The sequence below is a fragment of the Coturnix japonica genome, chromosome 31 (genome assembly GCF_054131305.1).
Source record: "Coturnix japonica strain WE chromosome 31, WE-NBRP24, whole genome shotgun sequence".
In the NCBI taxonomy this organism is placed as follows: domain Eukaryota; kingdom Metazoa; phylum Chordata; class Aves; order Galliformes; family Phasianidae; genus Coturnix; species Coturnix japonica.
This window is the reverse complement of record NC_140693.1, coordinates 3,035,011-3,178,672: the sequence shown is the minus strand read 5'-3', so window position 1 is coordinate 3,178,672 and position 143,662 is coordinate 3,035,011. Positions and strand designations below refer to the sequence as shown.

Here is a 143,662-nt window from a genome sequence, read left to right as displayed (position 1 = left end):
ACTGCAAGTCCTCCCCTATCATTTGAGTTCAGTAGCTAACTTCACCCGAATTTGAAAGGGGAGGGTATAGCCTCTAACATAACTGAGTTCTTACAAGTTTAGTGGATGCGTAGGCAGAGTAGAGAAGACAGAAATCAGCACAGCCAGCAACACTCCAGAAGAGAGACAAGCAGAGCAGAGCCGTCTCCCATTCTGCTTTACAGCAGCCAGGTGGCATTAACATACTGACAATGCAAGGCTACAGGTCAGCCATGGGGTTACTGCAGTAGTGCGGGCAGGAGGGACAAATCACGGGTTTTCCTATTGGCAACATTCTCCAACGCTGCCAATAAGCAAGATTTTTCAGCCATACTGTTTCCTCAGAAAAGTCTAATGCCTCAGTGGATTGAGGTGTTCTCAGCTAAGGGGCACCGTGCTTGATGGAAAGATTTATGTAGCCACACAACAAAGGGCAGCAGAATGAGAATGTTAGGGCAGCTGGTACACTTCGAGAAGGGGCTACAGATTACAGAGTTACTGCAGCATTCATCCCAGCAGACACACAAGGCAGCAAGAGGAGACCACTACTCCAAATACACTGCTAACGCTGAACAAAGAGTTGTATTACTCAAAAAAAAGTGCATTACTAATATCACAATCATATTAGATAAAAAATAAAATAACAGGATTTTCACTTCTCCCTGCTAGGAAAAAAAAAAAAAAAAAAAAAAAAAAAAAAAGAATAATATTCAGCATTAACTCTGACAATGACAAAATGCATTGGTAATAATTAACATAGTCCTCATTGTAACTTTAGTGACAGTGTGGGAAGTTGCAACTGAAAAATACTCCTCAGCCACCCAATATTCCACAGGACTCTGATGGCAGTTTGGGGCACATAGCAGCACTGCTCCAGAGTCTCAAGGAGCTCTTAGATGGCCCAGTTCCTTGAGAAAGAGCATCTGATACCGAGAAGTATTTTGTGGAGATCTTACACATGTAAAGAAATTTCAGTCGTGCTCAGAATCTAGATAGGTCACATCTACATCTGTCTTCTACAGTCAAAGCTACAAGCTCTTTCTGTGGGCGGAAAGAGCTATGAGCAGCCCTCACTATACACCAAAGAGTAAATGAGACCAAGGAGTACACAGAGAGAAACCCATCTCCCTTGCTTCAGCCCAGTGCCACTCAACAATTCTGAGCAAAGGTGTCTTCCAAGAGGACTGCAGGTAGGAAGCAAAGCAAATGAAGTTCTGTATACTCGGACACATTTCTCTCCTAATAACAAATATTTGAGGCCACAAATGCCCATCTCTTCCCCATCCCTTTATCCTCATGATGGGTTCCCACCTAGTGGGACCAGGCTGTGCTACTCTAAATTCTGCTTCAGCCCCCTCAGGCCCAAGAATTGTTCCTCTTGGATGAGAGGGACATTTCCCTCCTGAGCCTTCCCCAGCCTCCTCTCAGCAGCAGCTAAATCCTACTATTGGCCCAAGGTCAAGAAGGACCTGCTGGGGATCTGTTGTGCTAACAGGAGGCTGCTGGACCATTATCCTTGTGATGTGAGGGACTTCCTTGCCTTTAAAAGCCATGCAGAGCCCGGAGACTGCTCGCAGCCTCAAAAAGATGGGTAGTTGTGTGGGCTGTTTCACTGGAGTAACCAAGGAGAGGCACCGGAAACCTGATTCAGGAGAGTAAACCAAAAAGCATGGAGATCCTTCTGAAGGTAGACAGGTCAGCTAGGAAGGGCATACAGCAGAGGAGGTTGGAAAGCAGCAGCAGGGAGAAACTTAGAGGGCCAAAGCCAGGATAGGATGCAGAGCATTAAATGTTCAATGGAGTTTCAATTTGAAACCCCCACTTCCCATTGTGGTTTCTTCAGCCATGCCCAGAGGTTGTCCATCGGTTGCTTCTCAGGACAGGGTACATAAGCACTCTCCAGGCATACAAGAAAATGAGTTTCTCTCACAAAACACAGAGTCCATTACTCTCCAGCAAACGCATAAGACTCAGAAAACGCTACCTTGGCTCTGTTAGCAAGTTTATCAGTTTCAGCTCTCACAGAAGCCACACCATTCACATGAGCAGCAGTGCCATTCTCAGACATTTTGTTCTCATTTGAAAAGGGTGATGCTACAGGCAGCTCCAGCTGATGACAGTTGCCAAGCTCTGCGTGCATCACACCTGTGTTCTGAAAGAAGCAGCACTTTCCCCAAACAGGTGAAGAGAGGGAAGCTCACACATCTTCTCTGCTAGCCATCTAGCTGTTAGTGTAGCTGCAGCCCATTCCTCTAAAGTTCCAGTAAAGAAAGCATGTTGAGAGATGTCCTACAGATGAGGCAGCACCGAAGGGGGCCGCCTTGATTAAACCAGGTTGTTCTGCTGAGAGTCCTCAACGCACGCTCTTGGTTATGGCTGTTAGAGCTGCAGCAGGGTGACATGAATTGCCTTTTATCTAATTGGAAAACTCCCACAGAGTTTAGAAGTACTCATTTAGACAGGCAAATCAATAAAGGAAATGGTAAGTGTGAGAATATAGTGAGACTATAGAGTCTACGTGGGTCCTGTATGCTTCTGCTTTAAAAAGGTTAACTCTTGCCTTCAAGAGTTTACTGCAATGCCAGCACTTGGAAAACAGCAAAATGGGTAGGTTCTACCCAAAATTTCAGTGAGTAAGTTGGTGGCTGTATATAAGGGCAAGACAACAAGTTTTCTGTTAGAGACCAGAAATTCAAGAAGAGTCACAGAAATTCAGAAGACATTGCAGAGAAGGAGGGAGAGAGGGAAAACTAATCTTAAATGTTACAGCTCTGAGGCTGGCAATGAGATCAGAAGTTTTATTAAAAGGAAAAGGGAGCAAAACCTGATTTGCAAAATAGTAAGGGCTAGAGCTGCATTTCTACGGAGTTCTGCTGTCACAAGGAACATTGGGATAAGGGAAATGAGCAGAGAAATTACTCCTGCTTTCTCACCTAAGAGCTTTCCTTGTCCTTTCACATCCACCTTCATCAGGGGCTCTGCAAATCCCCACCCACAGAGCCGCTCCAAGACTTCAAAACCATTAAGAATAGTTATTTAGTTGCTTAAAAACTCTAGGTTTCAAGGAAAATCACAAGAAAAAGCCCACAGTTCTTACAGTTGCTTGGTTTAGAATTAGTTTTGTTTTTCTTATTTCTCTCTGGCATTCCTTCTCCTAAATCTCCAATCACTTTCACAACAGGCTTATGCTGAGTAGCTTCAGGCAGCTGAGGAAAAAAAAAAAACCAACCTGTTTAGCAATGTAAGTTATCTCTTCTCCCACCAATGCTAATAGGAGTTTTGTGCATAAATCAGGCACACACTGATGGGAGGAGAGATCGTGAAATCTATGTCTGTTTTTTTATCCACTGCAGTGAGGGTTTTATTCTCCTCTAATTTACACCAAAATATTGGTCTCAGGAGGAATACTTCTGACACACATGATATAAGACAGAGGAGAACTAGGCCCATGGGGTGATAGCAGATAATTCAACATCTTCATCCAGTGACAAAAGGCAAGTATATTAGAGTACCACAGACTGACTCATAGTGGCTTCTTAGAAGCCAACAGCATGGGATAGGCTGGGATTCATTGTCCAGCCTCATCCATCCTTGCCTTACCATCCCTCTTCTCCACTACAGGCTGGCAACCACACGTTCAGCCCTTCCACACATCACAGACATACAGATAGCCTGGTACTGCCTCACTGGAGGACAACTGGTTAGAAAAAAGGTCTGAGAGGGAGTAGACAGGACTGACAACCACTTCAGACTGAGTATGAAACCTCTGCTAATAACCACTGCATGAGGCACGATTCCACAGAGCTCACTGTGTATTTTTCAGTATAGGACTACTAAAACAGGACATCCCTTGCTTCCTTCCTGCTCCTACTTAGAAACATCAAGAAAGTCTTCATGCAGTGACCTCTCCAAGCCAGTTCTAGGGAAAGAGAGTGCACAAAACAAATGTAACACTGACCATTTTTATCTGGCAAAATTCTGATGCCTCTGGACTGCCAATAGCATCTTTTAACATTGGCTTTCATGATGCCCTCCAAAATATCTGGTAGGTCAGAAGGCAGTCACCTCTGCCAAACACATATCAGGGTTTGCAGCATAGGTCACTGAGGCCAGTATTTCTTTTTCCCTAATGTGGGTAACTGGAGGCAGAACAAATGTCTTAAGAGAGAAATATCATGACCAAGAGAGCCTAATGGAATACAACTATAGCTGGGATGATCAGGAGCTTCCTAATTGGCATATAAGTGCACAAAAGTAATCTTTTGGGGAGAAGGTCTACTTTCATAACAGTAGACCTACTAAAGATTGTGAGAAAACACTCTGTTTTTTAAATATATATGTATATTATCAGGATTTTATGTAAGGTTTTATATATGTATACGATATATGATAGCTTGAATTCCTTTGTTCATGTTTTCTTTAAAGCCAAAGTTTTATTGATCAGCATTAACAAGCAAAAATAAACAGCCTCTTTAAAAAAAATAAAAAGGTACTTTTTATTGTACTTATGTTCAGTTGGAGAAGGAAACACATAATAAAATTAATTGATTTTTCATGAGTTTCGTTTCTTACTGACAAAGTGCGTATTTTAATAAGGACTTTATCTCCCCTTCCTTGATCCTACACTGAAGTCATGATCCCGTACTTTGGACATCAGTCTGTTGCCATGGAAATGATCATAATATCGCTCAAAAAAATGAAGTATTATGATTTCACTGCAGGATCAAGGAGAGATAAAATGATAGGCTGCAAGGGATCACGTCTTCAAGCTGCAAAAGCCTTAGTTACTAACAAAAAGAACATTTACGAAAAACGTCCAATGTAAATTCCCTTACATCTTGCAATGTTCAAAAATTATTTTTCCCCCTATTTATTTTTTAAAGCACTAATTTCAGAGATCATAAGCACTCCGTTTCTCTTCTTTTGATCTGCGGTCCCACCCTCAATTTGAAATGCACCTTTTCTATGAATGGATCCTGGTCATCTTTCATTCCATTCCTATTCAGTGCCCACATAGAACCTTCCCACCCAATGTGTTGTACCACATTATTACTTAAAGGACTGACATTTTATTCAGAAAAATTAATGCAATTGAAAACAATCATTTAGTTCGGGTGATGTGTGTGATGGGAAAGGTTGGCACGTGCCAGATCTTACTTCGAAATGGAAACAGTACACGGCTAGCATAACACAGATATCATTAAGTTCCCTCTAAACCTCAAAGCACATACTTTTAGACACCAAGTATTCCCAGTACTGTAATTTACCTCTAAAGAGGTAAAATGAACCCTCCTGTTCATTTTCACCATCTGCCACAGCACTTCTTCGTACTTGTTAAGAACAATGTTAGATCTTTTCCGAGAAGTTCAGGGAGCCAACCCGAGAACACACTCTTCAGAGATGTCCAGGCCACTTTCAGATGTCACACAAATCCAAAGGTCCAGACTTTGAGGCCTTCTCTTGTATCAAACACTTACTGAAACCTGAAGCTTCATCCCCAAAGGCCTGCACAGATGAATTAAAAACTCAGAATAAGTTTTCAAAGTCTCAAATTTTAATGGCTCACAAGGGGACCTGCAGGAAGGTAGGTTCTACTGTACTTCACTGATGTCATTCCTGATAGGAGCAACAACATCACAAGGGCAACAAACACACTTTGAAAGACTCCAGAAGAGAGTTGTGACCTTAATAATTTGCTTTCAGGCCTTATCTGTTTTGACGAGCTCTGTTCTAGTGACCACTTTGAAGGGTTGCCAAGAGCCAGAGAAGGGAAGAGAACAGGTGCTGCTAACAGAATTCAACTTTAGACTTTGAGCTTTAACAAGCATGACTTTCTCCCAAAATCTGTCAGCTTTGGCAGCTCTCTTAAGAGCTCCTTTCCACATATCCCACATCAAACAGTTTCCCCTACAACCCTGTCACAGGAAGAAAATAGGATTTGTAGTGGTAACAGACAATACAAAAGGTGCTGGAAGAAAGATTAGGGAGAAAGGAGGAAAAGAAATGGTTGAGATAAGAGTGTTCTCCTTCATGGGTTCTCTCATTTTCTTTGGGATGGAAAAAAAAAGTCTTTATTTGGAACCCCAACATAAACACTTAAACATAAGCATAAACAAGCTTATGAGCTTGTGATTGCTTCTGAATTCACACGAATACAGCTTGAGTTTCTCAACATTACTAAATCTTCCAAGTGAGAAAGCCTAGAGCATCTGTATTACATACCAAAAGACTATTCACTCCCATTAAGAAATCACTGATTTTTTCTGCCTCCAGATGTGTTTTAAGCTGCTGGGAAGCCTCAGAATTGAGCAGATTAATGCATTCTAAATGTCATTTGACAAAGGGCACTGCTGCCAATGGTTCATTCACACTGTACGGATTTAATTATCTAAATGAAGTACACTCCAAGAAGTGCACGTTGGGCTTTTTTTGTTCTTTGCAGTTGTGTTTTATTGTTGTTTTTTCTGTTATCTTTAAAAACAAAAAAACACTCCACTTCAGTTTGTATTTTTCCATTCTAATTGAAATTAATTTCCCTGGCTGTTTTATTTTTGAAAACACCTGGAACAGGGCTATTATTTCAAAGAGGTAATTATGAAATTAGAAAGATAACTACGATACTTACTTCTTTAATTACGGATATAAATAGGGACTTTAATGCAGAAATTGCTTACAGACATCTTCCTGGATTGCGCTGGAAGAAAACTGCAGAATCTGCTGCTCATCTAATTCCAAGGAAATACGAACCAAGATGAAATGAAGAGGTTGCTGTATCTGCTGGAGTTCTGTCTGAAACTCTGACAAGGCCCTTGCCTCTCATAGTTCTGCTTTGGCAACCAGAGCAAAAATTGCTGGTTTTGGTTTTGCCACACAGGAGTGTGCTAAAGGAAGGTGACACTGGTGGTGTTTAAGAGCAGGTGAGATAAGTCGTCCACCCCAGGCACAAAATGGCCACAGTTGGTGTGGGGCTGCCCAAGGCCTTTGGGTCTTCTCCCAGGCCCACAGCACTGTGCATTTGGGTCTCCAGACCAGGAACACCCAGCATAGACCTGAGAGACAGCAGCAACACAGCCAACAATCAGAGCTAAGTGCAGTTATTCACCAGTCCTGTTCAAAGCCCTCTGTTATTTTAGCCGGCCGTAGCAACAGCTATAATTAGGCACTCTTAACACAGCACAGTGCTTTTCAGAAATCAAGGCCCTTTCCTCCTCCACAAGAGCCGTGTCAAGGGGCAGCTTCCACAAGTGCTGGCTGCTGACCCCTCTCTGACATGACTTGATCGTTTGCAGTTATTGATCTCAGCTCTTTTTTCTCCCAAGCCACCTGCCAGGTAATAAAAATCTGCATCAGAATGCAAGGCACACAGGGTGCTGAGAGCCAGCAGCAACATTTGTCTTACAGACCTGGAAACCTGGCAGTGTCGATAGGGGCCAGTTATCACAGCGCTGTGTGATCTTTCTGCTGAGGCTGTAAATAACTTCCATCAGCATCCGAATAGGGACAGAGAGAATCTGCCACATTAACTACAGAAGCGAAGTGCTGCTTTGTCAATGGCAGAAGACACTGTTAAGCAACATAAACAGCGTTGACAAGATCTCTAAAGACTCCCTGAGTTTAAAAGGGAAGGTTTAGGATGCTGAACTTTTGATGCACCATCATTAATCGAGCCTTGCCTTTCTTCTGAATGTGTTTGTATGCATGCCCAATGCAAGCATTTCAAAATGTTTTAATTGAGTCCTATAAGGGTACATGACATTTCACTCCTAGTCTCACTCAGATGGCAAAATTCTGGATCCTTTTGCTCTCCAAAGCACCTCCATATGCCAGTGGAAACAAACAGATCCACTGTTTGAGATAAAAGCATGTGGGCGCTACAGGGATCTGCCTCTTTTCCTACTTACTCTTTCCTCCAGTGTGCAACCCCAGCAAGTGCTTTACATGGCTTTGTACCTGCATTAAACCCCACCTTCCAAAAGCCCACACTGTGCCAATTTTACACTGAAAAGTCAGTGTAGTAAGCCAGCAAAATGATGTAATAAAAGTGATGAAGAACTAGTGTTAGTGCCAATGCTTTTGCCAAAGAAGTAAGGCTTACAGATCTGACTGACTGCTTTTCCTATTCCCATTCCAGATCTCTAGCCCTGAATGAGCTAAAGTAAGCTGCAAGAGAAGACAGATTCAGTAAAAATTAGGCAGAAAAATAAGGGGGGGGGAAGGAGAGAAATAAAGGCAAACTCACAACAGCTGTTCTTCAGCGTGGCACACAGATTTACACAGATCCAAAGTGTGGAAACCAAAGCAAAACAAAGCGAAGGTCCATCCTTACAGAAGAAACTAGTTAGTCTGGGTCTTTGAGGGACAAAGTAGACCATACATTTTACAAGGAAAACCCAAACTCCAAATGCATTTTGCTAATCCTCAGACCTTCAAAGATCTTTCCTGCAGTTCTGCCTGTCTCATCACCTGGAGTCTATTAAACATTGTTCACTGAAGAAACTATTCGTCATGAGGGTGAAATTTGCTGAATTTACTAGTGTTTATGAATCTACAAGAACCACAATCTAGAAGACACATCAGGACACCTTTGATCCCATTTTGCTACTTTACATAAATCAGCTGTAAGCTCAAAGGTGGAGTGGTTTTGTACAGTCTCTTCATTTTCAGCAAGATACATTGAAAGTAAGCCTGGAATATGAACGTATTTTTATGCCAAGTGTATTGGCTAGCTTTGGGAACTGATAACACACGTACCAGACTTCCATTTCATCTCAATTTCTTTTATAGATAGTGATTAAAGCCTGTTGTAGTTAAAGGGGTTTCTGAATGCACATATAGAATGATTCAGTGGTTTCGCTCAAGTTTTTGGATGACAGTGGTCCATTCTAATACCACTAAGCTCAAGAGGGATGGGGCAGGGGAAGAGGGAAGTAAACTTATATTTAATCTCCATGAGTAACTATCTCTCAGTAATTGTCATTGAAGTATCCCTGGTGGTGTAGACACAGAAGTTGACAAGACAGTGGGCTTTTTCCTTATTAATACATTCAGATCTAGAGGACCTTTTCTTGCTATCCCAATCTAGTCCCTTTAATAAACAGTAAATTATCTGTTTAGAAATAATCTTTGCTTCAGTCTAGTTGTTTAAAGCATTGCATCAGGAGACATTTTACTCATCTTCTTACTTCAGATAGATCCACGATGCACAGATAAATGGATGGTCATATATTTAAGGAAGATTTTAAATGCATTTTTTAGTAGATGTCAAAAAGGATAGCATTTTATAACCAAAAAATACTGCTGAAAACTGAGTCACTTCCAGATGAGACTTGAAGCCAAGATAGTGTTAGAAGACTCGCTCAGTCTTCTGTGCACACACACACAACCAGACACAAAGCTCTCCCAGTTTCAGCACTATTCTTTTTATAGGCATTTTATAAAAACATTGAGCTTTGTTTTTTTTAAGTGACATTTCTGACACCAGCAGCCAAGAAAAAAAAATAAAACTGAAGTTAAAGCTGTTGTTCTACATTTAATGTGCTGCATTGTGAGGCAACACGGGTCACATATCTGCATCTGTCACTTTGAAATGCGTCTGGCAGGTCTTGACAAAAAACAAAGATCAATAAGGTAAAAGGCATAGCTGGACATTACAAGCAGTGCTGGCCATCACCGCCTGGTCCCCAGGCTGACAACACTTGTGCACTCTGTGAAATGTCCTAAGTTGCAACAAAGCCTCCTATGCAAGCATGGTTTTTGTTTTAGTTTGGTTTTCTGTCTTTGTTCACTTTTCAAAGCTCATTCTAACATGGTTTCATAACCAAAAAAATAAAAAAGATAAAGTTTCTTGTTTTGTATAATTTGGCTTCCTCAGATTTGCTAATTCTGCTGAATTCTCCTAGTAACTGCCTCACTATGTAGCACGCAGCAGAGGTCTGATACCTTCCCTACTGAGACAAGTAGCATTGCCTTCTCCTTTGGGCTCTCCATACTCTTCCAAATTATTCTGATTGATATAGACCTCGATCCATGCTAATTATGCAGAGCTTCCCTTATAAAGTGCAGTTGCCATAGGAACAGTACCGGGTGAACAGGTGCGTGGAAAGCTGTGATATATTAAATGACAGCTACCCTCTGCCACTGCGATGCAGATTGCCATTCTCAGGGTTTATTTATAGCAGGTAGTAATTAATCTGTGTGAATCTCATTTCATTGCGAAGGAAAAAACAAAAACGCACAGAATCATTAGCAAGATTCCTAATTACATCCGTACCTTTGATTCTCAGAATTTTGTTGCCATCAGACAACCCTAACACAGAACTACTGGATTATTATTTGTGTGGAGCTGTCATTATGAGAAACTCTAAGCTGTCGCCTGTAACAAATACCTTCTTACAGCTACCACATTAAAACTTGCATTAGCGTTGCTGCAGTGGAGCAACAAAATAGTTTTTACCCTTTAAAAAAGTAAAGAAACAAAAAGGAGATATAAGCTTTAGTTGGCTTTTAAATGGAGGCTCCTAATTCTGGAATGGGAATCAAGTGTACAGAAACCTGAATTTAGCCCAGACACCAACTGTTTCTGTGCCTGAAGCAAGCCCCTTAACCTCCGTTTCTCAGTCACTGTCTCTCAGGTGTTAGGTGAACTAAGAGCAAACAGTCTGAAAGCACTTCAAAGATGAAAAAACGACTCGTTATGCTATGAAAGGGATAAGCACTGTAATTTAAATGACTGCATGAAGTAGACTTATCTACCAGGCATACCAGGCATGACTCAGCCTGGTGTCTTAGAGCTGCTTGCGTAAAGTAGATAAGCTTGAGAAGACAAAACTAAACTACATTTTCTGTGGCTGATGAGAACAATGATTCTCATAGCGAGGCAATACTAGCACCAGGTAGAGTACGTGGATCTTGCCTGTGTCTCAGTTTTCATCCTCTTGCTTTCTTATTATTATGTTTATGATCACAGTTAGCAGCAAACACTCCAAGAAAATAGAAGTGATAGAAAATGATCACATTCTCAAAACACTCTTCTAAAAGTTTTGTCAGTACACATCTCAGATGAAAACATACAGTGATTCCCAGTCGCTGTTAGGGATGCCGTTGGAAACATTCTTACAGGCAAGTGTTAGAATCACAGCAGTGTTATGGGATACCCTGCAGAACATTATTCTAGAAATCATGCAAAGGATCCACATCAAGATTTAATTTCAGCTACATTCCAAAACAGCATTTCGTTCGTGGTTCACCAGGTTCATATTAGAACCCTGTAGGCAACAGGTAAACTTGCAGTTCTAAGATAAAGCAAAAAATCACAATGATGTAGCAATTACTCATTTCTTGAATAGACCCAGTTAAATCACAGCATGAAAAATGAAGGCAACATTGGTATATGCCTAACCTGCTGGGAAATCCTCCCATGATAAAATCCTTCTTGAGAATATAAATATTTCACAGAAATGGGTTACACATGGTCTGAACCCTGATATTAATCACTGCCTACTCAGACCCTGACCTAGTTTTTAAGCTAAGCACATTCCACCTTTGCAACAGGCTCTACCAAGCTTAGTTCTGATGCTGGATAATACAGGGCAATAGAGAGAACATAACTCCTGCTATTGAGAAACTAAATCCCCTTTTACTGAGTCTTATACTAGACCTGCCTATATTTGATCAAATCCAAGAGATCTGATGAACATGAATTGAAATTCATTAGCAGTGTTTCCACATCATTATAGAAAATGAGGTCTCAGAACAATGGAAATGAGTTACTCTTGCAGACGAGACTGTTTCCACATCCAGGCTTGCGTGCGAAAGCTTTCTTCCAACTGGCCAGGAAGACCCACACCATTCTTAGTCTCAAGCAGATATTGCCCTGTTAGACCAGGCATAGCTGGAGAATGGGATGCTGTAACTTTAACTGCTGCTTGTATCCAGCATGAGTCAGGGACACTGAGCAGCCTGCAGACAGTTTATATGTGCTTTGTACCAGTTAAAATGTTGCTAAACTGGGCAAACCCAAACAGATTTCATCCTACTTCACGCAGCAAGAGAGGCCTGAGTATTAATGCAAAACTTTAGTTGGCAGGATATCAAACCTGAACCTCTCAAATCAGCTCATTGCTCAAAAATCCCCATTCAGGCCAATTTTTTTCCTAAGTGTTCCCTGCCTAATTAAAGATCCCAACCTAATTCACAGGTCAGAATTCCTCATGTTTTCCTACATCTGCCACAGGCCTCAAAAAATGAAAGAACACAGAGGCCAGCTTGGCAACTGGGAGCTCACATCTACTGGATGTTAACATGTAACCTCACAAGTTTCATCAGTTCCTTCAAAACCACTTCTTTTATCCCCAGTACCTGAATTGTCAGCTAGGAGAAGCTGCTGATAGCTTCTGAAGCTTACTGCATTACGTACTTGGTCTTCAAAACCAAAACCACATGGAGAACTGACCTTTGTAAACATGCTTTTTTCACTGTCTCTTCCTGATGCTGCTGCTTTGCTTACTGCACCTCACCATGGAGTCTAGTCCCAGTCAGACTGCAGCTTCCCCCAATAGGACCTCTCTCATTTTTAATCACACAACCACAGAACAGCAATAGTTCATAATGTAGTATATAACAGAGTTATGGTCAATCAAGGACATGGGCAAGAAAAGCACTGAATGGAAAGAGAAAATACTTCATTCTCCCCACCTCTCACTAAGAGATGTTGGGGGGGAAAAAAAAAAAAAAAAGACAAATTCTTTTACACCCAGGAGCTTGTCTTTTTTTTCCTTCCAACTCTACCCATTAGTTTAATAAAAGACAGTACTTGCTTTGCCTAATAATTATTAGGTCTAATGTCAAGAGAGTTAAGGTCTTAGTTAAACTCTATTTAAGCAGGATTTTAAATTTAAGCATGCAAACTTAGCACTCTTTACTGTGAGAGATCCCTTGTGTGCCTGTGTAAAAGAAGAAGGTGGACTGTATGGGTCACTGCTAGAACTCATTTAGAAATAGCAACCTGGATTATTTTTTTCTCCTCTCCCTTAGCAAAACCAGAAATATTAAAATGCAACACATGATTTCCACTAACACATTGGTTTTTACATGAAGCATATCAAGTACTCCATTTTGAACGCCTCTTCAGGGTCTCCCTTCTAAAGAAGCATCATGCAGTTCTAAGCTAAGGACCATACAACAGCCCTCTTCTGCAAATTCACATTCAGCTTGTGATTACTGTGTCACTCTTTCTAGGTGACACGACGTTTCTGCATCCAGAGGACAAGAGGAAAAGTTTTTCTGTTCTGCTAACGCAGGTTCCAAAGGTCTGATTCCTTATGAATCCATAAAAACAATCTCACAAGAGTTAACGCAGAATCAAAACTTATCACAGACTGATTACACCGCTGGGAAAATTGTCAGTAAAGGAAAAAGGGACCCACTATAATAACCCACATTCAAATTCCACTGCATGGCTGAAAAAGAGTCAGCTAGAATGACATCCAAACTAAACTTAGATTTGTGCAATCTGTGGAAAATACGTAATAGCCATCAAGGTTTGGGTCCAGCAAACTTCTGGACAGTTAAGGAAACCTTTTGTTGTTGTTTTGTTTTTAAATCAACAGGATTAACAACACACAGGAAATGGTCTTTATGAAGAAATCCAAGGCCTGCCTATCCAACTGTCTGTACAATTAATTGTCCGGTTTACTTCATGCTAACTTTGTCTTTCAGCCAAGCCAGCAAAGAGTTTCTCTATAATATTTACAAGAAAGCTTCATTTCATTTCAGTCCTTTCCCCCAATCCCAAAAGGAAACTTCTCTTTTCTTCATTGAACACACTCCCCTTTTACATTGCTTTGATAATTCCCACTTCATCGGCCTTTGTCAGAACTGTCGTCTTTTCACTTCTGGAAAACCTTACTGGGATGTATCTCGGGACATGGCATCAGTGACACTTTAGTGACCACAGAGTTTGCTGTTGAATGAGCCCAACCTGCTGACCCTCAGATTAGAAGTTAGGTACCACAGCAGGTCTCTGCTAGAGCTTCAGAGCAAGCAGCAAAACAGTAAAACATTTGGTAGGGAAAGGAGAGGCATCATCAAATAGCACAAACTTTCAATATATGCAGAGACAGGAGGAAAGCTATCCATTGCAAATATTGTATCATTTCGGTTTATTTTCCAATCAGCCTCATCTTTCTCTTGCTTACCAGATTACTGCAAGGCACGGCTGCAGTTGTCCCAGGGCTCCCAGGCTCTGAAGGCAGCTTTCACTGAAGAGAATGGATTTTCCTCATAAGGATCCTCACCCTGCCTGGAAACTCTCAGTCAAGCATGCTCTGTGTGCCATGCACCCTGAACCAACTAGTTTAGACCATGCTTGTTTAGACAAAGAAAAAGGAAAGATCAGATTTCACTGGGATGTTTGAAGCCACTGAGGACTGCCAGTCCCACAGATGGCAAGCCTAGAAGAAACAACCAGCAGAAAAAATTAAGGGCACAATTATCTCAGAAGATACAATTGTTACAAGGTACGAGTGCACTGTATCCTAAAAATTTATGAAGAAACTTAAATTTATATTTATATACATGTATGTATATATATATACGTACATACATAAAATAGATATTCAAAGAGAAGAGATGAGAATTCAGAGCCATCAGCTGCTATGGGACATCGATAGTCCATTGTGATGCAATTCCTGATCATTTTAGCTAATAAGCCAATAGATTGATCTACCCATGCAATCCCTGCAAACCCAGCTCTGTGCTCAGCAGGCATTTTGCAGAGGATATTGCATCTTTTTTACTGCAGCTTGAAGTAGATCAAAATTCAACCTCAGCAGAGGCACAACCAACAGCTGCTGCTCCCTAGCACAGAAAAAAGCCATTGGAGTGCTTTTCAAAGCTAACCTTCTCAAGCTTGTGCCTGTGACCTGCTCCCCTCTCCATTCTGACCTCACCCAGGAAGCTTGCCTTCCTTGTAGCACATTCATTTTGTCTCTTTTGCATGGGTTGTACAGGCTGCTGTGTTTTCTTTTCCATCCACATCTTCACCCTCATCCTTCCCCCTACCTTTTTTTTTACTTCTTTTTTTATACTGTGCAGGCAAGCTGCCAGCATTAACACTTTGGTTAAGGACTAAGCTCAATCACTGGCCTGTTTCAATACAAATCCCTGAGCTGCTCTCCTGGGGGAAACAGGTTCTTCACTCCCCACTCCTCATTCAGTTTTCCCTCAGGAAACACCCGGCAGGGAACAGGCAGGGACTGGCACTGTACCCCGGAAGGACAGAGGAATAACTGGCTCAGACACTGCCCTCAGACCCAATGCACCTTCGTTCAGTGAGAAATAAGGTAAGCAAATAAAAAAGCAGGGGAGAAGTTTCTCACCGCTTGCCCTACTCTGCTTTTGGGACATGCATCCAAATAGCTCAGAACTGTTCATACAAACACCTCATAGTGTGCACATCTCCATTAAATCAACACAGAAGCTTTTCCAGATAAATCTTCTCTGGAGAACAAACTTGGAAAACATGTGATTCTATTTCTTTCCTCACCTCATTAATTAATGTGGGAGCGTTGTCTGACTCCCACATCCAGATCTGCTGCTGAACTGGTCTCTCTGGGCTGCTCTGCACATTGAGGCTCTTCTCACACATTACCACATGCCTCCTGCTCATCGAGATTCAAGTGCAAAACTCACACATCTATTTTTTTGTCTGTTTACCGATCAAGACGAAGGTATCCTAAATTGACCTTTTCAGGAATTGCTGTCTTTAATACAGTTACTCCTCTAAGAAGCCCAGCCCTACACAACCCTATCAGAGTAGAGAAACTACTAGTAGAGAGAGTGGTGCCCAAGGTTCATGTTCTCCTCCACCTGCATACAAACCATTCTCACTGGATTCTGTCCTTGAAGCAGCTTTTACGCCAGCCTGCAGCCCACTGTCTCTTGGGCAGAGTGCTTGTACTTCCAAACACAAACACCTTCCAGCAGGAGAGCAACTCTCAGCAGTTCTCCTCTACTCTTGTTGTCTCAAGCTTAGCAACCTTGTTTAGTACGACTGAATATTAAGACAGTCTTAAAAACATGTTCTTATCTTCCTCCTTGCCCCACAATTGCTTCTAACTAATGTCTTCACTGATGTAGCAAAGTTATAAGCAATTAGTAAGTTCTAAATAAGGTGATTTGGCTTGCTGCAGGTTTTTGTTCTGAATTTAAAACTTAAGCATTTTTTCAGTGCCAGCCCGTTGCCTCCAACAGTCAAGACAAACAACCAAGGAGCGAGTTTTAGGACTGAGTCTCCCCTCACCTTAAGAATTCTAATCCACACCTTTTCACAGCACCCAGGTATACCTTGCCAGTGCCTGATTATTCCAGGTCACTCAAACCCTAGCTAGTGTGCGCACAACTCACCAAGGCAGACTGCTGGCTTCTTGCCCCCTCAAATCATCTTCCCAGCTCCAAGGCAGTCACAGGACACACTCAAGATGTGTTTCATGAATAAACTTGTTTGGAGTCACAATGCCCAAACAGGTCACAGAATTAGTCCAAGAAATAAACTGATGTGGGGCAGAGGGAGTGACGTCTTCTTTTTCACCCAGGTCATCTCAAGAGTCAGCTTTCCAGCACAGACCTGCAAACTGCAGCACAAGGCACCTGAACCACATGCCAGCTTTCTCCCTGAGGAAAATAGATAGCAGAGCCAATCTGACTCCTTCAGAGAAGAGCAGCTAGTCAGACAGAAGGAGAGAAGGGACTACTAAAAGCTGAGCCAATCCAGCAATAGGAAGCCAAGTCAAATCCATAAAGATATGTCCTTGGTTTTGGATTTTGGCTTGTTTTAAGGATTTTTCTCAGTGGTGTTCATGTTTGGTGAACTTTTTGTTGTTGTTGTTCTTGTGTTTTGTTTTTTAAAGATAGTGTTCTTGAAGAGTTAAACTCACTCAAGTTCATTTTACAATGAAATCGGAATGTTTTAGATGGAAACAACCTCTTATAAGTGTAATCCTATATTCCTAAAAAGCAGAATTAACAGTTCTAGGACCATTGTTCTCTCACACACTGTAATGGAGAGCATTATACCAGCAATGGACCATCTGGAACAACAGGCAGGGAGAGCCTTGGAGGATCAGAATGGATAACCATTTGCAGACTACATGGTTTTGGGGGAGTGAGACTTTAATAGCAGAGTGCAAGCATCTGTTTTCCCAGATACATGATCTGATTTGAACCATAACTCTTTGATACTGGTACCTACTGTTTTACTAGAGCCAAGTGGCTCTAAACAATGTCTATTCAGTTACTGCTAGAGAGAAATAAACAAATTAACAAGCTTATTTTCAATAAAGTTTAGAATTGGAAGAAGAATCTACTTATGTTGTGTAAATCTCCAGCTAGAAATTAAAATATCTGGACTTGGTTTAATTACATTTTGAATGTGGCCCCCAATAGGACTCTGTAACCTTTAGGGTTTAATAACTTCAGCTCATTTAATGGCCTTTCATTACATTACTGTAGCAATCCAAGAGTAAGGTTTGAAAACTAAAACTCTGTGCTTCCTCCTGGGCTTTCCCATATGTTCACCATCTTTAGCTTAGACTCCCAGGATACTCACGCCAAGTCTTACAAAATTGCCTTAGCAGAACAGAAAATATCTTCTTTCACTTTATTCTATATACTTATTCTTTGTAGAGGAAGGAAAGGGGAAAAAAAGTTTGCCAAGCAATGCTCTGCTGAGTACCTACAGAAGATCCTGCCTAACTTCATGGAGAAAATCCAGGCAGCTCTCCTCATCCAGCCCCAGGAGTAGGTCAGATAGCAAGGTACAGGCCCAAGACTGGCTGCTATGTTATGACCTGTTAAAAGACAGATTGCCCGACTTAAAACCTGCCACTAATAACCATGAATTTGAAAAACTCTGGATGAAGAGTCATAGAATTAACCAGACTGGAAGAGGCTTTTGGAGGTTGCATAATCCAACCATGCTCAAAACAGGGCTAACTTGCCCTAGTTGTAACAGCAAAGGTCCCATTTGACAAAGTCTCCTACAGCACCTCCACTTCTCTCCTATGCATTATGTCAAACGAAGTGTTTTAGAATGTGGTTCTTGTGCTGACAGGCAGAATTAAAACATCTGGAGACTACATTTTCACATCTATGAACTCTAATGTCAAGGCAAAAATCATACTGGTGTGCAGGAAAGCAGAACCACAGAAATGCAGAGCGGGAGGCCAGTAGATGGGAAGCACCTCACTGCAGGAACCACTCTGTGCTGACACCACAGGTGGGATGCACATCACTGAGCTTCAGAGCTGATGACTGTGATACAAACATCTACTCTCCCTCCATAATCAGTGGAAAGAAATAAACCTCTCAGGCACAATTAATCTGACCTATTTAAGTATTGCTTTAAGATAGCAGGAATTGCACTCGAGAATCTACTGACTGTCCTGATGTGATCTCCACTGACTCTAAAGAGACATACTTGTAAGGAGATGAATCCTACCCAGTGATTGCTTTTACTCACAGCAAACCTTAAAATAGAAATAATGTGCATATGTGAACAAAGCAGGGGTGGAATATACCTTTCAAAGCCAATACCACTCAATGGAGACTGTAAAAGGATAGCGTTTCTCTTACAGTGAATAGATACAAATCTGTACAAAAGACTATCTAAAAATACATAGACATACACTTATAAGTGTTTCTCAGAGTTCCTTTCAACTACAATTTCTGCATCTCCAGGCAGCTGTCCCCCTTCATTAACAAGTGCGAATACATATCGAGATGCCTCTGACTCCACAAACAAACTGAATTCATGCTTTTACTTTACAGGGTGCTTTAAGAAAAAATATATATGTGTATATATATATATTTTTTTTTTTTAATGACACTTCATTAATTTTTTTTCCTAAATCCTGTTCATAATAAACTAATTTCTCATGGCCCAATAACAGTGTGGATATGAGGATGTTCTCTCCATGGATTAACATCAGGACTGTAAGTCCCAGTGCCACAATTTGGCCATGCCCACACAGACAAGTACTCTTCCCTCATTTGCCACTAAGGAAAGATTAGGACATCGTTTAATTTCTAGACTGTTCTAAATCCAGAACTGCTAGAAACAGAAAAGACCAAGATTCTTTTGATTCAGAGCTACTAGATATTGGAAAACACTGTGAAATTAATGCAACAGCCCAGAAAGGGAATGCAGTACATGGAGTGCTAACGCACAGATATAGAGTCTGCTGGCATATTTTTTCTTGTCTAAAAGCAGCCATAAGGAAGAGGAGCTCTTCAAAGCTCAAAGCCCAAGAGGACATAGCAGTTGCAATGCTCCACTACGAAATGAGAAATGCATGCAGGACGTTTCAGCCCTATTGTGAACCTATTTCCTAAGAGAAGGTCAACTCAGAGAGGCACGGAGGGTATTCAAAAGGCAAAAGCTTTTGACCCACAGGAGCTGTTGCTATGCCTGATATGGCTCTGAACAAAGACAACTGTTAAATCCAGGTATTATACACATATAGAGCACTTATACTTGAGTGCATAAAATAGCCACTAGGGCAATTACCATTTAAAACCATAAAGGCAATGTTATAACAGAAGTCTAGTGTTGAACATCCTCTAAATATTATGGATATAAGTTAAGGTTTTAAGCCTGATACCTACTCCACTACAAAATGAACGTGAAAACTGCAGCACCAGACTATAATCCGACGTAGGTTTAATCAAGACTGAAATTTGTCACTACAGACCTACATTTAATTTAACAAATACATAGGTGAGACATCTGTGAATCTACCACGGCAAGTTTCAACTTGATGTTATGCGCCCCATGTTTAACACAGGCCAAAAAGACAAAGCTCTGATGATGGAAAGCCTCAAATCAGGAACAAACAGCTCCAGATTTGTATGGCTTTGTACTGCTGCCACAGCACCCATATATGTCATTTATGTATACAAATCCACTCATACACACTGCTGAGCTATTACCAAATCTTGAAAGGAATTTCCCAGCTGCACAAAAATGAACTACCACTTGGGCTAGCAAATGAATTTGTATGTGCAGCAATAACATCTGATTGATGTCACTGTCACATTCTCTTTAGTTTCAGAGAATTTGATAACCCCATCAGATACTGCTGCTGTGAGGAGAATCCCTATTTGTTAATCCAAATGGCATCTGTTACTGGAAAAAAGTAGAGACATCATTCCTCAAAGATGCAGTTCATATACTGTTGTTCATATATTCCCAGCTAGACATGATTTCAAGTACTCTGAAGATTAAAGAGGAGCTGTTTTGTGTTTCAATTAAGAAACAATTTGAATCAAACAATCAGCTTGCCTGCTCCTAAGGAATTATATTCTCGGTACATATATTTATGCCTACACAAATTACCTTTTGTGCATTCTCCTGAGTGTGTGTGGCATGTAGCTGTGTGTTGAGCTGCCCAGTGGGTGCTGGCAGACACCATACCTCTGTACTCATATTTGGGAGGAAGACGTACCAGCAACTGCCCCTAAGAAGTGTATTTATTGATGCTTGTACGCAAGTATGTCATGATGACCCATCGCTTCAGTTTTTCCTTCTGATCTCTTCCCCTCCCCTGCAAATCTCTGCTGAAGGCATAACAGTCCTTGAAGTATAGTTTTAAAGCAGATAAATGATTTCATTTAGGACTCGCCATAGATCCCTTTTTGTACCCAAGCTATCAAGACCAGACACTATCCTCTTCAATTCTGCTAAAAGAGCAGAATGATACAAGTACAAGAACAGAGGTAAAAGTTGAATATGACAAGATTCATGTTATAGTCAGACATCAATTATATTACAAAAGCATTTTCATTTGTGTCTCTAACAGCTCTAGAAATAAACAAAAGGAAGGCACATATGATTTAAAAGTTACATCCGATTTTTAAAAGCCTGCTTTAAAAGTTCTGATTCCTATAACATATGTAAGAGCATTGAAAGTGGAAGAAGCACATGACTCTAAATAAGTAAGATTTAATGCAATACAGGGTAGGCAGTGTAACTGCCATTAGTGAAGTTGCAAGAGCAATTGACCTTATAGGACAATGATATTTTAAGTGTCTATAAACTGGTAGTAAAGATGTTTCAACATTAAGTGCCCATATAAGACTTCAATAATGTTTGCGGGGGTTTTTTTGAGTACTTCATGTTTTACTACACTGCATTTCTGGTAATAACAGAGCAAGTAAAACACAGCTTAAGATTTATAGCTTAAGATGGTCAAGAAATAAAGTCAAAGTTTTCTTTAAATGTAAATTATTTCTGCTCTCAAAAAATAACCTTAAATATCCATTGTTCACTATGCTCTCAATAAAGCAGTCTTTAATGAGACACTAAAATTTGTTTGTGGAGACTTGTTTTGTAACAGCACTGAGGACAAATCTATTCTAGCGTCATGTACAACCGTAACAGTGTTCCCTTTAACTTATCATCTTACACTACATTTTTAAATTAGAAAGACCAGATTATCTTTAACTAGCTAGTCAGCTGCAGCTGATGCGCTGAGGACCCCACAACTTCAGGTTTCTCACTCATATTGTGAGAATGGCTCTTCCTTACAGTTTCAAGCACCCAGGACTGACGAATGAAAACCTAACATGATGCACTCTGCCACAGCTACTGAATGAAATCTTGAGTGTGCAAAGCATCTGACCCAAAGCCCAGATGTAGACATGAGAGGCATGCAAAGCGTTTCCATTCAGAAATGAGCATAACAAAGCAACTTTGATTTCCCATGAATCTGACGTCCAGGATGATCAGAAGGGTGAGCGAGCACAGTGATTTTCAACCTGAGATCCATCATCCAGAGACACTGAGCCTGTTGGCCCAAGCCCCATCATCAACTAATGCAATGTGGGACTCTTACAGATGCCATGAATTCTGCAGGTTTCATTAAATGCCAGCAACTGACCAAAACATTCATAGGACTGCTCGTAAGTGTGGAATTTTGAAAGGCACAAGTTTCCCAGCCAATCAGACTAGTTTTCATATCTCCTGAGCATTATGTACCAGCATTTCCTATTTCCCTCTGATATTTTTATAATAGAAATTTATTACAAGAATTTAAATTAGCATCAACAAGATTAGTTAAGAGGTTTGTGACTTTACTAGTTTCTAGAGCATCCCCCTCATGTGATTTGACACGTGGCTGAAATTGGTTAAATTAAGTCAATGAAAAAGGGCTTGCATTACATATTTTGTTCAATTGCATCTATGCAGATTCACAAATTCTTCTTGCTTATAAAATGAAAGAGTCTGAAGTTAAATTGGATTTTATGTCATTTCCTTTAGGTTCTGCCCATAGGTTAGTACAGTGAGGTTACAAGAGTGTTCATGAAGAGCAAAACTGCTTTTCAGTTATGATTCTATGAGACTGGGCTCTTCCTACCTCCTCTCTTCACAGCAACAATGTGAAATTTAATTTAATCTATTTCAGAACTGCAAAGACAAGTACTTTTTTAGCAAAGCATAAGAGGGTTATCACTTTGAAGAACCACATTAGGCACTATAGTTCAGTCTTACACAAGAGATTAATTGACATGTGCTGTAGATTAATCAGAATAAGGCTTTTCATTATGAGTGGCCAAACATAACCAAATCACTTTGGAAGCAAATTACTGACTTGCCTAGAAATATATATGCAACAATTGCAAGTTTATTATTGCTGCTTGATCAAATGAAACAGGCTTTCAAAAACATTTACCTTGATTCTACATGAACCTCCTCTCACCTGCAGAATGCCTACATTAAAACTAAAACTAATCAAAAGCTACTCCACACTCAACAGAGTACTAAGTTGTCAAGCACAACTGGCATTCTCCTCTCAACAGCAGTGCTTGAGTCAAATTTCTGGCTGAAAAGGCTGCATCCTTTCATATACATCCAGTTGATAAACTATGTTCTACAAAGAGAAGTTTAATGAACAGGAAGAAAAGAAATGGAAATAGGAAAAAGAAACCACAGTTCTCCTTTTGTAGTATAGCCTTGTAACAAATAGTGCAGCGAAGAATATAGAAATTCTGATCTTTTGTCACCTGTCAAGGAATCCAAAGGAGGCAATACATGTTGTTGACACTGTGAAACCCAAACTTTTTCGTCTGACTCTCACACCCACTTTGTCCATTTTCCATTTGTTTTTAAATAAGGTCTGGAAAAAGCCCATAGAGCTACCACAGACTAAGAGCACAATTTAGGGCTGTAACACAACAGAAAGCACAACTACAACAGCAGAGGAGCAAGATCACAGGCTGCAACAAGTGAGGATTTGCTCAAACACAGCAGACACAGAAATAAAGAAAAGTAGCTACTTACTTTGAGAAGGCCTCGGGTATACAGGAATCTCCAACAAGATATCCTCACCTTCACCACCAACCCTCAAATGAGGTGTTGGAAAGGGTAGATCTTGGCTCCAGCCCTTCCAATCACTCAGACACATTACATGCACTTAAGCTCCCCTGGGTAGGCCCTGCCTTCCCACCAGGAGCTCCGTCACTGGTGCAGGCTGTGACTCAGCAGTTCTGCTTCAAGAGTATCAATGGGGAATGAAATAGAGAGAAACTTACCAACCACTGCACCGTGAAATTCCACAACATGAAGAGTATTTTCCTGAGTGCCACACCACAAAAGAAAAACCTTCATACACGTGTCCCATTTTTTCATAGGCTATTACTTTTGTTTCATGCTTCACCCACCAGAAGGCAAGTTCTAGTTCAAATTCATTTTGATTCAAGTTTAATTAGCATCCTTTTCATGGAAAATTATCCTGTGTAACTGCTGACATGTCAGTGCATCACATACTTGTTGATCTTTGCTTGGAAGCGGAGAAAATACATTTTTATGGCATTTCAAAAGAAAAGTACATCCACGTGGAAAAAAAAAAAATCACACACTTGACTATAAAACACAAAAGAACTTCACGTGTACCAAAGCAGCAGCATCTGTACACTCAGCCCAGAAAATAATGTTTCTTTCCTGTGTTAAGTGCAAGTTTCTAGCACAAATTTACTTGGTGCAATTTTGTTCTGGAAAAAAAAAAAAAAAAAAAAAAAGTTAAAAACTGTTTGGATACACAGTGAAATCAGATGCAGTACATCTTTATTTTTAATGGAATAATAATTGTACCCAAATTTCATATTCAGCCTTTGAAACATTTACCAGGGAAAAAAAAACAAAAACAAAGGTGTGCTGTGAAGGTTTTTTCAGCATGACTCATATTGCTGTCATAAGAGTAAAAAAGTTTGAATTGATTTTGGTTGTATTGTTTCTTTATCTATAGCAATTGTCTGTCCTCTACTATCTATCTGGCCACCTATGAAGAGATCATCTAGCAAGTGACCCCTGACTTTGATTAGGACACTGATTGCACTATTACCTGATTGCATATTTGTATTCCTTGTAAAAGAGTCTGAACTACAAGAAGAAAGTATCTAAGCTCAATTTTGAATGAAATATTTTTGTTTTGTTTTGCAATAGATTCACCTCTCCTAGCACCTATATCACACCATCTTCTAGAAGTAAACAAGTGTAAGCCTTAAGTGAGATCTGATTTTGTCACTTATCATCTAGACACAAATGGACACAGAGCAGTCTTGTAAATAAACTTACAGGTAAACAGGTAAAGGGCAAAGACCAAAGATTTCAAAACAAGGTTTATATGAATAACGTGTCCTCTCTATGAACTCTGTTTGACAGCGGATTGTGCACATATGGGTTTTCCAGGGCATAGGACAGGATATGTCAGTCAGAATAAGGTCATGAGCCCAAATGCTGACAGCTACACTGCATGTGGAACACAGAGCTCAAATGCCAAGACTGGGACTCACCTTCTGGCATAAACCACCCACGAATCCCAGAGCCAGCAACTACCAGCAACTCATGAGAAATGAAGCTTGCCAGCACGGGTACAACCTGGAAAACAAATCAAGGACTGATTGGCCAGAAATTTATTCCCACGTAAGGAGTATGTTATTTGATTTTGCTGCCAAAATATCTGAGGAAACTCAGACTGAGCCCCCAACCCAAGATGCTGGTGTGCAGGTCTCTGGCTGTACTGAGTGCCAGAGCCTGGCCCTTGCAGGGCTGGGTGAGGGAGGCAGTGATTGTGTTCACTGCGACCAGGTGAACTACTTGCTCAGCCTCGTAGTTGACCTGAAGGAGGAAGTGGAGAGGCTGAGGACTATAAAAGAGTGTGAGAGGGAGATTGACTGGTGGTGTCAGTCCCTCTCGGCCTCAAGTTCTCAGCACACAGTCGAGGCTCCTAATGGAGCATGTCAGCCCCTGCCACCTCACAAACAGGTGGTAAAGGGTAACCAGCCAGCTGGCAACACTGCAGCCGGCCCCCTGTCCTCTCTTCCCCCCAGCAGTAACTTGAGAAGGGAGGAGGAGTGGAAACGGGTACCTGCTCGACGGAAGGGGCATCCTCCATCACGACCATCCCCGGCTCCCCAGGTGCCTCTGCGAAACCGGTTTGAGGCCCTGGAACTTGAGGGGGGGACTAGTGAGAGTATGGAAACAGGTGCACCCATGAGGTTGCCACAGGTGAAGCGGTCACTCCGAAGACTCAAGACTGCTTCTACACGTAAGGACAGAAGGGTGATTGTTGTAGGTGACTCCCTTCTGCAAGGAACAGAAGGCCCTATATGCCGGCCTGACCCTACCCGCAGAGAAGTGTGCTGCCTTCCTGGGGCACGGGTCAGGGACATTTCAAAGAAAATTTCTAGATTGATTCATCCTTCAGACTACTACCCACTTTTAATAATTCAGGCTGGCAGTGAGGAAGTTGGCAAGCAAAGCCTGAGGTCCATCAAGAAAGACTTCAGGGGAATGGGGCGAATACTTGAAGGAGCTGGGGTGCAGGTGATCTTTTCTTCTATGCCCGTGGTGTCAGGAAAAGATACAGGGTGGATCCAAAAAACCAATCTCTTAAACAGATGGCTTAAGAGCTGGTGCAAACACAAGAATTTCGGCTATTTTGACCATGGGGCAATCTACACTGCACCTGGAATGATGGCTGCTGATGCTAGCAGCCTGTCCCTGAGGGGTAAGAGGGTATTAGCTGAAGAATTAGCGGGACTCATTGATAGGTCTTTAAACTAGGAACGAAGGGGGAAGGGGGCAAAATAAGGGCTACTGGGGTTGAACGGTGCATTCGAGGGATTGTACCAAACTCTGTGGGCAAAGATTGCAGAGTGCAAAAGGAGGGAGTAGGGCAGGGGGATGCTGGGGATGCCACTGTTCTAGTGGATCCTGGATCGCTTATGAAGGTGGTGAGACGGACAGCCCGGCTGAAGTGCCTTTATACTAATGCACGGAGCCTGAGTAACAAGCAGGAGGAACTGGAAACTGTGATGCACTCTGAAAATTATGACATTGTTGCTATCACAGAAACATGGTGGGATGACTCCCACAATTGGGATACTACCATCGATGGCTATAGGCTCTTTAGGAGAGATAGGCGAGGTAGGAAGGGTGGGGGAGTCGCCCTTTATGTCAGAGATTGGATAAACTGTGAGGAGCTCCCCATGAGAAACAGTCAAGAACAGGTTGAGAGCCTGTGGGTTAGGATTAGAGATGGGACTAATAAAGGTCAGCTGGTATTAGGGGTATACTACAGGCCACCTGATCAAGGGGAGGCTGCTGATGAGGCTTTCTTGCTCCAGATGCGTGAGGCGTCTGGCTCACGGGCTCTTGTCCTGGTGGGGGACTTCAACCATCCTGACATCTGTTGGGAAAACCACACGGCGAGCTGCAAGAGCTCCAGAAGGCTCTTGGAATCCATTGATGATAGCTTTCTGGTTCAGGTATTGGACAGACCGACCAGAGGTCAAGCGTTGCTGGACCTGCTGCTCACCAACGCTGAGGAGATCATCAAAGGCGTCAAGGTTGGAGGCTGCCTGGGCTCCAGCGATCATGCCTTGGTTCAGTTTGTGATCTCAAGCGATGTGGGCCTGGCAAAGAGCAGGACCAGGATGCTCAACTTTAGAAGAGCAGACTTCAAGCTACTCAATGGAATGCTGGCCAAGATCCCCTGGCGCGCTGCCCTCAAAGGTAAGGACGTTGAGGAGAGCTGGCTACTGTTCAAGGATGCCCTCCTGGCAGCACAAGAGGTCTCCATTCCCCTGATTAAGAAAGTGGGCAGGAGAGGTAGAAAACCGGCATGGCTTAGCAAGGACCTGCTAAGAGAACTGAGGGTGAAGAAAGGGGTGTACAAGCTCTGGAAACAAGGCTGTGTCACCCGGGAAGAATACAGGGATGCCGTCCGAACTTGCAGATGTGGGATCAGGAAAGCCAAGGCGCAGGCAGAACTGAACTTGGCGAGGGATGTGAAAAACAACAAGAAAACCTTCTACAGGTACATTGGCCAGAAGAGACAGGCCAAAATGGGCGTGCCTACTCTGGTAAATTCAAAAGGAGAAATGGCTTCAACAGATGAAGAGAAAGCTGAGGTGCTGAATGAGTTCTTCACCTCGGTCTTCACTGGTGGCCAGGATTCTAGTCTTTTTCACGTCCCTAAGTCTTGCACCCCCATACCTCCACGTGGGGACCAAGGAGGTAAATCCCTCCCCACTGTAAGGGTAGAGCAAGTCCGAGAGTGCCTCCTTAGACTGAATGAGTATAAGTCTATGGGGCCAGATGGCGTGCATCCCAGGGTCCTGAAGGAGCTGGCTGAGGTGGTTGCTGAGCCGCTCTCCATCATATTTGAGAAGTCGTGGCTGTCAGGTGAGGTCCCGGATGATTGGAGGAAGGGTCACGTCACTCCCATTTACAAGAAGGGGAGCAGGGACGACCCGGGTAACTACAGGCCGGTGAGTCTCACCTCTGTGCCTGGGAAGATTATGGAACAGATCCTCCTGGACAACATGCTTGATCACATAAAGAACGAGCATGTGATCCGAGACAGCCAGCATGGCTTCACCAGGGGAAGGTCATGCTTAACTAATCTTGTGGCCTTCTATGATGGAGTGACGGCGTTGGTGGATGAAGGGAAGGCGACCGATGTCATTTACCCGGACCTGAGCAAGGCCTTTGACATGGTCCCCCATCACATCCTCATCTCCAAATTGGAGGGAGGTGGATTTGATGGGTGGACAACTAGATGGATAAGCAATTGGTTGAAAGGCCGCAGACAGAGGGTGGTGGTCAATGGCTCTATGTCCAGGTGGAGGCCGGTAACGAGCGGCGTCCCTCAAGGGTCTGTCTTGGGACCGGTGCTCTTTAACATCTTTATTAATGACATCGATGAGGGAATGGAGTGCACCCTCAGCAAGTTTGCTGACGACACCAAGCTGAGTGGTGCAGTCGATACGGTGGAGGGAACAGATGCCATTCAGAGGGACCTTGACAGGCTGGAAAGCTGGGCTCGGGTGAACCTAATGAGGTTCAACACGGCAAAGTGCAAGGTTTTGCACTTGGGCCGGAAGAACCCCAGGCACCTGTACAGGCTGGGAGGAGTTGTCCTTGAGAGCAGCTCGGCTGAAAAAGACCTAGGGGTCCTGATAGATGAGAAACTTAACATGAGCCAGCAGTGCGCTCTGGCAGCCCGGAAAGCAAATGGGATCCTGGGCTCCATCAGGAGAGGGGTGGTCAGCAGGGATAGGGAGGTGATCGTCCCTCTCTACTCTGCTCTTGTGAGGCCCCATCTGGAGTACTGTGTCCAGGTGTGGAGCCCTCAGTACAAAAAAGATATGGAGATTTTGGAAAGGGTCCAGAGGAGGGCCACAAAGATGATCAGGGGGCTGGAGCACCTCCCCTATGAGGACAGGCTGAGGGAGTTGGGTTTGTTCAGCCTGGAGAAGAGAAGGTTGCGAGGTGACCTCATTGCAGCCTTTCAATACCTGAAGGGAACTTACTCCCAGGAGGGGAGTAAACTCTTCGAAAGGGCTGATAATAGCAGGACTAGGGGAAATGGTTTTAAGTTGAAGGAGGGAAGATTTAGGTTGGATGTTAGGGGAAAGTTCTTTACTAGAAGGGTGGTTAGGTCCTGGAACAGGCTGCCCAGTGAGGTTGTGGATGCCCCGTCCTTGGAGGTGTTCAAGACCAGGTTGGACAGGGCCCTGGGCAACCTGATCTAGTAAATGTGTATGTTTGGTGGCCCTGCTAGGCAGGGGGGTTGGAACTACATGATCCTTGAGGTCCCTTCCAACCCGGGTAATTCTGTGATTCTGTGATTCTGTGATTTCCATGCCATTGTTCTTCTTTTCAGAGGAGAAGCTGACTTATTCAAGCTCAGTTTCTCTTTGTACTTATTCAGTTCATTAGTTAATGAAGGCTTCCTGATATTAGTTAAATTCAGCCACCATTCATCTACCTGTTCCAGAGTTCACAACATATGCCCTCTGGCACTTCACAAAGACCAGAATCTGCCTCAAAACAGGAATAATATATCTTATGAAAATGGAGATGCTATTGTTCATATGCTTTACCCCTGACCTATTTCCTCTGCACTCACAGGGCTGACCTGTTCTCTATAATTTTATACTGACTAAAGCAGTAAAAGGCTGAAGTTTATTGTAATATTCCATCAGTCTTTGTTTAGCCAGAAAGGAGGAAACTGCATTCAATCTGTTTGGGTTCTTACTGAATAGTGAAGAGCTCTGTACTCATCCAAAAGCTGCAGGTTCCTCTTCCTCACTAGCAAACACTGATAGTCAGTTCCCTTCCTCAGGTCTTTTAATCCCTATTCTGCTACTACACACACCAGCTTCATTTATACCCCTACAGGTCACCTTCAGCTCTTCTCTTTCAGTCTTAATTAAAGCAAGTGGGTGCTGCCTACCTGTAAATCTTTCCCAGACTCAAAGCTGCTTCTTCTCTTATTTTAGAGATGCTGATGCACACATTTTCATACTCCCAAACTGACTATCCTTGCTGGCAATCCTAACTCATTGTTTAACAGTTTGTACAGAGCAAACTCTGAATAACGCACTGATGTGTCAGTTATGTGGGGTGGCCACAAACTGCTTGCTGCCAACACACTGCCTGCCTCTTAGCTAACTTAAGTGCTGCTGATTGTTAAAAACTCCACACTGACACCATGAAATGTGGGAAAAGGTACAGAGCTGTGGACACCACTTCACTGTGGGAGCAAAGGGGAGCCCTGCTGGTGGAGTCTTACTGATATTCAATCCCCACAAAAAAACAGAGCTTATTCCTACTCAGAATGTAACTGATCCAAGGCTTTGCAAACTTCCTACTTAAAGATTAGAGACTGCCTGACTCTAACATGGGCCATCCCAACCGTCTCAGTGAATAATGGTGCTGATTATGGATCAAAGTCTGGTAACTCAGCTTTTCCATCAGCAAACCCACAGAGGGCTGCTTTCAGTCACCTTTCTGACCAGGGTGTAGGATTGCGCACCAGAAAGTTACCACGTCACTCACTTTCCGTGCTTGAATGTGAACTTCAGGATTCTGCCTTAAATATCCCCAGCTTAGGCATAACCCACTGCTCACTTGTTTTGAGAGCTTCTCTCCTGATTTGCTCAACACAGCAGACATAGTTATTTCCTAATTGCAGACAAGCTCCAGATGTAGGTCAGGGAGTATTTAGCTAGAGGAGGCTAATAAAACAAGTCCCCAAGTGATGGGCTTGTCTTTGTTTCCCTGACATTGCTTACTTTTGAACATCAGAGACTACGAGACTGTTTTGGTACAGGAAGTATGTTATGGCTGATGTAGCATAACAAATACTAGCTCTACATCCTTCTATTTAGGCTTCAATAATGTCAGAGGGCAGAAGTGACAATCAATGTATTTTGCATTCAGCAGAGATGACAGGCAGCTAAGAGCAATGGACAGACACAACATGGCAGAACAGAAGGTACTTGCCTGGAATAAATATCGTCTTTGCTCCAGGCCTTCAAGAAATAACATTTCCGGTTTAGATTAATTCGTAATGCACAATGTATGATTGCAGACCTTGATTTTGTACACAGACCTGGCCTTAAACATTGTTTGAACTGGTGTTGTCAGTCCTTTCTTGATCATTAAATTTATTTCCTAAAACTTAAGAAGCGTAAATGAAAGGCAGCTTCTGAAAAACAGTATTCAACATTTTTATGGAAAGTAGGTTTCTGGCTCTGCTCTTACTAATGCACCCTTCAATCATAAATAATAAAACTGGTGAGTTCTATCTCTTTTTCAGAAAAGTTAGATGGAACTATCACCCAGTGTATACAAAATAGGGCTTCAAAGACACCCGCACTGTAACATAATAGAAGAAATGGTGCTGAATGATGGATGGGAATCAGTTAAACTGATTTCTGGGACACGTTGTGCATTAATAAATCAGAGGCTGTGTGTTCACTGAAAGAAGCGTAGGAGGCACATTAAGAACTTTTATGGGAGTAAAGAAAAAAAAAGTTAACACTGTATTTCAAAGGAACCTACAGGAGGATTAGTACTAAAATCTTTTTATGAGCACTAATTCTGAGCACTTACATGAAGATCAAGAAAATAGTCAGCTCCACAGGAAATCCTGGAAGTTAATTTTTTTAGAAGACACTGCCGCATTTCACTGCATTTAATGACAACCACGCGCTATTTCTGAAGCGCTCTTGCCCAGCTCACAGCAAAGGTATTAGTTCCAACACTGATTGCTAATTCTAACACTACAAAAACACCTTCCTGCTTAGCAAGAACACAGCTTCAGAAACCAAGAGAAAAGCACTGAAACTAGAATCAAATATACACCTTCATCATGGATCCCAAGAAGTGCCTGCTGCAACACTATATTGTGAGCAGAGAGAGAAGCCTACAAGTCCTCGTGACTTGAGTCTGCAGACAACCTCAGTGCTATCTTATCTTCACCTTCCAAGTGGCTGGCTGAACTACATTTAAAAAGGAGGAAGAAAAAAAAAGAAATAAAACTCCTCCCAACCTGAACCAAAGATTGACTCCTTGCAGCTCCCAGGGACACAGAACTTGTGTAGGCAGAGAAATTTCACCGGAAAAAGGAAAAAAACAGATATTTTGTCTTATTCATTTACAGAACGACCCTGCTGCTAATAGCACATTGAGGGTGCTGTTAGAGGCTACAGAGCAAAATGATTAAGACAACCATAGAACAGCTATATGCTAGGGAAACAACATTTCAGTTAATAAGACAAGATGGTGCAGAAGTCTGTGAACACAGAACCACTCTTCTGTCAATAAACTCTTACCCTGTTTTCCTACTTTATTCAATTACAGACTCTTAGAATAGATGTACCACCATATAGTGGGCTTATATACCATTCAGTTAAGGTAACCTAACCATAAATACTTCCATGATTTCAGTAAATTGGAAAAAAAAACACGGTAAGTGAATACAAAATATGTCCTTCATTTACTGTCATTGTAATATAGTCGAGCTACAACACAATCTTCATTTACGCAGCTCTAGGTACTAGACCACTTTCAGCAATGGACATGTTATAGCACAAAGAAACACGGGTTTCTTGAAAGCACTCCTGCATCAAAAGCTTAGCATTGTTATGGTGTGTGCATTTTAATGGAGTGGATTGTGTTGTGTGTTCATCCTACAGCTCATAGGAGACACATTTTCTAGAAAGCTAGAGGTTAGACAGCATTCTTAAGATGAAGAGCAGGCTGTTATGAGAAAACATAAAAACATGATTTGAGACAACTAAACTAGAAATTTAGAAATATATTGCAAGGCTTATAAATAATTGAAAAGAGAATGTTCCAAAGTTTTGATGTGTCATAAAAGCTTAGTTTAGAAGGTGATGAAATTATTTCAATTAAACAGAACAAATGTCAGCCGTGAATGCCTAAGCATTTTAATGTATTCATCCTGTAAAAGTACGGTGCATGCTGAGGCACGGAGGTGGTAGGGGCTCGCACAAAGGCAAGTTATTTGTGAATATAATTTGGACTGTACAAGAAATACGTTCCCAGACTGAGGAAGAGTTTCTCAATACAAAATCTGTAAAAGCTCCAGTGTTGCAGTAGAAACACTGACTTCAGAATGACAATATACAAAGATGAGGATGCAAATGGTCCAAAGCTACCGAAACAGTTTGGTCATAGCAACAGAAAAAAAAACTTCTTTAACTTGATCCTAATGCATATAAAACAGTTTTGGAACAGACTGATTCCATCGTCTTAAATGGTAGCACTCCCCACCCTGTAAAGGATACAATATTTTGTCTAACATAGGAGAAATATCTAAGTACCTAGTCAGTCCAAAGACAACATTCCCCTCAAGCAAAAACATGAACAAGGCAAAGAAGCTACGCACAAACAAATACAGTGGGTAAACCTGGTACTCAGATTATTTCCCTTTAAGAAAAAGTGACCAGAGAAAGAAAATAATCAGAAGGCAACAAGCTTTAAAGTAAACAAAAACAACCTGCTGCTTGGGCACTTCAGAAACTATCAACTGTAGGACCCCAAAAGCACTTCAGAATACAGCTGGTTTTGATACCATTTCTTCTTCTTTGAGCCTGATTCCCTCAACCAACCATATCATTGAACTTGATACCAGATTTATCATATTTGCTAAATAGTGAGCATACATTACATACAGGTGAGTAAACAACCTGTGATGGTGCCCAATACTCCAACCTGTGGAATCCAGAGATCCCAAGCTACAGACTGTGTCATATGCATGTATTCAGTATGCTGATGTACAATGTGCATTGTTAGTTATGATACATTTTCAATTTGGCTGCATCTAACAGCAGCACCATGGACTCAGCTGATGTTATATTACCTGTAGATGAAGGTCTTAGGAAGGTGGCTTTGTCACATTGTAGAGTGAGAACCAAAATCAGTACTTCAGGAAAGGTCTCTTTCAGGCAACTTCGTATTCTTACACATCTTCCTGTAGGAGAGCAAATAAATGGATGATACTTGTAGCTGCTCACAGCAGTTCCTAAACACCTAAGAACAAATGGATTTGAGTTATGACAATCATATCAAACAGACAAACATACAGAAAAATATAATACAAGCTCGAAGCACTAAAGAAGAGTGTTTATTACTGGTATTTAGCTTCTCCCAGTATCTTCCAGTCATTCTAACCATCCAAAAACCAAAGCTTCCAGATCATACAAATAAAACCTGATTCCTTTGCTCCACAGTAATAATAATGTACTGGACTATATTTCATAGAACTTATTTGTGTCCTGCGAAACAGACTTTTCCATGACTGCCTGTTGTTAATAACCTCTCATGGGCTCACGGGAAACCTCAGTTTATGGCACAGCGGGAGAAATGTCTCCAAATAATAGTTTCATTTTAAACTTCTTTGGCAATCCAGCCAGGTGCACCAACCTCACTAAGGAACAGGGATAGAGTTCCATCTAAGAGACTGTCAGATGAGTGGTAACTCACAAAGCCAAGGAAAATGGGTATTTGGTAGGTAAAATCAGGCCTGTTGGAGACTTCACATGGGACAACTGGAAATATCAAAGGCTTGCTGAAGTGCAAGACTGAGCACAGCAAACTGAGAACAGACTACAGTAATAGCACTTAGGGAATGGTGGAAGCTGTGACACAATCATTACAAACAGAAAGAAGGCAAAACACTGCAGGTATTCAGCAATTTGTAAGAAACAGCAGCCTCTGACAGGGTGTGAGCTATGTAGACAAAGAATGATTATGGATCTTCAGGCTACAAATGAAATTCATTCCTAGGATTCAAGTGGAGAGCAAGCCAAACTTTTGTGAAGAAAACTAGGAGGAGGTCTCTTCATCACACAGAGAGAGGAACAAATGGTGATACTTAAAAAAAAAACAAAAAAGTCATGAGAAGCATAGAAAAGGGGGGAAAAAATCTTTCAATAATAATAGATGAGTCCAGAATAATCAAATGAAACACTTGGAAAATTTAGATATATGCAGCCATAAGCATAAAGCATAAGCATAAAACTACTTAAATCTGCTTTTAATTTCTATTGTAATTTTTATCTGCCCAAAATGGCTATTAGAGTTTGCTGAACAGCACAGTCATTGATATGTTGATACATGATTACACAAGGCACAATGTCACATTTGGCAATCCAAATCCTAATTAATGAACAGTCCTTGAAATAATACTAACTCGAATGATCAAAATTTAAAGTGATGAGCTTGCAGAAGGAAGCAGCATCCCATGATTTCTTTTCCACTGAACCATGAGATCTACAGGAACAAAATAGAAAATGAAAAATAAGCTTTTATGCAATCAAATTAAAGACAAAAGCAGAGAAGAAGAAAAACAATAACAGTTTCTTTATCATCCCGAGCACTGGTAGTAAGAGTAACTTATTCCTCATAGCCTGGAATGTCATGGCTGAAGCTGGAATCGAGAAATCAACAAGTCACAATCAGCATCTGGTTGATGGCCAGAAGGATGCTCAACATGTATTCCGGTATTAAAGACAATCTACAAGCAGATAATAACGTTGCAGCTTGCCTTGCCTAATGGTGTCCAGTGAATCCATATTTCACATCCCAGCCACACTTCTTGCACAGCCATCCTTTACATGAGGATTTCATACATTACAGAGGTAGTTAATCCGATACCAGCAGAAAGCACTTCCAGGCCTCCCATACATGCAGCAACCTATAGTAGCAGTAGCTGCATTCAACTTATAAAACTAAAACCAAGAGCCTCCTATTTCTAGGAATATATTATATGGCGAGGTACAGAGTAAATGAACAATACCTTGTATCTTTTCCTATGTATCATGGATTTAAGTTTTAACGAGAGCGGGAAAAAAAACAAACACTTTTATAGAGGATTTTACTAAGATGAGTGACACTGTTCTAATTACATTGAATAATCTTGAACCAAAGAATTTTTTCCACTTCATGCCTTTAATGGATTTAAAGAAAATAAAAAATAAAAAAGAAAGAAAAAAAGAAACCCACAAATTACCTTAAGAACTGAATAGTTCTGACGATTAACAATATTTAACCAGAAAAATACTTCAAAGACATAAAGCATCTTTCCAAAATCCCATTCACCCAGCCAACAGGAACAAGCAGGTTGGTTCTGCAGAACAACTAGCAAGGATATGGCCTGCCTCACTGATTTCCACAGCAAAGCTGACTTATCCCAAGGAAGACAGTGAAATGGCATCTGAACTCCTTACAGAAATGTGAAGGAGAACTCTACGGGTGATTTTAATGAACTCATCTGAGTTCAGACTCCTTCCACAGCATCCTGCTGAAGACCAAGGAGATTTTTTTGCCTAAGGCCCTGAAGCCAGCTGCTGTGACAGCCTGTGCAATGGGGCAAAGACATATCTGATTGCTCTGGATCTGGATCTTCAGGATGTTAGGTCTCACAAAAACTGCTCAGTTGCCTTTTTCAAGGGGCAGGAAAACCCATAGGAATGATACCAAAGCTTTGGTCAGTTACCTTGACATTTCCTATAATACAAGCCAGGTTAAAAAAAAAATAACAGGAAAAAAAAAATTAACAGAAATCTAACATTTGCCTTGTTTCTAATGTTGAAGGACAAATGAACAAAAATAGAAGTGTGGTTTTCTCTTTAATCTTCTCATTTGAGGACCAGACCTAAGAGGTTTCTCACTCTATTCTGCAGTTTTAGACGAGACAACCCTGTGATGAAGGCTCTGCTCTTTGAAGAATCCTTCAGACCTCACATTCTCAGAGGAGAATACAGACAGAGGGACACATTTGCTACAAAATCCTCCCCCTTCTGCATGGCACTCCAGCTACTTTCAGATCTTGGTCCTTTTCTCAACCTTTGGGAATACCCTATTTAGCTTCAATAAGGATGCAGTTTGGGTAGTATTTCCTCACTACCATCTTCTCCCCTCCTCTACTGAGTGCCCCAATTTCACTGAACATGCTTGAAGTATAGATGTCTCTGTGAGAAAGTTATTAAAAAAAAACCAAACCAAATCACATTATATCCACAGTCAGGTCACAGACTGAAGAGGTAAGATCTGGACTAGAAGCACTGCTGACTTCCTAAATCAGTTTCACAAACCACACCAAGCATTCCACTGCTCTGCGCCAGCCACCCAAAAGATAAACTGAGGAGGGAAAAGAGAAATAAAGATAAGGCGTGATCACCACGAAGAGGAGAACTGTACACTCAGACACAGAGCGCCTCTACAGTGACACAGGTTCATGCAGATAAATGCATTTCCTCAGCACTTCAATAGAGATCAATAGCAATCCCTTGAGATAAACACCGCAAACAATATGCCACCACGGGAATAAATCAGAAGATTAGAAGCAGAAAGGATTATTTATGTAAAAGAGCTGCATTGCGTTTATTCCTTGGTTTGTGCAGCAGGTTTCTGAACGTCTCTGAGGAATTCTAAACTGTTCACTTAAGGACTGCTCATTACTTATAGCACTGAAAGGCAGCCACCCCAGGCCCGCTCTCTAGCCTCCACTAGCAATAGAGCCAGCATTGTTATCGTACATTGTGCTTTCCTTGAAGAAGTGGCCATGGTTTTCAGATTATACAAAGAAAAGTCTCAGTCCTTTATTGCATAAGGAGAAACATGAATGCACCCTTATGCCAAAAAACTTGATAGCTACAGGACTGACAGCTGGTGTGAGAGCATGATGACACCACTCACTCACCACCTCCCCTCCAGTTGTTTCACCAAATACGACAGTCTTAGCAGACCCTGGCCTGTAGCCTTGGTAGAGGCAGATTTGTCCAGGACAGGTTTATGCAAGATCAGGTATTTCCACTGGATGTAAGACACTTTCAAGCTGGCATCTAAGAAACGCATCCTATGGAGAGAGTTTATCAGGGCTCCTAAAAGCAGTTTACAGTAATGGAAAACCAGTTCCTTAAAATAAAATAAAATAAAATAAAATAAAATAAAATAAAATAAAATAAAATAAAATAAAATAAAATAAAATAAAATAAAATAAAATAAAATAAAATAAAATAAAATAGAAATAGGAAGAAATCACACACAGCACAAGTGTTCCTCATGAAAGGTGCTAAGCCTTTGCAGTGCTGCAAGGAGTGCTGTTTTGTACAGTCCTGTTTTTAATTCAATTATCTCAAGCTCTGCTGGAGGTAAGGAAATGCTGTTTTGACACAAAGGCTTTGACTTCATATGGTATACAAGGCTAGAGATGGTAATGTTGGGCCTTCAGAAAGCTTCAACTAAAGTCACAAAATTCAATGAAAAATAGTACGGATTTTCCTTTTTGATAGGCGCAAGGATTATCTTCCATCACTAGAAAAAGCTATAAAGTTATATTCTGTGAGAATACCTTGAATTGATATTTCAAAGGGCTTCTTTTGAAAGAATGTTTTATAGATCACAAAGATCAATGGGTCTTTTATCAAAGAAAATGGATTCCTTTTCTGAACCACAAAGAAAAGAATAATGACATCCTAGACCATATTTTTGAAAGTTGTGTACAGCAAAGAAGACAATAGCTACAGCAGGTTACCACTTTACAGCAATGCGAACAACTCACTAATTACAGATGAAGTCCTTACGGTGCTTTGTGGAAGCCAGAAAGCAAAAGTTATAGTGCAGGAAAATTCACACTGAGAGTTATCTTACTCACTCAGCACATATTAAAAATTACATGGAGGTTTTCACTAATAAGTGCATATGACATAATAGAAAAATGGATACAAGTGTGCCAGTGTGCACACTTCATATCTTACCAGAACTCAAAACATGCATTTATGTTAAAGCATGCTCCCTGTATGAATTTTAAGTTACCTACTTCTTGACCACATCCCCTCCTCAGCTCAGCAATGAAATTCCTATCAAGTTTTTATTTGGATAGCCTGGATAGACAGGCTTTCCAAAATTATTTTCAGTGCTTAATGTGGTGGTACAGTTGATCTATTTCCATCATTTCATGCGCATCTGCTAAAGCATTACTCATCACAGCAGACATGAGATTCCCCCATTAGTTTCCTATAGAAAGTTCCTCCAACCCACCAAGCCCCAACCTTTTTCTGCAGCTCATGAGCTCACAGAACAGTCTAACCCATAACCCTTGGCACTCGACAACTGAGCTAAGTCAGGCTTAGCAAGCAAGAAGAAAAAGAGCATATTAAAATAACATAATGCAACCTGCAGCACGGTTTTTTTATTAGCTTAATCAAATAGACATGATAGTAAAGAAGATAAAATTAAGAGTAAATCCTTACACAAGTTTATCCCTTAGATTCCCAAGATATCCAAGGACAACATTATTTCTCCAATATTTTTATCAGTGCTTATTCCTCTAGTGCAGCATCACATTGTGCAAAGGGTACAGTCACAGGTAAGAAAAATCTTACTTCTTTGCTGCTTCCCTTTGTCTTTTTACTCTTCTTGTCGTCGAAAGCTTTGTTCTTTTGGGTTAATGTGGCATGTCTCCAACACAGCCTTGGAAAATGACTATAATGTGATTTGGGTTTGGTGTCATTAAACCTGATTACCAGGGAGTGCTCATGAAAATCCATAATTACCACACAAAACAAAAGAGACTTTTGTTTTTGTTTTGCTGGGGAACAACAAAGAGCTTCACTTCAATTTAACTATTTGGAGTACTCAAGAAAAGTTAGTCATATTTTTCTCCCTCTGCACTTCTCTGGGCTTTGTAAATATCATAAAATACCAAAATCTGCTGAAAACATCAATCTTCTCTCAAAACTGATTTCTTATATAATGCCAAATATACAGTCTTTATTTAAAAAAAATAAATAAAAATAAAAAGCCCTAGAGAACATAATGCGTCTTGATGGATGTGCTAGTGCTTTGGGTACAAGCTGGACTTTATGATTAGATCTATAATAGTGGAGGAAAAAAAGAAAAGTTGGCAATATCAGTGTAGTAAGCATTCAGCTAATCGAACTGCCTCACCCCCCAGAACAGCAGTGTTGCAGGAGACATTAACCAGTAGCATGGTTCTCCTCCCCAGTTTTGGGGCAGTTCTACTACCACGGCTGATGGACAAGTGATGTCCACAAACCAGGAAAAGCTGGTTTAAGAGGCTTATAGTCTCTCCAGTTGTGTTAGATTAGAAGTTTATGTGGCCACAACCCTGGTTTTAAGCTAGTGGGTGTTCTTGAGCTACAAATGCCACAGACTCCTCCCCAAGCAGCTGTTACATCTGCATCCAGGGTTGTTCACCACAGGGTAAATACTGCCCCATTTTGACACTGAGACACACCAGGAATACCTGTGCAAAGCTTGCTGAACTCCATTAAGACACTTGATTAACTGTCCTCTATCTACCTGAACAGCAGGGTCTGTAGGCTGGGAAGCTGCCCTTGAAGTGCTCTAACATGCAAATTCAGTGCTGTAGGTGGAAACACTTGCTGTAAAATAATATTTGAGGAACTATCCAGCCCTAGGCAGTGAAGCTAAAAGACACTGACAATCTCAGTTGTAAAGTGAGAAATGTAAGAGGTAGACCAAAGTCACCTTCATGGTGTATGAGAGAAGTAAGCAAACTCTCTGTTGATTATATTAGAAGCAGGTAAGATTCCACTCACACATTTGCCCTCCACATGCAGGATGATCACGCTATCTAAATATGTGAAAAATAGCAAGTTTACTGCAGAAGCTCTTGGCTTGCCTCTCATGCACAGATTTGTAGGTACATGCAAGTACAGCTGATAGATTAGCTAGCTAAAAATTCCACCACTCCCTTCTGATCCAGTTTCGATTAATTCATTAGAAACAAATACCTGCATATCCTCCCCCTGGCCAGTTCCTTTTCAGCCCCACTGTATCAGAGACTTAAACACTGGGAGCCAGGTGAGAGCTTCCTAAAGCTGGAAACTGTCAGCAGTTCAGACTGAAAAAAGCCAGACAAACGGCTCCTGCATTTTCTAACCACTGAGAAGCTTTGGCTGCATGAGAGGTATTTAAGGCACCAAAAAGCTGTATGGTCATGTACAAAAGCACCAAATAACCCAGAGCTTCCATTTGCTTTCCAGTGAAAAAGAAAGCAGAACCTAGCTTACAATATGAAGGTGCATACAACAGACCTGGAGAGCTTTATCACACAAATCGAGTTGGTGGAAACAACCTCTTACACTTGCCACTTCCCCGTCATCTAAGAGTATTAAAAACAAATGAAAACCCCACCTGTTGGATTAACATTGAACCCAGACAAGGGACGATCACTTAATTTAGTAGAAAGTTTAAAACAACCTTCAAGTATCGTCAGCAAAGGCAGTGTAGAAATTCTCCTTTTTGCATGACACAGTTCTGCCAATTAGCCGAAAACTGCAATTACCAGTTCTTTGCTTTATTATTTGTGAAGAACCTAAACTTTCTGAGGATGATAAATGGCCTCGTGGAAAATGCAATGCTCAGTTCTGCTAAATTTGCACTTTTCTGTTGGTTTTTTTTTTGTTCTTGTTTTTTCTTTTTCTTTTTTCCTTTAACTATTCTTCCATGTCATCTTTGAAGAGAAAGAGGCAGGGGCTGCTGGGGGAAACAGGGCAACAGGACACATATCAGGGCAGAAAATGGCAGGGAATGGTTTAGAGAAGAACACAGAGCTGTTCTCATTTAGCTCGCTGACCAGGGCCAAGGCATATTCCTACACCTTCATTAATTAAACAGAAAAGTTAACATTGTTAGCAACATTAAGAACAAAACCTCATTTAAATTGTTCTGAAACAAAATTAAAAATAAAAAAATAAAAAATAAAAAAGCCGATATATTCAGAGGATGACCTTTGAGAATTCTGGCTTCATTAACATTTCAAACAGCAAAGCACAAAATTAAGACAGGAAATAGAATTACAGAGCTATTTGACTGCAGAAGTATATATCATTAGCATGCCCATAATTAACAGGATACCAGTGTTTGTCCCATTGTCTCTGCTAATAATGGTGTAACATGCAAATGGGATTTCTTCTAAGAAAGTTAAAGGGGATATTTAAGTTCATTCCACGTTTCAAGCATACAAGCACAGCCAGACAAGCCCCTTTCTGCTCTGTGAAAGGGATGTCTCCATGCCTGCCTGCCTGCCCTCCCAGACTCCCACAAAACAATTGCAGAGGGAGGGCACCAGCTGCTGTGCTTGAGGCACAAAGGCCAGCTATCCAAGGTCAGACATCTTTTCCCACCTCACCACAGCAGTTAATTCTTTGGGGAGCTACCAGTGACCCACTCAAGTGTCATGAAAAGCAGTTCAGACATCACCCATCAACATGATGTCCTACAGGATAGCAGATATCATTCCTCTTACGGGGATCATATTCCTTAGACATGACAGCACAGCTCTGCCTGTCTCTTGTTCAAAATGCTGAGCTCCCATGACATCTGTCCATGACAGTTGTAAGCAGCCACACATCTCCACCGCCCTTACAGTGCTTGTAACTGAGCCCGCTCTTCTAAATGCTTCGGGACTTGGGATCCTGAAGCAAAAGGAGAAAAAGGCATAAAAAATAAAGCTTTACAGGCAAAATACAATTGACCACCCTATGTTAACAAAGGACTCCACTCTGGCCTAATTCACTAGAATAAGACATGAGTGCAACACACTGAAATCAAACTGAGCTGAAGTGCTACCAGGAGTCTTCCTCTGGCATAAATCAGTGAAAATGTCCACCTTTGGGCAGCACACTTGGATCCTTCATTAGACTGCAAACAACCAATTGATGTACAGTTTCCCCACCAGGCAGATAACAAGCTCCTCCTCCTTTACAGGGCAGTGTGCATGGGTTGGTTCATAGTTATCACCCCACTCTTAAGATCATTTCTGCTGTTTTCCCAGTCATACTCAGTAGTCCTCACTGCTGTGAAACATTGCTCTGATATTCTGCCCAGTCTCAATTTCATTCTCTTTCCCTGTGTTAGATCTTCTCAAACAGATGCTCTTCATGGTGTTTGTACTCCCAAGCTGTGGCACCTGGAGGCTGCCTGATTGTAAACTGACAGGATGTAGCATTTTTCCATCTCTCTTTCATCAGATCAGCCTGAAAATCTGGTAAGATCCATCTCTGCCTTGTGATAGAGAGGCGAGACTCAGCTCGGAGTTTCTGAAAGGATCCTGCTTCTTCTGAGGGCACAAGTAAAGGCTGGGTGTGAGGGAGACTTGAAGCATTGCTGCCAGCCCTATAATTCTACGATTAAACAAGTTACATAATTTCAGTCTATTCCCTCTTTACCTCTTTTCCATGCAAACAGCCTGAAGTAGCACGGAATGCAGCTTATTGACTTGTAAGGAATGGGATGGAGAGGGGTAGAGGATTATCCATCACCTCCCTTTCTTTACATTACATCAGGGCATCATTTAGATTATAAGTTTGCTTACAAACTCCTTGATAAAAAAAAATCAGACAGATACTTAGCTGGTCAGCTGCTTTGGTTGCATAATAAACATGGACAGAATTTCTCATCCTCAAGCCATTGTTACAGCACAAACAAACTAAGGGCTAAGGAAATAATTACTGTGGGGCTGAGAGACTCAATAAACAGCAGAAGCTGTGGGATGAACCAGATTTGTTGATCCCAGCAGATAACTACAATTAGGATGTAATATTTCCTTAAGTTTTTGTTTACCCCTTTATTGTTTATCAGTATTAAAAAGGCAATTTATACTTTGCAGTTCTCTAGATCGACCAGTGTATTTCACAGCAGGCAGGTGAGATTAAACTGTCCATCACCACAAGCTGTCCTTTCCCTGTTCTTATATTATCAAAGCCTATTGAGATTAGAGCCATAGGAACCTGGAGGAAATGCGTTCATTTGCTTCAAGTTCATAAGCTTATGAAGTTTGATTCCTACACACCTGTAGTCTTCTTTAATAAGAAAGCAAAATCCCAGAAGTTCCTTCAATGGCAATGAAAGAATTTAAGACTGAGAAACATTATATGCATTTTCTGAACTTTTCCGAGACATCACAGAATGTCTTCCCAAAGTGCCCTAACACAGCAGCCAATTGGAAAAGAAACCTCCCAGAGGCTGACCTGTTTAAATGGGGAAGCCATTTATCCCGCTTGGCAAGATCACAAGAAAAGCTTCAAGCTGCTTTACTTTTCACAGATCCCTTACCCAGCGTCTCCCTCACAAAGCAGTCAGAAGAGTGGTCTGCAGGTGAGGGACGCTTCAAAACGCTTCACTGGCTCCACATATGAGCACCCAAAAAAAGTCTTTCCATGACACATCAGAAAGCTGAACGGATTTCTGTCTGGAGAAACTCTCTGCACTTTCCTAGGGGTCTGAACCAAAACTTTGAAGCCAGGGAAAACCATATATAAAATAGATTAGGGCTATAGCTGAGTTTGAACCCATGGAACAGAAAGATAAATAAATAAGAATACACTGAAATAAATAGACTCATTATAGTTGCAACATATCTTGTTCTAGTCAGCTTAGGCTGTAGGATTAAACTGACCAATAGACCTTTTTAAGACTCTGGCAGTCTGGAGCCATGACCACTGAGCTGGGGAGCCTGTTCCAGTGCCCAGCCTCCCCATGGCTGAAGCCTTTTCCTGATATCCAACCTGAACCTCCCCTGTGTTATTATATAGTTAACATTCAGGTAAATTACTTAGCATGAGCTAATTCAAGTCATAAAATCCACAGGACATCTTGACACCATGACAAAGAGAACAGCATAAGGAAGCAAGGAAAGAATAAGAAATTGCCCACAGAAAACTGCCCATGGAGCTCTGTGTCAGAACGTAGGCATATTGCATAGCTTTATTTCTAGTGTAGGCAGAATCTGTCTTTTTCTTTCTAGACCTCTTGTCAAGACCAGAGAAGTGGCTCTTCCAACCAGAGAAACTTGGGGAAAGAAGGCACTCTGGGCTGCCACATCCTTTTCTGCTCTCTGTGCTGATCAAACTTGGCCAAACTTTACCTTTGGATGCTCACTGACAAGTCCCTATTAGCACAGAATTAAAAGAATTTATGTGAGCATTTTTCTTAGAAGCCTCTACTAGATACCCTTTATAATTCCTAGTCAAAACCTTCTTTCTTCCCACTAAAGCCCCCTGCCACTTAAAAAGGAGAATTGCCTCAGGACAGATGTATCCCTACTGAGAAACCACTGAACACTTCCTGTCCATCCCTTAACTCATGAGTCACATCCTCTGGGGTGTCAGTCAAACACACTGAAATTAAAAGCTTTCACAGCTTGGAGAACACAGTGAAAAGGCAGAAATGTGAAAGAGTGAAGGACTGAAAATAGTTGCTCCTCAATATGATTGATTTTTAAATCCCCCGCTTCACACATATTAAGCAGCAGTCCTGCATATCCAGATGTATGTTTCAGTCAAGATGAATGGGCTCAATAAATCCAGTAAACAGGAAACTGTTGAGGACAGGTGGGCATAATTCTTTTTTCCAGCTCCAGTCTGCTAATTGATAAAGTATACGACTGTTGGCAGTTCATTTTTCTCACCCATTTACAGGAACTACAGCTACATATTCTTATGAAACTCCTCAGCAGCTTTAGACTGCAGAAGCAGGGGATGGGGGAAGCAAAACCTTGCAGTTTGATAAACATACTGGAGCTAAGTGAAGATCTAATCTGGTACTATGATGGCTGACATTTTTGCAGGGTGAGACCTTTAGACAGAATCTACATCCAGATGCTTCTGTTTTCAGAAGTGGCCAAAATACACATCCTTGTGCTTTGCCCTCCCACCCTCAGATCTGGTAGCTCACAGTGCAGGATGTGTTTGAGGACATCTTTGGTGGGATCAAAACCAGACCTCACAATAATCACATTCAAGTTAATTGCTGCTATTGTGCTTGAGCACAACATCAACTGGAAGTGTCCAAATAAGTACTTTCATTTGGTGCTGTGCAAACTTAAAATTCATTGAGAGCGTCTCCTACCAATGACTCATCAGCAGCTATGGCGAAAACAAAAGGTGCCACATGGGTTTCATTGTCACATTTTCTAAAGGGAGAATTGCCCAAGTGCAAAGACGAGACCAGCTTTCAAAAATAGTACAGCAAGATGTATCAGTGAAAAACACTGTCAGCAAAGTATTTGTTTCCCAGAGCAGGCAAGGACTAACACTACAGAAGCCATCTTATAAAGAAGACTATGAAGAATAGCAGACATTCTTCCTGGCAGGATTCAGAAAATGATACGTTACTGCAATGCATGGCACAAACAGAAACGAAGAAGCACAGCCAAGATGAGATTCGGAGTCTATGTTTGCAAGGAGCTTTTACAGAGTAAGGGGACACGCTTGAGATTAACAGAGAAGCTTATTAACAGTAAGCCACCTTTCTATACTTACAGAAGTATCAAATCTAATGAGCAGAGGCAATGCCACAGCAGCAGTCCACAGAAGGACCTCAAGTCCCAGGAAAGAATCCAGACTTCAAGGGGCACATGTTGAGTGTGTTCCAAAACTTAGCACTAACCCTGTCTGCTCATCCAATATTGTTCAGCAGCAGCAGCCATCACAGTAGTCTGTCTACTTGTTAAAGTTCACAGACAGCAACGGGAGAACCAAAATCAGTTTCCAGGAAGATATATTACAAAAAGAAACAAGCCCAGCAGTAAGAAAAAAAAATCCCCATCCACTGGTACTGTTGAGTACCAGTCTCCCTGCATAGATGTTAATGGGCAATAACAAGGAATTTTCATTCCCACAGACTTCATGTGTTTGAACCTCATCAAGTATACTTACAGCAACATAAGTAATGTGAAAGAAAAGGCAAACCCTGCGTTGTGACAGACATCCATGTCACCTTTCTGGTCAGGCTAACAGCTGGGCAACCAGCAAAGAAACCAGCTGGGAGGCAGCCAGGCTTGTTATCCTGCAGTAAAGATGCCATAATTTAGCAGGCACAAAGAGAAATCAGAAAGATTTATTTGAGACACTTGAGAGACCCCAGATAGTTTGTGGTAAAGGAGGAAGAAAAAAATAACTGATTTTTCAGTTCTTAAATGGAAGGGGTAAGATTGGGCCAAACACCTGCAGACATGAGCAGCAGTCACCCCTCTTCAGAGGCACAAATTAATCCACACAGAGCCCACGTGCAGCAGCAGGAGATACAGCCAGAGCTCTCTAGCTCTAGAAGGAAACTGTAGATGACTAACTGAGGGCCAAATAGTATTATCATTATTCACGTTGCCTGGTATATTACGCTGTGAGCGGTCCCTTTGGTTTCAATTAGTTGTTATCCTGATGGGTGCTGACTTAATAGCAGATAAATGCCCTTCCTTGGCAAGTGCTGAAATACCACCTTACGTGTTCCTACTGGATGCCTTATTGCTTTGCAGCTCATCAGTGCACTTGAACTGATCTCAAATAGGTCTCAATGCTATACCTCTTGCTTCAGAAGCCAGCTTTTTCCAGAGATGCATACCTTGACCATCAGCAGGACCCAGAGGAGCAGCTGGCCCAGGAACAACCCCAGCACTGAAGCCATAAAGTTCATGGATTGCTATCCCTCATCTTCTGCGAGGTACATGTTGGTGAAGTGTGGCCAGGAGGAGGAGGCTGGAGAAAACATTTTTGATGTCTCAGTTTTAAGAGAGAGATAGAGAGGTGCTGCAGTGTTAGTTACAGCAGAGCCAGTGAGCTCAGAAGCCACCCCACGTGTTTCAAAATGGAGCTGTTCTGATTTTATATATGCCCTCTGCACAGGGCTGTGTGAGGGTCAAACAATCCTAAGCAAAAATACTGAAGATAAACATAAACCTCCAGGAAGAAACATTTGTAAGAATCAGCTGCTACTTTTTCATTTCATAGCTTTTTAGGAGACTTTTACTGAAGGTTTTTTCATGGCTTCAAAAAAGTATGTTAAACACAGACTGGATGCCTTGTATTTATTATGCAGCCACTCTAGCTTGCATGGGAACAAGACATTGTTTTGCATTACATTTTTCTCCTAACATCTCCATTTGTATACAACACTAATCTTGCTCCGTAGCAGGAACAGACTGACATAATGTCTTCTAAAACTGCATGTTTTTCAATTCCAGAGAGGAAAAAAATAAGAAAAAAGAAAGACCAACTTATTATTTTCTCCTCCTCCACCCCCATCTTCAACAGACAAAGCAGTTTTCCTATGACCCCAAGGAGCACAGGCCAACAGAGAGTCATCAGCAGAGCAAGCCTGGGGGCAGCAACATTATAGAAAAAGTTGAAGCCTTTGATGAGAAGTTCCCTTTTCATCTGTAACTTTAAGCTCTATCAATTGCTCAAACTGCTTTTTTCACCTCTGATGACTTTGCTGAGCAGAATGGACTTTTCAGCACCAGAGTGCCTAGGAAGACCCCAGAGGTAAAGCTCCAGGTAATATCTCCTACACAGGAGAAAGCAAAGCATGCTCCCAGCAACACCCGCAATGGTCAGCAGGGATTGGATGGTCATGCACAGCTTGTTTTCTTCTTTCCAGCTGCTCTGTTGGGCCTACCTGACAGGTGGGTAAGAGGATTTATCTCCCCTGTGGTAAGTAGGAAAGTTACATAGGAGTTCAAATTACAAAAGTTTTGACTGTATCATGTGCCTGTTCCAGCCTAAGTCTTAAGTAGCTGTCTGACAAACAACAGGTGCTTCTGCTAGCAAAACACATGAGGAAAGATGGGAAAAACAGTCCAAGGGAAATAAGAGGGGAAAGGCTTTACATCTTATGTGCCTTCCTCAGGACTTTATTGGTTGCAGGCTCACCATTAGATGCAGACTGGCTAGATACTGGGGAAAGCAGCCTAGCTCACTATGTCCACCTTGGAGCCAGTGACTTGTATTTTTACTCATGTATTTTTTAATGACTGACGCCAAAAAACTGCTGGTGTAGATCTAGGAGATGCCAGTGACACCAGCTGGGGACAGCTAATAGAAATGTGTCTAAGTTCGTCTGCAAGAGACCATCAGAAGCCGAGGGAATGAAGAAGAGGAAAAACACAAGTTATTCACAGCATGAACTAGGCACTTCCTACGCAGTCACTCATGGAAATAAATAGTCCCATTTTGACTCTCAGCCATTTATAATCACAGAAGAATTGAAGCCTTGTTACCTTAGAAGCTTGTAGACATTTAATCACTCTAAACCTCATCATTCTTTGAAAAAGCAGCTGACTGGCTCCTTTCCTCTTAACCAAAATGCTGAACCTTGGTCTATGCATGCATAGCTCAGTTCAGAGCAGGGAGACCCGCACAACCCCAGCAACATCCAAGCATCTTTTCTCACACAGGGCTTTGGATGACCCAGAAAAGCTTGTAAAACAAGCAGAGATTTTCCTAATTAAATGGAGAGCATCAAAAGTAATCTAAGTTCTTAGAGAAATGTTACAGTGTTTATAAAGGGAAGATTATGCTGTTCAAACTGCTCCTGTGAGGACCATAGGAGCAGCAAGTTTCCAGCATCTAGAGTATGTTTGTCTACTAGATACTTAGTAATATATCTATGTACACTTATTAAAAGTGAAAACATATACAAGCCTTGGCAGTCTAGACACCCGCTGTGGATTTAACACATACTGCTTCTATGCCCATTTATTTTCTCACATGCCTAGAGCGCACCCAACAAAGCCCAGAAGGCTTCAAGAAAAACCTTCTAGGGTGCAATACCACTGCCATAGGCAGAGGTAGAAAATAAATGACTTCAGGTGCTTTGGGAACATTAGTGGTGCTGCAGGCAGAGAGGCAGGCAGTGGAAAATAAATACAGCTAAGCAGCGGGAAGTAGATTACTTCTGCTCCTTCAGGTTTCCCACAGGGGAAGGGGATGGGAAATACAAGGCTAGAAAGGACTCCCAGAGTTACCAACACCCCTAGTTTCCAACTGAGGAAGTTATCCTCTTTCCTTTCAAACTCTTCAGCTCACCCTGCTAACATTGGGAAAAGCAAGCAGCGAGCTCTGGTGGAGTCCTGCACACCGGCTACCACCCACACCCCAGCTGGCAGCTCCAGGGCTGAGATATCTTGGCCAGAGAAAGGAAAAGAAAGACTCAGGTGGAGCTCCTCTTGGCTTGTAAAGCTGACACAACAGAGACTTGGCTAGCTTTAGCACATCAAGCAGGCAAGTTCCAGCCATGTGTCCTGCATAGCGCAAGTCTTGCATGGTGGAGCAGGAGAGAGGAGGCACCCAGACATCTTTTGCCAACCAAACTTGTGTTAAACTGAGCTAGGTACCCACCAAAACAGCATACATACACATACCTGCATGATCTGTAGCAGCTATCCTTTGGTGCAGACCTCAGAAGGGCTGAAACAGGGCCTAGGCAGGGGTGGGTAAAGGCCACAGGTGAGGCCTCACACAGCTGTTGGGGCAGAGGGGCCAGCGTGGCACTGGGAGGGGTCTTGCAGCCACCCTCACTCTCTGATGTCCCTCCTTTGCTCACACCAAGGAGTAGTTCACCACTTTTTCAAGTTAGTAGTCAGAAAAAATGCCGCCTCTAAGCATGTCCTTACCAGCTGTAGGCCCGCCCTTGGGGAGGCTGTTGGAGAGCCCGGATTGCCAGCACAGTGAATGTATGGCACCTACGAACTGTTAAATCACTCTTCATCAATGATAATCTCTGCAATTGCCTTAAACAAGAGCAGCTTTTGAACAGTCCTCACAGGATGAAAATGCACGAAGACAAATCTTTGTACACTAACAGCCTTCCTACCCACCTGCCTGCACATTCTGCATTGTGCAGGGCAATGACTGCTCCCGAGGATTCAGACTTCCCTCTCTTACGGCTTTTTAAGCCACATAATCCCACAGGAAATTTAGCTATCTTTTAAAAAGCAAAAGGAGAGAAAAGAACACAAACCTCCAGCCCTCCAGCCCTTAGAAAATAGTCCCACAGACACCTCAAAATTCCAAGATAGGGTGAGGAGAACTAATTTGTTTTTTCTTGTTTAAATCTCACACTATGTCATTTTTTGCAGCTGGCAGTGTGCTCAGCACTCTTCAGCAGAGCAGCCTTTCTGCATGCTGCAGTACTACCTCTGTGTCACAGGCAAGAGAAAGGCAGAAAGAAATGCATAAGCCTCTCCCCAGTTTCCTCCCATTCTCCTAAGACCTGTGGGTGAACCATTGAACCAGTTGTTTGGAAAATTTCTGCTCCAGCAGGCTTATTCAATCATCCCAAAAAGAGACAGAGGCGAATCTTCAGCTCTCTCATTTTGAATTCACTGGGGCATTCCCCTGTGGAATGTCTCAAAGTACCGAGGGACACAGCCTCTATTTTATCATTATAGCCCAACAGTAGTGAGCCCTTCCCCCTTTTCCTATTGGCTGAAGTACTTGGGGTTCACGTTCTTCTCGGTTTGCCTGTCAGCCATCACCCCCAGTAGGTACCCCCCCTTGTTTCCTTTGGTTGTACAGACTTTGCAATCTGGGTTCAGAGTTTGTTGTTTTGCCCAGATTCTTCATTAACATCATATGAAACTAAAAAAGTTTCAACTCACATTTGATTTTTAGCTTTCTTAGTGGAGATATTTTTTGAAATAACACTGTGAAAACATAGGAAATAATTTTTAAAGTAGCACTTGGCTTTTTAACGTGAATAAATTTAAAACTCCAGATTTACTTTTAACTTCTTTGCTTTTTCATTATTAACTTTCCCATATGCTGTACTCATCATAGCCCGATGTAGAAATATGAGGAAGTAATTTAATATGAAGATGGAAAAGGCTTGGATAGATAGAGCAAGTTCAGTCAGTCTGTAGAAAAAATGATCTTGCAATCCTTTTTGACAATGAAGAATGAAAGAACATCCTGGCATTTATTCTTGTCTGGATATCTGGAAGCTACTGAGGGTCTAGCGAGATCGAAGAGAGACTTGTCAGGCACGATGCTCTCAGAAGAGAGTGGAAAGTTGTACAGCCTGCACTCCCAGGAGCAGCGTGACCCATCTTTATGCAGGATAAAGCATATCACTCTGTGCAACAGGAATCTGAACAAAGGGATCTGCAAAGTAAATGTGTAAATGTGTTAGGTACAGCAAGCTCTGTATTTGGGGTTACTGTATTTTCATTGCATTGTGAGCACCCAGAGGTCACCTACACTTGCTCCAAATGAGCCCTGATTCCCACTGCACAGCACTAGCGGGAGGTGAAAAAGCCTCTGTGCAGGTGGAGAAGACCTTCTGTAACTCAGGAAAACAGGGCTTCATTGCACCCTGCTGCTAACACTCAGCAGCAGTGAGGCAGGTACAAGTCATATGTATTTGTAGACCAAAGGCTTTGAATTTTGTTATGAGAAAGGAAGGAAATACTCGATAAAATTCTACTTTTAAGACTACCTCTCATCCCAAAGTGGTTATCTAGCAAGCAAAAAGGTGTCTGTATTGAAATGCCAGAGCAGGCTGAATTCCTCTGCAGCTGTCAGAAAATGTTTGTTTTCTGCATAAGAAAAAGCTTAAAAGCCTCCATATGGAAGCAGGAAGACTTTTTGGCATTTAAAGAATTAGCACAGAGAAGAAATCTATGCTTCAAGATATTTCTAGGGCTGACTGCAGCAGAACTGCAGGAGGGAAAAAAAAGAAGGGAAAGCAAAGAAGAAAACAAAAGCATTAACAATATGCACATTGACAAGCTACCTGGACAGTGGAACAAAAGTATATTTGGGAGTGCCACTGCTGTGGCTAAAATAATTAAATGAATAAACTGATGTCTTAAACAGTGCTACACTAAAATGGAGCAAACACAAATTAGTGGCCGTTCAAGAATTGTACACAGAAGATGTTAATTGGAAAGGGTATTCAAGTAACGTAGCACAGCTTGTACTAAGTTGTTTAGGAAAGATATTAGTTCTTTCCTTTAGGTTTATAAAAACATACACAAGGTCTGCAGCCTAGAAGCCATAGCCCACCTATGGCTCAGTCCTTGGGGAAAAAAAAATGTGATACAAGCCTTCCAAAACTGGAGGGATTCTGAAGACCACTGTTACCAAGAATAAGATGTTACTGAGCTAGATTTGCAGCCTCAAGTGAGTCACAGAAGAGAAGCATCAGTATGCTCCAGTTGGAGCAAAAGTGTTGGCTGCTTTCACAAGAGGCTGACTCCAATCTGAAATACAACACTGCCATTCTGCAAAACGTGTTTCTCCCTTCAGTCTTGATGTGATTGCAGCGTGGTGATATTCAGATACTATGAAGCTTAAATTAAGAGTCCATTTGCAGATGGGATGTTATTTGATAATCTGCATCTGTAAGCAAGAAGTTAGAGAAAATACAATGCAGAGCCAAGTTCAGGCACTGCAAACATGCTGTAGCAGTAATATAAAGGAAAACGGGGCAGAGGAAGAGAATATCTCCCCTCAGGGGAAAAGCAGTCTTACTGATGAACGAGATAAGACGATTAATAGCTAGAAGAGAGCAGATCAAAGGCTGGAAACTAAAATCAGTGTTAATATAAGCTGTCCACGCAGGTGACAAAAGCTCAGATCATGGTACAAAGACCAGATCAGATAAGAAAGAAGGCAGAAAGCTAACTTGCTTTTGACCCCTCTTTAAGATGGAAGAAGAAAGAAGCCTAAATGTCAGGCTGCCACACAGAGGGCTGCAGGAAGGCTCACAAGCCATAAAATCCAATCTAAGCATGCATGCAGGTAGCATTAAGGATCTTGTCTCTGCCAGCTCATAGCCAACCCAAACAAGGGCCAGAGCTTCACTTAGGAAAAGGCTTTTCAGGATCTTTCCTGAGGACAGAAAGCATTTGAGCCTCAGGACACTGGTACGTGTGTGCTTCATCTTGTGCCCACGGGCACGCTTTAGGAAGCATGAAGACCTGCAGGGGAGGAGCAGAAAGTCTGACTCCAAAGCTGGAAAGAGATGCTACACAAAAGGTCTTGAAGCACAAATATCCTTTAAACAACAATGGTAACATGCACTGGTCTGCTCATAGCAAATATAAACCAGAGACAGGAATTTCTTCAAGGCTACTAAGGCAGAAAGCTCTGTAAATATTATCAGATGCAACAATGCGGGTTACAGTGAAATTTTCACCTCACCGAAGACAAAATACAGAGGTATCTTCAAGGGAGAAAAAAATCAACTGTAAGACATGGAGCCCTCATACCCTTCACTAAATACCCCATTGGTATTGAAGTTTAATAGTGCTGCTGGAGCCAGATGCAGCTGCTCATTGCTCTTGAGTTTTTTACTCAAGGGGTACAAAAGCTAAGGAATTGCCTTGCCAGGTAAGCATCCCTGCTAAGTAACCCTGATTAATCTATCAAATGATGACAGTGCTCTGAAAGGATGAGCAGCGCTGCGATCTTCATGGTTCAAGGCTTCACAGTTGAATGAAATCATCTCTTGTCAGCTTTCCGCAGGCTCTGTCAACTCCACAGATACTGCATCACACAGGTTGAAATCCTGTCTCAGTTAACAAATGCCCTTGCTATCTGGGTCTAGAAGCGTGCCTGGGAAATTTTATGAATGAGGTATTACGTGCTACTACATGAGGTACTACATGCATGGGGGTACACAGAGAATGCAAGAGAAGGGCACCAGTATCTGGAGAAACAGAATATTGAAAGCAGCCTGCAAAAAAGAGAAATCAAAGGTCTACTCAAGGGGAAAACAGGACGACATGGCACATGGGGTGGGCTTGCAAAGAAACCACTAACTCCCATCACTGCTGGATTTCCTCTCCACAGGTGGCACAGCCCTAAGCAGAACAGCTACCTGAGCAGATGTAGGAAAAGAAGAAAGCCAACGGGGAAAGATATGAACAGAGACTATCTGGCTGGACTGCATCAGATACAGAGCTCTAAATCTGCTGACAGCCAGAAAGTCTGTTCTCCCTTTTAGCCTACACAGATGTTTTCGTTAAGGTATTAGGTACAGCTCATTATAACAGCATCAAGATGTTTGATCGAGCATTACTGTTTATGGCAGAGAAAGAGCACTAGCTAACAGGGAAATTGGAGGCTCTTTTTCAAATATGCTGTGACTAGCAAATTTTAGCAACCTATGCTGCGAAAACCCTATTTTTTATTGAGGGAACAACATGACCCCATTGTGACAGTATAGGTGTTTACCCATTTTTCCTGGACTGCAGACACAAAAACAGCTTTCTGTACAACAGCACTTATTGTATTTCAGATTGTTCCAAGTCGCCTTTTAGCAGACATACTGCTAATGCTGGAGATGCTAGATACACTGAGGTACAGCAAGGAATCAGTTAGCTGTAGCTCTTAGATATCCCATAGCCAATAGAGAAACACTGCCAACAGGACCCTGCTCTAGGCTCTCTGATGCACTGATGGTAACGGCAGTTTATCGAGATGATATGCCGAGTCTCCAGAGCAGTTCCCAGGTCCCCAGTTTTCCTCCTGTCTTGTGAGTCAGTTTACAAAAGCTGATTGCATTTACAGTTTTGATGAGCTCTGTGCATTCGTGAGAGCACAAATTAAATATTGCTTCAGCATATATGGGGATGTACAAAAGCCCTTTGGTACACTGATGTTTTACCTCCACTCTTGCTGGAGGATTACATTTCCACCTCTCAGATACCTTCCTTCCCAGACCATACACATTGCACTAGGAACTCATTCCTGGATCTACAGCAACTTGTAATGTGTATGTAAGGAGAGACATCTGCTGTGGGGGCTCTCAGCCTAGCCCCTTCATGTGGTGAAGTGGTATCAGCCCTATACCAGCCCACACAGGAGCCCCCAGGTGCAGCCAAAATGATGCTCCCTGACGTCCCTTCCTATTCTGGTACTGAACCACCTTACAGCCTCTCTCCCCTGGGCCCCTTTCCTCAGCCCACACAGACACTGGCCAGCACAGAGAGCTCATGGACCTGTGGAAGCAATGTTTCTGCACCAGCTGATCCATGGGCAGCACTTGCTCATATGAAGAGCCTCCTCCTGCAGCCCTGTGCAGACAGCTGGGAGCTGTCACCCTTTGCCTTGCGAAGGCCTAAAACAGACGAAGTCTATTTGCTGCTGTAGCATCACTGAAGTAGCAGAATCCTCAGCAGGGTGATGGGAAAGCAAACAGTGAACTGATGGGCAGGACATCCACAGCCTCTCAGGGCTCTGTGTGAGATGCCTACTTTGTTGTCTCGAGGGAGGCGTGCTGCCTGAGGAGCCCATCTTATAAGAAAGCTGTATTTTTAAAAGCTATTTAAAAAAAAAAAAAAGTCTTTCTAAAAAGGATGAGGGATCAGTGAAGTACAAAAAAAGGAGCTGTAATGAAAAGTGCATGAAAAAAACGGGATAGTAAGGAACAGAGAAACTATGCAAGCTCATTGGAGGTTGCTTTTCTTACCACATGTGAGTCTCCCATGGTTTGTTAGTAGAACCTATACCTGCAAGCAGGCACGGAGAAAGCCCACTGTTGTTAACACTGGGTAACCTCTTCACCTGTACTTGAGTTAGATGAGACTTCACACCAAGAACAAAAGAGAAATACCTTTCTGGCACAGCACAGCCGTGCACTTGCATGTCTTGCCTGCAGCCAAAATGTCAAGCACGGCTGCAATAGGCAACCTCTAAGATCACCTTACCTTGAAATCTGGTTTCCTGAAAAACAGGGGGGCAAAATTTACCAGATGCTTTGTCAGATACTCGCTAAAATAACATCATCTCACAATTGTCAAATGCCCACGGATTGAAAGGGTGAGCAGCAAACTCAGCTGGCTCTATTAAGAACCTTATGGAATTTTTGCATGAGTTTGTCCTACTGAAAATAGGGCTTTAGTTATGCTTGGAAGGAGGTGAAGAGATTGTTGTTTCTGCGTTTCATGCGGAAGAGCCTGAAGCACACCCAGTGACACTGCATTTCACTTACCTTTAAGCTCTGAATCTACCTCTGGGGACCATAAAGTTCACGCTGAGAAACAAAAACAGCAGAAGAAAGGCACTTCTGAGACAACATCAGAATATTTGAGAAACTCGATGGGGAGGCAGAGAGCACAGGAGTTTGCCATGCAGTCCTCTTGTCAGGAGTCTTTCAGAGAGGGGTGGATCTAGCAAATTAATGTTACTGGGATGATAAAGTTTCTATCACACTGGGAATGAAAAGGAAATCGCCCAGTAACAAAAACAGAGATGGAAAAAGATGCTAAGAGAACTTCACTGCAGCACTTTGCTTTCCTGTAATGCTTTCCCCTTGTCTCTGTGCTGGTTTCTTTTGATCTGTGGGTCTTCCTTTGTGTCAGCTCACAGTGGGCTGCCAGGAGGCTCAGAGAGTGGAGCAAATCAATTGGTTTGTGTGCAGGCTGGGAGGAGGTGGCAAGGTGGTTTCCAGGGACTGGCACAGCGAGAGAAAGAGTTGCCTTGGCCTTTCTCCACTGGCATCCCAGTGCTGCCATAGCAGAAAAACTTTGAACCAGAAGGTGTGCCAGCAATGCCCATGCTGTAGATCTGGCCAGCTTGGAAAGCACCAAGTAGGCTGGCAAAGTGTTTGTGCCATCTCCTTGGCATCATTGCCAAAACAGTAACGCAGAACCTAAAACTGGTGATGCTTCAGAAAAGAGAGAACAGCAACAGCCCACCAAATCTGTCTTCAGAGCACGGGAAGCCATACCCAAAATTCTGCTCCAGCTGACATCGCAAAGGGAAGCTTCATGTCTCTCTTCAACTCCTAACGCCCCACACAGGGAGAAGGAAGGGAGGCTGCTGCCCATCCCTATGAGCCTTGGCCTTTTGCCTAGGTGTCACAGTGCTGCAGAGGGAAGAAGGACCTTTCCCAAAATGAACTTTCTTATTATCACTATGACTTTTTAGAAATAAGCCAGTGGTTTCTGCTGAGAAATATTGCACTTTTTGTTAGTCAATAAGAAAGGCAATTGAAATCCCATTGCAGCCTCCAGCATGTAACACTCTGAAGGTTAGCTTCAAATGTTTCCCAGTGCAGAATTAACCAGAACATACATCATCGCTTTTACAGGCAGCATAATTTCTGATATCTCCAAAGATAACAGTATGGATCAGGGGGATTATCGTGGCATTAGCTGCTCTGATTACCTTCCCTACAGTTTAATAACAAGAGCACTTAGACTGTAGGTGTATCAACAGAGTTTTAGATTTGCGAGCAAGGAAAGTTGGGGGTTATTAGCAGAACAAGAGGAAAGAAAAGGTCACGCACTGCAATGTGCCTCTCAGGATGCAGCTGACATATTCAGTGGGGCAGGGAAGTGATTTTTCACTACAGCGTCATGAGTATTTTGACGAGAAGCAGTAAGGACTTTGAAGATCCATCTTGTCACATCCGGGCTGCTTTGGCTGCAAACTTAACCCATTAGAAAATAAGGCAACCACATTTGGCAACATCACCGCCTTTTAAAAACCTTACCTACGCTCTGCACACAGTTCACTTTGCTCCTGTTTATCTGCCTCTGTCTACAGTGACAATCCTGGATTGCACTGGTTTTATTTTAATCAGGAAGCAGACATTACTTCCCTGGGAATAAAAAGCCAGAAGATGGGGTCTCTGAAAAATGGTGTCTACTAGCTCCACTATCACTCCTCCTGCCCGACACCTTCCCCACGGAGCTTCACTGCTCTCCCCAGAGGAACCACAGAATCACAGAATGACCCGGGTTGGAAGGGACCTCGAGGATCATGTAGTTCCAACCCCCCTGCCTAACAGGGCCACCAAACATACACATTTACTAGATCAGGTTGCCCAGGGCCCCGTCCAACCTGGTCTTGAACACCTCCAAGGATGGGGCAAGGAACCAACTGGTTGGTATTTTACTGTGGAAAACAGAGGGGTTGCTGAAGAACCTTACAGCTAAAATTACAAGCTACCAATGAGATTAAACATTTTTCCCAGGCGCACTTACCAGAGATAATATAGAATAAGTTTACATTTCTATTGTTCCTGCTCTCTCTGCTTGTTAAAGTGCAGAAGACAATCCGTGGTCGCTTATTTTGTATCTAAGCAACTGTCAGACTCTATATCTACTAATAAGAAAGGGTATAATTATATGCTGCTACTTTAATTAGCAGCAGATGCCTATGTTTATGAAGTAAAATGTAAGATTTTCTGAAGTGCAGTCTTGCTTATATGCAAATTGCAAGAGCACTTCCATGGGTTTTTAAAGCTTTTAGTGGGCCCGGGCAGCTCAAGTGGGGAAGGGCACGGGGTTCACACAACACACTGTTGGTGCTTCAGTGCTTTGCTGCCCCAAAGGCCTGTTTGGGAAAGCTGTGAGGTGAGGGCAGATCAGTGCCTGCAGTGCCCTTCCGACACCACCAGCACTGGAGCAAAGCAGGTGGCTGCCCTGAGCCAAAGGGCAAAAGCTGCCTGCTTTGGGCACCTGCTATAGTGCCCTGGAGACGCAGCTGCAAAGCAGCTGAGATGGGGAAGAATCCTTAACGTCAATTCTTGATCTCATTGAGGTGCTTCAGCAGCACATATTGATGCAATGCAGCATTTCTTTTCAGAAGAAATAACAGCAGGACTATTGCTGAGGGGCTCTGCATGTAAGAGCAGACGAGAGCACCAACAAAACAAAATGAAACCCCGTCTCCATGCAAACATGTGCAGGCACAGTATATAAATGAGAATAACCTTGTCCAGGATAGAAAATACTTGTTAGATGAGACTCTAATTTCTGTTATTCTGTATTTTTAGTCTTGTTTCCATAGAAACAGCACTTGTGATGATACTGTCCTGCAAGGTAGCAAATGGATATACATAAGTGTATGTTCGTATATGCATTCCCTCCTACCTCCTGAAGCTTTGAATGTATTTGCCAGCAAAGTTGGAAGTTCCACGGATAGCCAGATGCAACCAGTTCTGGGAGAGCATCTGGGTAAGGAAGAAGTGATTGTGCAGTTCCCCAGCCAAAGAAATCTCATCAGAGGGCAGAGAGCCTGCCAAGAGGGGAACAAGAGGTGGGCCATGCCATTACTGCCGCATCTCCTTGAGCCTCTGTAGCAAAGCTCATCCTCGCATGGACACCAGCCTTACTGTCAGCCGTGAGCCACATGTCCATGGGAAATCTGCTCCCATGTCTGGAAATCAAGACTCCCGTTCAGACGCTGGGAAAGTGCAAGAATCCCATGTGAAGGCTCAGCGCACCAACATAAAAACTGATGTCCGTCTTCCTTCTTTGCCCATCTTTTGGGGTCTCTTGCCTTGCTATGCGTGCAATTCACAGATAAAAGGTGGAGCAGCCAACCAAATTTGGCCCATTTCTTCAGCAAAATCCACTGTGCTACCTCTCATGGCCTTACATGCTAGATAAAGGACAGGTCAGGGTCAGATCACCTATCTAAATTAGAGAGAAATGCTGATTGTCTGCACTCATATTTCTCATTCTAGAAAGTTACTGAATCCTTTAGCATACCTTTATATTCCTAGATCTTACACCCCTCTGTAGTGGGTGTTATTCCAATCACAAGACTTAAGTTACACAAGACTGCACCCTAGCAGGCAGCAAGGGCTTGCAAGCACACAGCCCTTGCCTTTGTCTTCTCTTCCTGCACTTTCTAATCCCTAATCCACCCTCTGTGAGAGTTGGCAGCCACGGCTGTGCTTGCTGCAGTGCAGGCTGGCAGCAGAGACTCACGCCAGATGCTTTCCCACAGAGCCTGGGTTTGCTCTCGCTCTCACTCCTCAGTTGTCAGTTCTCACTGAAGGTCACCCCAACAGAAAATGTCTGTTTGTGCTTGGCCTTCACGCACGTGGTGTTGAGGCAGCGCTCCTTTAGCAGGTACTGCTACGCGGTGGAGAAAAGCAGCAGTGAAAGCGAAAAGAAAGATTAAAGAGAAAAGCAGCAGTGAATAGGAAAAGCAAGACTAAAAGGGAAAAGCAAGACTAAAAGGGAAAAGCAGAAGGGAAAGTGAAAAGCAAGACTAAAAGGGAAAAGCAAGACTAAAAGGGAAAAGCAAGACTAAAAGGGAAAAGAGAGACTAAAAGGGAAAAGCAGCAGAGAAAGGGAAAAGCAGCAGTGAAAGGGAAAAGCAGCAGTGAAAGGGAAAAGCAAGACGAAAGGGGAAAAGCAAGAATAAAAGGGAAAAGCAAAATCAAAAGAGAAAAGCGGCAGTGAAAGGGAAAAGCAGCAGTGAAAGGGAAAAGCATCAGTCAAAGAGAAAAGCAATACTAAAAGGGAAAAGTGGCAGTGAAAGGGAAAAGCAAGACTAAAAGGGAAAAGCGGCAGTGAAAGGGAAAACACCAGGGAAAGGGAAAAGCAGCAGAGAAAGGGAAAAGCAGCAGTGAAAGGGAAAAGTAGCAGTGAAAGGGAAAAGCAAGACTGAAAGGGAAAAGCAGCAGTGAAAAGGAGAAGCAGCAGTGAAAGGGAAAAGAAGCAGTGAAAGGGAAAAGCAGCAGTGAAAGGGGAAAGCAGCAGTGAAAGGGAAAAGCAAGACAAAAAGGGAAAAGCGGCAGTGAAAGGGAAAACACCAGGGAAAGGGAAAAGCAGCAGAGAAAGGGAAAAGCAGCAGTGAAAGGGAAAAGTAGCAGTGAAAGGGAAAAGCAAGACTGAAAGGGAAAAGCAGCAGTGAAAGGGAGAAGCAGCAGTGAAAGGGAGAAGCAGCAGTGAAAGGGAAAAGAAGCAGTGAAAGGGAAAAGAAGCAGTGAAAGGGAAAAGCAGCAGTGAAAGGGGAAAGCAGCAGTGAAAGGGAAAAGCAAGACAAAAAGGGAAAAGCAAGACTAAAAGAGAAAAGCAAGACTGAAAGGGAAAAGCAAGACTAAAAGGGAAAAGCAGCAGTGAAAGGGAAAAGCAAAACTAAAAGGGAAAAAGAGCAGTGAAAGGGAAAAGCAAGACTTAAAGGGAAAAGTGGCAGTGAAAGGGAAAAGCAAGACTAAAAGGGAAATCCAGCAGTTAAATTGAAAAGCAGCAGTGAAACTGAAAAGCAGCAGTGAAAGGGAAAAGCAAGACTAAAAGGGAAAAGCAAGACTAAAAGGGAAAAGCAAAACTAAAAGTGAAAAGCAAGACTAAAAGGGAAAAGCAAGACTAAAAGGGAAAAGCAAGACTAAAAGGGAAAAGTAGCAGTGAATGGGAAAAGCAAAACTAAAAGGGAACAGCAGCAGTGAAAGGGAAAAGCAGCAGTGAAAGGGAAAAGCAAGACTGAAAGGGAAAAACAGTAGTGAAAGGGAAAAGCAGCAGTGAAAGGGAAAAGCAGCAGTTAAAGGGAAAAGCAGCAGTGAAAGGGAAAAGCAGCAGTGAAAGGGAAAAGCAGCAATGAAAGGGAAAAGCAGCAGTGAAAGGGAAAAGCAGCAGTGAAAGGGAACAGCAGCAGTGAAAGGGAAAAGCAAGATTAAAATGGAAAAGCAAGACTGAAATGGAAAAGCAAGATTAAAATGGAAATGCAAGACTGAAAGGGAAAAGCAAGACTAAAAAGGAAAAGTAAGACTGAAAATGAAAAGGAGCAGTGAAAGGGAAAAGCAGCAGTGAAAGGGAGAAGCAGCAGTGAAAGGGAAAAGCAGCAGTGAAAGGGAAAAGCAGCAGTGAAAGGGAAAAGCAGATGTGAAAAAGAAAAGCAAAACTGAAACGGAAAAGAAAGACTGAAAGGCAAAAGCAAGACTAAAAGGGAAAAGCAAGACTAAAAGGGAATAGCAAGACTAAAAGGGAAAAGCAAGACTAAAAGGGAACAGCAGCAGTGAAAGGGAAAAGCAGCAGTGAAAGGGAAAAGCAAGACTAAAAGGGAAAAGCAAGACTTAAAGGGAAAAGCAAGACTAAAAGGGAAAAGTAGCAGTGAATAGGAAAAGCAAGACTAAAAGGGAACAGCAGAATTGAAAGGGAAAAGCAGCAGTGAAAGGGAAAAGTGGCAGTGAAAGGGAAAAGCAGAAATGAAAGGGATAAGCAAGACAAAAAAGAAAAGCAGCCGTGAAAGGGAAAAGCAGCAGTGAAAGGGAAATACAAGACTAAAAGGGAAAAGCAGCAGTGAAAGGGAAAAGCAGCAGTGAAAGGGAAAAGCAGCAGTGAAAGGGAAATGCAAGACTGAAAGGGAAAAGCAAGACTAAAAGGGAAAGTCAAGACTAAAAGGGAAAAGCAAGACTAAAAGGGAAAAGCGGCTGTGAAAGTGAAAAGCGGCAGTGAAAGGGAAATCAAGACTAAAAGACAACAGGGAATTGGCTCTTGTGCAGATGTCATGGTTTTGTAATTTTCATTAAAAACCAGTCAAGACTAATGTGGCCTCATAGCGCTCAATGGAGTCCCAAGGGAGATAGTGGGAATGAATAGGGGTTCACATCTGTATGCCCCGAGGCTGTTGCTCGCCTCTCTTACTGTGGCTTTAGGCTCCAGAGCTGATGTTGGCTTCCCTTACTGTGGCTTTATGGGCAGGGCCAGTGCCGGCCTCATGGGCTGGGGCTTCTACCAGCTGGATACAGCTGCTGGCTGAACTGGCCAGGATGGAGCCTTCCCTGCGCAGCCTCCCATGTGCATATCCACCCCAAGAATGGAAGTCCTCCTTCTATGCGTACCCCATTACACCACAATGAGGAAACCAAACCATTTAGGCACCTTAAATGCTTCTGCTCCTGCAGTCTGGCAGAAAGCAATGCCTTCTGTCTCATGCCATCTCTGCACAAACTGGAAGGGAATGGGGATACATATGTCAGATCCAATGGGACAGGACTTCACTGGCTGCAGTTTAAAAGCAAATCACCCCAGCTCTTGTTGCCCTCTATTGCTGGGTACCCCTTACCCCTGGCCACTGGATTTCCACGCATGCATCCTTCCTTGGAGCTAAGTGTGCCTTTCCCAGCAGCAAGCAGCAAGCTGGAGTCAGCACAAAACCCAAAACCTTATTGTGCCTTTCCCAGTCCTTCTTTCACACATCGTCTTTTAGTTTCAGAAAATAGGGCCAGACCCCAACGAAACAAGAGCTCTAAGACAAAGCAGCTGCTTTATTTTCCTCCTCCCCTTTCCTCATCTACACCCCACAGAAAGACCATTTGCCAAGTAAGGGATGCAGTGATCAGGTGTATGAGGGGCAAAGTGAATCAAGCTTAATTTCAAAGGCTTGTCTCTTCCACGTGACTTCCCTGAGGTCTGATACGTGACTTCCCTGAGGTCTGATACAATCGTACAGCCATAGACTCATAGAATAGCCTGGGTTGAAAAGGACCACAGTGTGCAGGGTCTCCAACCAGCAGACCAGGCTGCCCAGAGCCACATCCAGCCTGGCCTGGAATGCCTTCAGGGATGGAGCATCCACAACCTCCCTGGGCAACCTGTTCCAGTGCGTTACCACCCTCTGTGTGAAAAACATCAACCTAATATCCAACCTAAACGTCCCCGTATCACTTTAAAAACATTCCCCCTTGTCCTATCACTATCCACCCTCGTAAACAGCCATTCCCCTGCCTGTTTATATGCTCCTTTCAAATACTAGAAGGCCACAGTGAGGTTTCCCTGGAGCCTTCTCTTTTCCAAGCACAACAAGCCCAGTTCCCTCAACCTGTTCTCATAGGAAAGGTGCTCCAGCCCTCTGATCATCTTAGTGGCCCCCCTTAGCATTATCTGCATTTCTCTTTTGCCTTCCTAAAAAGCACACCTGCTTCAGGGCACATTTCATCCCACTGTTAGGCCTTGTAAGAAGCACTATGGCAAGTCCATATGCAGAAAACACTGGCATTCCATTCACTAACAGAGAAACTATTCTGCCCTTGCTCCTGACTCTTGTCCCTGCCTCCTCCTGCACTGGGCAGTGTTTGTGGGCAATGAAAGAAATACCCACATTCTGGAAAATACAGACAAAAAAGAAACAGGCAGAAAAGTGGCACTAATACTTTGTCACTGGTGGGAATCTCCACAGAAAGTGCTGTGCTAAAGGTGTGAGGTTAAGGGATCATCACTATCAAGATAAAAGTCACAGCATGGAAGATTTAGCGATGGCGTGCTGACTAGAAGGAAAAAACAACACTTACCTTGGAGCTTGTTCATTTTCTCTCCTATCATCGGATATCTTCTCATCATCTACGTAGCTCTGAGGTTGGCCAAAGCCTGTTGCCATGAGCTTTGCTAAACGCAACAGTGCTGTGGCTCAGAGGTATTACACCGGCACATAGCATAGGAGATCTCCATAACCCAAGTGTCGAGGGAAGAAGGAAGGGGAACTGTTACAATTAATTACGTTCACTAAATTGATAATTGTAGGCTTCTTGTCACACACTACTGCCTACAGCAAAACAGCACAGATGTTGACAACTGTGATTTCTGCATACAAGCAACCACTCAAGGCTGAGCACTCTCTCCTGTCCCTTTGCCATGTCTAGAAAGACCCAGAAGAGCTCAGTGTTCTCTTGCTGTTAGTTTACATCCTCCAAGCACTTCCAAAGGCACGCTGCTCTGTAGAAAAAGCTGAGCTGCCCAGAACGTTTGTGCAGGAAGAAGGCAGCAGTGTCAGTGCACGTCATCCTGGGGGATCTGAAAGCATTTGTGAAGAGAACAGGGAAAGAAGAGGGAAGAGAGCAAAACCAACAGGCACTAGCACTGCTGCCCACAGGGGGCGGGGCTTGAGGCAGGGCCTGTGCCAGAGGGGGGCCTGGCACAGTTAGGGCCAGCTCAGGGCCCAGAGCAGAGGGGGAGCAGGCAGAGGCAGGGCCTTGGGGCCCAGGATGGAGGAGGACCAGGCACAGCTGGGGCCAGCTCAGGGCCCAGAGCAGAGGGGGACCAGGCACAGCTGAGGCCACTGCAGGGCCCAGGTGAGAGGGGAACCCAGCACAGTCGGGGCTGCTTTGGGGCCTGGGCCGGAAGGGGGCCCGGCACAGCCAGAGCCTATCCCCCTTTTTTGCACATATGAAATGCTCCCAGCTGTGCTGCACAGCAGAACATCTTTCAATGGAGATGAAAGCCTGTGAAATGAAAGAATCCTTTCTTATTTCTTTCACATTTGTGTTTGTTGACTGCAGTTCCAACCAGGTGGACTCGCAGTGTCTTGCAAGTGACACTTGGAAGCAGGTACAGACTGGAGACACAGCACCCTCAATGTCCAGGTGAGTAACAGCAGCCAAGGAGGCCTCTGGGCTCTGCAGGGTCCAAGTGTGGAGCTTTACACACAAGAACAGCTGAGTATAAAGACAGTGGCAGAGCTGCAGAGCTTGCCATAGTAGGGAGGCACAGTGGCTCAGCTCATTTCCCACAGTAACACAGGAAATAAGAGCCATGAGGGAAATGCAGATGCCTTCTGCCCCCATCAGAGGGGAGGAATGAGCTGCACTTCCACAGAGACATTCCTCTCACAGCCACTCACACCTCAGGTGTGGAGGGACGAGCTGGGGCTGCTGGTGGCAGCTGTGGAACACTGCCATCTGTGGTGCTCCATCCTGCCCTGGAGGTGGGCATGTAGAGCTGAGGACCTTTGTCACTGCACAAATGACTGCAAGCAGAGATGTAGCAGAGGGAACATAAAGCATTTAATAACTTATACAAAGCAATGAGTAATAGAAATGACAATATTTCCAACCAAATATCCCCCATCCTAACAGTCATATCTGATCTCTACAATCCCACCCAAACAATTTCCCAGCCCCCTCCAATTCCTCCTCACTATCCCACCCCTGAATTTTCCTCCCCCAGTTCATACACAGTAATTGCCCACACTAATTACCAGCATGCAGGGCATAGAGAACACCTGTTCCTTGTGTGCAGACACCTGGAAAAAAAAGAAGTGGCAGGGAACTGGAGGTCTGTAGCACGTTCTGGAGGCTCTGCATAGAACGTAACCCCAGACCACAACCCCATCAGCTGCTGGAGCAGCATCATCCCTGTCATTGGGGGATGTTGCCAGTGGTGGACAGGGACACAGGGAGAAGCCACACCTTGGTGTAGCTCTGATCTGCTCGTGTCCAGTCCAATCCTCTATAGCACTTTCCATCTTCTGTCCTTTGTTCTTAACCGTATCCTTCCTTCTCTTCTGCTCTTTTCCTTTCTTTTAGGTGTCTTAGCTGTATCTGCTTTTCCCCTCTTCTGTTCTTTTACTGCTCTGGTCAGCATCCAGTGTCTGCACCGCAACTCTAGGTTTTGGGATGGAGAAAGGTACACAGGGCATAGATTTGTACAAGAAAAGCTCTCTTGCTGTGCCCAACAGATGACAAAAAGGGGCCCTCAGGACCACAAAGGCAGCTTGTTTCACCAAAGGCCACAGCGTAAGCTCGTGTAACTGGGAAGGACTCTGTTATACATCTCCTAGAAGTGCCTTTGAATGAATAATTTTTTGGTCTTGTTTCCAATTGTTGCTCAGAGGAAATGAGGTTTTTATCCTTGTATCTTTGCAGGAAGACAGAGAGGAGGGAACCTGTCTGGTGAAATGCTCAGGTGCTGTTTTCTTCCTTGCACCAACAGCCTGTTTGTGTCCACACGATGCCAGTTGTCCTCCTGACAGTTTCTACCGGTCCTTCTCCGAGTCCTTCTGCTAAGCACTGCTATTTCTGTATCCTCGGGGCCCTATTAGGACTAAAAAGAGGAGCGGATAACAGATGGAAGGATCTGGCCTTCTGCTGGGTGAAAGCCGCCTGCATGTCCTGTTCCTGCTTTCTCTTTTCCCCAGGTGGCATTGTGCTTCCCAAGGAGCATATGGACCTTTTAGATGGGAGTGTGCAGCAAGGAACACGTGGGGTCTCATCTTCCTCCCTGCTCTACATCTGAGTGAGGGACACTGTGACCTGCTCAGGAGGCAAGATGTCATGTCAGGGAGGTGTGTTTTCCTTGTTGTTTTTTATCATCTGTGCCTTGCTTTGCTGTGTTATTTTTTTTCCTTTGCAGTTCTATGGTTTTCTTTCCTATTTGGTGTTTTCTATGTCGTGTTTTTTTTTTTTGTTTTTTTTTTTGTTTTTTGTTTTTTGGTTTTTTTATAAGTTTTTTTCTGTTTTTCCTTGTCTTAGTTTTTTTCTTTTGTTTGAGTTATTATTTTTTCTTTGCTTTTATTATTATTATTTTTTTTAATTCTGTGTTATTTCCTAAAATCCTTCATGGTTTATTTGTTGTTTTGTTTTTCATCTATGCTTTGCTATTTTTCTTTAGATACACTGTATGAGAACTGTTGAATCACAGTCTGAGCCACTGATTATCACCTAGGGAAGGGACCTGGTCAGCCTTGGTTAGTGCAGGTGAGGCCAATGCAGCTGAGAGACTGGAAGGGATGGAGCCTGGCTGCACCTCTCTTACAGCTCATTTTTGAAGGCTGACTGCCCCTGGGTGGAATTTTTTTTGATGGTTTCTCCTCTGTGGAGTTTGTTCTGTGCACTTCCATCCTCAGTGGTGGGTGAGCCATTCTTTCCTTACCTTTGTAGTATATTCACACTGTGCTAGTCTTTCTGCTGTTACAGATAGTATGTGTTTTTTTTCTGTTTGTTTTCTGTGGTTTTTTAAACTTTGATTCCCTGGTTTTTGGCTTGCTTCTTTTCTTTATATTTCTTTTTTTTTTTTTTCTTCTTTTTTTTTTTTTTTTTTTTTGCTGTGTCCTATTCTGCTTTACGGTGACATTTGCAAGAGACTGTGAATTCTCCTGGTTCAAATTGCAGTTGGCTTAATCAAATGTGTAAGAAATATATAAGGGCTGCTGAGGCCAGGCTGGAGTTGCATTTCTTTATGAACCTGGGTGTTGCTGCGGATGCGTTTCTCTCCTGTTTTGTCTCTTTTATGGCTGTTCAAGAATATTTGAACGTGCTATGTCAGTGTTTGTTGCCATCCTGCTTTCTCTTCTCTGTCTTGCAGGTCAGCTCGTGCTAGAAGTCAGTGGTATCACTGTATGAATGGAGGTCAGTTTAGGAGCAGCTGCTGATGGAAGGAATCAAGACCAGGCTAATAAATGGAAGCATCTCCTGGTAAGGTGTCAGAGGTGGCAGTAATGATGTCTGTCATCGTTAAAACCAGAGGGCAGGCTCATCCGAGTGCTTGCTGACTGATACTTCGGACTATATCTCGTTCTCCAGCTGAACGATAAGAAAGCTAAACATGCTGAGCCGTTACAGCTTGTGCTGAAGTTGTGAATGTGCCCCCAGATGTTTCCTTTAGTGGTAAATCATGTTCTGGCACTGTGGTAGCCCTATCTCTGTCATGATCTGGAGCACCGTGTCTTGTTGCGAGCCTTGTGTGCCTGTTTCCATGAACCTTGCTTTCTTTCTCTCTTCAGAGTAAGGGCAGGGTGCTTCCTTGCTTTTGGTGGATTCATCCAGGAGGCTGTTAGAAGGCCAAATGCAATGTTCATTACATGGAGGGACAGGATGGGAATGGACTGTCGTTGCCACCAGGCAAAAGTGAGTTTCTTATGTCATGAATGATATAATTTTGATTATTCTGAGCAGTTGCAGTGTGGTAGAGGATGTCACGAAACCATTTATTTGGGAGCGCAGGGAAGAGTCATGAGAACCGAAACCGTAGTTTCTGTTTTGGCTGTCAAAATGGTGGAGTTTCTTTGGGAGGGCAATAGCTGGGCTTCCTGTTAGCAGGCCCCCTCTGAAAGATTGGGCTTTGCTTGCTGCTTTGCTGTGCCTACCTGCCTGCTCCCTGTGCTTGTTCCTTTTACCTTTCCGTGCTTCTTTTCCCTTGCTTTGATGCTTTTCCATTTCAGGGCTCCTTTTCTCTTTCAGTGCTGCCTTTGCCCTTTATGTACTCCTTTTCCCTGTCAGTGTTACTTTATGCTGTTCCATTCCCTTTCGGGGCTCCTTCTAACTTTCAGGACTGCTTTTTCCTTTCAGGGCTGCATTTCTTTGCTTATTTTCTTTTTCAGGGCTGCTTTTCCCTTTCAGGGCTGCTTTTCTTTATCAGTTCTCCTTTTCCCTCTCACGGCTCCTTTTCCCTCTCACGGCTCCTTTTCTTTATCAGTTCTGCTTCTCCCTTTCAGTGCTGCATTTTCTTGTTCCTTTTCGCTTTCAGTGCTGCTTTTCTGTGCTCCTTTCCCTTTCCCTGCCGCTTTTCCCTTTCCCTGCTGCTTTTCCCTTTTAGTCTTGCTTTCCCATTCACTGCTGCTTTTCCCTTTTAGTCTTGCTTTTCCCTTTCACTGCTGCTTTTCCCTTTCACTGCTGATTTTCCCTTTTAATCTTGCTTTTCCCTTTTAATCTTGCTTTTCCCTTTTAATCTTGCTTTTCCCTTTCAGTGCTGCTTCTCCCTTTCACTGCTGCTTTTCCGTTTTAGTCTTTCTTTTCCCTTTCACTGCTGCTCATCCCTTTCACTGCTGCTCATCCCTTTCACTGCTGCTCATCCCTTTCACTGCTGCTTTTCCCTTTCACTGCTGCTCTTCACTTTCACTGCTGCTCTTCACTTTCACTGCTGCTCTTCACTTTCACTGCTGCTTTTCCCTTTCACTGCTGCTTTTCCCTTTCACTGCTGCTTTTCCCATTTAGTCTTGCTTTTCCCTTTCACTGCTGATTTTCCCTTTCATTTCTGCTTTTCCCTTTCACTGCTGATTTTCCCTTTCACTGCTGATTTTCCCTTTCACTGCTGATTTTCCCTTTCACTGTTGATTTTCCCATTCACGTCTGATTTTCCCTTTAACTCCTGATTTTCCCTTTCACTGCTGATTTTCCCTTTCACTGCTGATTTTCCCATTCACTGCTGAATTTCCCTTTCACTGCTGCTTTTCCCTTTCACTGCTGCTTTTCCCTTTCCCTGCTGCTTTTCCCTTTCCCTGCTGCTTTTCCCTTTCCCTGCTGCTTTTCCCTTTCACTGCTGCTTTTCCCTTTCACTGCTGATTTTCCCATTAAGTGCTGATTTTCCCATTCACTGCTGATTTTACCTTTTTGTTTTGCTTTTCCCTTTCATTTCTGATTTTCTCTTGCACTGCTGATTTTCCCTTTCACTGCTTATTTTCCCTTTCACTGCTGCTTTTCCCTTTTAGTCTTACTTTTCCCTTTTACTGCTGCTTTTCCCTTTTAGTCTTACTTTTCCCTTTCACTGCTGCTCTTCCCTTTCACCTCTGATTTTCCCTTTCACCTCTGATTTTCCCTTTCACTGCTGCTCTTCTCTTTCACTGCTGCTCTTCTCTTTCACTGCTGCTCTTCTCTTTCACTGCTGCTTTTCCCTTTCAGTCTTGCTTTTCCCTTTCAGTCTTGCTTTTCCCTTTCACTGCTGATTTTCTTTTTCATTTCTGCTTTTCCCTTTCACTGCTGCTTTTCCCTTTCACTGCTGATTTTCCCTTTCACTGTTGATTTTCCCTTTCACTGTTGATTTTCCCATTCACGTCTGATTTTCCCTTTAACTCCTGATTTTCCCTTTCACTGCTGATTTTCCCATTCACTGCTGAATTTCCCTTTCCCTGCTGCTTTTCCCTTTCCCTGCTGCTTTTCCCTTTCCCTGCTGCTTTTCCCTTTCCCTGCTGCTCTTCACTTTCACTGCTGCTCTTCACTTTCACTGCTGCTTTTCCCTTTCACTGCTGCTTTTCCCTTTCACTGCTGATTTTCCCTTTCACTGTTGATTTTCCCATTCACGTCTGATTTTCCCTTTAACTCCTGATTTTCCCTTTCACTGCTGATTTTCCCATTCACTGCTGCTTTTCCCTTTCCCTGCTGCTTTTCCCTTTCCCTGCTGCTTTTCCCTTTCCCTGCTGCTTTTCCCTTTCCCTGCTGCTCTTCACTTTCCCTGCTGCTTTTCCCTTTCCCTGCTGCTTTTCCCTTTCACTGCTGCTTTTCCCTTTCACTGCTGATTTTCCCATTAAGTGCTGATTTTCCCATTCACTGCTGATTTTACCTTTTTGTTTTGCTTTTCCCTTTCATTTCTGATTTTCTCTTGCACTGCTGATTTTCCCTTTCACTGCTTATTTTCCCTTTCACTGCTGCTTTTCCCTTTTAGTCTTACTTTTCCCTTTTACTGCTGCTTTTCCCTTTTAGTCTTACTTTTCCCTTTCACTGCTGCTCTTCCCTTTCACCTCTGATTTTCCCTTTCACCTCTGCTCTTCTCTTTCACTGCTGCTCTTCTCTTTCACTGCTGCTCTTCTCTTTCACTGCTGCTCTTCTCTTTCACTGCTGCTTTTCCCTTTCAGTCTTGCTTTTCCCTTTCAGTCTTGCTTTTCCCTTTCACTGCTGTATTTCCCTTTCACTGCTGCTTTTGCCTTTCGCTGCTGCTCTTCCCTTTCACTGCTGCTCTTCCCTTTCACTGCTGCTCTTCCCTTTCACTGCTGCTCTTCTCTTTCACTGCTGCTCTTCTCTTTCACTGCTGCTTTTCCCTTTCAGTCTTGCTTTTCCCTTTCAGTCTTGCTTTTCCCTTTCACTGCTGATTTTCCCTTTCATTTCTGCTTTTCCCTTTCACTGCTGATTTTCCCTTTCACTGTTGATTTTCCCATTCACGTCTGAATTTCCCTTTAAGTCCTGATTTTCCCTTTCATTGCTGATTTTACCTTTCACTGCTGATTTTCCCATTCACTGCTGAATTTCCCTTTCCCTGCTGCTTTTCCCTTTCACTGCTGCTCTTCACTTTCACTGCTGCTTTTCCCTTTCAGTCTTGCTTTTCCCTTTCACTGCTGATTTTCCCTTTCATTTCTGCTTTTCCCTTTCATGCTGCTTTTCCCTTTCACTGCTGATTTTCCCTTTCACTGTTGATTTTCCCATTCACGTCTGATTTTCCCTTTAACTCCTGATTTTCCCTTTCACTGCTGATTTTCCCATTCACTGCTGCTTTTCCCTTTCCCTGCTGCTTTTCCCTTTCCCTGCTGCTTTTCCCTTTCCCTGCTGCTTTTCCCTTTCCCTGCTGCTTTTCCCTTTCCCTGCTGCCCTTCACTTTCACTGCTGCTTTTCCCTTTCACTGCTGCTTTTCCCTTTCACTGCTGCTTTTCCCTTTCACTGCTGCTTTTCCCTTTCACTGCTGCTTTTCCCTTTCACTGCTGATTTTCCCTTTCACTGCTGATTTTACCTTTTTGTTTTGCTTTTCCCTTTCATTTCTGATTTTCTCTTGCACTGCTGATTTTCCCTTTCACTGCTTATTTTCCCTTTCACTGCTGCTTTTCCCTTTTAGTCTTACTTTTCCCTTTCACTGCTGCTTTTCCCTTTTAGTCTTACTTTTCCCTTTTACTGCTGCTTTTCCCTTTTAGTCTTACTTTTCCCTTTCACCTCTGATTTTCCCTTTCACCTCTGATTTTCCCTTTCACCTCTGATTTTCTTTTTCACCTCTGATTTTCCCTTTCACTGCTGCTTTTCCCTTTCACTGCTGCTTTTCCCTTTTAGTCTTACTTTTCCCTTTTACTGCTGCTTTTCCCTTTCAGTCTTGCTTTTCCCTTTCACTGCTGCTCTTCCCTTTCACCTCTGATTTTCCCTTTCACTGCTGCTCTTCTCTTTCACTGCTGCTCTTCTCTTTCACTGCTGCTTTTCCCTTTCAGTCTTGCTTTTCACTTTCAGTCTTGCTTTTCCCTTTCACTGCTGTATTTCCCTTTCACTGCTGCTTTTGCCTTTCGCTGCTGCTCTTCCCTTTCACTGCTGCTCTTCTCTTTCATTGCTGCTCTTCTCTTTCACTGCTGCTTTTCCCTTTCAGTCTTGCTTTTCCCTTTCAGACTTGCTTTTCCCTTTCACTGCTGCTCTTCCCTTTCATCTCTGATTTTCCCTTTCACTGCTGCTCTTCTCTTTCACTGCTGCTCTTCACTTTCACTGCTGCTTTTCCCTTTCACTGCTGCTTTTCCCTTTCACTGCTGATTTTCCCTTTCACTGTTGATTTTCCCATTCACGTCTGATTTTCCCTTTAACTCCTGATTTTCCCTTTCACTGCTGATTTTCCCATTCACTGCTGCTTTTCCCTTTCCCTGCTGCTTTTCCCTTTCTTTGCTGCTTTTCCCTTTCCCTGCTGCTTTTCCCTTTCCCTGCTGCTCTTCACTTTCCCTGCTGCTTTTCCCTTTCCCTGCTGCTTTTCCCTTTCACTGCTGCTTTTCCCTTTCACTGCTGCTTTTCCCTTTCACTGCTGATTTTCCCATTAAGTGCTGATTTTCCCATTCACTGCTGATTTTACCTTTTTGTTTTGCTTTTCCCTTTCATTTCTGATTTTCTCTTGCACTGCTGATTTTCCCTTTCACTGCTTATTTTCCCTTTCACTGCTGCTTTTCCCTTTTAGTCTTACTTTTCCCTTTTACTGCTGCTTTTCCCTTTTAGTCTTACTTTTCCCTTTCACTGCTGCTCTTCCCTTTCACCTCTGATTTTCCCTTTCACCTCTGCTCTTCTCTTTCACTGCTGCTCTTCTCTTTCACTGCTGCTCTTCTCTTTCACTGCTGCTCTTCTCTTTCACTGCTGCTTTTCCCTTTCAGTCTTGCTTTTCCCTTTCAGTCTTGCTTTTCCCTTTCACTGCTGTATTTCCCTTTCACTGCTGCTTTTGCCTTTCGCTGCTGCTCTTCCCTTTCACTGCTGCTCTTCCCTTTCACTGCTGCTCTTCTCTTTCACTGCTGCTCTTCTCTTTCACTGCTGCTTTTCTATTTCAGTCTTGCTTTTCCCTTTCAGTCTTGCTTTTCCCTTTCACTGCTGATTTTCCCTTTCATTTCTGCTTTTCCCTTTCACTGCTGATTTTCCCTTTCACTGTTGATTTTCCCATTCACGTCTGAATTTCCCTTTAAGTCCTGATTTTCCCTTTCATTGCTGATTTTACCTTTCACTGCTGATTTTCCCATTCACTGCTGAATTTCCCTTTCCCTGCTGCTTTTCCCTTTCACTGCTGCTCTTCACTTTCACTGCTGCTTTTCCCTTTCAGTCTTGCTTTTCCCTTTCACTGCTGATTTTCCCTTTCATTTCTGCTTTTCCCTTTCATGCTGCTTTTCCCTTTCACTGCTGATTTTCCCTTTCACTGTTGATTTTCCCATTCACGTCTGATTTTCCCTTTAACTCCTGATTTTCCCTTTCACTGCTGATTTTCCCATTCACTGCTGCTTTTCCCTTTCCCTGCTGCTTTTCCCTTTCCCTGCTGCTTTTCCCTTTCCCTGCTGCTCTTCACTTTCACTGCTGCTTTTCCCTTTCACTGCTGCTTTTCCCTTTCACTGCTGCTTTTCCCTTTCACTGCTGCTTTTCCCTTTCACTGCTGATTTTCCCTTTAACTGCTGATTTTCCCATTCACTGCTGATTTTACCTTTTTGTTTTGCTTTTCCCTTTCATTTCTGATTTTCTCTTGCACTGCTGATTTTCCCTTTCACTGCTTATTTTCCCTTTCACTGCTGCTTTTCCCTTTTAGTCTTACTTTTCCCTTTCACTGCTGCTTTTCCCTTTTAGTCTTACTTTTCCCTTTTACTGCTGCTTTTCCCTTTTAGTCTTACTTTTCCCTTTCACCTCTGATTTTCCCTTTCACCTCTGATTTTCCCTTTCACCTCTGATTTTCTTTTTCACCTCTGATTTTCCCTTTCACTGCTGCTTTTCCCTTTCACTGCTGCTTTTCCCTTTTAGTCTTACTTTTCCCTTTTACTGCTGCTTTTCCCTTTCAGTCTTGCTTTTCCCTTTCACTGCTGCTCTTCCCTTTCACCTCTGATTTTCCCTTTCACTGCTGCTCTTCTCTTTCACTGCTGCTCTTCTCTTTCACTGCTGCTTTTCCCTTTCAGTCTTGCTTTTCACTTTCAGTCTTGCTTTTCCCTTTCACTGCTGTATTTCCCTTTCACTGCTGCTTTTGCCTTTCGCTGCTGCTCTTCCCTTTCACTGCTGCTCTTCTCTTTCATTGCTGCTCTTCTCTTTCACTGCTGCTTTTCCCTTTCAGTCTTGCTTTTCCCTTTCAGTCTTGCTTTTCCCTTTCACTGCTGCTCTTCCCTTTCATCTCTGATTTTCCCTTTCACTGCTGCTCTTCTCTTTCACTGCTGCTCTTCTCTTTCACTGCTGCTTTTCCCTTTCAGTCTTGCTTTTCCCTTTCAGTCTTGCTTTTCCCTTTCACTGCTGTATTTCCCTTTCACTGCTGCTTTTGCCTTTCGCTGCTGCTCTTCCCTTTCACTGCTGCTCTTCTCTTTCACTGCTGCTCTTCTCTTTCACTGCTGCTTTTCCCTTTCAGTCTTGCTTTTCCCTTTCAGTCTTGCTTTTCCCTTTCACTGCTGATTTTCCCTTTCATTTCTGCTTTTCCCTTTCACTGCTGCTTTTCCCTTTCACTGCTGATTTTCCCTTTCACTGTTGATTTTCCCATTCACGTCTGAATTTCCCTTTAAGTCCTGATTTTCCCTTTCATTGCTGATTTTACCTTTCACTGCTGATTTTCCCATTCACTGCTGAATTTCCCTTTCACTGCTGCTTTTCCCTTTCCCTGCTGCTTTTCCCTTTCCCTGCTGCTTTTCCCTTTCACTGCTGCTCTTCACTTTCACTGCTGCTTTTCCCTTTCACTGCTGCTTTTCCCTTTCACTGCTGCTTTTCCCTTTCACTGCTGCTTTTCCCTTTCACTGCTGCTTTTCCCTTTCACTGCTGATTTTCCCATTCACTGCTGATTTTACATTTTTGTTTTGCTTTTCCCTTTCATTTCTGATTTTCTCTTGCACTGCTGATTTTCCCTTTCACTGCTTATTTTCCCTTTCACTGCTGCTTTTCCCTTTTAGTCTTACTTTTCCCTTTTACTGCTGCTTTTCCCTTTTAGTCTTACTTTTCCCCTTCACTGCTGCTCTTCCCTTTCACCTCTGATTTTCCCTTTCACTGCTGCTCTTCTCTTTCACTGCTGCTCTTCTCTTTCACTGCTGCTTTTCCCTTTCAGTCTTGCTTTTCCCTTTCAGTCTTGCTTTTCCCTTTCACTGCTGATTTTCCCTTTCATTTCTGCTTTTCCCTTTCATGCTGCTTTTCCCTTTCACTGCTGATTTTCCCTTTCACTGTTGATTTTCCCATTCACGTCTGATTTTCCCTTTAACTCCTGATTTTCCTTTTCACTGCTGATTTTCCCATTCACTGCTGAATTTCCCTTTCCCTGCTGCTTTTCTCTTTCCCTGCTGCTTTTCCCTTTCCCTGCTGCTCTTCACTTTCACTGCTACTTTTCCCTTTCACTGCTGCTTTTCCCTTTCACTGCTGCTTTTCCCTTTCACTGCTGCTTTTCCCTCTCACTGCTGCTTTTCCCTTTCACTGCTGATTTTCCCTTTCACTGCTGATTTTCCCTTTAACTGCTGATTTTCCCATTCACTGCTGATTTTACCTTTTTGTTTTGCTTTTCCCTTTCATTTCTGATTTTCTCTTGCACTGCTGATTTTCCCTTTCACTGCTTATTTTCCCTTTCACTGCTGCTTTTCCCTTTTAGTCTTACTTTTCCCTTTTACTGCTGCTTTTCCCTTTTAGTCTTACTTTTCCCTTTTACTGCTGCTTTTCCCTTTTAGTCTTACTTTTCCCTTTCACTGCTGCTCTTCCCTTTCACCTCTGATTTTCCCTTTCACCTCTGATTTTCTTTTTCACCTCTGATTTTCCCTTTCACTGCTGCTTTTCCCTTTTAGTCTTACTTTTCCGTTTTACTGCTGCTTTTCCCTTTCAGTCTTGCTTTTCCCTTTCACTGCTGCTCTTCCCTTTCACCTCTGATTTTCCCTTTCACTACTGCTCTTCTCTTTCACTGCTGCTCTTCTCTTTCACTGCTGCTTTTCCCTTTCAGTCTTGCTTTTCCCTTTCAGTCTTGCTTTTCCCTTTCACTGCTGTATTTCCCTTTCACTGCTGCTTTTGCCTTTCGCTGCTGCTCTTCCCTTTCACTGCTGCTCTTCTCTTTCACTGCTGCTCTTCTCTTTCACTGCTGCTTTTCCCTTTCAGTCTTGCTTTTCCCTTTCAGTCTTGCTTTTCCCTTTCACTTCTGCTTTTACCTTTTAGTCTTGAATTTAGAAAGAATTTATTCCTACCATTTAATCTCCTTTTTTATTTTTAAGTTGTTCCCTTCTGTCTTACCAAACCATTATCATCCTATCAATGCTGCTTGTGTGTTTTATATATGATGTGCTAGAGTTATCACATCCACAACAAGGGCTGAAAAACCAAATGATTATTCCTGACATACCTGGAAGGTTTCCATCAGTATCCACATCACCTATGCATGCTCCCCATCTAACAAGAAGCTGCAAACAGCCCAAGCCACCATGAAAAGCAGCATAATGAACAGGCTTCCAGTCATTCCTGTCTGCTGCGTTTACATTCTAAAACGAAAGCTGCAGTTTAGTTTGTTTATGAAGCTTAGACACGAGACATTCCATAAATAAGTATCAACAGTTCATTGTGCTACTTTATTTAAACAAAATCAAATATTTCTCCAAATTCAAGCCATGAAAGCAGCATAAGACGTATTTCTCACAGGTTCGTGGCTTCATTGAAATAAAACACACATAAAAGTTGTGTTTTCAGACATCTACCACCATGTTAGTCGTTGTATAATACACAACTGGATTTTTTTAACATCTTACGATTAAAAAAATGCAAATTTACACTACAAATAAATTCACAGCGTCACCAATGAGAATGTACCAACAGAGGTTAATCTATAGTCCCAAACCTCAGTTAGTGAGGGGTTTGGTATGGAAAAGGATACCAGACTCTGGCTCTGCATTAGGGAATTGCAGGTAGAAGGCTCTCACCGCTCCACTTCGCAGTATGGTTTGCAATGTGTACGACTGCCCATGGGCTGCAGCCAGGTGTGATGGAGTGCACCTGCGGTCATCTTGAGCTTCTAGGTTTGCTCCATTTATTAACAAAGCCTACAAGAAATGCAAAGCTCACAGGCTGAAAGAGCAAACACTGTCTCACAGGGTGACTTGAGATGGTCAGCTGGGTTCCTCTGATAAATCTGATAGCACAGAGGGAACAAACGAGTGCAGTCATTTTACCAGTGACTTGGTTTCAGCTGTAAAGACACAGAGCCAGCTCCAGTAGGAGCACTTCCACTGATCTTCATAAGGAAGTGTCCAAACCAAAGGCCTGCCTTCCTTTTGCTGGAGAGTGAATATCTCTACATACCTGCATGCAAGCATCCTGCCCACGGATTGCCGCAAGGTGAGCTGCTGTCCAGCCTCTGACTGTCACACGTGTCACATCAGCTCCATGCCAGAGCAACCAGTGAAGGCACTGTGCAACCAAAAACAAGCTCTTATTCATTTAATAAACTCTTATTCCATAACAATTCTTATAACTCATCTGAGGCAAATGCTAACTATAAATCAACAGTAGATGTTACATTTCAAACAGTGTTAGGAAATGACATGGTCTCAAGGCTTCATCCAAGGGCACAAAAAGCACAACCAACCTACTAATTGCAATGACTTGCAGTGTGCCTTCTTTATCTTACAATTCCATACTTAAAATGCAGACTGTGAGAGCGTTCATGTGGCATGAGGTAAAAACACTGGGGAAAAATGGTGCAAAGATGCTCATTTGAAGTCCAGCTAAAATGAACAGCAGGAAAGATGCCATGAATCAAAAGTAAAGCCTCAGTTCATTTATTAGGCTTTCTTGAGTATATGTAATCCCATCTCTCCTCTCACCCATCACAGATTATTTTAACTTTATTCACCTTTTTTTCAGCAGGTGTTATTGCTTTCCATGGAAAGCTTAAAGAACAATTAAGAAAATAATAAACTACAAAACTAGTTAAAGCTTTTTGTTACACATCATTACTATTTACTGTCTTCTTTTAGGCTAGTCTCCAGCTCTCTTTCCTTTGGGACTTCATTTTTTATACGGTTATTTACAGCCTTGCTGTTTCAAAGTAAGATCGCTATAAACATTGCACAAGGAGGCTGTAACAGGAAGGTGAATGTTGTGCTGAATGCAGCAGCTCAGTCCTTCTGGAAATCAAATCATTTCTGCATCAACAGTCAGTGTTCTTGCTTATGAAAATGAACTGTATTTGAACTGTTTCTGTAGAGAATGAGGCATGGGACAGAACACTGGGAAATGAACAAACATTTCTGTGTCACTTCTCACTTGGCTCAGTCACTTTCAGAATATTAAACATATCCTTATGGATTTTCCAAGTGTTCTGAGTGAAGGGGAAAACAAAAGGACAAAAGAAGGTAATGAGGCTAGAAGGGGAGACCAGAAGGCACACCTTGTTTGGTGTTAGAAAAGCTCTGATTTTGTAAAATCTGAGAACACTGATTACATAAACTGCCTGGGGCTTCAGAAAGGTAAAATGTAGTCCTAACAAACTGCACATCTTTCCTTAGTGAATACCTTAAATCAGAAAAAAAGAGCAGGCAGAGATTATAGATCTAGCTTGATCAAAGCTAGCAATGTTGTGTTCAGCCTCTCCCCAGAGGAAAATGTTAACCCATAAAACCTTGCTGTGTCCAAACACTAACATAAACAGGAGAGGAATGGCTGTTTTCAAGGGTAGATATTTTTAGGACAAGGGGGGATGAATTTAAACTGAGACAGGGGAGGTTTAGGTTAGAGATTAGAGGGAAGTTTTTCACACAGAGGGTGGTGACAGGTTGCCTAAGGAGGCTGTGGATGCCCCATCCCTGCAGGCATTCAAGGCCAGGCTGGATGTGACTCTGGGCAGCCTGGTCTGGTTGTTGCCAACCCTGCAGGTGGCTGAAACTGGATGATCATTGTGGTCCTTTTCAACCCAGGTTATTCTATGATTTTATGATTTTACCTCCAGGCTTCCAGAGTGTGCAGCACAGTGCAATGGTGTGAACTTGTGGACTAAATCCACCTCGTTGATAGAGGCTCCACGTTTTATCATTAATGCAAGCTGTTCTACATCACCAGCTTTCACTGCCTCATGTACACTGGTGTAAGTTTGCTTCTTCCTGACATCTAGTGAGGGATAATAAAAGCATTAGCCAGCTCAGTCACATTTCAGAGAGATGAAAGAAGTGATGAATCAAATAAGCATCAGGGTGACAGTTTATAAGAACCAGACAATAGTGTAACCTATGAGAGTGTAACTTGTATCAGCACAAGTCTTTAGCCCTTTGTGTTTCCCATAAGCAAACCAATGTTCAAGAACCTGAAAGAGCCACGTCCCCTCCAGCCACAGATAAAGAACAGGACAGCAGAGCAACTCCATCTATGTATACAGATGCTGGATCAAGTCCAACCCAATGCTGGCTCTCTTCCTAAACTGTTTCATCAATCACGCCTTCAGGTGTTCAGCCATTGCTCCTCAGGGGCTCTGCATGGCCACACTCCTTACTGCCACCCAAGGACACGGCACACCAAGGGCCCTTCGCTAAGTAGGCAAACCTTGCTAATAGGACATAAGGTCACGCAGATGCTCTTGACTGAGCTGAACCTATCAGTTAAAGCTGTTACATAAAAGCAATGCTTTATACAATGTGTTAGTCATCCTGCTCTGTTCTGCTGCTATACCCATAGCACTGCTCTGGCACAGGTTACTTTGTTAGAAACCTAGTATTTTTCTCCCACCAAAGTCAATAGTGTTTTCATGGACTTCAGTGGCTCAGAATCAAACTCTTAATGTAGACACAGCGTGGTCCAAAAAAAAAAAAAAAAACCATCACCAGGCCATGGGATCAAATAGTCTGTATTTTCCTTCAGGCCTAGTTACTGTTTGACACAGTAACTGTAAACAATGGGAGCTGGATATCTAAATCCTCTTGCAACATTTTGGCATTTTGCCTATATTTGCCAATAAAAATAAGTGATGTAAGTAGTTTTAATGGCTGGGATGGCTAACTTGAGATAGCTAAGCATATGAGTAAGCCAAAACAATTGATAATCACCTTCTGGAGTAGTCATCATTCTGGAACCAAAACGCACCAACACTCTTTGATTAAATTTCAGGCTCTAAGAAGTCTTGAAGAGGCAGGTTGTTGTTCTGCAAGTCAAGCATACACAGAAATATTGGTCTTAAGTTATTAGAGCCTCAGTTTTCCTGCCCATGGAGAAGAAATTGAGGCAACAGTTCAAATAGTTATAAATGTGAGATCAAAAATGTTAAAGCATATCAATGAGTTGCTGCTCAAAGGTGCCTGGCGTACATAAAAGCAGAAATTATGATGAAAACAGCTGACGTTGTTTACCAGTACTTATACCTGTTCCCATGTAGTCTGTAGCATGAAAGTAATGCTTGGCCAGATTCAGCACTGCCACAGAGAGGAAAAGAGGGTGTTAAACTGTTTCATTAAGCAAAGCTGAGTGTTGTATCACACCCTGGTGTACCATCACTTCACTCCCACTCCCCCAAGCGCCAGGCTGTACCACTGCCCTGCCCAGAGGCAGCAAAACAGTGCATGAACCAACACCAGCTGCAACTCAGAACAGCTCATGTTGGAAGGGACCTCCTGGGGTCCATGTTTTTAAATAGAACTTAAGTACATGCAGCATTCTCGTGTTGTGTTTTCTAAACAAAGCATCACTAGGACCTGATTTTCCCCCAAGGGAGAGACTTCTCACGATGCCAGGTGAGGGTTACAGACTTCAGCACGGTGATGCAGGCTGACATCAGAAGCATATCTAGCCAACCAGACTGCTTGCCAGAGCACAAATGTGCTTAACACCACGTACCAGTGCAATGGGTTCAAGGTAATATTTACTGTTTTTTAATCCAGAACAATTTTGCCCTCTTTTTTCTTCCGGAAGGGGCAATGAACTACAGCTGTGTGCAGGTGGGTGCCAAGCTGCAGCCCCATGGCTCAGGCACCACGAGCACAGCTGGGACTGGAGTTTAATGAACAGCTGTTAACACAAACCCCCTACAAAACACAACTGGTTTTGAGAGCAAGTGATATTTTCCATAACTTCAGTGCACTTTGTTATCAAATGCTTGTTCCCTAGTTGCCCTGTAGAAAGAAGTAGATAAAAGAGTGAGTGTTACAATGGTACTTAACCAGAATTCACCCAAGAAATTACTCAGCCTGAGGGAGGGAGACAGTGTTAGGTTTTCCCTACATCTCCATAACACACAAAAATAAGCCATTGTGGTGCTTTTTGGCAGCAGTTGAAGGGGATGAGGCACAAAACCACACAGTGGGCAAAGACCGAGGTCCTGAGCCCTGTGTGGGGTTATAACCCCATCCCGGCAGTGCCCGTGGGGGTTATGCCACCTTTCTCCGCGTGTTTGGCAAATATCGATTAGTCTGGGGTATTTTAGGTGGGCCCAATACGAAATATGAAGTTAACTAACGGGCAAAACAACTGAGGAGAGCCGGAAAGCGCGGGCACAGCCGCCCCGCGGGCGTCCCCCTCACGGCCGATGGGGGGAAGCGGGACAAGGAGCAGCACAGCCCGGCCCGGCCGTCAGGGGAGGACGCGGGGATAAGGCCGCGGGCGGAGCGGTCTCACTGGCCGGAATAGGGCTGGAGCCGCGTTCTCCTCTTCTTCCAGTCCTTCCCCCACACCGCAGCAGGGTTGCTATGGGCGCAGTCCTTGCAGGAGGAAAATGGCAGGCGGCCATGGCGGCTCAGGGGGACGGGCCCTGCCCCACAGTGATGCGGGAGGTTGCTGTGGCTCCTCTCAGAATCATGAAGGCCATGTCCCTCAGTGCCACAGCACTTCCCCAGCAGCCTGTGCCAATGCATCACTGCTTTTAGACCGCATTTTCCCTATATCAAACCTCTCACTGCAGCCTTACATAAAGGTGTGGGTTATTGCTTGAGGTCTGGTTGTCAAAGTTCACAGCTGATACTTACAACATGCACTGGGATGAATTTGGATTTTCTGAGTACCCGACCTTGCAAGAGCCATCTATCCTAAGACAGTGACATTTCCTCTGACTTTTAGATGAAATCCACCCCTGCCCCTGAAATCCACACCTGGCAAAATGCATTTTTATCCCAAGACAAACACCCTATGACTTATGCACACTTACACTTCCATGCATACATACCTATGCAGCTTACTGCCCATCCCACAAACACACCCAACCACACAAACCCACTACAGAAAGAAAGAGACTGACACAAACATATGCTTCAATTTTATTTATTACATTTAAGAAATATTAACATCTCAGGATATCTGGTTTATCACCTAAATTCAGTCATAAGCAACGAAAAAATTAAAAAAAAAAAATTAAAAAAAAAAACTTCAAATGAGCATTCTTAGATTCATACCTCCCCTGTAAAGAAAAGTTTGTCCAGCTGTATTAAACTCTTATGTGTGACTAATGGGAAAATTTATCATTGAAGATGTCTCAGCTACCAGGCATCCTGGTTTGTTAATGGTCTGTTGGCACTTGTGTTCACAACTGAGCAACTCTGGTTGCTTTGTTAAATTCTGGCATTTCTACCCAAAACAGTCTTATGGTTACTTGTTTTAACATCTGGATATGTAAAAGATTGTTCAAGTTAAGGTTAAGAAGAAATCTAGGATTTTATCTTGAGAAGTCCCAGCATTGCTTCCCTTGATCACCCGCTTATGAAATAACTGAAGGAAGTTGCTTGCTTTCACTTTTCTGAATCTGATTCAGCAACAGGTTTAAAACTGAGGTCTTTTTATTTCCATTTAAACTGAAAAAAGTACAGAAACGCTGTCTTTGTTTGATGGTGTGCATAAACATTACACTCCCCGTATATAGCAAAAATAGGTTTTATTTATAATTTACATTTCCACAAGTAAAAATTGTACATTTTTTACATATACAATTTCATTCCATTAAATTTTCACGCATCTACAGAATTTTCACACAATGACACCTGAAACAGTGCAGGCAATAAGAAATTTAAATACAAAAATGTATTTATTAACCAAACAGTCGCTGAGGCCCTGCCTCAATTTGAATGCTTTTATTTCCTATAAAAAGTATCTGCTTTCCAGAATTAACACAGGAGCTCTTCTGTAAAAAAAAAAATCAAACCTCATTCTAAACAGACTCATCTGGTTCTGTTTTAACATCTATAGAGGCAGGTGTGCTCTCTTCTGCACAGGCAGCAGGGGTGTCATCAGGTTCTTCTTTCACTTGAGGTGAGTCACAGGACTCATCCGTTTCCTGTTTAACAATGTTCAACATAATATTTAGGGGATCTTCTACAGGGGTCTTGCTGGGAGAGGGTGTGCAATCAAATGATGATGTCTATAAAACAAACATTCACACAGCATTAACACATTGTTCAAACAACCATTTTTTTTTACCTTCTTTTCCTTTCTGTCTCTTTCAAAGCGCAAACACGTGGGCAAGCAGAGCACTCAAAATCCAAACTTCCACTTATTACTTTCTACTTTATCTAATAATACAAAGTTACTATATCATAGCATTACTTTTCCATAATTACTATCAAACGGTATTATCCTCACAGCGATGAAATGCTTAATATGTTACTGTAAAATATTCCCAACTATTCCCCCCACTGTTAGCTCCCAACTCATAACAAATTTAACATATACTAACACTCATTTTCTCCGTTTCTTAAAATTCTTAAGATTACACATGCTAACAATAAAATCATAATGGCTTCACTTTAGTCTCACCTATATAACACGAAAGCTGTCATGGATACATCATAGCTAACTCTAACTATACATTACAAACTTGCCATTCCCAAGGCATTCCCTCTGATTCTTTGCCTAGGCACATGCAAGAGGAACTGATTCTGCAGACCTGCTCTATATAAAGACAGTGATCAAGCAAACAAACTGAAAGCAAAATAGTTTTAAAAAATATATATATGAAAGTAAAGGTTTTCTTACGTTTTGGTAATCTTCATAGCAGGATGGATGGAAAATCTGGAAAATAATTGTTAACCATTTAAATACATTAGGGATACAGTAAAAGCACCAGTCATAAACAGAACAAATCCAAATCACACTATTCCTCCAGGACAACAATGTGTAGAACAAGTATGGTGTCAGATGTGACTGGGAAGATATCTGGTGTATGCTTAGTTAGGAAAAGCCATCATATAAAAACCTTGTTTAGCACAGGGAAATAACTGGACCAAAACCAACACCCACACTCACAGGACATTCACAGAACAGAATGGGTGGAAGGGACATCTGGAGCCAAGCTGCCCAGCACCACATCCTTTGGCTTTTGAAGGCCTCCAAAGAGAAACAGGCTCCACCACTGGGCTCTTTCCAGCACGGTCTCTCTTGTAATGAGGGGCCCAGAAGTGGACCCAGTAATCCAGGCAGACTCAACAATGCTAAGTAGAGAAGATCACCTTCATTCATCCTTTAGCAACATATTACGAGGGAAGCCTATTGTGCCTGTACTAATGATCCCAGGACTTCAAGCATGTCCAAAGGTTGAGATATTTATACAACTAGAAGCAGGAAAACTAACAAGGGAGTCCTTCAGAAAAGATGGGTCACTGTGGTCTATTTCTGTAATTCTTCTCTTATGCTTTTGTTTTGCTTTTTAATATAAATGAGTGCCACGTAACAAGATTGGATTACCTTCTCATGCATTCTGATAGCATTCTTTAGATGCCACTCTTCCTCTTCCTCATCCCAGTACTGCTCAAACTGCTCCCGGCAGATTTCACACCTCTGAAAGTTATTGAAGTAACATGATAGATACATGGTGTTATTAAAGCCATTACTGAACATCAACATCAAGAACTTGGCTAGTAACAGTCACATATATATATACATTAAGATAACACGAAAACTACATTTTACCTCCACGCTTCCAAAATATCTTTAAGAAAATGTTAATAGAAATTATTTGAGTACAGTTGGTAGAATGAGCAACAACATTTGTCAATTGAAAAAGTTAAGTCTTGTCCCTTTAACAAGGAAGTCTCAGCAAGACACTCTGTAACAATCTAATGCTGTTTTACTGTCAATTAAGACAATCTGGTGCAGGGATTTAGTTTATTTCATGGCATCTTCCAAAACTCAACTCTGAGTTAGAGTGAGAACTGCACAAAGCATTAACACCCTTCACACTTCTCTGCAAAATAAACAGCGACCTCTGAGAACAAGGCACAAGACTTGAATCTACTTACAGACCATATGGGTTACAGCAGGAAAACTGGAACTCACCTCAACTGCTCCAGCTGGTCCAGCAGGCACACTCTGAAACTGCTTTTCTTTTGCAGCTTTTTCAAAGAACTGGCTTTTTGCACGCTCCTCTAGGTCGGCTATTTCTTCAAACTCAATCCAATCCTAAGGACAAGAATTCAATCACAATCACAAACAGCCAGAAATCATTAAAAAATACGTTTGGAAAAAAAAAAAAGAAGAAGAAAAATGGAATCCCTGAAGTAACAGATATAATCAGCCTTAGTTCGTTAAACTGAAACAGTCTGTGAAAGGCCATTATACTTCAACTTCCATTTCATTCTTAGTCCAACCAAAGCAGTACGGATAACTCCAAGCTGCTTATTGTTCACCACATAACAGCCTTTTCTTTTGGCAAGTATGTCTGATATATCAAGTAGTTTTCATACATCACTGATCACCAAACTCCAATGGTAATACAACTTCAATCTCAATCCCACTCCATGTATGTGAAACACCAAACCCAGCCCTAATTAACAAGGCCCAGGTCCTGCATTGCTCACCGTTACGCTGTAGTACCACCTTCTGTGTGTAATTTTTCGGCGAACGTCTTTTTTCGAACGGTTCTGGCGATAGTGCCAATCTAAATGGTCTGCATAAACGTCTGTCTTTGAAGTAGTAAATCTCATTCCACACGAGCAGCACTGAATTCCAGTGTATAGTCGATTTATAACACTATCATAACGCCTAGAAAAACAAAAAGAAGTTAACATTTCTTTGGAAAGAAATTGGAAGTTTCTCAGTAAGTTGTTTCAAGTGACCTCAGGAGTAGAAGAAAAGCATGATTGTCCTATAAGGTTAAAGCATTTGACAGTCAAAGCATTCATGTAAGTACATTAAAAAGCATTCAAATAAGCATGAACTACTCACAGTGAACACACTAGCATTGTTATATCACACCTACTCAATTGCCTTGGATTAACCGCCTAGATACCACCATGCCATTATTCCTAGTGCAGAGTAAGCTCATGCTGCAATACGCACTGACTGAGTTCTTCAACTTTAAAGTTCGTGAGGTCTGGGACATCGTGATCACCCTGGTCATCATCCTCCTCTTCAGCAGCTGGCTGCGCCGATGTTTCATTCGCTTCTTTAAAAGAAAGAATTTCATCAAAATTTCAGCTCATCTTCAGAACAAAATAAGGTGCACCTGGATATTATTTTTATTCAAATACTAATAAATATAATCTGACTACATTAACCTGAATGTGCATAAGAGCTGAGTCAGTCTCATAGCTTTAAAAAGCGTACAAAAAACAGTATACAACTCCAAATGGCAATTTAACATGACTCTACTTCATCTAAGCTTCTGGCACTAAAATTCAGTATTTAGAGAGAGACAAATATTTCAGAGACTGACAGGAATCTGATTAGAATCACTGACAAGTTATTGAGGTGGGGCACCAAAAAAAAAAAAAAAAAGAAACGGAGGCTCTAAATAGCTTAAAAGATACATTTAGAAAGTTAATAATTCACTTTATCACACGCACCAAATGGTTTCCCACAAAGATCCATTTAAGAAAAAAGAATGCAATAGTTCACATAGTTCTTACATTTCACTTTACACTTTAGCTACGCGTAAACTGGTGAGTCAGAATGTAATGAAAGCTACATACGTGCTGAAGTGGAATCCGTTTTTGACAGTTTGAGGATTCCTGTTGACAACAGTTTAGCAAACAATTCGTTGACATCGAGCTGACCAACGTGGTTATCAGGATATGAATGTGGAACTGCTCCTCCTAGGAGAGGGGAAATAAGATCACAACACTCAAGGAAACCAAAGGTTAGCATAAAAAAAAAAAATCACCTCCATCAGCATTTCACAACACTCTTTTCCTTCTACCCCTTTTTACTTCCATTTTTAACTTCAATCTACTCATCCACTTCAGTTTGCCTCATACGCAGCCTTTGCCTCATTTCTGCCCCTACAACTTCCTTCCTAATGTGTTTTGAAATGCCATCTACCTGTTTTCTACTGAAATTCCCATGGAAAACGTAGTATTTTCTTGTTCTGTGCTTAAAGATCTCATGAGAATCTATCTACTTGTATCATTTACAACTTGATACAAGACTTTTATTACTAACAATTAATATAGTGGGAATGTGTATTCAGCCTGGCCAATTGAGGTGCCCTTCTGCTATGTGAAAAGCAATCCAAAAATTGGTTTCAGTGGTTCTGTTTTGTTTTAAAGTGTAACTACATACCAAAACCACGCAGTTAAAGCACTCACTGCTTGAGAGAAACCCCTGGAGAGATGACAGTACTCCTGAAACGCCACCTACTGCCATCTCACAGAGAAGGATGCCCTTTAGTGTACAAGGACCCACGGCACCATCACCGTACAGCACTAATTTTTGTGGTCATGAACAGAGAACAGTCCAAAGGACACAGAAGGAAGTTAACTATTACAGTACCTGCAGGGTTCTGAACAAAGCTTCCAGGATTTGGTAGATACTGTTGACCTTGGCCATAAGGTCCTGTCTGAGCAGACATGTGCGAAACCTGTAAAATTAAGCATTTAAGCAATCTTGGCAAGGCAATTTGTTTTTAATTATTCCATCATTAACCTCTACACACTTCTCAGTACAAACTTTTCTTCTACTTGCGCATCCTTCAAGCACATTTTCCACTTAAAGTATTTCAAAGCAATCCTTTTCACCAAAAAAAAGGGCTAATAGCAAAAGAAACTGGTAAACGTTCACCAAGATCACAATGAGGTTTTATCTAATAACTGAGATAGTACCCATGACATGAAATGCATCCTGAAAGATGGATTTTCAGCAAGCCAGCTGCAAGAAACTTCAGAAAGAAAATAAATTTTTACAGCACGCTTGTAGTATGTCCCCTACAACCTCCAATCTACTGGGAGAACAGACATTGTTTTCACTGATTTACAATTACTTTCTCCTTTAGAAGAGAGCGCTTCCAAGAAGCAAACGCAAGGACAACTGACACCATAAAGCCTGCCAGTGCCATGATCATTCTTCAGAAGCCATAGCTTAAAAGCCTGCATCTTTCTCAACTGCTCCCAAGTTATGGTTGTCTCCAAAAAGACTGCAATTATTTTGGTTCATTTTAATTCTAAACCTCTCAGAAAAAGTAATTACGTATATTCGCTTCAATAATCTCTCATGATTTGTAGGTAACATGCTTTGTGTAAGAGAAAACATCGCATTCTTCCTATTACTTAATTCATTTTCAAATAAAAGATACTGATGTCAGTGCAATATCCTCAGCTATAAAATGGTTGCAAAGAACTGGCTTTTAATTTCTAAAAACAAAGACTTAACAAATAGCAATGCCTGCCCCTTTTTCCTTGAATCATCCAGATACTACTTAAGGGTATTTTTAGTCTGCAAAAAAATGCTTTTAGAGGAAAAACTGCTAATTTTCTACACAAGAATACTTCTCTAAGTAAATTATTTACTAGAATCAGTTCTTACCTGATGACCTCCCATTGACATATTATTGAAGTTTCCGTATTGTGAACCTTGAAGTTTGTCATCAAAGTAATGTCCGGATGCTCTCAATGCAAAATTCTGTGCTCCTGGGCCAGCTGGCCCACTGAAATTTGGTCCTAGTGAACTGTCAAACATTTCAGGCCTTTGGAACTGCATTCCATGAGCTGGTCCGCTGTAGCCCTGTCTGGGATGGTCAACAAACGGACCACTTTGTCCATATGGCGACATCTCTAATCGTGAGGCAGGATGGCTAGCTATATTTTCAAAACGTGAACCATGAAGGCCAAGGGGCAGGTCAAATCTTGAGGCAGGCTGGTGAGGGCCATCAAATCTTTGAGGTATGGCTGCATCAAATCGTAGCTGTGCGGGCTGGCCAGGAGCCCTTTCAAATCTTGGGCCGGGCTGTCCATGAATTCCATAAAATCTTTGCAAAAGAGACAGTTGTCCAGGTTGACCATCAAAGCCAGCATGACAGCCATCAAATCTCGGACCGGTCCGTCCCATAGGACCATCAAATCTAAGTCCACCAACGCCCTGGTGCACTGGTCCATCAATCAACCTGGGCCCTACACCTGGCTGCCCATGTGGCCCCTCAAATCTGAGGCCGCTTCCAGGTTGACCATGGGGCCCCAATGGCTGTAAATGCGGACCCTCAAACCTGAGACCACCTTGACCATGAGGCCCCAAGGGCTGACCATGAGGTCCCTCAAACCTGAGACCACCTGAAGGCTGACCACGGGGTCCCTCAAACCTGAGACCAACTCCAGGTCCTTTGAATCTAGGACCACCAACAGGCTGGCCTGCAGGCCCCTCAAACCGCAATGGTCCAAGAGGTCCCTCAAGCCTCAAAGGACCTTCCCCACCAACCTGTCCGTGAGGTCCTTCAAACCTGAGAGCCCCTGCCAGCTGCCCTGGTGGCCCATCAAATCTTAGGGATCCAGCTCCCCCTGCTCCTGCCAGGGGCCCATCAAACTGAGAAGCACCTGCCCCCACCAAAGGGCCCTCAAATCTCAGAGCAGCTTGTCCAGTCAGTCCATCAATTCTAGAACTTGAACCAGCAGTAGGGCTATCGATAAAAGGACTTCCTTGTCCATCTGCCCCAACTCTTGCAGCAGATGGTCTAGATGAGCCATCAAATAAAGGTCTGTCTTCCATTAGTGCACTTATTCTCGGCTTTGCTTCTATGCCTCCAAATCTTGACCCTGGACTGTCAGGAAATGGTTCTTTATCTGGATCTTCGTATCTAGCTCTTTTGAAACGTTCATTGAATGGTGATCTTGGTTCATCTCGAACACCTGAAAGAGGAGAAAATAAAAGATAAGGCACTGTACAGAGAAGGACCTAGGTGTCCTGGTGGACAAAAGGTTGACCATGTATCAACAGTAGGCCCTTGTGGCCAACGAGACCAATGATAAACCTAGAGTGCGTTAAAAAGAGCATGGCCAGCAGGTCAAGGGAATAATAGATGAGGTCAGGCTCTTTTCAGCAGTGCTCAGCGACAAGATAAGGTGCAATGGGAACCAAACTGTAACATAGAAAGTTCCATAAAAACATAAAGAAAAAAGACAAAACACTTTACTCTGAGGGTTAAAGAGCACTGGAACGAACTGCCCAGAAAGGTTTTCCTTCTCCAGAGATAATCATAATCTGCCCAGACACTTTCCTACTCTAAGGTACTTGCTTTAGCACTGGGGCGTTGGACTATGTATCTCCTACAACTCAACAATAACTACTTGCAAAAAGATTGCAAATTATTTGACATCTGTAAAATAAGGCAAAAATACATACCAGATTTCCCAAGCAGCTGTCTTTCTTCACGGTTATCAAACCTACAGACTGCATCACCATCGATCTTCTGGAACTCTGTTGTACCTTTTCCCTGCTGTCTGAGAGCATCTCTGAATTCATCTGATTCTCCCCAGTTGTCGTAAGGGTCGAAGTTTTTTGAACCTCTTCCTCCTTTACTAGCATTTTGTTCCTCAAGCCTTTGTCGACCCTCCAGAGGTGAAAGGTTATCAGCAAAGGGTCTGCTGGTGCCACTTACAGGAGAGTGCCATCTTGATCTTTCTCCAAAGGGTTCTTTTCTTTCAAACTGCACTCCACACTTTGCTTTCCCTTGCTCACAGTTCACAGAGAGCAATGCATCAGGTACATGATAATCCAAAATATCATCAGGATCCAAGAGATCAAGTCTTGACAATGAATGCTGAACTTGTGTCCTCTTCAGTTTAGTTTTATGCTCATAGTATGTTAACTCCGCATCCGACAGAAGAGGCTTCCTTTTCAAAGAGCCTTTTTCATCTGTAGGGCTATCCCACACATTACATCTGTGCTTTCCTTCCTGGTACTGTAACAGCTGTCGAATCTGATGAGCTACCACAAGGAACTCGTCTTGTGTTATTTCACCAGATGCTAAGCGGTCATTGGCCTGTAACATAAAGTTTGGATTTCTAAGAAGAAAAGCAAAGCACAACTATATCCAAGACACCTCTACAAATCAATCAATCAGTATTACCTTTTTAAGTAATTCTCTCTTGCTTGCAGACGTCAGTTCTTTGGGAATTTGCAAATTGGCATCCACACTTAACCGGTGTTGCTGTTTCGGTGCTCGGGGTGACAGAATTCCTTTAGCAGCAGGCCAGTTTTCTCGGTGTTGTTGGTGAGGGGATTTACCAACTGCTTGGTGTTCTTCAGTCTGCTGAGAGCTGTGAATAGGAACACGTTTAAAACACAAGTTAGTTATTTATTCAGGATGTATTACATCTCTATCAGAACCGATCATGGTAAAACATCACTATCGATTTAGAAAGTATGCATAATTGCCATTTTTTACTACAAGCAAATTATGAATCTCAATCAAGAACTTCTGTCAGCATGGGCTGTCTGAATGTTTCCTCCCAAACCTAACTGTACTTCAGCCAAGAGCAGAATTTCCACTTACTTCAGAGAGAATTTGTTTGAAATATGGTAACTTACTATTTATTTTCCTCCCAACCGGGTTTCCACCTCTTGCCTGCTTTGGATCCCTGCCAATTCTCTGCATTCTCCTTTGGATCAGGAGAACCTTTTGTAGAATGCTGGCTTGCTGTTTCTTGGGGCCTGTCTTCTTGGCTTTTTTTCACCCTCCTTGGATCTCGCACCTCTTGTTTAACATTTCGCTTATTAGAATTTCTTTCATCTCTTGCCCCTTGTGAGGCTTCTTCAGCAGGAGACTGTTCAGCGCCAATCTGGCATATCTTTCCAATTTTAGGAGTTGAAGAAGTGGGAGATAAACTCCTGAGTCTTCTTTTGGGTGATCTCCTCTCTCTTCGTTTTGGAGAATGTGTAGATGGTGACCGTGACTTAGGAGAACGGGATCGTGACCGTTTTCTATTACTGGATCTCCCTTGTTTTCCACCCTGTTTTTCTGATTCTTCTGTAGTCACATCTTGTTTCTGGACAACACCATTAATTGTTTTATTCCTGCTGCCTACTGGTCTATGCTCAGATGTCTTATGCTCATCTTTTTCTTTTTTCTCTGTATTTCTCCTCTTTTCTTTCACCTCATCCCCTTTGCTCTCTGGCTTTTCTTGAAGATGTTTTTTCAGTCTTGGATCCCGTTTACTCATTTCAGATACTTTTGTGCTTTCAGATTCTTGGGTTTTAGTATCTTTAGTATTGGGAAGCTTGTTTTTCAAAGGAGATGGAGATTTAGACTTCGTTTCCAACTGATCAGGTTCTTTCTTTTGTGGTTTTTCACCTGCTTTCATTTTCTCTGGCTTTGTTGAGCTTTGTTTTTCAGACTGGGATGTTTTGCTCGCCTTGGTATCAGACTGACCAGATGCGCTTGGTGGAAATTCTTTCCTATGGGACTGATCTTTAGCATGAGAAGAATGTTGTGACATTCTATTAAGTCGAGGATCTCTATTTACTATTTTGACATCGTGAAGTGGAGGACTTGGGGATGGTTTGATCTTCTCAGACTGTAACGAAGCCTGAGTAGGCGTCTTAACGGCCATGTGAGGTGTCTGGGACACATGTGGCTTGGAAGGTGCTGGAACTGAAGGTATAGAAGATGATCCTTGCTGAACACTAAGAGAAACAGCCTGAAATAAGGTGACAAGAAAAAAAAATAGCATTAATCTGTGTGATACAACACCTGCACAGAGATGATCATGTTCTGTTTTGAAAACAAAGATGAAAATAGAAATGTTTTGAAGTAGTTATCAGACTAATCCATTTAACTGAAAATGACCCATTCATTCCTCATCGCAGCAATTAAAATAACATAGTACCAACACAAAAGGCGAAGATCAAGTACAAAGTCAATACTACAAGGTCAACGCAGCCAAAAAAATCAACGAAAGCACACCTCAATACAGCTTTAGTTTTTCTATACATTCCTCATTTCCAAGACAACTAAACGGCCAAGCATGTTTATATATTTTCATTTCTACACTTCTACGATATTTCACTTTAGTATCATCAACTTTCAACACAAGATGACTTTCAATTATGAATGTAAAAACAAAACAGGTTTAACTGCCACCGCCTTCAGATTGTGACAGCCACCACCCTCAATGTCACCCTCAGATTGTGACATCAAACCAACCTGACGTAATGAAGACAGAAACTGCCTTGACATTTCCAACAATCAGGATTCCCCGTTCCTTATGGAAATACTCAATTTTCTAAGCACAAATGTATTCAAAAAAAGCCTTGTTTATGGTGAGCCACAAAAAGAGGTGGAAGACACATCACAGGTAGACATAATTTTCAAGATGAGAACAAAAGACCACAAACATTTTTAATCTGTTCTGAATGTAATCCTTAAGATTTTTATGTAACAATTACTGGTCTAGAGGACCAGATCAACTTGCACTACTCTAGTCCTAAAACAGCTCCTCTTGTCTAAACTTAACTGCAGTTACCAGTATAGACGCTAAGGTACGACCAAACAAAGTGAGACCAAACTATGGACCATTCACCAACTATCCTACTCACCAACTGTGCTTTAGTCTGTTCCAACTCCAGCTCTAACTTTTTTTGCTGAAGTTCTAACAACTGTTTTTGCTTCACAAGCAATTGCTGCCTTATCAGTTGCTCCTGTGTCAAATTCTTTTGTATTTCTGGAACAGCTGGAGGAGTAGAGGCACCAGAAGTGACAGCAGAGGTAGATGCAGTAGATTCCTCTGGCTAAAAAATAGAACATAAGGTTACATTCAACATCTTAATGGATCCATCTAACTCCATCTCTCTTAACTGCTAGTGTGATACAAAACTGGGACTTAGCTTGCACAAGTTAATGACTGCATTTTTTATGCAAAATACAAACAAAACAATTTCTGCTCCTCTAGGAATTGCCTACTGTCATAGGATTAACTGTGCCACCATGACAGAATATGGCATTTAACATAAAGGTTTGGAAATCTAGAATTCAAGTTATAAATACTTACAATAAGCCCCTTAAATACTGAGTCCATAAATTCCTCTTGCCTGTCTCCAGAGATCAGATGCTTTATTCTTATCACACTACGTTTGTCAAAAGCAGCATACAAACAACAAAAACAAGACGTACTGCCATCTGTTCATACAGTAGGTATAGAGACTTACCGATTTATTTAAAAACTTAGGATTCACATGGATGCTAGAAGTATTCACATTTAGGGGCAGAGGTTTAATTGGCCAAGCAGGATCTAATGAGTTGACTCTGACGTCAAGTGCATACAGTTTCTTCAAAGGAAAAATATCGTCCCATGTGGAGCGTAATTTAAATAAACTTTTCCTAGTATTTGCATCCACCTAAAACAATAAAACAATTCTATGGCTTGTTAAGTTAATATAAAACAACCTATACTTTTCTGTAGAACTTAAGATCTCATATGCTTTATATTCTTACCAAAGTTATCATTTTAACACAACGAACTGGCTACAAAGAACTTGTAAGTGGTGTAGATTGATACATCTACACCAACAGAATCGGTAACAGAAGTTCAAATGCGGACATGTGAAGGTTTAATTGTGTATTACCGTTCTCTGAGAATTTTCTTTCAGCTTTTCCATTACCAAAATTCTCATTTTACTTGGCCAATTTCTGTCAAAAAAAATACAGCGACAAAAATATCCAAAGAAAATGCCTCTGAAACAATACAGTAACTCAAATGTTCGTGCTGAGCGGCACACAGCAACAACAACCAAATCAGAGAACAACAAACTTTCTGAACAGAGAAAGTGTTTTGTTGAGCTGTTTAATCACTGAAGGTTTTTTTCCCCCTAATAAATCCCCCTAATAAATCCAACAAAAGGTGTATGAGTCAAAACGAACTCAAGTACATTTCAGTTCAACTGCAAAATCAGACCCATAAATCAAGCACTAATAGTGCTACAACCCATTTTCTCTTTGCAATCAGATGTAGCAATTAAGCTCAAAACTCACATTAAAGAAAAAATTCAATTAATCTCATAACTCAAGTAGTTAATTTAAACAAATGGAAAACATCTGCTGACAAAACACATGCTGCTGCTAACTCAACCATTACACATTGACCCTTTTTTTTTGGCTTTTCAACCTTTTTCAGGCTACAGTTTTATTTTAGTTGTCACATTAAGACACGTTGTCCAGAAAGTTCAGAAGTTCTTTGAAAAAGAGGGCAGGAACTTCAATAAAAGTAACTCATACTTAGCTAGTATGGGTGGGAGGTGCCTCTACACAACTTTCAGTGTGAGGGTATCAAGTTCACCGCTGCCATGACTGAGCCAGTTTCTGACATCGCTAAGTGTTTAAAGATACCTTCAGTGATCATTTACTGATAAAACAGAATCTCTAGCAATGTCAGGGTGAGAATTTCATCTTGCGATATCATGAGTTATCTAAAGTGACTGACACTTTACATATTGAATATCAATTTAATAGTTCTAGTTAGCTTATTGGACAGTTAACTACAAAACTCAGCAAATGAATTACCCAGAGCTTCAGCTGCAAGTTTAAATGCAACTATGTGAAAGAACACAAACCAATATTGGAAAAATAAGTAAATGCCTGCCTATCTACTCTATACAAAGGAGTTCAATATCTCTGAGCTCACTATTACAATCTACCCCTTATTTAGTCACTCATTGTACACCTGAAAAACAGATATAAAACATTCTGGGATCACAGATCCTCGCTGCTATGCAATAACAAATACACCAAAGCTCCACTTATCTCATTCAGATGCAGTGCCACTTTGTTATGTTAGGGCATACAGGAAACCACAGAAATTAACCATTAATTCAACTTAAACCCATTCAAGTCCAGTCTTTCAAAAGCCGGACTTGGATTTGCCATTCTCATTGAGGAATAAGCACAATTACTTCACTGGGTTTAAAGACTTAGGAAAAAAAAAAAGTGAATACATTTGGCGGCAATTTTCAACACTGAATGAAATTAAAATGGGTATCTTTAATGTAACAAAGCAATAATATACTCTCACAACCTCCCCCCCTCGCCCATCATGTTTTTTAATCACAGACCACTTGAAGAATATCAGCTGCTAGTGGTATTTGTTGCAATTTAAGCACCCATTTTTCACATCAAAAATTAAGTGAATCAGACAAATCTAACTCAGAGAGCTCAGAAAACCTCTAAGAAACTGATTTTCAATATATTCCTGACACAAAGACTAGGTACTTCCTTAAAAAATAAATCAGCAATTCATAATTAACTGTTCTACTAACTTAACTTACAGGCTTGACAACAGCAGGAATGCCCTTCCACATTATAGATACAGTATTTGCCATTCATAAAAAGCAATTAGTTCTTCTGGTTCGGTACCCAAGAAAACCCAAAGCTGAGAGCATGTATTTATTTTACCAGGAACAACTTTGCTTAAATACAGAACTTTTCTGAAAGTGTAAATATACCTTTTCAAATACACAAATAAATGTTGCAACTAGGTTTTTAGTAAATGCAGTAAGATACTCTCTTCCAACTTTCTTGACAATGGAATCCATAAGGTACATAACAGGAAGCTTCTCTGACGCAGGAGCCTGGAGTAAGAAGAAGAAACTGAGAAGTTTAGTACAACAAAGACATACATTAAACTATATATAAAGGGATTACCAATCCCAGAAATACAGACCTCTCTTTTGGGTTGCCACTATCAACACCAAGGGATTTGCTTGGGATTTTGGTTTTGGTTTATACAAAAACTTAAAAACTTAAATCTGGAAAATCAATACTCAGTTCAAAGTATAATGCGGTGGGTCTACCACAGAGAAAAGGAACAACTTGGGTTAATCCTGTTTGTCTCAAAGCTTTGGGGTGAAAAAAGGGGGGGAAAAAAAAAAAGAAAAAAGAAGCCCACAAGACAGTATTACTGCTAGTGTACTGAGTGCAGCCTTTCAAAACCCACTGGAGAAAGTAACTTGAAATGAGCAGGAAGCCATCGCTAGCACTTCAAGGAACTTCTAAAAAATAGTTTATCACTTGGACCTCCCGAATGCTGCTTTTCTCCATCTCACAGAACACAAATCAGACTTCCTGTGAACAGCCCGAGTTAGAGAACTTCGGTAGTAGCAGATTATACGTTGAACATCACAGTCCTTTCACAAGCCACACGCAGAAAAGGTCACAACTATATCACTGTAATCCAAGGGAACGGAGCAAGCAGTCCCAGTCTCTGATGGCACTTCATGTGTTTGGGAGTAGTTAGAAGTAATCACACAGAAATTAAGGAAGCCTACTTCAAAACGTGACAGCATTAGTTTAGCAGTGCCCTCCTTCCAACATCAGCTACTCAGGTGGCACAGTCTAAGAACCGTGACTTCAAAAGAGTTGGGTTATTTAAGTCTTCATTTTTTGGTAATGTTTATTATGTTCTCTAGCCCACGTTCCAATAACCACACAAATGGAATCCCAGATTTGAACCTCTTGTTTTCAGGTGATCTAGACAGTACCCCCTAAGCAAAGAAAGAGACCCACACAGAGCTAAACCAACAGCAGGGAGGCTCCGCATACCACCAGAACACACAGAATGCTAACGCTGAGCTCATCACCACAGAATTCCCACTCTTCTTTCAAATAACGTATGAAAGCTATTGTTGGAAATGTGTGGCTTTGGTTTTTTTTTATTAGATTCCTAAAAGATAACTTAAAAAAAAAAAAAACAACTGAAAATCAAACCATAATCAAACCCCGAGTCACAAACTTGCAAAGAAAAAAAAGATTTTAAAAATCAACTTTGTACACAAAATGGGTCTCAGAAACAAACTCTGCACTATACAATGATAAATAAAAAGACAAATACATATTTCACACTTTTTATTTACATTTTTTTTTATCATAGCAGTCACACATTTCAGAGCCATTTATTCAGTCGTAAAGCAGAGCACTCCAGTTTTACACTAAACAAAACTGTCTCCAGGCAACACTTTTTAAAAGTGGCTTAAGCAAAGGAGAGCACTTTCCCCCAAAAAAAACAACTAAGAAAACTTGCCTTGAATAAACCACAGTCACAAATAGTAACTAAGGCAAAACTAACCATTGATACAAGATTAAAGACAGCTTTCAAAAGAAGGAGGAAAAAAAAATTAAATTAAAAACACACTTCAGGGCAGGCTCTAAAACACCCAGAAATGAAGAAATTTGACAGCATTGATATTTATCACATGTTATATACATCCACCACTGCCCTTTAGGAGATATAATGGTGAGATCTATTCGATTATGACGTCACCTCCCCAAGGAATGGCAAAACTTGGTCACTGGTACCATTTAAAACTAGACTGGAAGAGGTCTGTGGAACGCTAAAGAGCCATCCTGCATTGGTAGAAAGACAGATTAAATAATGTAAGAGATCTTTCCCTCCCCAGCATTAAGACAATACAATTCTCACCATTATAAACAGCGATTTAAAGCCAAAGGGGGGAAAAAAAGGCCTATATTAGAGGGAGCCTGGTATTAGAGGGAGCAAGGGAGACAATGGGGAAGGGGTGACTGGCAAGAACACACGGTGGATTGAAGAAATAACCCTTTTCTTACAGAAAGCTGCAATAGAAAGGTACAGTAACCCCCTACCACACCCCCATCCGTGTTCTGAGGCTGACTGATGTCAGCAACTGCCTGGGTTGGGCTCAGAGGGAGCCTCCTCTTTCCCTTCCTTTTCTATCACAAGGCTTTCAGACGCCATGTTAGGATCCTACAGGCTTTTCTACACAGTCGGGGAGAATTTCTTCTTCCCATCCTCACCAAATCAACCTCGCTAACCAAGACAGGTGAAGATAACACAGCACTCGCTTTACTTAGGGCAAACAGCCACCTGCAAGCCAAACGGGTTACCCCAAGCCCACATCGCTTTCTCTAAGCAGAAAACACAAGAATGACCCGACCAGCAACACACACACTTCCCTACTAAGAGCAGATGATCGCCTTTCACCTCAAAACTTCCCTGCAAGATCAGCCCCCCACCCTTACTCCTCCAGTTAATATCTCACTGGGAAAATAACCTTATCTTTCAAACTACAAACGATACTTTAAAATAAATCATTATACTTAGCCTTTCTAAAGCGGACGATTTCCGTGCTATAAACTCAACCTTATTTATATTCCTTCACGCTACCTGGATATAAATTGGGGGGGGGGGGGTGGACGACAAGAAACCTGCACAAGGTCAGGCTCTCACTAACGAGACTTATAAAATCGTTATCTACGTTAGAAATCGCTAAATTCAACGGTTTTGACACCAGTTTAAAGGGGAAAACTCAGTTCCAAGGGCGAGGCTCTGCCCAGTCACGGCCAGGCCGCCATGTTGCATCTGCTACCGAACCCAAGGGACCCCAACCCGTCCGGGTGCCCTCGGGTCCCCTGTTCCCTACGGGGTGTGGGAATAAGGGGCAGCCCTCAGCCTGGCCAGGAAGGGAGGGGTAAAAGGCCGCTTAGGGGAGGGCCATGCTCCCTGCCGAGCCACGCTGTCCTCCGCTTGCTCCCAACAGCGACCCCCAGGCCTGCTGCCCCCACCCCCCCTCCCTCAGCTCTCCCTGCTCCCCCCATTGCCATCTCTGACCCTGGGAGCACCTCACTTGAGGCCCCGAGCCCTGCTCCCCTTCCCTCCCCCTCCCAGCCTCGGCCCCGCTGCCTCCCTCTCTCGGGCCCTCCTTCTCTCCCTGCCTCCTCCGTCCCTCAGCCCTTTCTCCTGACCCCGGCCGGTCCCCCCAGCAGTATAGGTAGGAGTAGTAGGCAGTTGAATATAAAAACCTTGGCGATTTGCGCCTCAATCAGGGAGACGATGTCCTTGGCGAAGGGCACGTTCTCCTTGGCCAGGATGGTCAGCATGTTGATGTGAGGTTTGCTGTTGAACGTCAGGTCCTCCAACGATGACTGGTAATCGCGGCACACATCCTCCCGGGCCTCGCTGCTACCAGTGCTGCTCTCCGGGGCCGACATGTTCCTCCAACCGGGGCCCGCACCAGGACCCGACCCACCGACTGACGGCCCCCTCTCTGCGATTCCCCTGCCGCCTCCGCCACCGAGCGACGCTTCCCCCCCTCCGCTGCCGCTGGGTTCCTCTACCGCATCCTCCGAGCTGCGTCTCCGCTGCTTAATGACGCTGCTAATGCTGTCCGGATCGCCAATGCGCTTCCGACCGCCGCCGGCTCAAGTCTCAACGCTCACAAAATGGCGGCGGCGACTACGGCTCGCGAACCGCTTCCTCCAACCGTTGCGTCATGTGAAATTGGGCTGAGGGAAAAAAGGGGCCGGCAGCTTGGAATGCCCCTTTTGTTCGCTCAGCGCGTCCCCATTGGGTGATGCTCAACCGCTCCGCATGCGATTGGCTCGACCTGAAGAACATGAATGTGATTCGCTGGACCATCTCAATCTACAGATGATTGGTTGCTATGGCCAAAAACCCGCCCTCACCTCTGCGTTCAGACTTACGATTGGTTGTTTTTCCCCACTCCCCTCCTCTAACTCCCCGGGCCAATCCCTCCCGCCTTCCCCTTCAGCCCTCAGTTCTGATTGGTGCTCCGCTGCGATCCTGCCTTTCCTCCTCACCCTCCACAGAGTCACACAGAATCAGTCACAGAATGACCCGGGTTGGAAGGGACCTCAAGGATCATGTAGTTCCAACCCCCTGCCTAGCAGGGCCACCAAACATAAACCTTTACTAGATCAAACATACACATTTACTAGATCAAACATAGATCTTTACTAGAACAGGTTTGCTATTGGCCAGCCGTTGTTGTGGTAACGCGGCTTTCCGTAGTCGTAGTAACAAAGCCTGCTCGTGATATTCTCCCAAAGATAATAATAAAGCTTGTGGAAATAAACTCGGTGGCGAAGTGTTTTCTCCACAGCCCTTCCAAAATGCTGCTCCTTTATGAGGAAACGAAACTGAACTTGATGCCTCTATGAGACAGGCAGGGCAGCCAGGTCTGATAGATAGATAGAAATACTATCATAGAATCACCAAGGTTGGAAAAGACCTAAAGCATCATCCAGTCCATCCACCTACCACCAGTATTTGCCCACTAAACCGTGGTAAGAAGCCATTCAAGAATTAAGTACTTTCCCAAACATCTAAGGTTGCAGATACTACCAGAGTCAAACACCGTAGGTTTTCAAACATCAGTTTAATTACATGTAGATTACCTCACTGTACTGTAGGTTTTTGAACATCAGTTTAATTACATGTAGATCACCTCACTGTACATGAGCTCAAGTCCTTTGTTCTCCAGCCCAGATTCACTTAAGGAAGCAGATGGTGTTTCTCTGTGGTTCACAGAATCACAGAATTATCAAGGCTGGAAAAGACATGGAAGATCATCCAGTCCAACCATCACCGATACTTCCTGGCTAAATCATATTCCTCAACACCACATCCAAGCATTTCTTGAACACTCCCATGGTCGGTGACTCTACCACCTCCCTGGGCAGTGAATTCCAATGCCTGACTACCCTTTCCGAGTAGTAAAATTTCCTCCCAAAGGAGGAAATACTGTTTTCCCCAAAGGGGAAAAGGAGCCCTGCAAGGGGAAAAGGAGCCCTGCAAGGGGAAAAGAGCAAGGAAAAGCAGCCCTGAAAGAGAAAAGCATTACAGAATTGGAAAAGGAGCCCTGCAAGGGGAAAAGGAGCCCTGCAATGGGAAAAGAGCAAGGAAAAGCAGCCCTGAAAGAGAAAAGCATTACAGAATTGGAAAAGGAGCCCTGCAAGGGGGAAAGGAGCCCTGCAAGGGGGAAAGGAGCCCTGCAAGGGGAAAAGGAGCCCTGCAAGGGGAAAAGAGCAAGGAAAAGCAGCCCTGAAAGAGAAAAGCATTACAGAATTGGAAAAGGAGCCCTGTGTAGAGAGTGTTTTTTACAGCTAGCTGAGAAGTGTCGTAAACACGGTGCAGTTAATCAAGCAGCCATGCCACCTGCAAGGACAGTGAGATCAACAGGATGCCCTGGGATGGTGAGAAACTAACCATGGTTTTGTGAACTTGGCAAGGGAGTAACTTTCAGGATGATAACAACAAGCTGCAAAGATACTCGGGGATGGTATGTAATTGGGAACCAATGAAGAGCTCCACTTTTGCAATATGTATGAGCTAATTATCCGTATTATAAAGGTACACGCAGCCAAGGAATAAACGAGAATAGCTGATCATATGTCAATGACAGGTGTGGTCGTCTGCTTTTCTCCCGCCATTCTGCAACAATTGGTGACCCCCGACGTGGCCTACCAGGAAGGATCGCAGCAGCGAAGGTGTTCGGATTCTTAAGCAGCGGGGATAGCATACACCAGGAAAAGAAGGTGCAGGTGCTCTACATGACCTTATAGAAGGGCCTAGCTGATACGGGCCGACGACGTCCTTTAAGGCTGCAACAGCGCGCTGACAAATAGGTATGGGAAGGCAAGTGGTTTATGAATTATTTTCTTGCTTTTTTAAAAAAAGGTGTCAGGTATTTTCTTGTTTTTTGAAAAGAAAGCGTCAGGTTAAGGGGACAGACTTGCAAAAGGAACTCCCCGAGTTATTAGCGTATGGGTATGCTAAATGGTTATTTCAGAATCCGCATTTAGTGCATGATCTTTTTGAGTGGCGTAAATTTGGAAATGCAATTTTTCAGGGAATATTAGATGGGGATAAAACAGCTAAAAAATGCGGGAAGTGGTGGCGTATGGTTTATAATGATTTGTTGCTACATCAGGCAGAAAAGAAAGCGGCAGAGCAAGCTAGTGCTGTGCAGGGGAGGAATAAGAATTATAATGAGTGGTTGGATTGCCCGGTGCCCCCTGCTGTGTCCACTGTACAGTTGCCGCTGGCCGCCGAGCTGGTGGCTGCGGAGCCGAGTGCCCCGTCTCCGTCTCCCGGCACGTCTGTATCAGACGAGCCGCCTGCATCGACCATGGCGCTACAGCCGGCCCCCTCAACCCCCCTTTGCAATGAGCCGCTCCCTGGGGCACGGAGTGCCCTGGTGGAGGCCGTCGCGCAGGAGTGGGAGGGGGCTTGGGCTGCGCTGGCGCGGGCTTGTTTAGAGGCGGGAGACGGTGAGGCGTTGGAAGCGGTGCAACAGATGGTGCTGCCGGGGGGGTATTCGCCTAATGTTGCAGGCGGGACAAAGGCTACTATCAGTGCTTTAGATTGGAAGTTGTTGTCACAATTGCAGTCTACGGTCAGTCAGTTTGGAGTAAAAAGTGAGCCAGCGAGACAGATACTGGATTATACCTGGAGTACTCAGGTTTTGTTGCCATCTGATTGTCGTTTGATTTTTTCGCAGCACCAACAACTGCTATTTAATGCTTATTGGGAAGAGATGTGCCAACAGAGTGCTGCAATACTTAGGCAGCCCGGAGATCCCTTGTATAATGTCGCCGTTGAAGAACTTTTAGGGGTGGGTCCTTTCATCCGGACGGAGGCCCAGGCTTTATTAGGACCAGTTAAATGTAGGGAGTCAATGTATCTGGCCAGGCAGGCTATGGATAAGATCAAGGCACCAGGTGGGCTGCCGTCTTATATGGGAATCCAGCAGGGAAGAAATGAGGATTTTGGAGCGTTTCTAGATAAGGTAGCTGGAGCCATAGAGAAGGCTGGAGTACCAGAGTACATGAGGGAAATAATGCTAAAACATTGTGCACTTCAGAATTGTAATGCTACAGCTCGTGGCATTCTAAGTACTTTGAGGAGTAACTGGACAATAGAGGAGGCGTTAGACAGATTATCGAGTGTGCCCACAGGGGCTCAGGCTTTCATAGTTGAGGCTATTAAAGAGCTAGGGGCAGGATTAAAGGCACAGGCTGAGGCTTCTCAGAATCAAGTGTCAGCAGCTCTTGCACCCTTACAAGCATCTGTGGTAACCAGTGCAGGCCCAAGCACCTCTTTTAAATGTTTCCGGTGCGGCACTAAGGGACATTTGCGACGGAATTGCCAAGCTGTCGGTGTGTGGTGCCAGAACTGCCGCTCGGACAACCACACCACCGTCACCTGCCGTCACCGGTCAAGAAACCTCCAGCCCAGCGCACGAAAGAACAGCGGCCGCGCTCCGACACAACCAGCCATTCCCAGCCAGCGGCCGCCTGCCGCCCCCCCCACGTCGCTCACCGCGTTGTCGGTCTCTACGGCCCCCCCGCCCTTCAGTCCGCCTACGTCGCTCGTCGCGCCCCCGCCCTCTGCTCCGCCCACGTCGTTCTCTGCGCCTCGCCATGCCACCCCCCCCTCGTCGTGCACGGCTGCGTCTGTGCAGCCCATGTGTAACGTAGTTAAAGACACGGACGGACCGAAACCAGAGGATCATTGTGATCCCGGTCCAGTAGATCCAGAAAGAGAATCGGACGCATTTCCTCCTGATGATACTTTGAAGGGAGCAGGAATGACAAATTTCCCTACAGCGTACTGTGATGTCTTAGAGCAGTGCAGAAAAGAAACTATATTAAGGGGTGATGCTGACACGTTGCAAACCTTTCCTAATCAGGTCCCCCATTTGGAATCCCTGCTTTGTGAGGCAGTGAAGGAGCTAAGGGAGTCAGTGAGAACATACGGAGTTCAGTCAGCCTTTACATACAATCTTTTGGTTGCAAACAGTGACAGTTACTCTATGACCCCTCATGATTGGAAAACTGTGTTAAGAATGATCCTCTCTCTTATGCAATACACCATGTTTATGACTGAATACCAGCTACATAATTTGACTGATATCTTTTTGCCTCAAATTGGGACAAATCCATGTGGCACAACACCTCTTCAACTGTGTCAGACAGATGTCACTCACGTTCCTGAATTTGGCTGTCTAAAATATGCACATGTAATAATAGATACTAATTTTTCTTACGTATTTACCACAGCACATACAGGTGAACACAGTCATGACACCCGTAAACACTGGTTATCTGCTTATGCTGCTATGGGAATCCCACATACTACAAAAACAGATAATGGGCCTGCGTATACCTCTAAGGCCACTCAAACTTTCCTCCAAGAAGGGGGTGTTAAACATACTACGGCCATTGCTCATTCTCCCACTGGACAAGCTATCACTGATCACATTTATCAAACATTGAAATCCATTCTTATTATTATTAAACAAAAAAGGGGGAATATGGGAGACACGCTACAAGAAATATTATGCAAGGTTTTGCTTGTTTTGCTTGTGCTGAATTTTTTGAAAATATTATGTAAGGTTTTGCTTGTTTTGTTTGTGCTGAATTTTTTGAATCGTGATCATAGAGATACAGCTTATGTGGATTGTCATTTTGAGGCTTCCCCAGTGCTAAAGGAACAGCCTATGGTTAATGTTTGGAATATGGCCACAGGACTTTGGGGCTGTCCCCTACCACTGACAACTTGGGGTCATGAATATGCTCGTATTTCCACAGGGACTGGCCCTATGTGGGTTCCAGCATGATATCTTCGGTCTCATCTGAAGTCAGAAAATAGCATCCAGCCTTCATAGTAATTGTAATTGTGTGTTTCTTACTTAGTGATATTGCTTTGTAACTTGCTGTGTTATAGATAATATTAGTAATAGTTTGACATAGTGTGTGATTTTCTGTTTTACCAATGCAGTCTCAAGATTTAGAGTTTAAGGCATTAGCTAGGATGTTGTGTGCTTCTTCTATTTTAGTAATAGATCAGATGTGTATTAAACAGGATTTGATCTAATCAATGCTAGAATCTACAGGAATAGCTCTTTTAATGTTTTAGTACTGTTTGGTTATGATATTATTAGCCTATTAATTAGCTTTTCTTAATTTGCAAAGACAAAACCTGGAAAGGAATCCCAGGCAAAGAGATGACCCTGTATCATAGAATAGATACCTCTCTTACATCTAACTAACTGGGATTTTTGAAATATAACCATGCATCATTTTAGACAAAAGTGCACGCTAATAGAACTAAATTTGATAGTTTATTCTGTTTTCCAAGCAGGTGTTCCACTTGGGCTCTATATCACGCACTGGCCATGCGGATATGGTGTACAACTGGAAGAAATCCTTCAGACCCTGAATGCAGGAGAGAATCTGTGATGGGTGAGAGAGGAAATGTGCACCTTGAAGCAGGGGACGCCCTGCTGGCACTACCTGTCGCATCCTCCACCAACATGGCTTGCTGTTTCTCAAGGGTCAATAAGTAATAATGCCCCTAGTGATACTCTAGTACGTTTGACCTCTAAAATTGGTTCTATTTGACATGTTACTTCATAAAATTGCACGATCATTAATCAATTATTAGCCCAGATAACTCAGTCGGTAGAGCATGGTTATGAGCATCTTAAAAGCATTTATTGCACAAATTTTAGTGGTCATTAAAATCAATATATCAGAGTATATGAAAATTGAAGACTTTTCCTGATCAGTTACAGATTAACACAATTGGACCCTCATGGATTTATTTTCAGTTTACAGAAACTTAGGTTGCAGTACAAACATGTTTGTTCTTTTTAGTGGGTTTAACAGTAATGTTGTTATGTTGTATTTGACTTGTCTCTTTTTTCACTTTTAGAGTATTGTCAATCGAGGCCTTGATTGAGTTATAATAGTTATGTTATTAATTTAAGTAGTGTTGCTATTCTATAGGCAGTATTGTAAGAAGAATTCTATGGAGCGTCCGTCATGGATCCAGATGAGAAGTTCACAGAACAGCAGCTACGAAGCAGGATAAAACTACATGAGAACTGATTGAACAAATGAACTGAACTGCTTGTTAAATATGATTAATCGGTCGTTAAATCAAACCCCTTTTCAGCCTAAAAGAAAACGGGGGAAATGTAGAGAGTGTTTTTTACAGCTAGTTAGCTGAGAAGGGTCGTAAACATGGTGCAGCTAAGCAAGCAGCCATAACACCTGCAAGGACAGCAAGAACAACAGGATGCCCTGGGATGGTGAGAAACTAGCCATGGTTCTGGGAACTCAGCAAGGGAGTAGCTTTCAGTTGATAACAACAAGCTGTTAAGATACTCGGGGATAGTATGTAATTGGGAACCAATGATGAGCTCCACTTTTGGAATATGTATGAGCTAATTATCCGTATTATAAAGGTACACGCAGCCAAGGAATAAACGAGAATAGCTGATCATATGTCAATGACAGGTGTGGTCGTCTGCTTTTCTCCCGCCGTTCTGCAACAAACATCTATATACAAATTTAAGAACACAAAGGAGTAACTGTTACTGTTTATTAACAACCAGTTTTAATAATACGATAAAAGTATGTCCTGAGAAAGGGGAACAAACATGCTTCTTCAAGGTTTTTTAGCTGTTCTGGATCTCAGCCGTCGCTTGATGATCAGATGATCACTTTCCTTCTTTTGTTCCTCAGATTCCTGAAGAAAACATTTCAAAAGTTACTCATCTTTTCACACAAGACTGACAAGCTCTTCTTGACCCACGCAAACATATTTCTTCCCCTAAATGGATTTCAGAATGGCATTTGCTTATTATATTTTATTCAGAAAACTATGGGATACCGAGATCATTTTAATGCAGCTTAATCACAAGGAACAAATATGGAGAATGTACAAAATCCTGTTTATCTTAAAAAAGCACACACATCTGAGGAAAGCCTGAAGGCAGCTTTCATTTTGAAATACTTGTTTTCAAAAGAGTATTATAATACTTGTTTTGTGAAACATGAAGCGTTCAGAAAACATTTTTAGCCTCAATCCCTGTAGCTATGACTTGCCCAGAATTTCAGTTCTCGGTTCAGTTCCATGTTCTCAGAACTACAGTGAGAAAAGAAATTCTCATCTTCTTCATCCTCTAACAAAAAAAAAAAAAAACATTTTGGTTTCTGCCCCTATCATTCGTCAAATCATCAAAAAATTCAGAGGGATATTACAGTATGGGCAAATGATCACTATGCTGAACAGAAAAAGGACTCTAATATAATTAAAAGATGCAGTTCCAACAGAGCAAGAATGTTCTTAGCACAATAGCTGCCGACAGAGTCATGAAACTGGCACATCAGATCCTTTGCAAGTTGGCTTAGACAGGAGATCATAGTTTAAGCATACCTAAAAAGCTGTCTAAGTTGTGCTCTAGAAAAGCGTGTAGTAGAAAAATCCCACTCCGACACACTGAAATTATCTATGACTCCAAATTAGAAGACATCTCCGTGATTGCTACATCACCTACTTAGTAAACTGTAAGCCAGCCAAACACAGAGATCTTTGAGGACAAAATAAAACAGAACAGCAGGAAGACCAACAAGAATGACTTGGTAGAATAAAGAAATACCTCAGTACTTTCAACCTCCCCCTGCAAATAGATGAAACCTCCAGTCTGTTTGGACTCCTTAGTAGTTTATTTTAAGCCAAGACTACAGTATAATCGCTTACCGAAGAAGCAGGTATATTTAGAGGGCCAGAAACGACAGTGGAATACAGCTTCCTTTTGGATCGTTTTGGCTTGGTCTCTCCTTCTTCGAGACTTTCAGGTTCGTTTGATTTAGGAGAACTTACTGCTGACATCAGCTTCTTGGCTAGAAGAAATTTGTTTTGATACGTAAACCAATCAACTTACTGGTTTTGTGAGTCTTTAAATCAATGAATGCAAAAAAAGCTTTGTAACAAACTTGGTTTATAAATGACACGTAAAATTTAAGTGAAAATACTCAGAAATTGTATGTGTTCATCGAGGTTCTTTATTGCTTCTATAGCTGAAACTGTTTATAGGTTCAGGTACGGCAGCTTAAAGCACGCATTAAAATGGAGTATGAAAGACAATCATGGCTCAGAAGTCGCTGGAAGTCAGAAACTTCAGCAGGAGTTAAACAACAGGCCTAACTTTGGTGCTGACAGAAGCACAAGACAGAACCAACTTTCTCTGTATACTTGTAGGTTTTCACAAATGTAATAATGAATCTCTGAAGAGACGAATAAATGCATTTACTTCATAAATCAAAGGACAACTTAACATGGCAGACAAGTCTAAGAACACATACATTAATAGCCTACAGCAGAAACAAGCCATTCTACAATTTCTAGAAAACATGGAATAAAACTTATTCTACACCAACCTTTAGAGTGTATAATAGAAGTAGAGCTTTGAATAAAATCTCCAACTTTTTGCAGTGTTTCATCCTTCTTTTTAGTCAGTCTTGAAGCATGTACTCGCTTTCTCAGGAAGTAGTCTTTTCCGGATTTCTGTTCAACAGAGATGTGAACATGTGAAACAAGAGCATTGTTTAAACTTCATTTTAGTTCAACGTTATTTTAAGTTGACATTTTGAGCTTTACTACTGACACCTCTGTTCATTATGCTGATGATACCACAACGGCAAGTAATGTAGACAATTTTATACCCTTTAGGGAGTTGTCAAAATCTCAGCTATTTCAAGGCATACGTTTCTTAAAGTTTCTTAATAAGGCAGTAGTTTCTTTAAAAGTAGCTCCCAAGCTGTGGAGTTGTTTCTTACATAAGCTGTTCTAATTACATAAAATAAACAAACATACAAAACAGAAGACAACAAATGGGAAAAATCTACTACTCATACTCTGACCATGCCAAGGATACTGCTATCACATGTGAACATCTGTTTTTAATAACTGCCATGCATATTAATGATATGAACCTTAGTTTAATACAAGGGCTTCACTTACAAAAGCACACGATAATACACTAAAGCTTCTCTTCCCAACTATTCAGTGTGCAATATCCTTCCCTCCAAATCATTACACAGTACAGCCATTACACACTCTGGGGACAGACTGACTTGCCCTTTGGTTAGCTTATGGAATTTAATAGGAAGAGCTCATAAGCATGTAAGATTCCCATTCAGGTATACACATAAGGATAAGACACTGCTTCTTTCGTGTGACCACACAATTACAGGAAGTCCCAAGCTAGCTTCAAAACTAGAACAAAAACCAACCATTTTCTCGTTACTTGCAGAGGGTGAATTAAAAGCCATGACAGATTTTGTATTTTTCGTGTTCTCACTTTTCACAAAATCCTGGGAAAATAAGACAAGTTTCAGCCATGATTCTTTTGGAAAGAACAATTGATGTCACAAAAGTGAACACTTTAAACACTTTTGCTAATAGTAGGGAAGTATTTGCTAGTGGTAACTATTCCACTGTAAATCAAATAATAAATAAGCATTCAATTATAAAAACAGGACATTAAGATATCAGTATTAGACATCTCATGATGTCTAAAAAGCTGATTTATGTCTACAGGTTTCAAAGAAAATACACAATGGAGTTAAGAGAAATTAAAAAACCATGGAATTGCTGAACCTGAATATACACAAGGAACAAACTATCACTTATCTACAGGCTATGGTTCCAAAGGTAGAACATCTCCTCTAATTCCTACTCAAACTGGTTATTTCTCTTTTAGATTAATGAACTATTTCTGTCTTCTACCTTTCACATCGCATAACTCACCTTTGTTCTTCTGCATCAGCTCTTCTTCAGTTTTAAGTAGTTTGGTGTTTTTCTCTGTTAGCTCTTCTTTGGTCTCCATCAGTTCAAAGTTAGTTTTCTCCAGCTGCTTTTCAAACCAGCCAATATCTTCCTTCGGGTCCTCCAGGGATACAATGGAACTATGTGCTGCCTCAGCTTGCTCTTTAATATCCATGACATCATAATGCACAGAATCAAGAATGCCCTCAGGATCAACACAGGTGTCAGGCACTATGCTATGTTCTCCACCCTGAAACGTAATTTATAATCAGTTAAAACTGGTGAATAGCTGACTACATAATAGCTGTTATTTCTACAGATAGTCTGGATAGCCACTATGAAGACAGCCATACAAGAAGTTTTTAATTTCAGCTTCAAAACCCACCTCACAAATTCACACACAACATGACAGTGATTCGTATGGGGGGAAGATAAGTGGCATTCTAGTAACAGCTAATATATTTTATAGTATTTGATGACCACACTCCCCCTTTTCTTTTTTTTTTTTTGTTTTTTTAAATATTACCCCAGATTGATCTCCTTCAAATTTAACGTACAAGTTCGGACTCCCCTTTTCTTTGTATACAGCGTAAATTTTCATTTTGTGTTGCAGAAACAAGGAAAACGCCCAAATTCCCAAAGCTTTCTGAAACTGTTCTTAAGGCTCAGCAACTATTCCTGCTAGATGAAGAATAGATGTATCTTGCTCATCATACAGCAACACAGCATGCACTTCTTTGTAAACAGCCTTGTGTTTCTATAAGATGTGCCCATAACATTTAAATAGTAAAAAGGAAAATATTTAAGGAAAAAAAAAAAGGAAAATATTTAATAAAAAAAATATACCAGGGTGTCATGGTTTAATAATTTTGTAATTTTGCTATCAGTATCACTCCTGTTAAGGAGCTATCTTAGGTTTGCGATTCTGCACCTGTGAGCTTGACCTTGAAAGTCCAGGCGGACTGCCAATACTCCGGTTTATTTTATAAACACTGCTGAGCTTTGGTTTTTTTTTTTCACTTTTTTTCCCTCTCTATTGAAAAAAAAAAAAATAAATAAATGTTCCCTCTACTAAGTGTGCTTTATAAGGTACTGCATTTCATTAGTTCCTCTTTTACGATGCTCCAAACATATTGGACCATGTTTAAGCTAGCCTATTTTTCCTATGAAGTTATAGGAATGTATAATAGATTGAAAGCATGGTTAGCAACACTTATTTGGTATTTGCATGCAGCTCCAGAGGGAGCAACTAATGCAACCAATAGTATGGATATGGTGGTTTTTGAGCGTGCTTTTCCTTTTTTCTTTGCATCTTTTAAGCAGTCTTCGACTGACCAATTGTCCCAGTGGACCACACTGTCAATCGTATTAATCTCCCTCAATTTGCTGTTGGTTATTGTAGTGATCTCACTCGGTATCTGGATTTATAACATCAGGAGGAAGTCTTCCTTAGAGTCAGAGAATACTGAGTGGCAGGGAGTGTGGAGAAACTTTGGAGAGACTTTTAGAGGACAGACATCTTTAGTGTCATGGAGCTTTACTCCTGAACACTTAAAGAATCCTGAGAGTTTGACTGCATATTTGAGACAGGAATGTTGTGGCTCAGGCAGATCTAAGGAGGCACAAATGACTTGGGGCCTAGCTAATGCTTATCGGGCCTTATTCAATACCATTCCTGAGAGGGAAGATTTTGAGGTTGAGAGAGAGAGTCTCAGGGCTGAGAATGAGAGTATCCAATCCAAACTCGACACTCTCCAGTCCGAGCATAACGTCCTCCGGTTCGGGTACAACACTCTTCAGTCCAACTACGACAGCCTCCAGACTGAGTTTGGTGCTGTCCAGAAATATAAAGCCTTGGTGGACATTGGTGCACAATGCACCCTAATGCCCTCAAGTCACCAAGGGACACAACCAATATATATCCATGGAGTAACTGGGGGTTTACAAGAACTATGACTATGTTGGAGGCCGAAATAAGCCTCACTGGTAAAAACTGGCAAAAACAACCTATTGTGACTGGTCCAGAGGCTCCATGTATACTGGGAATCGATTACCTTAGGATGGGATATTTTAAGGATCCCAAGGGGTATCGATGGGCCTTTGGGATAGCTGCTGTTAACACAAACGGTGTTAAGCAGATGTCAGCTTTACCTGGTCTGTCAGATGATCCTTCTGCTGTGGGGTTGCTCCAGGTAAAAGACCAAGAGGTACCAATTGCCACCAGAGTGGTTCACAGACGGCAGTACCGCACCAACAGGGACTCATTGCTCCCCACTCACAAGCTAATCTGCCAATTAGAGAATCAGAGAGTGATTAGCAAAACTCACTCGCCTTTTAACAGCCCCATATGGCCAGTGCATAAAGCCAGTGAAGAATGGAGGCTGACGGTGGATTACCGTGGCCTAAATGAAATCACACCTCCATTGAGTTCTGCTGTACCAGACATGCTAGAACTCCAGTATGAACTGGAGTCAAAAGAAGCTAGGTGGTATGCCACCATTGACATTGCTAATGCCTTCTTTTCCATCCCATTGGCTGCAAAATGAAGGCCACAGTTTACTTTTTCCTGTAGAGCTGTTCAGTATACCTGGAACCGTTTAACTCAAGGGTAGAAGCACAGCCCAACAATTTGCCATGGGTTGATCCAAGCTGTCTTGGAACAGGGTAATGCTCCCGAACACTTGCAGTATATTGATGATATTGTCGTGTGGGGCCATACAGCAGCAGAGATTTTCAAGAAAAGAAAACAGATAATCCAAATTCTTTTGCAAGCTGGTTTTGCCATTAAGCGCAGCAAGGTGAAGGGGTCTGCCCAGGAAATCCAGTTCTTAGGTGTAAAATGGCAAGATGGGCATCGACACATCCCAGCAGATGTGATTGAAAAAATCACTGCTATGTCTCCTCCCACCAACAAGACAGAGACCCAATCTTTTCTGGGAGTAGTGGGCTTTTGGAGAATGCATGTCCCAAACTACAGCCACATAGTGAGCCCCCTCTATCAGGTAACACGGAAGAAGAATAATTTCTCGTGGGGTCCTGAGCAGCAGCAGGCTTTTGAGCAGAGAAAACAAGAGATAGCCCGTGCCGTGGCCTTGGGGCCAGTACGGACAGGACAGGATGTAAAGAACATCCTCTACACTGCTGCTGGAGAGAAAGGTCCCACTTGGAGTTTGTGGCAAAGAGCTTTAGGAGAAACCCAAGGCCAACCCCCGGGACTTTGGAGTCGAGCATATAAAGAGTCTGAGGAGTGCTACACTCCAACTGAGAAGGAGATCTTAGCTGTGTACGAGGGGGTTCAGGCTGCTTCTGAAGTAGTTGGGACAGAGGTTCAGCTCCTTCTAGCACCTCGCTTGCCTGTGGCCCCCCTGTCACGGACACAGGTAGATTTTTGTTTAAACCGTGACAACTACCCAGAATGCAGCATCAGGGAATTTTTGCCTAGAACTCTGGAGGACTATTTGTAACTCAGAAAGGTCAGAGATAGAAAGTTCACACTGATTTCTGGGTCACCAGCCTCACCGTACATCAGCATTTTTGGTTTTTAAATGATACATAAAGTTCTCAATGGCACTGCTCTAGTCGGTAGTTCTTTTTCTTTCCGTGCAGCTTGCTCTGTTCATGGCTTGTGAACCACTATTCAGGCCAGACAGCTGCAGCCCCAAAGACCTGCCATAAATGTACAAATTCTACCAGGATAATGTCTTGGTAGTGGAGAAACAGGATGCGCAGTCATATGGCTCTCACACATATCTTGTACAACCAGCTTGGCTCTGGACCGGGCATCACCAATGTCACAGGTGTACACGTCACTGTCACTTTTCTCCAGATTTTTTATGCACAGCTGCAGGTCTTGTCCTTTCTGTGCCCTCTTGTATTTCCTGCCAGGCCTGAGCTCAGCAATGCCTTTCCTCCATATGACGAAGGATGCGGCTTTCTCGCTCTGACATGTAAAAAGTGCACTTCCACTTTCTTCAATTTTCACATCTGAAAGTTCCTTGATAAAGTAATTAGGTTTTTCTGGAAGGAAAAAAAAAAGGATGAGGGTGTAGGACAAAGGGATTTGTTACCCCAACAAGTCCCAAGCATACAGAGGTGTCCTGAATCTCCTTTGCCCTCATTTCAGAATATCACATAGAGATGCAAAGAGTCTAAGAAGACCACAGAGTCCACCCATTTACATAGGTTTGATAATTCCAGTAGATATCTGGAAAGTTCAATACCATTATACATGCGCTGGTAGGATCTCATCTGATAAACTGCATATAGTTTTGATTACACATATTCAATATAGACTAATTCAGATTGCCATCTTTTCCTGGCTCACTAACACCCAAGATCATAGAATCATAGAATGATCACAGAATCATAGAGTGGCCTGAGTAGAAAAGGACCTCAAAGATCATCTAGTTTCAAACCCCCTCCAAGGGGTCACCAACCACCAGACCAGGCTGCCCAGATCCACATCACACTGGAGAATCATTCAGTTTCCAGATTATTTTAAGGAAAAGATTTTAATCCATCATATTTTCTGAAAACTAAGAATTGATCCTGCTCAAGGAAACAGAAGAGAAAAACATCACCCACAGGCTGCAGATATTTACCTCGACTTCTCTACATGCCATCCCCAGTGTGCTTTTCAACTCACCTTGCACAGTGACCCTGGCTTTTGTTATGGAGTCCTCTGTCTCACAGGGGTACTCCCCACTGTCCTTGGCAGTAGAGTCATGGATAATCAGAATGGCCCCAGTTCCCTCCTGCTGCAAGTCGTACTTCTGGCTTTTTCTGATTGCTTTGCCATCCTTGCACCACCTGATGTTCAAATCCGGTTTTGACAGCTCACAGCTCAGGCTGATGTCCTGCCCTGCTGCTGCTGTCTTATCCTCCAGCTGTTTTGAAACCTCAGTAGGTTTTCCTGGAAGAAAACATTGCTTTTTGAGTAACATACACTTAGGGTAGGAGGCCTCTCTCAAAATACATGCATCTACCTGCTGGAGATAAGTTAGAGAGGCACTTGCAACAGACGCCATCCTACAGCCAGCAGTAATCTGCAAAGTACAGACAATAGAATTCCAGGCAGCATTTATTCTCTCTTAAATCTACCCAATTGAGGATGATGAACCATGTCTGAAAACTGCCTCTTTCTTCTCTCCACTCATCACACTGGGAGCCTCGGATGATGCTCTCAGATGCACATGTTCTAGATAGGAATTTGTTGTACAGCTAGATGATGTGAAGGCCATCCCTTCAGCTTATACTTAGAGGATATTTGCTCCCACAGTTCCCTCAACAGATCATTCCTGACTTACTGTTAATGGAACAAGCTGTAGTGAGATGACCATTGCCAACACTACCCCAGTGCTTTGGGTAGTTCTCACATTTGTGTAAAATGTTTCCTCCTTTTACTTATTTTTAAGAGAAATTCTCAGTGCTTTGAGGTTCAAGTAGAAGGTTGCTATTCACTTTAACCATATTATGAGTTAGCTCTCACGACAATCTTATCAGAAGACAGTTGAAGGAATCAGACCCCAGAATCTCTCCCATCTCATTACCTTTCACAGACAGAGAGGCTTTGGAGGTTAGACCACGGGCAGTAAAAACGACTTCCCCAGCGTCAGTAGGAGTCACACTTTTGATAATGAGAGTATATTTCCGACCCACGTTAGAAGCTTTAAATCGCCCACCACTTTCCACTCTGCTTCCATTCAGTGTCCAGTTGAACTCATCAATGCTTTCATGGGACGGAATGCATTCAAAAGTACAATCTTCTCCCTCCTGGATTTCAGTGTTTTTCAGCCGTTTGGTAATGCCACTATTCAGCTCTGGAAGGTAAGAGATAGGTTAGAATGAGGTTTATATGGAGAAAAGGCATTTGTGACTGACATGAGTAGCAGTACTGGTGTTTTAACTCAGGATTTGCAGAACATGGCTGTGTTCCTTACTGATGTATTCTCTAAGACATTCTCCACTCAGAATTACCAGAAAGCTATAAAAAAAAAGAGACGTGAATCTCTTGGCTTTGCTCTGGAAGAACTACAATTAGAGCAGCTCAGTCCATGGAGCAGAATGAAGATTCAATGAGCTACAGAGGGAACAACCTAACAGAGAGGACAACTCTAGGATGCTGCGTGAGAAAAAGGGTTTTGCCCATGACAAGAAATTAACTGTTTCTATTAGCTCATTTGTTACCATCCTACCCCTACTGGTGTTCAAACGATTTCTCCATTTTAGGGATGTTTAGAAAGGAAATATTTCCAGGACATTCTTGATGTGTTTAGTGATTTTCATGGCAAAATGCGATACATTTACATCAAAAGCAATGGGAATTTTCCAGACATCACTGTGCTAAATTGCAGTAATACACTTCTATTGTAGAAACTATTAAGGCTCGTGGGGGAATAGGTGTAAGACATAGTGACCACACTGAATGTGCTTTCAGCACTCCTTTACTTTCCACAGTACTTACCCTGAATGCCGACCTTTGATTTGGCAACATCACTGCCAATATCACAGGTATAGAAACCTGCATCTGACTTCTCGAGGTCATGGATAAGGGGACATAGGGTCTTCCCAGACTGTACCAGCTCATACTTGTTGCCAGAAGTGAGCACAACACCGTCCTTTTTCCACACTGGTTTGACCTTCTCTTTAGAGACTTCGCATTCCAATTTAATCACACCCCGCTCCTCACCAAAAACATCATCCAAGGACTTCATGAAGACAGCAGGCTTCTCTGCAATTAAAAAGGCAAAACAGATCAATGTGATACAGAAGTTGAGACATTTCCAGTTGCTTTCAGATTTTTAAAGAGGGATAAATAAATCTTTACCAGCACTGACGACACCAATATAGAACCTAAAGCGGTTTCATGTGTGTTGACTGAATGCACTTTATGGAATTCTGAACTAATCAGTAGGAGAATACAGGGAACAGGAGGGACAGCCTGCATTGCCTTGGATGGGACTGATATCATATGAAGTAATTGGGATGCGGCTCTTCTAAAGCTGGAGAGCTGGCATTGCCCTCACATGGAGCAGAGCTCATACAGCAGGCCACAGGATTAAGAGGATAAGCTGCTGAACATATTTGATTTTCCTGTTTTATTGACTCCTTTTATCTATCTTCTATTTCACACATCAGATGTTTATACTGAGGAAAAAACTTCCACCAAATGCAAAAGAAAGGAGAAAGAGGAAATCCTTCAAACTCTGAGCGCATAGAGTAAAAGAGCTTAATTGCTGGGGAGAGCAGATTAGAATCACAGTACCCTTAGAATTGGAAGAGACCCTTAAAGGCCATCTAGCCCAGCTCCCCTGCAATAAAAAGGGACATTCACAGCTAGATCAGGTTGCTCACAGCCTGGTCACTAGTCATCCCAGAGGCAAAACACACATTGAATGATCTCTCCTTCAGTCATAAATCCTTGGAGACAACAGCATTGACACTGCATGTTACTGAAGCAGTAAAAGAAACTGCTCTTGTAACTCTCCTTGTGCTAAATAAAATGATGATAAAAAGCAATGGAATGCTTTGGCAGGACACCAAAACCATCCTCCTTCCTTGATATCTGCTGCAATGGAACCTTCCACTGGAAGAAAGCCTCTGATGACTTGTCACCCCAGAGAGGTGAGCTTTAGAAGCAGGACTGCTGCACAATAGAATGAACTGGAGCTCCTTAGCATCTCTTACATCCAGGAGGGCTGTGATCAGACCCACCTATCACCTTCAGGTGCGCTTTCTGACACCTTGTCTGACTTCACTGTCACTGTGCCAGCATCCTCAGGCTTAACCTGCTTCATTGTCAGTGTGCAGCAATTGCCAACATTCTTGATGTCATTGTAATTGTTGGTGTAAAGGAGGTTGCCATTCAGGAACCATTCCACATCCTCGTCATCACGGGACAGCTCACAGGAGAAGACAGCAGAGCTCTCTTCTTCAATTTCCACATCCTGCAGGTGCTTCGATACTTCTATATTGCGGGCTGTGGGGAAACAAGGTGAACTGTTACCACTGTTACTATAAATCATACTGGGATGTGGTAGAATGGTTGGACTAGATGATCTTTGTGTAATCTTCTCAGTGAACATTATACATTTATAAAGTTAGCAGGAGAGAACGGCAGAAATCAACCTCAAGAAGAGAAATCTGAGGTGAAATAGGTTCAGCTTCAGAATCTTGAGCTCTGCTGAATGCTTATCCCTCTTGATCTTGTACTTCTCAGAGGGCTTGATGAGTGTGTGGCCCTTGAACCATTTCACAACCTTTGGAGAAGGCCTGAAGTCACAGGACAGGATGACAGAATGACGTTCCAAAGCTGTCTTGTCCTTCAACTTCCTGGTGATTTGTATATGGTAATCTGCAAAGCAGGGGTGGAAGAGAAGAAAGGATGAGGACAATTGGAAGAAGAGGATAGTCTCTTGCGTGTATTCCATTCCAATTAATGTCATGTTCACAATGGTTCTTTGAACAACTCTAAAGATAAAACAAACGATTGTCTATAGGGAATGCCACTGACTACATTTCTAAAAGTAATACTGTATGTTATCTACCAAATGCAAGGTCCAGCTCTTGTTCTGTGCTTATTAAATTGCTCCCAATTGTTGAGGCTTTTATTCAAATAAGAGTGAGTTGAAAATATAACAAGTACTTTAGGGTGTGAATGGAGACTCTTACGCTGGGGACAACAGCAGATAAAAAGCCTGCAAGTTTCTTTCAGATGAAATCAATGACAAACTGCATCAAATTTAGGTGCTACCAAACTCAAACTTGTCTACTTCAGAAATACAATTAATTTCACCTGATTTGACTTCTTTGCTATAGCCAAGGACAAAACCTCAGCTCTGTAGATCTGAATAGTAAGCACATCACAACTATTCAAACAGATCTTTTACTGAGATGCAGCTGTCTCATTTAGTGTCCAACGACTTTGAACTGGAAATGGAGCAGACCCTCCAGACACACACACAATATTTCAAAGACCCCAGAGAAGGAAGGCTGTACGTTAATTAATTCTTCATCTTCATGATGTAAACCAAGCCAGGATATGTTACCTCTGACAAGCAGATTGGCTGTGGGTTTTGATTTGCCAATTGAGAACTGAATGGTGCTTGTCATATCAGTGGTGGTTTTCAGTATGGTCAGCTGGTGGATGGTGCCTTCTTGCTGCATAATCAAGTATCTGCCAGCCTGTTAGACTTCCCCACGTAGGAATACCACTTGGGAGGTTTCACAGAAGGAATGGATATCTCGCATTCAAATTTGGCTTCTTCAGGCTCAGTCACATAGTCATCACACAGCTCCTTTACTAGATTAATGGATTGCTCTTTAAGAAGGATGGAACAAGAGAAAGCAGAGATTTAGAAGGAATGTAAAAAACCCTTACATTATCACCCCACTTACGTCAGCATTACTGCACATGAACACTACACCTATCAGCTCAGAATGCCTTGAAACATCATTAAAAAATAATAGAAAGAAAAGAATGTTGTTAAGAAGTCAGACAATAAGATTGACAATCTGAAAAGAGCCCAGATCTTCTGATTCCCAGTCCAACATCTAAATCAAACCATGACCTTCCCATCCCAATATCAAACTCCTCGCATTACGAAATGGAAAAGAGGTTCAATGAAACACGGACATTGATAATTACTTTGGTTAAATACAGCAACTTAGCTCTGAACAACAAGTTTTCTCCTAGTAAAGGTCTCTGTAGCTCAAATGTAATGACTCAGGAGAAATTCATTTTCCAGGAAGTTCTTGCCCTTATAATGGTAACAGTGGCAAAGCTGGGGACTGAACTCTTGAGTAGTATGCTAACTCAAATGTCTCCCTTTTCTTTATCACACTTAACATCATATATATACTTTAACATTGTATATATTAAAAAAAAAAACAAAAACCCTGTGTTCTTTTCAAACAGCAAGAGAAAATGAAGAAAAAGTCAAGCTATGTTTTTTATCCCTCAACGTTCAAACACAAATCTGAAGTCGAAAGGTAGAAAATAAACCTCCTAAGAAAATAATCTGTTTTACTTAGCAAAAGTAAATTCCAAAAGACAAGCTGGATATTTTGTGGGCAGAAAGGTAGGTAGGTAGGAGTTTGCATTTCTGTGAAAGGTCCTAGTGGTGTTTAACTTCCTTGACATTAAAGCAAAGGATGTTAGCTCGTTTATAACATAAGATAATTTAATCAAAATCGTCATCAGAAGCATAATTACCTTTAACTGTAAGATGGGCAGAAGATTCACGAGATTCTGCCTTTTCTGCTACAGATTTGATTTCTGCTGCATCCTTGACTTGGACACGTGTGTAAGTCAGCGAGTAGCTCTTTCCTGAAGCAGAGAACCACAGAGTCACTAAGGCTGGAAAAGACCACTAAGGTCATCTAGTCCAACCGCCAGCTCATCCCTACCAAACTGTGCTCTTGAGAGCAAACCCACAACTACACTTCGCTTCCTTGAGCAAAGAGCTCTGAGGCACATGGCCAGGCTGAGCATCATCCATCTGGTTTCACAGCATCACTGCCTGTTCTCTCATGTCAGTGAAACCACCCATTCCCCCACGTCCACATCCCCACCAAAGTGTAATCTAAACATGACTTCTACAAGGACTGACCAAATGTGGCCGTCGTCACCTTCAAAGTACCTGATACAGAAGGATCACACTCACTGTCAGACAAAACCTCTTTGGAGAGGTGAACTGACTGCCCTGTTCACCCCCACTTTGGAAATAACTGCACTCATTTCCTACCTGCTCCTGGCAGTGTGGGATGGTGGGATAGCATCACACTTCCCACACTAAGCATCCCACCATGTCACTTGTTCCACCTAAACCTCAGTCCCAAAACAAAAGGGGAACTCCCTTCTGAACCCTCTTCATTTCAGATGTCTTATATGCTTGATCTCCAACCCACCCCCCACTCAGGAGAAAGATCCCCCTCTTACACCCTACCATCTTGCCGCATTCTGATGTTGTCATCAGCCTTCAGCTTGTTGTCATCTTTGTACCACTGGGTCTGAACCTCATTGTGTGAAATCTCACAGACAAAAGATGCACTCCCATATTCATTCACTTCCACATCTTCCAGTGCTTTAACAATCTTGATATCTCCAGCTGTGAAACACTAGAAATATATTTGTCAGGGTATTTCCAGAACTGAGTGCAGCATCTTTTCCTTACACATATTCGCATAGAAAATAAGTAGGATTATGTTTTATTCTAAGCCATCATCCATTCCTGAGTCATTTCTCTCTTCAACACAGTCAATGCATTATTGCCCTTGAACTTAAAGATAGACTTACTAGCTACAATGGAGCTCCCTGCAAACAGTTTTCACGGAATCTCATTTATTCTAAAACCTTTCAAGCAAAATTAAGGGTAGAAAAACAATAGAACTGACTGAATCTTTAAGGTCATTTAGTTCCAGTCCCCCTGCTATAGGCAGGGACATCTCCCTCCACACCAACTCTTCTCCTCAGGGTCAAGGCTTCTCTCAAATCATTCTCCTCTAAGCCTGTGCCTGTGCTTGGGATTGCCCTGACCCAGGTGCAGGGCCTTGTACTTGGCCACACTCAAGTTCATGAGGCTGCCAAGGGCCCATCTCTCCAGCCTGTCCGGGTCCCTCTGGGTAGCATCCCTTCCCTCTAGCACATCAACAGCACCGCTCAGCTTGGTGTCATCTGCAAACTTGCTGAGGCTGCATTTTATTCCACTGTCCATGTTGCCTACAAAAATATTAAATAACACTGGTCCCAACACCACCCTCCACCTGGACACTGAGCTATTGACTGCAGCTCTCTAAGTCTGACCATCCAGACAGTTCCCTATCCTGCAACTGGTCCATCCATCAAAACCATTATTCTCCAGTTTGGTGACCAGGATGTCATGCAGGACGGGATCAAATGCTCTGCACAGGTCCATGTAGATGATGTCAGTTGCTCTCCCATTATCCACTGATGCTGTTACTCCATCATGAAAGGCCACCAAGTTTGTCAGGCATGGCTTGAATTTGTGGAAGCCATATTGGTTACCACCAATCTCCTCATCTTCATTTTTCAAACTATGCCAAGGAGAACTAGACAGAACTCTACAATGTCGTGTCACTACAAACCTGTCTGAACCATTGGCTTCTCTGCATGCTCATCACTAGTCTCTCCTTACCTTGTGTGCCCACAATGTATGGGGAATGTCAGCCACAAATCTTACCTAGGGGACATCTTTGCTTCAAAGTCCCTTGAACATCACACAATCCCTTTTAACTCTCCAGGTCTGCATTTATTTATGTCAGAATCAGACCATATTTCTGTGCTGCTATTTCCCTTTCCTTCTGAAGGGCCTGGATACAACTTAGATTAACCTCAGGAGCAGAGTTCCTGTATAAAACAGCCAGTACTGAAACAGCAACCCAACCTGGTTGCAGACTGAGAGAGAAAATGAGAGTTCACCAAAGTCATGGGACAGGACAGATGTTCATGTTCATGCTAACACTGAACTCAAGTGGCCACATGAGGACAGCAGCTAGTAGGAAATCAGAAAAAAAGCATCCTTTCAGACGTCCCTTGGGAAGATGGAATCTACCAGGGCACAGCAGACCTGTGTGTTTAGTAACCATTCTGATGCTTCAGAGCCCGCCGATGAGCTACAAACTGGGGCTTAACCAATGCAACACATGGAGGGAAAATATGTCTTGAGCATAAAGAAGAAAGAGAAAGGTATCCAAAAGGACTAACCAAGAAGTGCCCAAACAGCCCATGAAGCATTTCTTCCTGTGGTGCAAAATACCACAATAGGATTTATTTGCTCTTTCAGTTAAACATACCATGAACCTTTAGGGTAGCTGATGTCTTCTCTTAGGCTGCTTGGCACGTGTATGTTCCCTGATCTTCAAATTCACACTAGTGAATAATAAGACTTCCCTTATTTCCCTGGGAAGTAATGCCCACTTCTTTTACTTTGATGGAGCTCCTTCCCATCCTAGAAAGGAAAATATCAAGTCAGATCTCCATGAGTCCTTCCATCTCTGCACTGAGCAAAGGGAGCTTTCAGATCTATGCTTAATTCACCCACTCCCCTAGAATTAATGGAACTGTGCTTACTGGAACATATGCTGAAGCTTAAGCACAGTGCAGTGTTTTCAACATGTAGGAATGGCTATAGAACTTGCATAAATTCTGGCTGACCTATGACAGCTTAAAGCACTGCGGAGGACTGTTAACAAGCCCGTTTGGACATCACCTTGAATAAATGACGTTATCCTCAAGTAAGGGAAGGAACATCTAAGCACCGGGGAGGCACACAAAGTGCCAGAGCAAATTCTCACACTGTCAGGTGCAAAGAAAACTCAGATTTCACCCTAAAACCCAGTTCACAACAAGGCTACAAAATCCTGGCTGAGAATTTCTGTGTTAGAGTTGAAGCTCAAGACTGTGCTCCAACCAACAATATTTTGTGCAGCAAGACCTCAGGAGTTCACAATAAACCCAATACAAACTTCAATTTAAACTTGATAAATGAACTCAGGACATAATAACAAAGAGTGCTGATCTGGGCAAGTAAAAGAGCACAAAGAAAAGAGAGCAATGCAAAAGCTATCAAGCAAAATCTCAGACTCGCATCCCTTGGAAGTGAAATTAAAGGCTCTCATTCATTTCCAGAGAAGTCAGAAAGGAAAATACCATTACATGCCATACCTTGAACCACTTGACGTCCACCTTGGGCCTGCACAGCTCACACTCAAATGTGACCTTGTCCTTCTGAGTGACGCTAACGTCTGCCAATGGTTTGCTGATTTTCACAGGCAATTCTGAGAAGGAGAAAGAAGGATGTGGATTTAGTTGGGAATGAGGTCTCTAGGAGCATCTGGCATAAGGAATAATGAAAGGCAGTGCCTACTCTCCATGCGTACTAGAACTTGTAATTAACAACAAAAAAACCTATTGTTTTGAGCACATTATCATTACTTGTGCTAGGGACAATAACGTTCCAACAATCCTCTTGATATCTGAGGGATACTCTGGTGGCAATGGCCCAGTGTATAACATTCTTTGCAGCTGGAAGGAAAGCTGGTTCTGCTGTTCAAGTAATCTGGGACAGGAGCAGATAATGACACCTTGCACCAACCAATACCTGTCACAGTGAGCCTCCCCGATGAATTGATGCCTTCTGCTTTAAAGGAAATGAGTCCTGCATCTTCAAGGGTCACAAATGTCATGGTTTTGTAATTTTGTAATTTTGCTATCAGTATTCCACATCATAACATCATGTCAAGTATGGATACTTCTGTTGAATGTGCAGTCCACAGAAGAAGACTACATATCCCAGAGAACAACGGGAGTAACAATAAGTCACGGGACCAGGACGCTGTATAATCTCGTTCCCAGGCTGAAGTGCCCTCCTTCTTCTCTCGAACTTCTCGGAGAGTGGGAAGCGTTCCAGCCGTGTCGCCTAGAGTTCACAGTAGGCCTCTCGGTTTTCGGGGACTCTCTCTCTCTCTCTGTTTCGTTCGATTTGTTAGCCTTAATTATATTATATTGTGTTATCTTGTATTTCGATATCATATTTAGTAAAATAAGTTTTTTCTCCTTAGATTGTCGCTGTTTTATCCCACTCCCCTTTTCCCCCTCCGTTCCGGGCCCCGGGGGGGGGGGCCGTGGGGTGGCTTCCCCTGTCACGGGCATAGGTAAATCTAAGTAACCGTGAAAGTGTCAGGGAATGTTTCTTCCCCTGGACACCCATCGTGATATTTGGTGCAGGCTTCAGCCGCACGCCGTCCTTCTGCCAAGTCCCTTCCACATCCTCATGGGACACCTCCACCGAAAAGGTGACAGTTCCCTTCTCAGGGAATTCCAGGGACTGCAGATCTTTCACCAGCTTCATCTGCCACACTGAAAGACAACGGGGAGAGGTTGGAGATCTCACACCAGCAGCTGAGAAATAGAATCATCAAAGGAATCAGAGAAAGGTTTAGGTTGGAAGGGACCTTTGAGATCACCCAGTTCCAAACCCCCTGCTCTAGGCAGGGATGCTTCCCTCTACACCAGATTGCACAAAGCCCCATCCAGCCTGGCCTTGAATGCTTGAATAGCATCAGGACTTCCAAAACAAGTTACTTCCCTCTTCCTCTCCCAGGTACAGTATCTGCTAATTAAGCAACAGCCTTTGCAAAGAAGAAAACTTGTTCATAACCAGGTCCATGGGTGCTCTTAAATGGATCTTTCCAGATGGAAAAAACATTTCAGGTGGCCTTGTAGAATTTACCTCTTTTTGTGTTGCACACAAGACTGAAAAAAAAATTACTTTTGCAAAGTTCTTCTTGTCATAAGGAAACAAACATTTGGGGAATGGCAGAACCAGGTAAAGTTTACCATCACATCAAGAAATTTGAAATTTCACTCTCATGTTCTTGGTGTGGTTTCTGCAATAATTATTTGGACTAATTAAGCTTTTCCCTGATGAAAGCCTAGAAGTATATCACAAGAAGGACCAACTTACCCATGACCTTTTATTTGTCTTACTCAAGCATCTCCTCCTGACCAAAACTGACAATAAAATATTCAGCCAGACTACAGGTTTGAACAGCTGAGTTGTTTCTAGGATCTCCTGTAATCTTAAGCATGGAACACACACTTGTCTTTTGACTAAGTGTCTTTTAGAGTGCAGTAAACAACAGGTTTTCACATGGCTATTCCTCATTTACCTTGCTCTGAACTATTTCTCAAACCATGCGGGATCGATCCAGGGAGAAGGGGAGGAGAGGGGAAGGGAAAGGGGAAGTCAGGTCCTCTAAAATCAGGCTTCTTAGCCTAAAGCTCAACAGCAAATAGCAGTCCACTTCCCCACATTGCTAGACTCCGAGCATTTAAAGAACATCAGCTGACCTCATTATGAGCTCTAACATAGCCAAAGGAATTAATATACTCAAATATTCTCTTGAGTGATGAGAAATAAGGAGCATAACTTCAGACTTCTGCTGTTCAACTCTCACTTCTATCATCAACCAGGGTAAGAGTTCAATGCTGTTTTAGATGGAGGACTCATATTTTAAATAATTTATCTCATTAAGGCTTGGTTTCCCTACTACAATTAGCTAAATTCCAGTTTGGATCATGCTTCACCTTGGATCACTTAGGGCTTCAGCCACTTATTGGAACTAACTCAGTTTCTCTACAGAGAAGCTGTTTTCTATAGCAACAATAAGCTGTGTAAGTACAGTGAGGGTGGGCTGGGGTTGGACTCAGCTATCTCAGTGGTCTTTTCCAGCCTTGGGTGCAACTTGTAAGAGGGAATGAAGCAGCAAACTGCACAGCACTGAGCTGCATTCTTCCGACACGTGCTATCAATGAACTGCTGTATTTCCCTATCTTCTCTGGTGCTATTCATCTAACCTAACTGAAACAGTAAGCCTGAACCTAGATATAAATCAGGATCATAGTCAGCTGTGGTTGCTTATGTATTCAGAAAGACAGTCTAGAGGGTAATGCAGTGCATCTAGAAATTCAAGTAGAAGTACCTTAGTCAAAAATATTCCACATCCAGATTTTCACCTCGCTACCACTACATTAAAAATGAGAATCCAATTTGTGGTGTGGGTCACTGATGTGTTTCCAGGGGGAATTGTGGCTGTTCTGTGCCCACAGGGTAGAAGACAGCCAGTCTTCCTCTAAGCCACATAAACAGCTGCTTAGTGCTCCCAAAGCGAATGCTCACCAGTTGTTTCCAACTTGAAGGTCATCTTCTGGCCAGCAGCCTCGCAGATGTATTCTCCAGCATCTTTCTTCTCCAGCTGCTCCACAACCAGACGCCGTGTTTTGCCCACAGATTCCAGTTTGAACTTTCTGGAGGAGGCAAGCAGTCTTCCATCCTTGTACCATTTTACTTCGGTTGGATCCTGTGCTACTTCACAGCTGAGGGAGGCACTTGCTGCCAGGGCAGCACTCACCTCTTTCTGCACCTTCTCCTGGTTTATAAACACAGGTTTTGGCTCTGAGGGAAGAAAAGAAAAAGTATTGACTGAGGGACTGAAATGAGACCATCTTGCAGGTTTTATGTACAGGTTGGAACAGGTTTAGGTTACCACTTGTGCCCAAACTAATAGCCTTCACTAGAGAATATCAGCTCTTCTGTTGAAACAAAGTGTCAAATCTAGGCAAGAAAGAACCTGGGAACTGAAGGAATCAAGAGGGTCCTTGAACACCAGTCCCATGGTTGCAAGTCACTATGCAAACATATTGAACCCAAAAGAACATCTGTCCTGCAGGCAACCAAAACCTGAGTTCCTTTTGCTTAAGACCCACTGTGAAACATCAAAACACATACACATGCGATAGTCAAACCACTGGCTGCCTTTTCATGACCCAGAACAGTACTCCTGGCTTCCTGAACAGACTCCTCATGGCCTCTACCACTACCACAACTGTGACTGTCAAAGGCACAAAGGAAATATGCTCACCAACGCAGTCCTTTCTTCTTTGTGTGTGATTTGCAGATATCTATCTTACTTTGAGCTCTGGGAATAGTCAGCTCTACCAGGTCTCTTACTGTGAGTAGCAGACTCACCTATCCAGATGCAGCCTCCAACATAAAGGCATAGTAAAAAGGCAGTGTACTACTAGGAGAAGTTCCTGCTTCTCCTGCCACGAAAGGCTGCACGTAGAACATGCACTCCAGCCTCACTGCACATACTTATCTTAGTCAAATGTTTCGGTGAACAAGAATTACTGCTTGGGATCTCAGGCACAGGAGAGATTTGAATACTATCTTGAATATTGCTTCCATTGTACATATATCAGTAATTATTATTCTACAGACAGACTGAAACAGGTCTTTGTGCCATACTAAAACCAAATACTTGCTACAAACCCAGGCAATCAAGTATAGGGAAAAAACCTCAGCACAGACTACTGCAACTGGATCACTGTATAATAGAAACTAGATTTTACTTTACTGTTCTCTGCTGTATTTCAGACAACACCTGTCTTACCTGTGCAGCTCAGCGTGGCATTTTCTGTTGGTGCAGCCTTCACCTCCTTCTGCACCTTCTCCTTGTTGATAAAAGCATGTTCTGCTTCTGGAATTGAAGGCAAATGGGCACATTTAAGACATGAATCTTTTCTACACAGCCTTCCCCAAGTGCCCAAATTAGTCTTTGGACTGTACCGTTGAGGACAGCTTTCCCACTCACATTTCCTGACAGTGCTATGAACTGAATGCCAACATCTGAACTATATCAATTGCCAGTGAAGAACTTCCTCCCTGCCAGACCAAAACAGCTTAGATAGCCCTAAACTTGTTTTCATTTCCACCAGTATCATGTTCCAAAATCTTCAAAAAGAAAACAACACCCCTTTCCCCACTGTCCAGCAGCACACCAGCATACGCAGTCATTGAAAAGTCTGTTTCATACAAGGGGACAGGCATTAAATTGTCCAAACAAGCTGACAGCTGTAAGTTGCTTTGCCAGCAAAAGCCAGGTGAGGGTCAAGGTTAAATTCTGTTTGTGATTAAGTCATAGTGAGGAAATGTATTTTTCTCACCTACTTATTTCTGAAAACAGTTCCAATATCTCCTGAGTGTTCAGAGGCAGTAATAAAATGGTTTCCCCTATGGAATCATAGAATGGTTTGGGTATAGAAGGAAGCTTTAAAGATCATCCAGTCCAACCTCTTGCCGTGGTCAGGGACATCATTCACTAAATGAGGCTGCCCAGGGTCCCCATCCAGCCTGGCCTTGGACACTCCCAATGATGAGTCACCCACAACCTTCACTGGACAATCTGTTCCAGTGTATCACCACCCTCATCATAAAGAACTTTTCTCATGTCCAAACTGAGTCTACCCTCTTCACTTTTGAAACCATTGCCCTTTGTTATGTTGCTATAGACCCTGGTAAAAAGCCTTTTTCCACTTTCTTATCAGACTCTCCTAATAAATGAATGCCTGTCTTCCTCCATTTCTGGAAAGAAAAGCACCAGCTCGAAGCCTTTCTATTTTTAAGCATTTCTTTTGTACCTGCTATAGAGAAGAAAACAAAAGACAATACGGGAAAACCTTTTTAGTTGCAGGTTTCTTTAATTTAATAGAAACCACCAGTGCCGCCTTCTAGCATTGTGACCAAATGCTGTCTCTGAGACTATTTAGGAAGAAGCATTTGCAGGGGTGTGCTTGTGCCCTGAAGATACCTTTAATATTCTTTAATTTCCCCTGTAATTATTGACTTCTCATTTTGCTATCATTGCATCTACTTGAGATCCCCAGGGAAATTCCCGAATTATTTCCAGCCTGTCTTAAGCTGAGGCTACCCAAGTCCTAAGTGTTCATAGCTTCAGAAGGCAAACAGGAATGTACACAAATTAAACAGAATTTAAGCACCGTCTACATCACTGAATGCTGGGGTTGAATGTGTCAAACCACTTAACTTTCCCCTCCTTCTTTGTTGGGGGGTTCAATACAGTCGAAACAATTTCTCTCACCTGTGACATCAATCCTGAAGGTGAGTTTCTGGCCAGCAGCCTCGCAGCTGTACTCCCCTGCATCTTTCTTCTCCACCTGGCTCACCACCAGCCGACGCTGTTTGCCCTCTGACTCCACCCTGAACTTCTTGCTCGAGGTGATCAGTTCCCCCTCATTGTACCACTTCACCTCCGTCTTCTCCTGGGTCACCTCGCAGCTCAGCGTGGCATTTTCTGTTGGTGCAGCCTTCACCTCCTTCTGCACCTTCTGCTTGTTGATAAAGGCATCCTCTGCTTCTGGAACTGGAAAACATTGGGTAAAATATACATTAGATATGAACAGCTTGTGACTGGAAGACATTAAAAGTTGCTTCTATGTTGTATTGGACCATTTCCTGGAGCAACACTGCTTCACAGTGTTTATCACACATTATAATGCATCCTCAGCACAGTCCCTATGGTCATCCCATCCCTCTGGGTAGTCTTTACTATCAGCTTGGACTCCTAATTTTCAGATTTCTTCGAATGAAGACAATGACAGATCTTCATCTGTCTGTCTTTTTGATATTGCTCAACTCTACACTGGAGATCAGCCAAATACAGCTCAATTATGAAGACCTCAAAATCAGGAAACCATAGAAATTTAAGAGCAGAAAACCATCTTTTGACTCTACCATATGGCAGTGATATAGCCCTTAATATGGTGAATACTTGCCCTACATTAGGTTTTGTAGCTCGGTTTTATGCATAAAGCATGGTTTTCTACTCTCAGCAACCCCTGATTCTTCAGAGAACTGGCTGAGGTCATCTCCTCTTAATACCTAACACATATAGAAGAAAGTGTTTAAAGCCCACCTTACCCTTTGTGTCAACAAATGGAGTTAGCATCAGAAACATAGCAAGTATAATTAGTTAGGCATACACACTTCAGTTAAGGGGATTCAGTTAATCACTTTGCTAAGTGGGATCGATTGATACATTGAATCTTTTTTTGATTACTTTAATGACTGTTTTATCTGATTCTCCTTTTACCAACAACTGGTTGCTGAGAGCGTTCATGCTAGCTCCTATTTGAGGCGTGGGAGAACAGATAAACCCTAAATAAATGGGCTTCCATTTCTATTCCATGGTTTGCCCTACAAAAGGCTGTAGAAGTGCAGAATATTTATGATGCACTTACATCATGCACTTCTCTAGTGCTAGCCAGCTTCTAACAGCAGAGCAATTTTGAATAAGCTTCCTATGCTTGTTTGGGTCCCAGGAAAGATCCCAGGGTCCTGATGTTGATACCAAGACAGAGGCATGCATGAATGCAGGACTAGCAGGTGTGAGGGGGATTGACATTGCCTTTTATTTGCAGTGGAGACATGGAAGACCACTCATTCAGATCATTCATGCAAGCATCTTCAGGCATACCCAGCTCAGGTGACCGGGAAGGCTCCTGCTCCCCAGCAGTCATGGCAAACCCTTCCATGACCTGTCCCCTATCTCCTTCCTCCCCGCTGTCACTCTGTGAAGCCTTCTGCTGCCATCCCTTTCCCTTCCTTCATGACTTTCTCCTCTGCATGCTGTCTGAATTCTGAGTGGCAGCAGCTGCCCAGGAGGGTAAGTTCAGCTCAAGTTCCTGTGCTGCTGACCGTTGCAGTACGTGCAATCCCAGGATTCACACCACAGCTCTACCACCAGCACTGCAGTCCACTGAAGGCGAGGGAGCAGGGCAGCAAGCCAATGCAAGAATGCAGTTGATACACTCTACATTTGATCTCCCTGGTTGTATTGACTGTAGAAGCATCATTCTCTCCGCCCATCTTCAACAGCCCCTGTTCTGACTGATGATTTTCAGGGAAGGTTCAAGTTGGATGTTAAGAAAAACTTCTTCTGAAGAGGAATGGTGATGTGGTGGCACAGCTTTGCAGGGAGGTGGTGGGGTCACCATCCCTGGAAGTGTTCAATAACCATGGAGATGTGGCACTGAGGGACGTGGGCAGTGTGCATGGTGGGATGGGGTGAGGCTGGATGTGGGGATCTTTGTGGTCTTCTCCAACCGCAATGATTTGATGAAGATCAGAAGGCTTGCTTATTAGCAAGACAACAAACATGGCCTAGACCAACCAGGTGATGCAAAACTTCTCACAAATGCAACGGAGCTTTGGCCCACTTCAAATAAGGATTTCAGCATGCACCACAAATACTGAGATAATGAGATGGCACAATCAGCCCTTTTTACTATAGTTTTCTATAGGTTTCCAAGGTGTGCAGCACTTGTTTCTTTTAAGCAAGAAGGTCTAATCTGCATCCCGTAATGCACAACACTCAGCACCTAACATTCAACATGTCCTTAAAATGGGATTGTTCTGTGCTACCAGCGGAACCCTGGGGTAGAGGAACCCTGAAAATCTTTCTGAGTGCAATGGTATGAGGAGAAATTAAGACTCAGGAAGCCATTGCACTTTGGGAGAAGCTGGTAAGATGAGGATTTCTGTAGTGAAAGAGCCAACCACTCCAAGAGTACTCATAATCCCTCCTGACTTTCACACCACATCATTTTGCAGTGAGGGCTGGACTTGCACGTCATGTTACGGTGGTACACATGAGAAACGGTAGCTAGGCAAGCACTCTCCACGTATGGCAGAGGAGGAGGTATTACATTACCCTGTGCAGCCATGAGCTCATCTGGTCTGAAAGAGAACAGAAAACCTTTGGTTTCTGAGGCAAACAGCTAATAATAGCCCTCAGCTAGCAAAATTCAAGTGTAAAAGCACTACATTGCTGTGTTTTCTCCCTACACCTCTGCAATAAGACGTGGGCTGGCTTTGGCTGCTGAGGATTAACTTGGTGGATTCCAGCTGTTGCCATAGACTTTCTGTCATTGTTCATATTTCATTTTCTCTGACAGATACCTCCCAAATCTACCCTGTCTGTAATCCACTCTTTGCTGAAACTGCCAGTTTCCTGAGCCAAAAGCATGAGCTACACAACTCACGGAACAGATCCAAAGGCCCCAGAATCACATCCACATGATGTGGGAATAGTAAGTGCTGATAGTTTAGAGTCTACACCACAGGCAGCACAAAACTGTCTACTACAGGAGCAGAGATGTATTGCACACCAGGGACTGAAGGAGCAGAATGCCCCAAGATGGAGAGAGCAAAGACTGCAACCTTTACAAGGGAACAGAACGCAAGCTATGCTCTGCAAGGACACCAGGTCTGTGTGAGCAGAAAGGCAGTAGACTCCCAGTACAGTTGCTCCTCCACACAGCTGACCAAATGCCAAACCTTGACCAGGATTAAGCTCCAATGTGTTCACTGTCATAAGAAAGAAGAGGAGAAAACAGTTTCCCTGTCCTGATCAGCTCAGAATACAAGATGAGAACTGTAAAGTCAACAGAGAACAAGTTGACTTATGAGCAAAAACCAGTAGAGTGCAGCTACAAATAAAACAGAAGACAAACCCTCGTCATCAGCCAGCTCACTAATGGTCACTCAGAATGCAGCTGATGTGCCCATGGCTATCTGGAGTCTAAGTTAAAATTTACCAGATTTGTGCAAAATATACTGACACCAGAGCAATCTCTACTGCAGCTGGAGTGAGAGATCTGCCTCCGTGCTAAACTCTCAGACTAATGAGAAACGTACAATTAGAAAGGTATCAATGGATTCATGACTGATCATTACATTTACAGAACATGGAATGAACGGTCGCCAACGTGGGATTCAACAAGCCAAAGGCAAGTGCAATGTCTCTGACTAAATGTTCTTAGGACACCAACAACCAAACCTTCTCAGTGCAGCCACAGTAGAGATCTGTAACTACTACTGTTGAAATATCAACTGGTAGAGCAGTGTTGCACATTGTACAAATCACAGTTGGACATCCATGGACAGCTGATGATAAATGTAGCCGTAGGGGAAGAGCTGGATGAAACACTGTTAAAAACAAATAATCATTTTAGCTGCACGTTTGTAAGCATTTCTTTTCATCCTCCCCAAAACAGTTTCATGGCAGAATCAAGAGGACACGTTCACACAGACATTTCCACAGCCAGACTATGGAATAATCAAAGAGTATCAACCAAAATGTGTTTCCTACTTGTGACATGAATCTTGAAGGTGAGTTTCTGGCCAGCAGCCTCGCAGCTGTACTCCCCTGCATCTTTCTTCTCCACCTGGCTCACCACCAGCCGACGCTGTTTGCCCTCTGACTCAGCCTTGAACTTCTTGCTCGAGGTGATCAGTTTCCCCTCCTTGTACCACTTCACCTCCGTCTTCTCCTGGGCCACCTCGCAGCTCAGCGTGGCATTTTGAGTCAGTACAGCCTTCACCTCCTTTTGTACCTTGTCCTTGTTTGTAAACACGTCTTCTTTCTCTGCAGGGACATCACAACAGTCACACCGTATTGCTGTAGTCTGCTGCAGAGCTTACTCCAGTTCCCCGTTTTCACTATACTTGCCCTTCACAGGGAGCATCATGATGCCTCATTAAGACAGGAAAATACTTTCCCCTCTATTTTGCCTTGGGAAATGATAGGCACATCATATCATATCACATCACATCACATCATATCATATCATATCATATCATATCATATCATATCATATCATATCATATCATATCATATCATATCATATCATATATCATATCACAAAGCTAAACATTTCGCAGTCTGATAGCAGATTTGGACATGAGATTTAGAACACCTGCATGCTTTGCTGAACCTCCTCCCTTCTCTTTTTTTCTTCTCATGTCTCTCTACATTTCCAGTAAATCAGAAGGGAACGGCCCTCTAGAACAGGTTGCCCAAGGAGACTGTGGATGCTCCATCCCTGCAGGCATTCAAGGCCAGGCTGGATGTGGTTCTGGGCAGCCTGGGCTGCTGCTTGGCAACCCTGCACATAGGAAGAAGGGGGTTGGAACTGGATGAGCACTGTGGGGCTTTGCAACCCAGGCCATTTATGAGTCTGATTAGTGGCATTTTCCACCTCATTGTGTCATTCAAATTTTGTAACCAGATCCCTTTTCTCCCTCCTTGTATGCCTGGTGTGCTCTTGCACTGTAACCCTGCAGACACCAGCTGACCACAAGAGGTGCACAAGTTACCCTCCTTGCCTATGGTTTGTTGCAGTAATTCATTCCTGGATGGAAAAGCACATGAAGAAAAGTGTTGCTATGACACTAGATGACAAAGAAATCCTATAGCCAAAATGCTTTGCACCAGAGAGGCAAAGCACTCCACTTGCACTTGGCTACTAAAGTAGAGAAAAAGGAATTAACATCAGAAATAGCTGCAGTCAAAACCATCTAAGAATCCAAGTCTCCAGGAAACATGGAAAGCAAATCCTCTCCAGGACCGTGTTCTAAAAGGAAACAGATCAGAAAGGTGAGTTCTTCCCGCCTTTGACCACCCACTCATGTAACGTCCATGTCATTTCTAAGTATGCTGCCCAGACCAAGACTGAGGATGCTTCAGAAGAAGACCTTCCCTGCTAAGCCAAACAGAACAAATAAGGTACCAAAATATGTAGAGCCAAACAAGGAAAGGTGCTCTAAGAAGGTAAGCATCACAAGAGACCATCAGGAATGCTTACACAATCCAAACAATGCACAATTTCTGTTCCACAAGCTGCCAAGAGGAATGTGTGCAGTACTCACAGCGCACCATGTACACTGCTTACTGCAGTCATACTACTTCGTAGGACCAGCCCAACTTACTAAAACATTTGATCTTAAAACAGTAAAACACTGACCTTTCCAATCCAAACCATTCTATGCTTCTATTTTCATGAGGCTATTTTTGTTCTCTCATATGTTGTGCTTCCTGAGTAGAATAATCTTGCACAGAACTTGCCTAGAAGATGCAGTTAAACTTGCTGAAGCCCAAGGCCACAGACTGCTGGACTTTAGCCCAGCTGCGAGTAAGGAAGGCCACAGAGCTTACTCTAACTGCAAGAGAAGGAAGTAAGAAAGAGGAACAAAAGGAACCCATCCAGAGCAGAAAGATCTCAAACCTCAATAGTACTATTGGTCTACGTGGCTGAGCGAGAGGTTGGGAACATGCAGCCAAAGGGACAGGATCAAAGGCCCCCCTGAAATCTAGAAAGATTACATCCTTTGCCTTCATACACTGAGTCAGTGGCCTTATCATAGAACAAGATTTGATGACCAAGACTGGTTGCACACATGCTCCCTCACCGATGTTTAGGCCACCAGACTGTTTACCCGGGCAGAGCTTCAGCACACAGAGGCATTTTGACCAGAACCTCGTGCTGAACTCTAAAACTTACCCCCAGGCTTCCTGACTGTGTGGTACTGGCACGTCCTGTTTGGGATGGAATTCTCAAGGGAATGTGCTTGCCACGAGCCTTCTTAGACTGAAGCAAGAGATAGGTTGCCACAACTGGTCGTAATTCCACTAGAAAACAAGAGGATTTAGAAATCTTCAGAAACATTGTCAGTACAAAGAAAATTTCTGCATGTCTGCCATATTTTCCCCTTGATGTGCAACCTTCATGTCTGATCACATTAGGGTAGTTTCAGGCCTCAGATGACTCACACAATATGTCTGAGATAAAGAAGCAGACTACGTTCGTTCTTGCTTGAAAGTCAGTGTATTGTACAATTGCTGGAAGTGAAAACTAAAGCTGGTGCCAGAATCTCTCTACTGAAGTGAATGGCAAAGCTCCTACTAATTCAGTTTGTACAGCATTTCAGCTGGACTCCCATTTCTGGGGGCAAATTTCAGCCCAGCTCCAAGGAGCATCGACATTCAGCTGGATTTTCAGCAGCTTTTTGACTACTATGAGAACCGTGGGTACAATGCTTGACAGACTCAGTGTAGTATAATAAGCTTGAATTACTTATCAGGCATTAGAAGTCCTTTGAATTAAGACTGTGAAAATATCACAGACTTGAACTGCAGAACTTTTTCCCCTTGTAGGTCGATTGTTCTCTTTATTCCCTGTACCTAAAGAAAAGAAACAGTGACACCACTAATGATCTCTCCTAGATAATACTTACATTTTACATCTAGTCTTACTAAAGTTATATGGAAATCTTAACAATCCTTCAAATTCTACCACTTTCTATTTAATAGAAGGACAACTCAATTACAAGAGACAACTTTCAGATTCAGGTTAAAGCCAGAGTACCAATCATGTTTTAAATCTCTTCTACAGCTTGGAATGTCATTATTGACATTTATACAGCATCTCTAGAAGCACTCAGTTCAGCTTTTCTCACTTCTTTTCCAAAGTTACTGGAATAAATTTATTTCCTGAAGTATTTGTGAACTGTAATTCCCCAAATTTGCTTGGTTGTCTTACCTGGTGTGTTGATATTTATCACCCATTAGTGAAACAATTCAAAGCAGGGAGTTAAGCCAGCATGTGACATCTGCTGTTCATCCATCAGTTTCTGTTTTGAGTCTGCCTGGACTTCCAGAGATTCATAAGGAATTCAGCATGGTAAAAAAATAACAAAAAGGCTGAGAAAACACAATTAAAGGAGAAAAAAGGAATAAATGTGAACTTCAGAAATGCAGTTATTAGGTAGACTATGAAGTTCTGCAGTGATAACTTACCTCTGAAATGTGTGAAATATTTCATGTTTGAGAATAAGTGAGTGTTAGAGTCTGTTAATACAGTAAGGTTATTTACTGTAGGAGTGGGCTGAAATACAGAGAATTACTGACATACGTTTATTACCTCTGACGTTAATGCTGATCTACTCTCTCTTCTCTTGTTGTGAAACACAGAAAGCTGTTACACAGTCTTCATCAAGGTGTCCCAGCTGCAAGAATAAGACCTATACTGAGGAAAAAGCTTTCAAGTCATCTCACAGCCCAATCTCACCGTGGTAGTGTTCTGCTGTGCAGCAGTCAATAATTAGCCATGATTTCAGATTATTTTTTAAACAGTGTTATGGCTAAATATTACAAGGAGTAAACAGAAAGAGTCATCCAACTTCAACAACTAGTCCCTCTGTGGCAACAGGTCCTGAGTTCTGAATTCAAGTACAAAAGCCTGTCAGCAGATGAGACCTTTTACTAGAGCAGAAGTGACGCTTCTATCTCTTCTTGATTCCTAGTTCCATGGCCTGCACAGCATGCTGTGCTGCATGCACAGCACAGCTGTTCTTCAGAGCAACAGTGGCACCCAGTGACCAACAGCAGCCATTGTCTGCAAATACACAGCAACTTCCCAGGATCTGCAGCAACAATCTCCCCACACACTCCACTTCACACAGACACTATGACCCTGATTAGACTCAAGCAGCAGACTTAAAACAAGTCAGAGTTTTAGATTACAGAATATTTCAGGATCTATAATGTGTGAAATTCAGTTACACAACAGTGCCTAGGTGACGGCATTTCAAGCAACGTTTAGATCACAGCCATGTAAAATAAAAACAAATTCAGTGCAGAAATAGCAAGCCTGTACCTTAATACTCATGAGATTATCCATTTTTTACTGCATTCTGACTAAGTTCTAAAATTTGCTCATCCCAGTTCACTTCAACAAGTTCCACCAGTTCAAGCAACGCAGTTCTGAGATCCTGTGTATGTCAGGCAGATAGAATTGAACAGCGCAGAAATAATCTCTGACAGCTTTAAGAGCTCCGTTCTGCTTACAAACTCTCAGTCCAAAACTATTCACAGTTTTAAGGCAATGAACACCTGAAGCAGTTGGATCATCTGCCATTTGCCGCATTCTGCTTCTTGGCATCATGATTAGCACAAAGGGTTTTCTGCTGTCCTGCAGAGATGGACAAAGTCCTGCTTACAAATGGACCAAGTTTCAGTGTACAGCAGAGTTTGTACCAGACTAACAAGCCACGTCATTCAATTCATGTGCTCAGGTTGTTATGCACTCAGAAAGGAAACAGAACTGACTGTTGAATTCTGAAGTCAATCTGTGGGGTCCTACATTACCTCCTGATTCTGGAAGAGGAAATTCTAATAGCAAATGCAGAACTTTGACCTTTGTAGACATGAGAAGAGCTGGCATTTAGGAACATTCATTTCAGGGAAATCAAATGATGTGTCTCTATTTTTACTACAGATAGTATAGGGAGCAGCCAGTTGAAGAACCAGATACAAAAAAATCCAGCCCATTGGCAGGAAAATACTTCTCCTTAAATTCTGTATGCTATCATGGTATAGAATCAGGCTGCAGTGCCACATAGGCCAACCAAGCGTAGAACCAAATCCACAAAATACTGGTAGACAAAGCAGCAAAAACAGGGACAATATTCAGCAGACAGGCCTTTCTACCCACAGCTCAGCATGTTCTGCCATCCGAAAAGCAAGGCCTCTTGTCAAGCTCTGCTATTTCCCTTCTCAGTGTATTCTAGCACCACTGATACCCACTGGTATCCTCCTGTAGAGTGCCATCATATTGTCATCATCCAAAGGGAAAACCCACACAGCAGAGCATACAGCAGTACACCCATGCTCCAAATATCCGCCTGAAAAACAAAAAGACAAGCTTACAAACCTGAAGCACCTCAAATGGCTTCCTGACAGACTGGATTGTCTGCCCTTGCCAAAGCCCACATATAGCCCATGAAAAGCTGGCTCTTTCCCTCAGGAAAAAAAAAACCTTATCGTCCCAGAGAAAGCATATAACCCTCATTCAATTGCCCTTCCACTCAGCTTAGAGCACTACTAAAACCAGCACCTTCACCTTAGCTCATCACACTGCTGCAGTTCCTTTTACAAGGATTTCACTGGCAAAAATGAAATCAAAGCAGTCACAAGGGATTTAGCACAGTTACGTGTTACTGGCTACGAGAGCTGTCAGCACAGTCACCTGTCAGGCTTTGCTGCTGTTCTCTTTATGTAGAGGCACAACAAGGTTCAGACACCTCACAGTGCAATTCTCACTTTGACTGTAAAGAAAAAGGAGGCTTGAAAAGCAGTGTGTGGAAAACAAAGAAATAAGAATTAGAACAACAGTGGGGCCATGGCACTTGTAGGAATTGCTCCGCCTTTAACAGCAGAGCGATTCAAGAAGGATGAGGGCATCCCAAACCAGACCAGATTGGACAGATTAACAACTGCAAGTAGTGGGTTCCAAAATTCCAGACATGAAATCAAAGCTGGAAAAACTCTTCACATTTTCATCTCTCAATTTTTAGTACATTGTGCATTACAACGGAAACAATTCTTCACATACAACTTGGAAGCTAAAGACAAGTCTGACAAAACAGACTGCACAGAAATGATGGATAATTAACAGAGCAAATTGCTCTTTCAAACACTTAGTAATAGAAAGAGATCTCTGAAGTTGCTGTTCTGTAGAGCACCAAAGCAGTCGCTTGAGGCAGTTCAGGATTAGCCTGAGACGAACCAGCCAGCTGTGAACTGAGACCAATTGCACTTCTTCTATTTTACTTTCATTCTATGTGACCTCACTAAGCAAATATTGTCTAAGACCATGAGTATCACATAAATGTGCAGATCTCAAGCTGCTCACTTATCTAGTACCCTTGGCATGATGCTTTATTTTCCTCAGCTATTCATCTAGTTTGTGCCTGTTGATTGTGCAACAACAGCCTGTTGGTCTCGATTACCTGTGAGAGGCTCTAACTTTGGCCAGGAAAAATCATTTGAGGATAAGTAATTATCTGGGACTCAGTAAGGCAGTCTTCCCATGCTTTCATAACAGCAGAGATACACACACACACAAACTCATGGAACCCCACTGCTTTGCACAATCCTGTGCACACTCACATGTGTCATGCACTGATTTCCCAGCCAGTCCTCATGGGGTCTATTACTTAGGACAGGAGTGTAGGGGAGCAGCCAGAAGCTGTTTGCATTCCCTGCTGTCTGCTGGGCAGCTTTGCTGGAGATGCTTGGGTTGCTTTGCTTTTCCTTGGGAGGTGGGAAGGAGCTTTGGGTTGGAGGCACATCCCGTGCCAGAGCATCTCGATGGCACGTGTGGGGCACTGATCTGCAGCAGATGAAGGGGAGGAGGTCCCAGCACAGCCCTGCACCATGCTCTGCCACACTGGGCAGCTTGTTCCTGGCTCAGCAGCGCCATCAGACAAGGAGCAGGGAAGGAAATCAAGGATGGGGGGTACCATCAAACGCAGTTAGTGCATGCCTGTGCAAGACAAACAGACCCAGAGCTTGCGGGTTGTTCCTGCTTTTGTAGCATTTGTGTGCTGTAGCTGAGCAAAAGGTTCTGCTGCTTGAATCTTCTTCTGCAAGAGCCACCTACCGGTAAATGTCTGCAGGGATGGAGGATGTGACAGAAGCATTTGTCTCCATGACAGCGTAGTTACACTTGGTCTAGAGAGTGAGAGAGGCAGGCAGCACTGCCTGATGTTGGTCAGGGCGAGTTCCTCCTGCCGCAGCACAATGATGGCAGGGCTGGAGATGATCTGCAGGGACAGCTCACAGGTGAGAGCCAGGAATGGACACGGCGGGAGGACAGAGGTGTTAGGGAGCAGCCACGGCATCAAAGAGCATCAAAAGGCCCTGAAAAGCATCACAGCCACAGCCAGGAAGCTTGGGGTTTTCATGAGCAGCATCCAGGATGCTAGAGACTATTTGCTGCCATACACAACGGCAGCAGAGCTCTCGCTGCAGGCATCCCAAAGTCAGGCAAAATGGGAACACACCCAGAGCTCGGCCGCACAAACCCCACAGCCAGAGTGTTGTAAGCTGAGCTGCCTTGCAGTTTCTTGCACTCATCCCAATCTCTGCGAATGAAAACTCGGAATTCAGTCAAGGCGTTGATTGAGCACGAGCGTGCCTTTATTCAATAGGAGAAAGGAGGGGGTGTGAGGTCTGGAGGAAAGATGGGACTCATCCTCTCTTGTAATCATGAGAGCTGCTCAGAGCCTGTGCTGTTGCCCGGAGCCTGGGACTCGTGTCCTGATTCTGTGCCCCCCTGCGAGATGCTCAGCTTCTCCTCGGTGATGCTGACCTGAGCCTGCATGGTGGTGCTGCTGTCGGGGCACTCGGGCTGTGCTTGGGCTGGGCTGCACTGCAGAGACATTGAGTCCAGGCTGGTGCCTGAGGTGTCTGGTGGGCTCAGGTCAGCAGCTTCAGTAGGGATGGGATGAATGAAGGCTTCAACGATGATGACCTTCTTCTCTTGATAGCTGATGTTATACGGAAGGCTTTCATCTGAACTGCAGCATTCTGTGCTTAGTAACAACTCTTCATTGATGGAAGATGCGTCATCGTAACATGCCCTGCGTCTTGGGGATATACAAGGGCTCGGGTCACCTAGGAAGGAGCAGATGTACAGCAGTTAGTGTCGAACGTTCACAAGATGAACCATGGAGATTCTTGACATTTGGCTATGTAGTGGTGGTGGGCAGAAGCAAATAGGCTTCTAGCAACAGTGTCACTGTCT

At 42.7% G+C, this 143,662-nt stretch overlaps 4 protein-coding genes and 2 long non-coding RNA genes across 13 annotated transcripts; 1 reads left to right on the top strand and 5 right to left on the bottom strand.

Moving 5' to 3' along the window:
* Positions 1–23,903: 23,903 nt before the first annotated feature.
* Positions 23,904–65,220, bottom strand: LOC146755625 (uncharacterized). Of its 3 annotated transcripts, none has more exons than XR_014937955.1 (4): positions 64,703–65,220; positions 33,756–33,866; positions 24,865–24,949; positions 23,904–24,063 (listed from the first exon to the last, which is right to left on the bottom strand). It is a non-coding gene; the product is annotated as an uncharacterized LOC146755625 (long non-coding RNA). The 3 variants fall into 3 exon arrangements; XR_014937956.1 differs by lacking the exon at positions 64,703–65,220 and adding an exon at positions 50,085–50,659; XR_014937954.1 differs by lacking the exon at positions 64,703–65,220 and having other exon boundaries at positions 33,756–34,007.
* On the top strand, positions 25,004–26,637 carry LOC146755626 (uncharacterized). The gene is made up of 2 exons (XM_085525411.1): positions 25,004–25,619; positions 25,805–26,637. Exons 1-2 carry the CDS (start codon positions 25,004–25,006, stop codon positions 25,813–25,815), a joined length of 627 nt encoding a protein of 208 aa, XP_085381537.1. The 3' UTR covers positions 25,816–26,637.
* An 18,188-nt stretch (positions 65,221–83,408) lies between the features above and the next one.
* On the bottom strand, positions 83,409–101,469 carry LOC146755624 (pre-mRNA cleavage complex 2 protein Pcf11-like). 6 transcript variants are annotated; one of them, XM_085525314.1, is made up of 16 exons: positions 101,232–101,469; positions 97,901–98,026; positions 95,612–95,800; positions 95,003–95,194; positions 92,996–94,104; positions 92,535–92,724; positions 91,808–92,447; positions 90,002–91,314; positions 88,973–89,060; positions 88,174–88,296; positions 87,542–87,647; positions 87,061–87,244; positions 86,540–86,662; positions 85,949–86,041; positions 85,241–85,276; positions 83,409–84,542 (listed from the first exon to the last, which is right to left on the bottom strand). In XM_085525314.1, the coding sequence occupies exons 1-16, from the start codon at positions 101,418–101,420 to the stop codon at positions 84,417–84,419; spliced, it is 4,827 nt and encodes a 1,608-aa protein (XP_085381440.1). In that variant the 5' UTR covers positions 101,421–101,469; the 3' UTR covers positions 83,409–84,416. The 6 variants fall into 6 exon arrangements, with proteins under 6 accessions (XP_085381440.1, XP_085381439.1, XP_085381438.1 ...); XM_085525313.1 differs by having other exon boundaries at positions 83,411–84,626; positions 87,542–87,644; positions 101,232–101,467; XM_085525312.1 differs by having other exon boundaries at positions 83,412–84,626; positions 101,232–101,467.
* A 6,439-nt stretch (positions 101,470–107,908) lies between these two features.
* Positions 107,909–112,075, bottom strand: LOC146755623 (kinesin-like protein KIF20B). Its single transcript, XM_085525381.1, has 5 exons — positions 111,835–112,075; positions 111,318–111,398; positions 110,463–110,589; positions 109,783–109,925; positions 107,909–108,768 (listed from the first exon to the last, which is right to left on the bottom strand). The coding sequence occupies exons 2-5, from the start codon at positions 111,354–111,356 to the stop codon at positions 108,688–108,690; spliced, it is 390 nt and encodes a 129-aa protein (XP_085381507.1). The 5' UTR covers positions 111,357–111,398; positions 111,835–112,075; the 3' UTR covers positions 107,909–108,687.
* A 2,059-nt stretch (positions 112,076–114,134) lies between these two features.
* On the bottom strand, positions 114,135–122,257 carry LOC146755622 (obscurin-like). Its single transcript, XM_085525341.1, has 7 exons — positions 122,066–122,257; positions 120,900–121,171; positions 119,980–120,205; positions 119,817–119,830; positions 118,316–118,582; positions 117,402–117,671; positions 114,135–114,139 (listed from the first exon to the last, which is right to left on the bottom strand). Exons 2-7 carry the CDS (start codon positions 121,015–121,017, stop codon positions 114,135–114,137), a joined length of 900 nt encoding a protein of 299 aa, XP_085381467.1. The 5' UTR covers positions 121,018–121,171; positions 122,066–122,257.
* Positions 122,258–122,800: 543 nt separating this feature from the next.
* On the bottom strand, positions 122,801–125,608 carry LOC146755621 (uncharacterized). The gene is made up of 3 exons (XR_014937945.1): positions 125,537–125,608; positions 124,666–124,820; positions 122,801–122,970 (listed from the first exon to the last, which is right to left on the bottom strand). It is a non-coding gene; the product is annotated as an uncharacterized LOC146755621 (long non-coding RNA).
* Between the last annotated feature and the right edge of the window lie 18,054 nt (positions 125,609–143,662).

Bases quoted from the DNA above. Each gene is read 5' to 3' on its own strand.
- LOC146755623 (XM_085525381.1), bottom strand. From the start codon at position 111,356: ATGGCTTTTAATTCACCCTCTGCAAGTAACGAGAAAATG. The intron at 109,926-110,462 runs GTTGGTGTAGAA...AATTTCTTCTAG, and splicing joins TTCTATTATACACTCTAAAG to CCAAGAAGCTGATGTCAGCA. The intron at 108,769-109,782 runs GTAAGCGATTAT...TGTTTTCTTCAG, and splicing joins TAAATATACCTGCTTCTTCG to GAATCTGAGGAACAAAAGAA.
- LOC146755624 (XM_085525312.1), bottom strand. From the start codon at position 101,420: ATGTCGGCCCCGGAGAGCAGCACTGGTAGCAGCGAGGCCCGGGAGGAT. The intron at 91,315-91,807 runs GTATGTATTTTT...CTCCTCTTTCAG, and splicing joins ACAGCTGCTTGGGAAATCTG to GTGTTCGAGATGAACCAAGA. The intron at 86,042-86,539 runs GTGAGTTCCAGT...AATAACTTTCAG, and splicing joins GACCAGCTGGAGCAGTTGAG to AGGTGTGAAATCTGCCGGGA.
- LOC146755626 (XM_085525411.1), top strand. From the start codon at position 25,004: ATGTTATTTGATTTTGCTGCCAAAATATCTGAGGAAACTCAGACTGAG.
- LOC146755622 (XM_085525341.1), bottom strand. From the start codon at position 121,017: ATGCAGCAAGAAGGCACCATCCACCAGCTGACCATACTGAAAACCACC. The intron at 120,206-120,899 runs GTAACATATCCT...CCTGCTTTGCAG, and splicing joins AGCCAATCTGCTTGTCAGAG to ATTACCATATACAAATCACC. The intron at 117,672-118,315 runs GTAAGTACTGTG...CTTACCTTCCAG, and splicing joins ATCAAAGGTCGGCATTCAGG to AGCTGAATAGTGGCATTACC.